Source organism: Somniosus microcephalus, chromosome 6 (assembly GCF_052327205.1).
Source record: "Somniosus microcephalus isolate GS21.2 chromosome 6, FLI_Smic_1.0, whole genome shotgun sequence".
Lineage (NCBI taxonomy): Eukaryota > Metazoa > Chordata > Chondrichthyes > Squaliformes > Somniosidae > Somniosus > Somniosus microcephalus.
The window spans coordinates 172,464,407-172,608,585 of record NC_140992.1 but is presented as its reverse complement, the minus strand read 5'-3'; the positions used below and the strand labels follow the sequence as shown (position 1 = coordinate 172,608,585).

General features: G+C 48.4%; 1 pseudogene; it reads left to right on the top strand.

The window, feature by feature from the left end:
• Positions 1-45,676: 45,676 nt before the first annotated feature.
• LOC147116204 (uncharacterized) lies at positions 45,677-83,318 on the top strand (annotated as a pseudogene).
• Positions 83,319-144,179: the final 60,861 nt, after the last annotated feature.

The window sequence follows — 144,179 nt, the reverse complement described above, 5'->3', positions numbered from 1 at the left end:
AATAATAATAAATAACTTCCGGATGAAGTTATGTGCACATCACTTCCTGTGAACTGTGAACTGTGAACTCTGTGCATACATCACTTCATGTGCATACGTCACTTCCTGTGTTTGGACTAGTATAAATACTGAACTGCTCAGTATGGTAAAAGGGCTTCTCCTAGAGGCATGGTGAAGACCGCTCTTGTATATAGTATAATTATAAGTTGCTTAAAGCTTACTTTAAAGTTCCTTGATGTGTGAGACTCCTTTTTACATCAAACAACAACAATACAAATGCCAGAACACAGAGTTATTTCATCACACCTGTGTCAGTCGAAAGTCAGGAGTTTGCACAAGTGGAACAGTCTCTATGAGTTCCTGTGTTCAAGAAGAGCACTGTGGCAAAGGATGCTGGTTTGCGGTATCATCCGGAAACAGTTCAGGCCAACCAGCCGTTGGAACCTCTGTGGCTGTCTCTGCTCCTAGCAACAGTTGACCTGTGTGTCTTCTCCAGACAATGTCCTCGGCAGTCTCAACCGTGTAAGACACAGGGCCCATCTGCACGATCACCGTAGCAGGAACCCATTTCGGTCCAGTGTTGTAGTTTCGAGCTAAGACATGCTCTCCAGGGTGAAACCGTCTCTCCTTGGCTCTTTTCTCACTCTTTTCAACTTGAGCTTGTTGTTGACAATGGACAACCTGTTCTGCTCTTGGAGGTTTGAGTAAGTCAAAACTTGTCCGCAACTGCCTCTTCATCATGAGCGAAGCGGGGGAAGTTTTGGTTGTGGCATGCGGCTCGTTCCTGTAGGACAACAGGAAGCTATTCAGACGTTGGTGGATTGAGCCCTGACCTTGCGATGCCTTCAAGGCGTGCTTCAAAGTTTGTACGAACCTTTCTGCCAGGCCGTTAGTAGAGGGATGATAGGGCGCAGACCTGATGTGTTGGACACCATTCACATGCAGGAAGGTTGCAAACTCCTGTGATACAAATTGTGGACCGTTGTCACTTACGAGTTGTTCTGGTGAGCCATAACGGCTGAACATCTCACCAAGTTTCTCAATTGTTTTCTCTGCCTTGGTAGACCTCATCACAGTGACCTCCGGCCACTTGCTACGAGTGTCCACAACCACCATAAACATCTTCTCTTTGAAAGGACCGGCGAAGTCTACATGTACTCGCTGCCACACTTCTGCAGGCCAATCCCAGGGGTGTAGGGTTGCCAGCTGTGGAACATTCTGGACCCTTTCACATAGGGAACATGTTTTGGCTTTCTCCTCAATATTTCCATTGAGACCTGGCCACCAGAAGTAGCTTCTTGCCATTTCCTTCATCCGAACCATCCCACTGTGGCCTGTATGAAGTTGTTGCAGTATAGGTTCCCTCAGAGGTGGCGGAATGATGACACGGCGTCCCCAAAGAAGACAACCTGCCTGGACGGAGAGCTCATTTCTTTTTGAAACGTAAGGTTTCAAACTAGGAGAATCTCCTATAGCTCTCCCTCGAATGACATCATCCATTACCTCAGACAGGACTGGATCGTTGCGGGTGCACCTTCGTACCTGAACTGCCATGATAGGTGCTCCCTCCACTTGTCTAAAGTAGAAGATGTGTATCTGACAAGGCCCTGGGGGAGTAACAGGCAAGGGTAGCCTCGAGAGACCGTCTGCGTTGCCGTGCAAGTCTGATTTGCGATATTTGATGTCGTATGTGTGTCCTGACAACAGTAAAGCCCACCTTTGCATCCTGCTTGCAGCAAGAGACGGAATTCCGGTGTGGGGCCTGAAGATTGAAGTCAATGGATGGTGGTCTCTTCACCAGAAGGCATGCTGTAGGATATGACTGCTCCCACACCATATGGTGATGCATCACATGCCAGCTGCACGGGTAGCTTTGGGTCGAAGTGTGTCAGGACCTCCGATTTCAGCAATGCTTTCTTTGCTTGGGCGAAAGCTTCGTTGCACAGTTCAGTCCATTTCCATGTTTTGCCTTGACATTACACTCAAAAAGGTAGGCACGACCTTTTCATTTGCCACTGCATTCGCCAATACAAAACAGTCAAAACGTTCCGTGTAAGTGCTCCATTGCTCCACATTTTCATCAAAATCACCGATGTTTCCTAATATAGTAGCCATCTCACGTTTCAAATTAAAATTTCTGTTTACTCACTGCACCCATAACATTAATGTGATGCTGCAATCTCTGTTCCAAGTGTTTTGTAGTCGAAAACAAGAAAGTTCCCACAACGCAGATTCATCCGATCCTCGTCGCCACTTTGTTGTGTCGGTACCTTTCTAACAAGACACAATTAGAACTCAGAACCCAGAGATTCAAACATGAAGTGTGCTTTATTCAGGAAGGAAAGGGAAGTTCTGGAGAGTTCCGAACAAAGAGAGCTAAACTTAACCAAGAGAATAACCAACCATTTATCTGCTATGACAGCACAACCACAGGTGGGAGGAGAACACACAATACATAACAGAGAGAGGGAGAGACAGACCCTGGACTGGAGAGAGAGACTCAGACCCTAGACTGGAGTGAGAGACACAGACAATGGACTGGAGCGAGAGACACAGACCCTGGGTCGGAGAGAGGGAGAGACAGACCCTGGACTGGAGAGAGAGAGACAGACCCTGGACTGGAGAGAGAGAGAGAGACAGATCCTGGACTGGAGAGAGAGAGAGACAGACCCTGGACTGGAGATAGAGATAGAGAAAGAAAGAGAGAGAGAGACTCAGACTCAGGAGTGGAGAGAGAGAGAGAGCGAGAGAGAGAGGCAGACAGACAGACCCTGGACTAGATAGAGAGAGACAGACCCTGGACTGGAGATAGAGATAGAGAAAGAAAGAGAGAAAGAGAGGGCAGCACGGTGGCATAGTGGTTAGCACTGTTGCCTCACAGTGCCAGGGACCCGGGTTCGAATCCGGCCTCGGGCGACTGTCTGTGTGGAGTTTGCACATTCTCCCCGTGTTTGCGTGGGTTTCCTCCGGGTGCTCCGGTTTCCTCCCACAGTCCAAAGATGTGCGGGTTAGGTTGATTGGCTATGATAAATTGACCCTTAGTGTTAGGGGGATTAAATACGTGGGGTTACGGGGATCGGGTGGAATATGTGTCAGTGCAGACTCGATGGGCCGAAATGGCCTCTATCTGCACTGTGGGGTTTCTGTGATTCTGTGATTCTGATTCTGTGATTCAGACTCTGGAGTGGAGAGACAGACAGACAGACAGACCCTGGACTGGAGAGAGAGACACAGACCCTTGACTGGAGAGAGAGACACACAGACCCTTGACTGGAGAGAGAAACAGACCCTTGACTGAAGAGAGAGAGACACAGACCCTGGCCTGGAGAGAGAGAGAGACACACCCTGGACCAGAGAGAGAGAGATGGACAGACAGACCCTGGATTGGAGAGAGAGAGAGAGACAGACCCTGGACTGGAGAGAGAGAGAGAGACAGACCCTGGATTGGCGAGAGAGAGAGACAGACCCTGGACTGGAGAGAGAGAGAGAGACAGACCCTGGACTGGAGAGAGAGAGAGAGACAGACCCTGGATTGGAGAGAGAGACAGACACTGAACTGGAGAGAGAGACACAGACCCTGGTCTGGAGAGAGAGACACAGTCCCTTGACTGGAGAGAGAGAGAGAGAGACACTGGACTGGAGAGAGAGAGACACAGACCCTTGACTGGAGAGAGAGACACACAGACCCTTGACTGGAGAGAGAGACACAGTCCCTGGGCCAGAGAGACAGAGACAGAGAGAGAGAGAGATAGACCCTGGCCTGGAGAGAGAGAGAGACACACCCTTGACCGGAGAGAGAGAGACAGACACAGACACTGGGCTGGAGAGAGAGAGAGACAGACAGACAGAGACAGACAGACAGACAGATAGACAGACCCTGGACTGGAGAGAGAGAGCGGCAGTCCCTGGACTGGAGAAAGAGAGAGAGACAAACAGGCCCTGGAATGCAGAGAGAGTGAGACACAGTGTTACGTCCGTGTAATAATAAGAAAAGGACTGCGGGGAATGATCAACAGGTGTTTACTGAATGAGGGTTCAAACTGCAACTGACTGTACAGATCACTACTCAGGGTTTATATACAGGTGTGGTCACTGCCGGTACTACAGGATACAGGAGTTGTAAAAAGTAGTTCTCCCCCTCAAAGGTACATACATTACAATTCCTCCCCTTTTAGATTAACAGTACCATAACACTCATTTAACAATTAAATATCAAACTAATTACAATTAACACTTTTAACATGCAACATTAACTGTAAATAGGCTATTTATAAGTTCAGTCTTTGGGGAGGCTTCCTGATTCTTTCTGGATAACGCCTTTCCCGAGTGTCTCGCTCTTGGTGCGGAGGCGATTCTAACACCCTGTCATCAGTTGATTCATCAGCTTCCGATGCTATTGTTTATGAGGTAGATGTGACCTGTACGTCGGGTTCCTCACCAGGTACGTATGGCTGAGACATGGGGTTGACTCGTTCCTGTGACTCTAGGATCTGGTCAGCATGGCGTCTCACAATGTTCTCCCCAACATCCACTGTGTACATTAGTGGCCACTGCCGTGTGCATATCGTTCCTGGTTGCCATTTCTCTCTTCGGTAGTTGCGGGCCAAGACTAGTTGCCCTACATTGAAGCTCCTTGTCGGCTTCTCATTGATGTGCTGGAATTGCTTACTCTCAACATCTCTTCATACATTTGGTCTGAGCAAATCCAGACGAGATCTCAACCTTCGGTTAAGGAACATCATGGCCGGGGCCTGGTTGGTGACTGCATGTGTCGCATTTCTGTAGGCTAACAGGAAATTGTCCACCTTATGCTGCAGTGGAATGTTGTCATCGCACATGGCCTTTACTGCTTTTTTAAAGATTTGTACAAACCTCTCAGCCAATCCATTTGTGGCTGGATGATACGGGGTGGATGTGTAATGCCTTACCCCATTCCTTTTCATAAATCTTCGAAACTCTTCGGACACAAACTGTGGTCCGTTATCAGAGCAAATATGCTCTGGCAAGCCGTTCCTGGCAAAAATGGTCTGTAGGACTGCAAGTTTTCTCCGTGGTGGTGGAGGACATTTTGATCACCTCAGGCCATTTCGAGTGCACATCCACAGCTATTAAAAACATTGAGTCCATGAATGGACCAGCAAAATCAATATGCACCTGTTGCCATGGAGATGAGGGCCACTCCCATGGGTGCAGAGGGGCATGTGGTGGTGCATTTTGGACCTTCTGGCATCCTGGGCAGCTCTTTGTCAGGTCCTCAATTTGCTGATCGATCCCTGGCCACCACACATAAGCCCTAGCAAGGCTTTTCATTTTCACACCTCCCAGATGACCTTCGTGAAGCTCATTGAGCACTCTCTCCCTTAACTTGGGTGGAATTACCACTCGGGATTCACACATCAAGGTCCCCTGGCATACTGACAGCTGCTCTCTTCTGGATGAGAATGCTGGCAACAGTGAGTCGCCATGTGCTGGCCATCCCTTCACCGTCAAATCATATACCCGAGACAGTGTCGGGTCATTTTGTGTCTCCTTCACTATACCAGTGTTAGTTACTGGCAAGCATTCAATTATAGTCGAATGAAATATTTCGACAGGATCCACTGCTGGTACTTCCTCCGCAGTAGGCAGTGGCAGGCATGATAGCCCATCAGCGTTTCCATGCTGTTTCGTGCCCTTATACTTGATTTCATATTGGTGCGCCCCTAGAAAAAGGGGCCATCTTTGTAGCCGTTGCACAGTCATCACCGGAACGCCCTTCTTTGGATTAAAGATGGAGACAAGTGGTTGGTGGTCAGTCAGCAAGGTGAACTTCTGCCCGTGCAGATAGTGATTGAACTTTTTCACTCCACACACTAGGCTGAGGGCCTCCCTGTCAATCTGGGCGTAGTTACGCTCGGCTGAGGTTAGTGACCGAGACGCAAAGGCTACTGGCCTCTCCGAGCCGTCCGGGAATTTGTGCGACAGCACCGCTCCAATGCCATAGGGTGATGCATCACACGCCAACCGAATTGGTAGTGCTGGGTTGAAATGAGCCAACACCTCTTTTGATGTGATCAATGCTTTGCTCTTCTGGAAAGCTCATTTACATTCATCACTCCACTTCCATGGTACCCCCTGACATACCTATCAATTCATCCAATGAAAAGCGACGGGTTAAGATAGTAACTATAGGTTTTTATTGGCTAAATAACAGAGCCCACCCTCGTGGGTGATCGGGTCCAACAAGGAGGAATACCAGCCAGTCGACCGCCTTTATACCTGGGCAAGCAGGCAGAGTCATGGGCGGAGTCAGCTGTGGTCAGCCCAGGTATAACAGCGTGACAAGAGGTGACCTTGTGTAGTGATACAACAGTGTAAACAGTGATAATCATAGTGTAACGATATAAACAGTGATAACCATAGTGTAACGATAGTGAACGATAAAAGTGGTTTACCACATTCACCCCTTGTTTAGATTTGAGTCCGACGGGGTGAAGTGTGCTACCAGTTCGGGTATGTCAGTCTGTCCGGAGGCCTCGTAAGTCTCTCTGATCGGCGCAGCAGCGGCGGCGGTGATGCAGTATCCGATGATAATGCTGGTGTCTGCGTGGTCGGCGAAGGCTCGTGGGGTTCCGGCATGCCGTCTACCTGGGGTGGATTTGGGGGGGTGGTGGGGGGTAACGGTGGTGTCTCAGGGGTGCCCGAGCGTGCAAGGTCTCGTAAGGAGACTGTGTCCTCCCGCCCGTCTGGGTATGCCACATAGGCGTACTGGGGGTTGGCGTGCAGGAGGTCCACCCTCTCGACCAGGGGGTCCATTTTATGGGCCCTCACGTGCTTTCGCAGCAAGACGGGCCCCGGAGAAGTCAGCCATGTTGGTAGCGAGGTTCCCGTAGTCGACTTCCTGGGGAAAACAAACATTCGTTCATGGGGGGTGGCGTTAATGGCCGTGCAAAGCAGTGACCGGATGGAATGCAGCGCTGCCGGGAGGACTTCCTGCCAGCGAGAGGTTGGCAAGCCCTTAGACTTTAAGGCTAAGTGAACGGCCTTCCAGACAGTCGCGTTCTCTCTTTCCACCTGGCCGTTCCCTCGGGGGTTGTAGCTGGTGGTCCTGCTTGCAGCAATGCCTCTCGCTAGTAGGAACTGGCGAAGTTCCTCGCTCATGAAGGATGAGCCCCGGTCGCTATGTATATAGTTCGGGAACCCGAACAAGGCGAAGAGGTCGTTCAGGCATTTGATGACCGTGGTACTGGTCATGTCTGGGCAGGGGAAGGCAAAGGGGAAACGGGAGTACTCATCAATGATGTTGAGGAAGTACACATTACGGTCAGAGGATGGGAGGGGCCCCTTAAAATCGAAGCTCAAGCGCTCGAAGGGGCGGGTGGCCTTGATCAGGCTTGCTCTGTCCGGCCTAAAGAAATGCGGTTTGCATTCGGCACAGGTTTGGCAGTTCCTGGTCATGGTCCTGACCTCCTCGATGGAGTAGGGCAGGTTGCGGGCCTTAATGAAGTGGTAAAGTCTGGTGACCCCGGGGTGGCAGAGGTCGTTGTGGAGGGTCTGCAGTCTATCAATTTGCGCGTTGGCGCATGTACTTCGTGATAGAGCATCTGGGGGTTCGTTCAGTTTACCAGGTCGGTACAAGATATCATAATCATAGGTGGATAGCTCGATTCTCCACCTCAAGATCTTGTCGTTCTTGATTTTGCCCCTCAGCTTGTTATTAAACATAAAAGCGACTGAACGCTGCTCGGTGAGGAGGGTAAATCGTTTGCCTGCCAGGTAATGCCTCCAGCATCGTACTGCCTCCACGATCGCCTGGGCCTCCTTCTCGACCGAAGAGTGTCGGATCTCAGGGCCCTGGAGGGTCCTTGAGAAGAAGGCCACAGGTCTCCTCGCCTGGTTAAGGGTTGCTGCTAGGGCGAAGTCGGATGCATCGCTCTCCACTTGGAAAGGGATAGACTCATCCACCGCGTGCATTGTGGCCTTAGCAATGTCTCCCTTTATGAGGGAAAAGGCTGCGCATGCTTCTGCCGTCAGGGGGAAGGAGGTGGACTTCATGAGGGGTCTGGCTTTGTCCGCATAATTGGGCACCCATTGGGCACAGTAGGCGAAGAGCCCCAGGGTTCTCTTCAGCGCCTTTGGACAGTGGGAGAGGGGTAGCTCCATGAGGGGGCGCATTCTTTCGGGGTCGGGGCCGATGACCCCGTTCTCTACTACGCAGCCGAGGATGGCGAGACGCGAGGTGTTAAACACACATTTCTCCTTATTGTAAGTGAGGTTCAGCCGTTCGGCCGTACGGAGGAATTTCTCCAGATTAACATCGTGGTCCTGCCGGTCGCGGCCGCAGATGGTGACGTTATCTAGATAAGGGAACGTGGCCTGCAGCCCGTTCTGGTCAACCATCCGGTCCATCTCCCTTTGGAAGACCGAAACCCCGTTGGTGACGCTGAAGGGAACCCTAAGGAAGTGGTAGAGGCGGCCATTCGCCTCGAAGGCGGTATACTGGCGGTCCTCAGGGCGGATAGGGAGTTGGTGATAGGCTGACTTAAGTTCGATGGTGGAGAATACCCGGTACTGTGCAATCTGATTGACCATATCAGGTATGCGGGGAAGGGGGTAAGCGTCCAGCTGGGTGTACCGGTTTATGGTTTGGCTGTAGTCGATGACCAGGCGGTTTTTATTGCCGGTCTTAACGACTACGACCTGGGCACGCCAGGGGCTGTTGCTCCTCTCGATGATGCCCTCCTTCAGGAGACGCTGCACCTCAGAGCTAATAAAAGCTCTGTCCCCGGCGCTGTACCGCCTGCTCTTGGTGGCGACGGGTTTACAGTCGTGGGTGAGGTTAGCGAACAGGGAGGGGGGCGGGACCTTGAGGGTGGATAGGCCGCAGGTGGTATGCGGTGGGCGGTTTAAAGGCTGCTGGTTGTCGACTGTGAGTGGGGGGAGGGGTCCACCGTATGCCAAAGTGACACTTTGAAGGTGGGATTGGAAGTCCAGCCCTAGTAGGACGGCAGCGCATAGCTGGGGCAGGATGAGGAGTTTAAAATTTTTATACTCCGTGCCCATAACCGACAGGGTCACAACACAGTAGCCGCTGATGTCTGTAGAATGGGACCTCGACGCCATCGAGATCCGGTTGCGCGTTGGCCGGACAGTGAGGGAGTAGTGGCTCACCGTGTCTGGATGGATGAAACTCTCCGTGCTTCCGCTGTCGAACAGGCAGGTCGTGGCGTGGCCGTTTACTTTGATGTCCATCATGGACTTGGACAGGTGATGCGGGCGAGCTTGGTCCAGTGTGACGGAGGCTAGTGTATGGCTGAGCGAGCTGCTGTAGTCTGCGGGTGAGGCGGTGGTCGGGGCTGGAGACAAGGTGGCGGTCGAGTGTGGTGGACAAAATGGCGGCGCCCACGAGGTTGAATAAAATGGCGGAGAAGATGGCCGCCCCCACAACTCACATGAGGCACTGCTGGTGTCGGTGGCCTTGATCAAAGATGGCCGCCCCCACGACTCACAGGAGGGGATACTGGCATCTGTGGCCTTGATGAAAGATGGCCGCCCCCACAACTCGCATGAGGCACTGCTGGCGTCTGTGGCTCTCCCCCTGCAGGCCTTAGCGAAGTGGCCTTTCTTGTGGCAATCGGAGCAAGTCGCGTTTCTTGCAGGGCAGCGCGTCCTCGGGTGTTTCGCCTGGCCACAGAAGAAGCAGCCGGCGGCCCGATCACGGGGCTCCGATGTTGCAGCCGGTACCGGGGGTGGCGGTCCTGATCGGTTCTGGGACGCCGACGCTGAGGTAGGTCCCAGAGGCGGCGGTGCGAGGGGTATTGCGGCCGGGGTCGGGCCGAAGTCCCAGGGTCGCGCAGCACAGTACCTGGAATACGCCTCGAGGTCCCGATGGGCCACTTCCAGAGAGCGAGCGAGGGCTGCAGTTGTATTCAGGTCGAGGTCCTTTGATTCGAGCAGTCTTTGCCGTGAGTAGTCGGACCGAAGGCCTTTCACGAAGGCATCGCGGATATTCCCTTCAGTATTTTCTGCAGCCGTTACAGCTTTAAAGTCACAGTCCCTGCCGAGTGTTTGTCGTGCCTGTAAAAATTCATCTACAGACTCTCCTGGCTGTTGCGAGCGGGATCTTAGGAGATGTCTGGCATACATAGAGTTTACCGGGCTCCGGTACTGCTCTTTCAGCAGGTTGAGGGTGTCCTCGTATGTAGTAAGGTCCTGGATGATTGCAAATACTTTAGGGCTCACTTGGGCGGTCAGAACTCTTAGTTTGGATCCTGGAGGCACGCCGGATTCTCCCAGGTAGGATTCGAAACAGCTCAGCCAGTGTTTGAAGTCGAGGGCTGAGTTCGCTGCCTGTGGGTTTAGATCCAGATACGGCGGTCGGAGGGCTCGCAGCCAGGCCGGCTGCTGTGGCTGTTGTAGCTGGCCATTTGGCTGGTCATTTGGCTGCTCCGATCCACTCATTTCAAAATTTAGCCAATAAAATTGATATACCTATCAATTCATCCAATGAAAAGCGACGAGTTAAGATAGTAACTATAGGTTTTTATTGGCTAAATAACAGAGCCCACCCTCGTGGGTGATCGGGTCCAACAAGGAGGAATACCAGCCAGTCGACCGCCTTTATACCTGGGCAAGCAGGCGGAGTCATGGGCGGAGTCAGCTGTGGTCAGCCCAGGTATAACAGCGTGACAAGAGGTGAACTTGTGTAGTGATACAACAGTGTAAACAGTGATAACCATAGTGTAACGATATAAACAGTGATAACCATAGTGTAACGATAGTGAACGATAAAAGTGGTTTACCACACCCCCGTTTGCAGTAGGATGTTCAGTGGGTGTAGTACGGTAAACAAATTTGGCAAGAACTTATGGTAGTAGTTCACCAGCTCGAGGAACGACCTCAGTTGTGACACATTTTCCGGTGCTGGAGCCTTGACTGCTGCCTCAATCTTTTCAGGGGACTTATGTAACCCCTCTTTATCAATAACGTGGCCACAATATGAGATCTGCTTCTGGAAAAACTCGCATTTGTGGCGATTAGCTCGGAGCCCATATTCCTTCAATCTAGTGAGCACCTGCTCCAGGTTGGCGAGGTGATCACTGTCATTTTCGCCCGTGACCAGGATGTCGGCCAAATAACACTGGGTCCCTGGAATCCCTTGCAGGACTTGTTCCATTGCCCTTTGCCAAATAGCCGGAGCTGATGCTACCCCGAACACCAGCCGGTTGTATTGGTAGAGACCTTTATGAGTGTTGATCGTGAGGTACTGTTTCGAGGCTTCTTCTACCTCCATTTGCAGGTACGCCTGTGCCAGATCAATCTTAGTGAAGCGTTTCCCTCCAGATAGCGAGGCGAAAATATCTTCAATCCGCGGAAGCGGATATTGTACAGTGTGAAGGACTGGGTTCACTGTCACCTTAAAGCCCCCACAGATGCGAACCTTCTTTGGTTCCCCAGGCGTATTACTCAACGACCTCTTCATTACAGGAACGATGGGTGTAGCCCACTCACTCCAGTCCACTTTGGACAGTGCTCCTGAATGTTCCAAACCTTCCAGCTCTGCTTTGACGGCTGGGCGGATTGCATAAGGTACCGGTCTGGCCTTAAGAAACTTTGGGCTTGCATTTTCCTCTATTTTAATCATTGCTGTTATGCCTTTTAGTGTTCCGAGTCCCTGCTGGAACACTTCTTGTGCATCAGTTAGCATTTTTGACTGTCGTCCAGGTGTGATGTCATCATCCTTTTTGGCATCTACAGTCAGTGCTTGTATGGAATGCCAATCTAGCTGTATCTTCCGGATCCATTCACATCCTAGTAGTGGTGGTCCTCCATCTGGCAATGCATATCGGTCAATTTCTGGTGTTTCCTTGCCGTTATATGTAACGTTCACCCTTATTTTTCCTTTGGGGTAGACTTTTTGCCCCGTGTACGTCTTCAAGACAATCTTTGTATCTCTCAAGGGTATATGTGAGAATAGCTGCTTGTAGTCCCTTCGGTTTATGACTGTTCGGGCCGATCCTGTGTCCAATTCCATTTTCACTTGGACTCCTGCTATCTTGAGCGTGACCCAGATAGTTTGGTGATACTTCATTTTGATCACATTATGTAGTTTCAGACAACCCAGCTCCTTGCTTCCAGAGTCTGTATCACTTTTCTGTTCGTCTGAACTACTCTCCGTCACCTTATGTACCTTCTTGTACTTCTCCTGTGGAGATTTCTTGCTGCTGGTTTTCTTTCCCGACCTGCAGACTCTTGCTATGTGTCCTACTTTTCCACACTGTCTGCACACTTTGTCCTTGAACCAGCAATCATTATGGTCATGTGTTGTTCTGCCACAGCGATAGCACTTCACTGTTCCGTATGACATTTCATTTGGGCCATATTCTTGCGGTCTCCATTGTATCTCTGCAGCGCCCCGTGCTGCTGCTTCGTGTGATACTGCAATGCTGAAAGCCTTGTCCAGCGTAAGATCCTTTTCTGATAGAAGCCGTTTCTGGGTTCCTTCACTTTGAAGCCCACACATAAACTTGTCCCTTAAAGTGTCTGCTAGTCCTGTTAAGTCTGTGAATTATTTAGTTAATTAAAACACAGACTAATGAGTAACAATAAAAACAGGTCTTTACTGGTTGGAGGTAGGGACTATACTGAATACAAGATTACTGCACAGTGCTTATATACCGGTGTGTTCACCCCCGGTATTATGTCTACAGCAGCCTGAGAAAGTAGTACATCTCTTAAGGTGGAACAGGCTTAAGCTCTCTTAAGGTGGAACAGGTTACATACACAACACTCCTCCCTTCTTAGCTTTATAGTCATCCCCCCCATTTAACATAACGTAATAACATATATACATATATAACTTCATGTTTAACGTAACATATCACAGATTCAGTCTCTGCGGAAAACAGTTCACAGATTCAATCTCGGTGGTGTAGTCGGTTCTCGTTACTCATTCAATAGTCCTTTCATGGATTTAACAGCTTGAACTTCCGAACTGATTTGGCTCCGTTCGGAGGGACCATGTGTTTGATCTGGTAGAGGTGATAATGGTTCAGATGGGTCATCTTCTGTTTTTACTTTTCCTTTTCTGCTTCTTGGAGACTCTCTGGGCTCCATTGTCAGCTGCCACAGCTGCCAGCTGCATGCGCAGTTCCTCCTTCTCTTCCTCCTGTTTCCGTCGTAGAGCCAGCTTCTCCCGATGTTCCGTAGACTTTTGGTGCTCCTCCATGATTTCTGCACTTTGGGAGTCGAAGTTACAAGCTGGGCAGGACAGGACATCGTAATATTCGGTGTCGTCCACCAGGTCATGGTAATATTCGGTGTCGTCCTGAGCTAGACCAGTGAGAGGGTCGTCTATTTCCTCCATACCCAGCTGGACGTTAGCCAGCTCTTGTTCCAAATCCAGACATCTTTCCTGAAGAGACTTCTTCATGTGTACCTCTGCATCCAGCTTTTTCTGGGCTTTCAGCAAGTCGTTTACTAGTGACCTCATTTGTGATTTTAATACTTCAACTTCCTTTGGAGATTGATTGATCGGACTATGCAATCCCTCTACCGGAGCAGCTGTTTCAGCGGTCTGTTGTTCTACATTGACGTGAGTCAGCGTACTTTTGGCATCCAATGGCTGCTCTGTTGCAGTCGTTTCAGTCTGTGTCGTCACATCAGCCATCTCAATGACTTTTGAGAGCTCCGAACCCTTTTCCTTTGAAGATCGCAGCTCGTGTTCAAGTTTTTCCCATTTCAGAGTCTTGTCCCTCAGCATATGAAGGAGTTGGCTGACCGTTAACTCTTCTGACACCAGATTATGGCACGCACCTTCAGAACCTGAATCAGCTTTGATTCGTTCCGCCTCCTCGCGCAGATGGTTGGTGTGCTCCTGCTCCATTTTCTCCATCAGTTGCTTCTGTTGACTTTCCAGATTCTCCCACTCTGTAACAAAGAACTTTTTTATTTCATTCATCTCTTGCTCAAAACGGCGAATCATTTGTTCTAATTGCTGTTGTAGTTTGAAATGGAGTTGAGTTCGAGCCCAGTGTCCCTCAAAAATGTGCATATCAGTAGACTTGACAGACTCAGAATTCACTGTTAAACTATGTTGTTGTTGCTCAGTGGAATTCTGTGCTGAAACTTTGTCTTTTGCACATGGGTTGGTCTTACCATCATCAGTTCTAGAGTCTGGGCTGATTATCTGCACCGAGTTCTCACTCTTTATGGCTTTTAGCGAATGCCAGTCCATATTTATGTTTCTAAACCACTCCCGGCCTAGTAGTGGTGGACCTCCCTCCGGTAGCACATATAAGTCCATTATTTGACTTCCTTCGCCCTTGTTGGTCACTGCAACCTTTATTGTCCCGATGGGGTACACTCTCTGCCCCGTGTAGGTTGTCAATATAATCTCCATATCCTGTAGGGGAATATGTTGGAATAACCTTCTGTAATCTTTCTTATTCATGACCGACAATGCCGATCCAGTGTCCAATTCCATTTTTACTTGGACTCCTTCTATCTGAAGAGTAACCCAAATTGTCTGGAGGTCTGCACCCTTACCAACGTTGAGTACCCTTAAGCTAGCCAGTTCAATACTGCTTGCGTCTGAATCGGACTCCTGTTCGGCCACCTTGTGTACCTTTGCGTATTTCCCTTGCGGTGACTTCTTGTTGCTGGTCTTCTTCGCTGACCTGCATACTCTAGCTATATGTCCAAGCCTACCACAAGTTCTACATTCTTGGTTTTTAAACCAACACTGGTTCTGATCATGCGTTGTCTTTCCACAACGATAACATTTGCCAGAACTCACACCCAATTTGTGTGCACTGAGCTCCGGTGACCGTAGCTGCATTACTGCCGTGCCTCTCGCTGCGGCTTCGTGTGCTGCTGCCATAGTGACCGCCTTCTCAAGCGTCAGCTCATTCTCCTCGAGCAGTCGCTTTTGTGTATCCTGTTTAAATAAACCACACACAAATTTGTCTCGAAGTGCCTCTGTCAGTCCCGTTCCAAACTGGCAATATTTCGCTAATTTACGCAATTCCAGCAAATATTCAGCATTGCTTTCATGCTGTAGCTGCCTTCTGTCATAAAATTTAAATCGTTCCGCTAGCATCAGCGGCGTGGGGTTTAGATGATCTTTCAGGACAGTAACAATCTCATCGAACGTCTTATCCGCTGGTTCATCTGGTGATAACAGGTGTTTCAATTGCCCGTATGTCTTCGCACCCATTAAATTTAATAATGTTAGGGCTTTATCTTGGTCACGAATTTTATTGGCCTTACAATAATTTTTTACTCTTTCAACATATATGGCCCAATCTTCGAGGTCAGTATCAAAGGTGCTAATATTCCTGTGTTTAGGCATTGTAGATTTGCAATTTCTCAGATTTTCTTTTCTTTACTTGTTATCAAAGATGGCGGCTTCCCGCTCTTGCCGTCGTCCTCCGCCCACAAAATGGCGGTTTTCCCGCGCTTGGCGGTCTTCACCCGTCCCCCGACGCCGTCTCCCTTCAGCCCCCGAGTGCGGCCCTTATCAGCGGATGCGATCGATGGCCCGGCTGTGCCTCGCACTTGAAAGCGGCCCGGCCCTTATCTGCCGATCGCTATCGCCCTGTACCTCTCTCTTCCCCAGTCCTGTCTTCTACTCTGGTTCACAAGCTGATGGAGGCTTCAGGGTCCTAATGCCTGTCACTTCCAGTGGGGTGGTGAGTGGTGAGGTTTGAAACCTCTCTTCAACCGACGTGGAATAACTGCCACAGGGTAAGAACCTGACTCGTCGCCAGTGTTAAGTCTGTGAATTATTTAGTTAATTAAAACACAGACTAATGAGTAACAATAAAAACAGGTCTTTACTGGTTGGAGGTAGGGACTATACTGAATACAAGATTACTGCACAGTGCTTATATACCGGTGTGTTCACCCCCGGTATTACGTCTACAGCAGCCTGAGAAAGTAGTACATCTCTTAAGGTGGAACAGGCTTAAGCTCTCTTAAGGTGGAACAGGTTACATACACAACAAGTCCCGTTCCAAACTGGCAGTGTTTCGATAGCTTGCGCAGTTCCGCTAAATACTCAGCATTACTTTCATCTTTATGCTGGTTCCTTTTGTGAAACTTAAATCTTTCTGCTATCAGCAGCGGTGTGGGGTTTAAGTGGTCCTGTAGGATTGACACTATGTTTTCAAAATCCATTTCTACTGGCTTCTCTGGGGTTACTAGGTTTTGTAGTAAGCCATACGTTTTTGCACCCATTGAATTCAACAATACCAGCGCTTTCTTGTCACCTGGCACTTCATTCGCCTTGCAGTATACTTCTATGCGTTCGACTTATGTTGTCCAATCTTCGACTTCATTGTCGAACGCTGTGATACTGCCACTCTTCGGCATTTTTGGGTGTGGTTAGACTGGCTTAAAATGGCGTCTCCCACGCTTTCCTTTCTTCCCCGCTGCGGCTTAATATGGCGTCTCCCGCGCTGCTGCCAACGCCGCTCTCGGCGGTCCTCGTGGCAAATGGCGACGCCCTGTGGGTTTCATGCGCTGCTCCTGCGCTGCTGCCAACGCCGCTCTCTGCGGTCCTCGTGGCAATGGCAGCGCCTCGCGTTTTCCTGCACACCTCTCTCCCCCATTGACGCTGCTCGGCCCTTGAACACCGGCTGTGCTCTGCTCTCTCTCGCCCCTCTCCCCCGTTGACGCCGCTCGGTCCTGAACACCGGCTGCGCCCTGTGTGCTCTGCCCTCTCTCTCTTCCCCGTCGACGCTGCTCGGCCTTTATCTGTGCCACTCGGTCGGGCTCTAGCCCGTCGCTGTCCGGGAAGGGTCTGGGCAGTACCTGTTGCCAGCCCGTTTCGCTGGACCACCGTGACTGGAAAGCCAAGCCTGGCTCTCGACAGCCTCCCCTGCGATGCTCAAATCTCCGCTGGATAACTGGGCGGTTGCCCGTGGTCAATGCCCGTGCTTCTGGACTCGACATTCTTCCACTGTTCTCCAGGAGCGAATCCCTGGGAGGTGATGCAGAGTTGCAGGTAGGTTCGAATCTGCTCGTCGCCAATGTTACGTCCGTGTAATAATAAGAAAAGGACTGCAGGGAACGATCAACAGGTGTTTACTGAATGAGGGTTCAAACTGCAACTGACTGTACAGATCACTACTCAGGGTTTATATACAGGTGTGGTCACTGCCGGTACTACAGGATACAGGAGCTATAAAAAGTAGATCTCCCCCTTAAAGGTACATACATTACACACAGACCCTGAACTGGAGAGAGAGACACAGACCCTTGGCTGGAGAAAGACACCCAGACCCTTGACTGGAGAGAGAGACACAGACCCTTGACTGGAGAAAGACACCCAGACCCTTGACTGGAGAGAGAGACACAGACCCTTGACTGGAGAGAGAGACACGGTCCCTTGACTGAAGAGAGAGACACGGACCCTTGACTGGAGAAAGAGACAAAGACCCTTGACTGGAGAGAGAGACACGGACCCTTGACTGGAGAGAGAGACACAGACCCTTGACTGGAGAGAGAGACACAGGGCTAAAAATTCAGTTTGGGGTGCCCAGCTCACCTGGGCGCCGGAATTACTGCTGCGCGCGGAGCCACTTGCGCCAGCGGGATATTCAGTTTCAGCGCCCCAAGTGGAAGCCGGCCGCTAAACAAGGGTTTCGGCGACCCGCTTGGGGCGCTGAAACTGAATATCGGCGCGCAAAGTGCCGCAGCGCCACCCGCTGCGGCACGGCAGCCTGCGGTACTGCAGGCCTTCCTCTCACTCTTAAGGGGAGGTGCCTGCAACAGCGCGATCCCCGCTCGCGAGTGCCGGCAAATGAGCCCGGCACCAAGGAGAAGTGCCGGGCTCTCAGGAAACAGCCGGCAATGCCGCGGGGGCGGGGGGGGGTGTAGGAGGCCGGGGACGGAGGTGCGGGCAGGCGGCCGCCGAAAAAGCGGCCAGCCGCACCTCCACCTTAATTCGCCCCACTACCGCCACAGGTGGGCCCCTGTGTACCGGTCGCTGTTTGCGGCCGGCGCGGAGGAGGCGGCAGCGACCAAATATGGCCAGCGGGGTGATAGTGGGGCGCTGCGCACACCGATGACGTCATCGGTGGCGGCGCAGCACTACAGGCTAACGCCGCCATGAGCGCCCCGCTAAATTTCACGGTAGGTTTGGCCAGTGGCGCAAAAGCCCTCTTTGGCCGCAAACTGGTGGCGCAGGCCACTGAATTTCTAGGCCACAGACCCTTGACTAGAGAAAGGCACCCAGACCCTTGACTGGAGAGAGAGATAGACCCTGGCCTGGAGAGAGAGAGAGAGACAGACCCTGGACCAGAGAGAGCGAGAGAGAGAGAGAGAGGGACAGACTCTGGACTGGAGAGAAGGTGAGGGACAGAGAGAGAGAGATGGACAGACAGACACTGGAGCGGAGAGAGAGAGAGAGAGAGACAGACCCTGGACCGGAGAGAGAGAGAGAGACAGACAGACCCTGGACCAGGGAGAGTGCATGCATGCAGAGCCGAACTAGGCAGATACCCACTGATAATAAACATCCAAAAACGAGCACTAAACTTCCTAAATCACCTCAAATCTAGCTCCCCAGACACCCTTCATTTCAAAGCCTTTCAGACCCAAGAGCTAAACCCAGAAAAGAGTCCCCTGAGTCAGCTGCTACTGAAACTAAGTACTCAGCCAGACCCTGACCAGCCCCAGACCAACACAGCCGTCCAAACACCAATCCGAGTGAACCAAATCATTAAAAAATGCAAAGAAACCTACCTGGAACATTGGAACAAAATAACCGAAAGCCAAAGCAGATTAGAATGTTACCGGGCCCTAAAAAGAGAATATAAACTGGCAGACTACCTCACGACCATCAGAGACACAAAACAGAGACAGACCCTCACCAGGTACAGACTAAGCGACCACCAACTGGAAATTGAAAAAGGCAGATACAAGAAATCCTGGCAGCCTAGAGAGAATAGAATATGCGATCAATGTCTGGCTGGCGAGGTTGAAACAGAAATGCATTTCCTCCTAAAATGCGAAAAATTCAACACATCAAGAAACATATTATTCAACAAGCTAAGCCAAACAACCCCAGATTTCAAGGAATTGGATGACCTGTCAAAATTGAGATTAGTCCTAGGAGAAGGAGACAGACCATACCTTGGGGCCAAATATGTAACAACATGTCACAACCTGAGGACTGTTTAAAATTAAGACTGTTTAAAATTAATATTGAACGTACCAAATGAAGTACAAAGACTGTTTAAAATTAATATTGTTTAAAAGTAATATTGTATGTACCCAACAAATGTCAAATCGATTGACACCTACAGAATGTTGGAAAACTGTACCTTTTTGCTATGTAAGCTTTGGCAATATGGTTCTCTGTAAACTTTCATGCCAATAAAGCATTTGAATTGGAATTGGAATTGGTGTGAGACAGACCCTGGACCAGTGAGAGAAAGATAGATAGACAGACACAGACCCTGAACTGGACAAAGAGACAGAAGCAGTCCCTGGACTGCAGAGAGAGACACAGATCCTGGATCAGAGAGAGAGAGACAGACCCTGGACTGGGGAGAGAGAGAGACGCACACACAGATCCTGGATTGGTGATAGACACACAGACCCTGGACTGGAGAGGGAGACACACAGACCCTGGACTGGAGAGAGAGAGACAGACCCTTGGTCGGACAGAGAGAGAGACAGACCCTGGACTGGAGAGAGAGACTCAGACCCTAGACTGGAGCGAGAGACACAGACCCTGGACTGGAGTGAGAAACATAGACCCTCGGTCGGAAAGAGGGAGAGGCAGACCCTGGACTGGAGAGAGAGACACAGACCCTGGATTGGAGAGAGACACAGACCCTTGACTGGAGAGAGAGAGAGACAGACAGACACTGGACTGGAGAGAGAGAGAGAGAGACAGACCCTGGACTGGAGAGAGAGAGAGAGAGAGACAGACCCTGGACTGGAGAGGGAGAGAGAGAGACAGACCCTGGACTGGAGAGAGAGAGAGAGAGACAGACCCTGGACTGGAGAGAGAGAGAGAGACAGACCCTGGACTGGAGAGAGAGAGAGAGAGACAGACCCTGGGCTGGAGAGGGAGAGAGAGAGACAGACCCTGGACTGGAGAGAGAGAGAGAGACAGACCCTGGACTGGAGAGAGAGAGAGAGAGACAGACCCTGGACTGGAGAGAGAGAGAGAGAGACAGACCCTGGACTGGAGAGAGAGAGAGAGACAGACCCTGGACTGGAGAGAGAGAGAGAGAGAGAGACAGACCCTGGACTGGAGAGAGAGAGAGAGACAGACCCTGGACTGGAGAGAGAGAGAGACAAACCCTGGACTGGAGAGAGAGAGAGACAGACCCTGAACTGGAGAGAGAGACACAGACCCTGGTCTGGAGAGAGAGACACAGACCCTTGACTGGAGAAAGACACCCAGACCCTGGACTGGAGAGAGAGACACAGACCCTTGACTGGAGAGAGAGACACGGACCCTTGACTGGAGAGAGAGACACAGACCCTTGATGGAGAGAGAGACACAGACCCTTGACTGGAGAGAGAGACACGGACCCTTGACTGGAGAGAGAGACACAGACCCTTGACTGGAGAAAGAGATAGACCCTGGCCTGGAGAGAGAGAGAGAGACAGACCCTGGACCAGAGAGAGAGAGAGAGAGAGAGAGAGAGAGAGAGAGAGAGAGAGAGGGACAGACTCCGGACTGGAGAGAGGGTGAGGGACAGAGAGAGAGAGATGGACAGACAGACACTGGAGCGGAGAGAGAGAGAGAGAGAGACAGACATACCCTGGACCAGAGAGAGTGTGAGACAGACCCTGGACCAGTGAGAGAAAGATAGATAGACAGACAGACTGTTAGATCCGTGATTCTGAGAGTATGATGTTTTCCAATAACTACACGGATGCTGTAACTTAACAATCAACAATTTACTGGAGTAGGGTAGTCTCAAGACTGGGAGTACAGAGGCATGCTCAAGGCTTATATACAGGTGTGGTCACTGCCGGTACTACAGTATACAGGAGTTGTAAAAGTAGTTCTCTCTTAAAGGTACATACACTACAATTCCTCCCCTTTTAGATTAGCAGTACCCATAATATTCAAATAACAATTAACACTTTAACATGCACATTAAACAGAAATAGTCCATTTATAGATTCAGTCTTTGGGGCGGCTTCCTGTTCCTTTCTGGGAAGCGCCTTCCCTGAGGTTCTTGTTCTTGGTGCGGAGGCGATTCTGGCCCCTTTTCGTCGGTTAGTTCATCAGTTTCTACTGCTACTGTGTCTGAGGTAGATGCTACCGGTATGTCGGGTTCATCCCCAGGTACGCAAGACATGGGGTTGACTCATTCCTGTGACGCTAAGATCTGATCGACGTGGCGTCTCACAATGTTCTCCCCGACATCCACTGTGTACATTAATGGCCCCTGCCTTGTGCATATCGTTCCGGGTTGCCATTTCTCTGTTCGGTAGTCACGGGCCAAGACTGGTTGTCCTACATTGAAGCTCCTTGTTGGCTTCTCGTTGATGTGCTGGAATTGTTTATCCTCAACATTTCTTTGCACATTTGGTCTGAGCAAATCCAGACGAGATCTCAACCTTCGGTTGAAGAACATCATGGCCAGGGTCTGGTTGGTAACTGCATGTGTCGCATTTCTGTAGGCTAACAGGAAACTGTCCACCTTATGCTGTAGTGGAATTTCATCATCGCACATGGCCTTTATCGCCTTTTTAAAGGTTTGTACGAACCTCTCAGCCAATCCATTTGTGGCTGGATGATACGGGGTGGATGTGTAATGCCTTACCCCATTCCTTCTCATAAATTTCCGAAACTCTTCGGACACAAACTGTGGTCCATTATCAGAGCAAATCTGCTCTGGCAAGCCGTTCCTGGCAAATATGGTCCGTAGGACTGCAATCGTTTTCTCTGTAGTGGTTGAGGACATTTTTATCACCTCAGGCCATTTCGAGAGAGCATCCACTGCTATTAAGAACATTGAGTCCATGAATGGACCAGCAAAATCAATATGCACCCATTGCCATGGAGAGGAGGGCCACTCCCATGGGTGTAGAGGGGCATGTGGTGGTGCATTTTGGACCTTCTGGCATCCTGAGCAGCTCTTGGTTAGGTCCGCGATTTGTTGATCGATCCCCGGCCACCACACATAAGCCCTAGCAAGGCTTTTCATTTTCACCCCTCCCAGATGACCTTCATGAAGCTCATTTAGCACTCTCTCCCTTAACTTGGGTGGAATCACCACTCGGGATCCACACATCACTGTCCCCTGGCATACTGACAGCTGTTCTCTTCTGGATGAGAATGCTGGCAACAGTGAGTTGCCATGTGTTGGCCATCCCCTCACCGTCAAATCATCTACCCGAGACAGTGCTGGATCATTGCGGGTCTCCTTCGCTATATCCGCGTTAGTTCCTGGCTGGGGTGGAGATCGCCTTTACAGAAGGTAAGTACTGTAGAAAATATAGGGACAGAGTGATCTCCTGGAAGAATTTCGATCGCCTAGATGGGTCGGAGAGGAATTTCCCAGATTTTTTTCTCCCAAATTGGCCATTGGGTCTTTATCTGGTTTTTCGCCTCTCCCGGGAGATCACATGGGTTCGGGTGGATGCAGAGTGATAGAAGATTTGAGGTTAGGATCAGATCAGCCATGATCTTATTGAATGGTGGAGCAGGCTCGAGGGGCCGATTGGCCTACTCCTGCTCCTATTTCTTATGTTCTTATGTTCTTAATCGTTCAATTATTGACGAATAAAATATCTCAATAGGGTCCACTGCTGGTGGTTCCTCCACAGTAGGCAGTGGCAGGCGTGATAGCCCATCAGCATTTCCATGCTGTTTCGTGCCTTTGTATTCTATTTAATATTGGTTCGCCCCTAGAAAAAGGGACCATCTTTGTAACCGTTGTGCAGTCATCACCGGAACGCCCTTCTTTGGATTAAAGATGGAGACAAGTGGTTCGTGGTCAGTCAGCAAGGTGAACTTCTGCCCATGCAGATAGTGGTTGAATTTTTTTACTCCCCATACTAGGTTGAGGGCCTCCCTGTCAATCTGGGCGTAGTTGCACTCGGCTGAGGTTAGTGACCGAGACGCAAAGGCTACTGGCCTCTCCAACCCGTCTGGGAATTTGTGCGACAGCACCGCTCCAATACCATAGGGTGATGCATCACATGCCAAACGAATTGGTAGTGCTGGGTTGAAATGGGCCAACACCTCTTTTGATGTGATCAAATCTTTGCACTTCTGGAAAGCTCGTTTACGTTGGTCATTCCACTTCCATGGTACCTGTGGTAAACCACTGTTATTGTTGTTCACCATTGTTGTTGTTGTTGCACACTGTTGTATCTATGCATGCCTCAGCTGGCTCCGCCCCTGGCTCCACCCACATGCCCAGGTATAAAGGTGACTGCTCTGCAGCCCCCTGCCTTCTTGGAAACCAGTCAACCACGAGAGGCATGCTCTGTTCTTTGTTAATAAAAGCCTTTTAGTTATTCTCCTAACTCTCCATCTTTTATGAGTAATTGATAGCGCATCAATTTTATTAACAAAAACAAAATGTCGGCACCAAACGCAGAGCAGCAGGCGCTGCAGCAAAGGACGGCACCAAACGCTGAGTAGCAGGCGCTGCTGCATGCCCTCAGACCAACATGCCTGGACCTAGACCCTCAAGAGGCGGGTTCATCTATCAAGTTCGCACAATGGCTGCGTTGCTTCGAAGCTTACCTGGAAGCCTCAGCCGTGACACTAGATGGAAACAAACTAAAAATCCTGGCCTCCAAGGTGGGCCACCAAGTCTACACGCTCATCCAGGACGCGACTACCTACGCGGCGGCTATCAATCTGCTAAAAGGACAATACACATGCCCGGTAAATACGGTTTATGCCAGACACCTCCTGAGATCCCGCAAACAGCAGTCCGGGGAATCAGTGGAGGCATTCCTACGGGCATTACAGATACTCGGCCGAGCCTGCGATTGTAAAGAGGTATCGGCGGTGACACACACGGAGGGACTTATCCGAGATGCTTTCGTTGCGGGCCTCAAGTCCGACTACTCCCGGCAGAGACTGCTGGAGAAGGGCGAAATCGACCTGAAGAAGGCAGTGTCCCTCGCGCTCTCGCTAGACGCGGCCCACCGGAATATGGACGCATTCTCCCCTAACCGCTCCGCACCGTGGACGCCGCAACCTTGGGTCATGGGACCGCCACCCCCGGCACCAACTGCTGCAGCGATGTCCAAGGGCCCAAAATTTTACTTTTGTGGCCAGGCAAAACACCCCAGAGCACGCTGCCCGGCGAAAAACGCTACCTGCTCTGGCTGCGGGAAGAAAGGACACTACGTCAGCGCCTGCAAAGGTAAAACCGCTAACGCCAGCAGCGCCGCGTGTGAACCGTGGGGGCAGCCATCTTGTCTGCCATCTTGGACACCTCCAGCCGCGTGGGGATCGGGATCATGGGCGCAGCCATTTTGTCCGCCATCTTGGACGCCTCCAACTCCAATCGCGGGTGACCCGGACTCAACCACCGCCTCGTCTGACGACCACAGTGACTCGCTCGACCATACGCTGGCCTCCGTGACGCTGGACCAATCTCTCTCTAACCAACTGTCCAGGTCCATGATGGACATTATGGTAAACGGCCGCGCCACTACCTGCCTTTTCCGACAGCGGGAGCACGGAGAGCTTTATCCACCCCGACACGGTGCGCAGTTACTCTCTCCCGGTCCTGCCAACGCGCCATCGGATCTCTATGGCTTCCAAATCCGATTCAGCAGACGTCGGTGGCTACTGTGTAGTAACCCTTTCAGTAAGGGGCACAGAATACAAAAATTTTAAACTTCTTGTCCTGCCCCATCTCTGCGCTGCCATTCTACTGGGGTTGGATTTTCAGTGCCACCTTAAAAGTGTCACATTAGCGTACGGCGGACCCCTCCCCCCACTCACAGTCCGCAGCCAGCAGCTTTTAAATCACCCGCCGTGCACCATTTGCAGCCTCTCCATGCTTAAAGTCTCCCCCCCCCCCGTTGTTCACTAACCTCACCCGCGACTGTAAGCCCATCGCTACCAAAAGCAGGCGGTACAGTGCCGGGGATAGGAGCTTCATTAAATCCGAAGTAGCAAGACTCCTGAAGGAAGGGATTATTGAGGGTAGCACTAGCCCATGGCGAGCACAAGTGGTGGTAGTGAAGACTGGCGAAAAACAGCGCCTAGTTATTGACTACAGCCAGACGATCAATCGCTACACCCAGTTAGATGCATACCCACTCCCCCGCATATCTGACATGGTCAATCAGATAGCACAATACCGGGTGTTCTCGACGATTGATCTGAAGTTGGCATACCACCAGCTCCCCATCAGGGCTGAGGACCGCCAGTACACAGCTTTTGAAGCTGACGGTCGTCTCTACCACTTTCTCCGAGTCCCCTTCGGCATCACCAACGGGGTCTCGGTCTTCCAAAGGGAGATGGACCGAATGGTTGACCAGAACGCGCTGCAGGCCATCTTCCCCTATCTAGACAACGTCACCATCTGCGGCCACGACCAGCAGGACCATGACGTTAACCTAGAGAAATTCCTCCGTGCGGCCCAGCGGCTGAATCTAACATACAACAAGGACAAATGTATGTTTCGCACCACGTGCCTCGCCATTCTTGGCTGCGTAGTGGAGAACGGAGTCATCGGCCCCGACCCCGACAGAATGCACCCCCTTATGGAGCTCCCCCTCCCCCACTGCCAAAAAGCACTAAAGAGATGCCTAGGGTTTTTCTCTTACTATGCTCAGTGGGTGCCCAACTATGCGGACAAAGCCAGACCCCTCATCAAGTCCAACTCCTTCCCCCTGACAGCAGAGGCATGTGCAGCCTTCACTCTCATAAAAAGAGACATTGCAAAGGCCACAATGCATGCAGTGGATGAGTCCATCCCTTTCCAAGTGGAGAGCGACGCATCCGACTTCGCCCTAGCTGCAACCCTTAACCAGGCGGGGAGACCCGTGGCCTTTTTCTCAAGGACCCTCCAGGGCCCCGAGATTCGACACTCCTCTGTCGAAAAGGAGGCCCAGGCCATTGTGGAAGCGGTGCGACATTGGAGGCATTACCTGGCCGGAAAACGATTTACCCTGCTCACTGACCAGCGTTCAGTAGCTTTTATGTTTAACAATAAGCAGAGGGGCAAAATCAAGAACGACAAGATCTTGAGGTGGAGAATTGAACTCTCCACCTACAATTACGATATCTTGTACCGGCCCGGGAAACTCAATGAGCCCCCAGATGCCCTATCACGTGGTACATGCGCCAACGCGCAGGTTGATAGACTGCAGACCCTCCACAATGACCTCTGCCACCCGGGGTGTTGTGTATGTAATATGTGTGCTACTTTGAACCTATGGACAGGACTGCACTACTTGTTGGGCGTAGTGATACGCAGTACCACTCCTGGCCATAGGGGTATAAATAGTACTGTGGGTACTGATCTCCCCTCAGTTCCCGCCTGTGGGCATGAAGTAAAGACCTACGTGCAGTCCCTACCTCCAACCAGTAAAGACCTGTTTGAGTTATACGTTTAAGTCTTTGTGTTAATTGTTCAATACAATACACATACTTAACACTGGCGACGAGTCTGATTCGGACCCTGCGGCAGTCACTCCATGGCAGCTTCGTCCACAGCCAGGACGTTGCAGAGAGGTTTCCACTCTCTCCACCCCACTGGAAGACATCCTGACCTCGGAGCCTCCATCGGCGACCGTCAGCTTCTTCTCCAGCTTGGTGGTGGGTAAGCCGTTGTCTGAGCCGGGCAGCGACGCGACAGGCAGTCGACCACGTTGGCCGCATGAACGGGGCTGGGGGAGCTGGAGGAATAGGGCGCAAGAGCCGCTTCGAGCGGGAGGCGTTTCAACAGAGCGATCGCATCTCCTGATAAGAGCTGAGAGCCGCTTCGCGATCCAGCGATCGCATCCGCTGATAAGGGCCGCACTCGGGCGATCGCGGCGAAGATAAGGGCCGCACTCGGGGGCTGAAGGGAGACGGCGTCGGGGGACGGGTGAAGACCGCCAAGCGCGGGAAAACCGCCATTTTGTGGGTGGAGGACGACGGCAAGAGCGGGAAGCCGCCATCTTTGATAACAAGTAAAGAAAAGAAAATCTGAGAAATTGCAAATCTACAATGCCTAAACACGGGAATATTAGTACCTTTGATAGTGACCTCGAAGATTGGGCCATATATGTTGAAAGAGTAAAAAATTATTGCAAGGCCAATAAAATTCGTGACCAAGATAAAGCTCTAACATTATTAAATTTAATGGGTGCGAAGACATACGGGCAATTGAAACACCTGTTATCACCAGATGAACCGGTGGATAAGACGTTCGATGAGATTGTTACTGTCCTGAAAGATCATCTAAACCCCACGCCGCTGATGCTAGCGGAACGATTTAAATTTTACGACAGAAGGCAGCTACAGCATGAAAGCAATGCTGATTATTTGCTGGAATTGCGTAAATTAGCGAAATATTGCCAGTTTGGAACGGGACTGACAGAGGCACTTTGAGACAAATTTGTGTGTGGTTTATTTAAACAGGATACACAAAAGCGACTGCTAGAGGAGAATGAGCTGACGCTTGAGAAGGCGGTCACTATGGCAGCAGCACACGAAGCAGCAGCGAGAGGCACGGCAGTAATGCAGCTACGGTCACCGGAGCTCAGTGCACACAAATTGGGTGTGAGTTCTGGCAAATGTTGTCGTTGTGGAAAGACAACGCATGATCAGAACCAGTGTTGGTTTAAAAACCAAGAATGTAGAACTTGTGGTAGGCTTGGACATATAGCTAGAGTATGCAGGTCAGGGAAGAAGACCAGCAACAAGAAGTCACCGCAAGGAAAATACGCAAAGGTACACAAGGTGACCGAACAGGAGTCCGATTCAGACGCTAGCAGTAATGAACTGGCTAGCTTAAGCTGTAATGAACTGGCTAGCTTAAGAGTACTCAACGCTGGTAAGGGTGCAGACCTCCAGACAATTTGGGTCACTCTTCAGATAGAAGGAGTCCAAGTAAAACTGGAATTGGACACTGGATCGGCATTGACGGTCATAAATAAGAAAGATTACGGAAAGTTATTCCAACATATTCCCCTACAGGAAACGGGGATTATATTGAAAACATACACGGGGCAAAGAGTGTACCCCATCGGGAAAATAGAGGTTGCAGTGGTCCACAAGGGCGAAGACAGTCAAATAATGGACTTATATGTGATATCTGAAGGACGTTCTCCACTACTAGGACGGGAGTGGATTAGGAAAATGAATATGGACTGGCATTTCCTACAAACAATAACGAGTGAGAACTCGGTGAAGATAGTCGGCCCAGACTCTGGAACGGATGATGGTAAGCCCAACTCAGGTGCAAAAGACAAAGTTTCAGCACAGAATTCCACTGAGCAACAACAACATAGTTTAACTGTGGATTCTGAGTCTGGCAAGTCTACTGATGTGCCCATTTCTGAGGGACACCGGGCTCGAACTCAACTCCATTTCAAACTACAACAGCAATTAGAACAAATGCTTCGCCGTTGTGAGCAAGAGTTGAATGCAACGAAAGAGTTCTTTGATATAGAGTTGGAGAATCTGGAAAGACAACAGAAGCAGCTGATGGAGAAAATGGAGGAGGAGCACACAAAACGTCTGATGTCAGAGGAGTTAACGGTCAGCCAACTCCTGCATATGCTGAAGGACAGGACTCTGAAATGGGAAAAACTTGAACACGAACTTCAATATTCAAACGAAAGGGGTTCGGAGCTCTCAAAGGTTATTGGAAGAGCTGAGGTGGCAACACAGACTGAGATGACTGCAACAGAGCAGCCCTTGGATGCCAAAAGTACGCTGACTCACGTCAACGTAGAACAACAGACCGCTGAAACAGCTGCTCCGGTAGAGGGATTGAATAGTCCGATCAATCAATCTCCAAAAGAAGTTGAAGTAGTAAAATCTCAAATGAGGTCATTAGTAAACGACTTGCTGAAAGCCCAGAAAAAGCTGGATGAAGAGGTACGCATGAAGAAGTCTCTTCAGGAAAGATGTCTGGACTTGGAACAAAAGCTGGCTAACGCCCAGCTGGGTATGGAGGAAATAGAAGACCCTCTCGCTGGCCTAGATCAGGACGACACCGAATATTACTATGTCCTGTCCTGCCCAACTTGTAACTTCGACTCCCACCATACAGAAATCATGGAGGAGCACCGAAAGTCTACGGAACATCGGGAGAAGGTGGCTCCACTACGGAAAAAGGAGGGAGAGAAGGAGGAACTGCGCATGCAGCTGGCAGCTGACAGTGGAGCCCAGAGAGTCTCCAAGAAGCAGAAAAGGAAAAGTCGAAACAGAAGATGACCCATCTGAACCATTATTACCTCTACCAGATCACACACGTGGTCCCTCCGAACGGAGCCAATTCAGTTCGGAAGTTCAAACTGTTAAATCCATGGAAGGACTATTGAATGAGTCACTCCAGCAACGTGAACCGACTCCACCACAGAGATTGAATCTGTGAACTGTTTTCCGCAGAGACTGAATCTGTGATCTGTTTTGACATGAAGTTATCTATGTATCTATGTTATTCTGTTATGTAAACCTGAAGTTATATATGTATATATGTTATTACGTTATGTTAAATGGGGAGATGACTGTAAAGCTAGGAAGGGAGGAATGTTGTGTATGTAATATGTGTGCTACTTTGAACCTATGGACAGGACTGCACTACTTGTTGGGCGTAGTGATACGCAGTACCACTCCTGGCCATAGGGGTATAAATAGTACTGTGGGTACTGATCTCCCCTCAGTTCCCGCCTGTGGGCATGAAGTAAAGACCTACGTGCAGTCCCTACCTCCAACCAGTAAAGACCTGTTTGAGTTATACGTTTAAGTCTTTGTGTTAATTGTTCAATACAATAAACATACTTAACACGGGGGTCACCAGGTTCTTCCATTTCATCAAATCCAGTAACCTGCCCTACTCCATCGAGGAGGTCAGGGCCATGACCAGGAACTGCCAAATCTGTGCCGAGTGCAAACCGCATTTTTATAGGCCAGACAGAGCAAGCCTGATCAAGGCCACTCGCTCCTTCGAGCACCTGAGCGTCGATTTTAAAGGGCCCCTCCCCTCCTCTGACCGCAACGTGTACTTCCTCAACATAATTGATGAGTACTCCCATTTCCCGTTTGCCATCCCTTGCCCAGACATGACCAGTACCACGGTCATTAAAGGTCTGAATGACCTTTTCGCCTTGTTCGGCTTCCCTAGCTATATCCATAGTGACCAGGGCTCATCCTTTATGAGCGACGAACTCCGTCAGTACCTGCTCACGAGAGGTATTGCTACAAGCAGAACCACCAACTACAACCCCCGGGGGAACGGCCAGGTGGAAAGAGAGAACGCGACGGTTTGGAAGGCCGTCCTCTTAAACTTAAAATCTAAGGGCCTTCCGACCTCTCGCTGGCAGGAGGTCCTCCCTGCGGCGCTCCACTCCATTGGGTCACTGCTTTGTACGGCCACCAATGCCACCCCCCATGAAAAAATGTTCACTTTCCCCAGGAAGTCCACATCGGGGACCTCGCTACCGACATGGCTGACGTCTCCAGGACCCGTCCTACTGCGGAAGCACGGGAGGTCCCATAAAATGGACCCCCTGGTCGAGAGGGTGAGCCTCCTCCACGCCAACCCCCAGTATGCTTACGTGGCGTACCCGGACGGGCGGGAGGACACAGTCTCCATACGAGACCTCGCACCTTCGGGTGCCCCTGAAACACTACCAGTGCCATCCACCACTACCCACAACCCAACCCCTGTAGACGGCATGCCGCAGCCCCAGGACCCGTCATTGACCACCCAACCACTCAATGAGACGCCAGATTCAGCGTTGGATGCTGCACCATCACCGCCGCCACCACGACGATCAGGACGGCATACAAGGCCACCTGATAGACTTACTTACACGAACCTTTAGTACACTTCACCCCGCCGGACTCAATTTTAAACAAGGGGTGAATGTGGTAAACCACTGTTATTGTTGTTCACCGTTGTTGTTGTTGTTGCACACTGTTGTATCTATGCATGCCTCAGCTGGCTCCGCCCCTGGCTCCACCCACATGCCCAGGTATAAAGGTGAATGCTCTGCAGCCCCCTGCCTTCTTGGAAACCAGTCAACCATGAGAGGCATGCTCTGTTCTTTGTTAATAAAAGCCTTTTAGTTACTCTCCTAACTCTCCATCTTTTATGAGTAATTGATAGCGCATCAGTACCCCCGTTTGCAGTAGGGTATTCAGTGGGTGTAATACTGTAGACAAATTTGGTAAGAACTTATGATAGTAGTTCACCAGCCCGAGGAACGACCTCAGTTGTGACACATTTTCTGGTGCTGGAGCCTTGACTATTGCCTCAATCTTTTCAGGGGACTTATGTAACCCCTCTTCATCAATAACGTGGCCACAATACGAGATCTGCTTCTGGAAAAACTCGCACTTGTGGCGATTAGCTCGTAGCCCATATTCCTTTAATCTAGTGAGCACCTTCTCCAGGTTGGCGAGGTGATCACTGTCATTTTCGCCCGTGACCAGGATGTCGTCCAAATAACACTGGGTCCCTGGAATCCCTTGCAGGACTTGATCCATCGCCCTTTGCCAAATAGCCAGAGCCGATGCTACCCCGAATACCAGCCGGTTGTATTGGTAGAGACCTTTAATGAGTGTTGATCGTGAGGTATTATTTCGAGGCTTCTTCTACCTCTGTTGCAAGTACGCCTGGAGCAGATAAATTTTGGTGAAGCGTTTACCTCCAGATAGTGAGGCGAAAATATCCTCAACTTGTGGAAGCGGACATTGTACCGTGTGAAGGACTGGGTTCACTGTCACCTTAAAATCCCCACAGATGCGGACCTTCTTTCGTTCCCCAGGCGTATTACTCAACGACCTCTTCATTACAGGAATGATGGGTGTAGCCCACTCGCTCCAGTCTACTTTGGACAGTACTCCTGAACGTTCCAGCCCTACCAGCTCTGCTTCGACGGCTGGTCAGATCGCATAAGACACTGGTCTGGCCTTAAGAAACTTTGGGCTTGCATTTTCCTCTATTTTAATTGTTGCTGTTATACCTTTTAGTGTTCCGAGTCCCTCCTGGAACACTTATTTTGCGTCGGTTAGCATTTTTGACAGTCGTCCAGGTGTGACGTCGTCATCCTTTTTGGCCTCAACCTTCAGTGCCTGTATGGAATGCCAATCTTGTATCTTCCAGATCCATTCACGTCCTAGTAGTGGTGGTCCTCCATCTGGCAATACATATAGGTCCATTTTAGGTATTTCCTGGCCTTTGTATATCACTTTCACCCTTATTTTACCTTTGGGGTAGACTTTTTGCCCCGTGTACATCTTCAAGACAATCTCTGTAGCTTTCAAGGGTATATGTGAAAATAGCCGCTTGTAGTCCCTTTGGTTTATGACTGTTAGGGCTGATCCTGTGTTCAATTACATTTTCACTTGGACTCCGTCTATCTTGAGTGTGACCCAGATAGTCTGGTGATCCTCCATTTTGGTTACCTTATGTAGTTTCAGACAACCCAGCTCCTTACTTCCGGAGTCTGTATCTCTTTTCTGTTCATCTGAACTACTGTCCATCACCTTATGTACCTTTTTGTACTTCTCCTGTGGCGATATATTGCTGTTGGTTTTCTTCCCTGACCTGCAGACTCTTGCTATGTGTCCTGCTTTTCCACACTGTCTGCACACTTGGTCCTTGAACCAACAATCCTTCTGGTCGTGTGTTGTTCTGCCGCAGCGATAACACTTCCCTGTTCCATATGACATTTCATTGGTGCCATATTCTTGCGGTCTCCGTTGTATCTCTGCAGCGCCCCTTGCGGCTGCTTCGTGTGATACTGCCATGCTGAAAGCCTTGTCCAGCGTAAGATCCTTTTCTGATAGAAGCCGTTTCTGGGTTCCTTCACTTTGATGCCCACACACAAACTTGTCCCTTAACGTATCTGCTAGTCCCACTCCAAACTGGCAGTGTTTCGATAGCTTGCGCAGTTCCGTTAAGTACTCAGGATTGCTTTCGTCTTTGTGTTGGTTCCTTTTATGGAACTTAAATTGTTCTGCTATCAGCAGCGGTTTGGGGTTTAAGTGGTCCTGTAGGATTTCTACTATGCTTTCGAAATTCTTATTCACAGGCTTCTCTGGGGTTATTAGGTTTCGCAGTAAGCCATAAGTTTTTGCACCCATGGAATTTAACAAAACCAGTGCTTTCCTAGCATCTGGCAGTTCATTCGCCCTGCAGTACACCTCAATGCGTTCCACATATGTCGCCCAATCTTCGACTTCATTGTCGAACGTAGAGATACTGCCACTCTTCGGCATCCCTGGGTGTGATTTAACTGTCAAAAATGCCATCTCCCGCACTCCCCTTTCTTCTCCGCTGGCCAAAAATGGCATCTCCCGCGCTTTCCTTTCTTCCCGCGCTCGCCCTTCTTCTCCGCTGCGGCTTCTGAAAATGGCATCTCCCGCGCTCTTCCTTCTTCTCCGTGGCTCAATGGCGTCTCCCGTGCTCTCCCTTCTTCTCCCCGTGGACACTGTTCAGCCCTTGAGCCCTGGCTGTGCTCTGCGCGTTTTCCTGTGCGCCTTCCCGTTTCCGCCACTCAGTCCTGAACCCGGCTGCTGCTTTACCCTCTCTCTCTCTGTTTTATTTTTCCTCGACACCGCTCGGTTTTCAATCCCCGGCTGCGCCCTGTGCACTTCACCCTCTCTCTTACCCCGTCAACATTGCTCGGCTTTTCCTCTGCCGTCGGTTGGCTCCAGCCGCCGCTGTCCGGGAAGGGTCTGCGCTGGACCTGTTGCCAGTCTGTTGCTGATCGTCGTGGCTGGGGAACCAAGCCCGGCTCTCAACAGCCTCCCCTGCGATGTTCACTCTCTGCCGGACGACTGGGCAGTTGCTCGTGGTCGGCGCCCGTGCTTCTGCCCTCGACTTTCTTCCACCGCCCTCCCGGAGCGAATCCTCGAAGGGAAATGCAGAGTTGCAGTTAGATTCGAATCGACACTCGTCGCCACTGTTAGATCCGTGATTCTGAGAGTATGATGTTTTCCAATAACCACACGGATGCTGTAACTTAACAATCAACAGGTGTTTACTGGAGTAGGGTAGTCTCAAGACTGGGAGTACAGAGGCATGCTCAAGGCTTATATACAGGTGTGGTCACTGCCGGTACTACAGTATACAGGAGCTGTAAAAGTAGTTCTCTCTTAAAAGTACATACACGACAACAGACACAGATCCTGAACTGGAGAAAGAGACAGAAGCAGTCCCTGGACTGCAGAGAGAGACACAGATCCTGGATCGGAGAGAGAGAGACAGACCCTGGACTGGAGAGAGAGACACACACACACAGATCCTGGACTGGAGATAGACACACAGACCCTGGACTGGAGAGGGAGACACACAGACCCTGGACTGGAGAGAGAGACACAGACCCTTGGTCGGAGAGAGAGAGACAGACCCTGGACTGGAGAGAGAGACTCAGACAATGGACTGGAGAGAGAGACACAGACCCTGGGTCGGAGAGAGAGAGAGACAGACCCTGGACTGGAGAGAGAGACTCAGACCCTAGACTGGATACAGAGAGAGAGAAAGGGAGAGAGAGAGATTCAGACTCCGGAGTGGAGAGAGAGAGAGAGACAGACAGACAGACCCTGGACTGGAGAGAGAGAGACAGACAGACCCTGGCCCAGAGAGAGAGAGAGTAGACAGACAGACCCTGGACCAGAGAGAGAGACAGACACTGGACCTGAGAGAGAGAGAGGGACAGACAGACCCTGGACCAGAGAGAGACACAGACCCTGGATCGGACAGAGAGAGACAGACCCTGGACTGGAGAGAGAGACACAGACCCTGGATCAGAAAGAGAGAGACAGACCCTGGACTGGAGAGAGACACAGACCCTTGACTGGAGAGAGACACAGGCCCTTCGACTGGAGAGAGAGATAGACCCTGGCCTGGAGAGAGAGAGAGAGACAGACCCTGGACCAGAGAGAGAGAGAGAGAGAGAGAGAGAGAGAGAGAGAGAGAGGGACAGACTCTGGACTGGAGAGAGGGTGAGGGACAGAGAGAGAGAGATGGACAGACAGACACTGGAGCGGAGAGAGAGAGAGAGAGAGACAGACCCTGGACCGGAGAGAGAGAGAGACAGACAGACCCTGGACCAGAGAGAGTGTGAGACAGACCCTGGACCAGTGAGAGAAAGATAGATAGGCAGACAGACACAGACCCTGAACTGGACAAAGAGACAGAAACAGTCCCTGGACTGCAGAGAGAGACACAGATCCTGGATCGGAGAGAGAGAGACAGACCCTGGACTGGAGAGAGAGTGAGACACACACACAGATCCTGGATTGGAGATAGACACACAGACCCTGGACTGGAGAGGGAGACACACAGACCCTTGACTGGAGAGAGAGACACAGACCCTTGGTCGGAGAGAGAGAGACAGACCCTGGACTGGAGAGAGAGACTCAGACCCTGGACTGGATAGAGAGAAGGAGAAAGGGAGAGAGAGAGATTCAGACTCCGGAGTGGAGAGAGAGAGAGAGAGACAGACAGTCCCTGGACTGGAGAGAGAGAGACACACAGACAATGGACTGATGAGAGAGACACAGTCACTGACTGGAAAGAGAGACAGACCCCTGACTGGAGAGAGAGGCACAGACCCTGGACTGCAGAGAGAGAGAGACTGACCCTGGCCTGCAGAGAGAGAGAGAGAGAGACAGACCCTGGACTGGAGAGAGAGACACACAGACCCTTGACTGGAGAGAGAGAGACAGACCCTGGACTGGAGAGAGAGACTCAGACCCTAGACTGGAGCGAGAGACACAGACCCTGGACTGGAGCGAGAAACACAGACCCTCGGTCGGAGAGAGGGAGCGACAGGCCCTGGACTGGAGAGAGAGACTCAGACCCTGGACTGGATACAGAGAGAGAGAAAGGGAGGGAGAGAGATTCGGACTCTGGAGTGGAGAGAGAGAGAGAGACAGACAGATCCTGGACTGGAGAGAGAGAGACAGACAGACCCTGGACTGGAGAGAGAGAGACAGACCCTGGACTGGAGAGAGAGAGAGACAGACCCTGAACTGGAGAGAGTGAGAGAGAGACAGACCCTGGACTGGAGAGAGAGAGAGAGAGACAGACCCTGAACTGGAGAGAGAGACACAGACCCTGGACTGGAGAGACACAGGCCCTTGACTGGAGAGAGAGAGAGAGACCCTGGACTGGAGAGAGAGAGACACACAGACCCTTGACTGGAGAGAGAGACACACAGACCCTTGATGTTGTGTCTGTACCTTTCTACCTAGACACAATTAGAACTCAGAACTCAGAGATTCAAACATGAAGGGCTTTATTCAAAAAGAAGGTTCTGGAGAGAGTACCGAACAAAGAGAGCTAAAGCTTAACCAAGAGAACAACCCCAACCATTTATCTGCTGTGACAGCGCCACCGCAGGTGGGAGGAGAACATCCAATACATAACATATTCCTCCCCTCTTAAATGAAAGGTCCACATTATTCCTCAACAGGTAGGTTACTTTCAATGCACTCAACTAACCAAGGTAGAGGTAGACTGCCTCAAATCCTGACTTTACCCTGGGGTTTATTCTGCCACAGTCTTGTGGGTAAGTCACTAAGCTGACAGATCCAAGCGTCTTGGAGGCTGCTGCTCTCTGACAGGATACCGGCAGTCATCGCTGGCTTCCACAGCAGTAGGCATTGACACAGGCCTAGATAGAGGAGGTGCCTGTGTCAGTCGAAAGTCAGGAGTTTGCACAGGTGGAACAGTCTCTTTGACTTCCTGTGTTGGAGAGGAGCACGGTGGCAAAGGATGCTGGTTTGCGGTATCATCCGGAAACAGTTCAGGCCAACCAGCCGTTGGAGCCTCTGTGGCTGTCTCTGCTCCTAGCAACAGTTGATCTGTGCGTCTGCTCCAGATGACGTCCTCAGCAGTCTCAACCGTGTAAGACACAGGGCACGTCTGCACGATCACCATAGCAGGAAACCATTTCGGTCCAGTGTTGTAGTTTCGAGCTAGGACGTACTCTCCAGGATGAAACCGTCTCTCCTTGGCTCTTTTCTCTCTCCTTTCAACTTGAGCTTGTTGTTGACGATGGACAACCTGCTCTGCCCTTGGAGGTTTGAGTATGTCAAAACTTGTCCGCAACTGCCTCTTCATCATGAGCGAAGCGGGGTAAGTTTTGGTTGTGGCATGCGGCTCGTTCCTGTAGGACAACAGGAAGCTGTTCAGACATTGGTGGATTGAGCCGTGACCTTGCGATGCCTTCAAGGCGTGCTTCAAAGTTTGTACGAACCTTTCTGCCAGGCCGTTAGTAGAGGGATGATGGGGCACAGACCTGATGTGTTGGACACCATTCACATGCAGGAAGGTTGCAAACTCCTGTGATACAAATTGTGGACCGTTGTCACTTACAAGTTGTTCCGGTGAGCCATAACGGCTGAACATCTCACCCAGTTTCTCAATTGCTTTCTCTGCTGTGGTCGACCTCATCACAGCGACCTCCGGCCACTTGCTACGAGCATCCACAACCACCATAAACATCTTCTCTTCGAAAGGACCGGTGAAGTCCACATGTACTCGCTGCCACACTTCTTCAAGCCAATCCCAGGGGTGTAGGGTTGCCAACTGTGGAACATTCCAGACCCTTTGACATGGGGAACATGTTTTGGCTTTCTCCTCAATATTTCCATCGAGACCTGGCCACCAGAAGTAGCTTCTTGCCATTTCCTTCATCCGAACCATCCCACTGTGGCCTGTATGAAGTTGTTGCAGTATAGGTTCCCTCAGAGATGGCGGAATGATGACACGGTGTCCCCAAAGAAGACAACCTGCCTGGACAGAGAGCTCATTTCTTTTTGAAATGTAAGGTTTCAAACTAGGAGAATCTCCTATAGCTCTCCCTCGAATGACATCGTCCATTTCCTCAGACAGGACTGGATCGTTGCGGGTGTACCTTCGCACCTGAACTGCCGTGACAGGTGCTCCCTCCACTTGTCTAAAGTAGAAGATGTCTATCTGACGAGGCTCTGGGGGAGTAACAGGCAAGGGTAGCCTCGAGAGACCGTCTGCGTTGCCGTGCAAGTCTGATTTGCGATATTTGATGTCGTATGTGTGTCCTGACAACAGTAAAGCCCACCTTTGCATCCTGCTTGCAGCAAGAGACAGAATTCCAGTGTGAGGCCCGAAGATTGAAGTCAATGGACGGTGGTCCATCAGGAGTGTGAACCTTCTCCCAAACAGGTACTGATGACATTTTCGAATTCCAAAAACGATTCCCAAGGCCTCGCGCTCAATCTGCGCATAGTTACTCTCGGCCTTGTTCAAGGTGCGCGATGCGAAGGCGATAGGTTTCTCTTCCCCAGAAGGCATGATGTGGGATATGACTGCTCCCACACCATATGGTGACGCATCACATGCTAGCTGCATGGGTAGCCTTGGGTCGAAGTGTGTCAGGACCACCGACTTCAGCAATGCTTTCTTTGCTTGGGCGAAAGCTTCGTTGCACAGTTCAGTCCATTGCCATTGTTGTGTCTGTGTATAATAAGACACAGACTGCAGGAGAATGGTACAACAGGTGTTTACTCAACGTGGCTCATGCTGGAACTGATCTGTACAGATTACTACTCAGTGCTATATACAGGTGTGGCCACTGCCGGCACTGCAGTATACATGAGCTGTAAAAGATGGTTCCCCCCTTAAAGGTATATACATTACAATTCCTCCCCTTTTAGATTAACAGTACCATAACACTCATTTAACAATTAAATATCAAACTAATTACAATTAACACTTTTATCATGCAACATTAGCTGAAAATAGTCCATTTATATATTCAGTCTTTGGGGAGGCTTCCTGATCCTTAATGGATAGTGCATTTCCCGAGTGTCTTGCTCTTGGTGTGGAGGCGATTCTGGCCCCCTGTCATCGGTTGGTTCATCAGCTTCCGATGCTACTGTTTCTGGGGTAGATGCGACCTGTACGTCGGGTTCATCACCAGGTACGTATGGGCGAGGCATGGGGTTGACTTGTTCCTGTGACTCTAGGATCTGGTCAGCATGGCGTCTCACGATGCTCTCCCCAACGTCCACTGTGTACATTAGTGGGCCCTGCCGTGTGCATATCGTTCCTGGCTGCCATTTTTCTGTTCGGTCGTCGCGGGCCAAGACTGGTTGCCCTACATTGAAGCTCCTTGTTGGCTTCTCATGGATGTGCTGGAATTGCTTACTCTCAACATCTCTTCGTACGTTTGGTATGAGCAAATCCAGGCGAGATCTTAACCTTCGGTTAAAGAACAACATGGCTGGGGCCTGGTTGGTGACTGCATGTGTCGCATTCCGGTAGGCGAACAGGAAATTGTCCACCTTGTGCTGCAGCGGAATGTTGTCATTGTACATAGCCTTCATTGCCTTCTTAAAGGTTTGTACGAACCTCTCAGCCAATCCATTTGTGGCTGGATGATACGGGGCGGATGTGTAATGCCTTACCCCATTCTTTTTCAAGAACCTCTGGAACTATTTGGACACAAACTGTGGTCCATTGTCGGAGCAAATCTGTTCTGGCAAGCCATTCCTGGCAAAAATGGTCCGTAGGACTGCAATAGTTTTCTCCGTGGTGGTGGAGGACATTTTGAAGACCTCAAGCCATTTCGAGTGCGCATCCACGGCTATTAAAAATATTGAATCCATGAATGGACCAGCAAAATCAATATGCACCCGTTGCCATGGAGATGAGGGCCACTCCCATGGGTGTAGAGGGGCCTGTGGTGGTGCATTTTGGACTTTCTGACATCCTGAGTAGCTCTTGGTCAGGTCCTCGATTTGTTTATCGATTCCCGGCCATCACACATAAGCCCTGGCTAGGCTTTTCATTTTTACCCCTCCCAGATGACCCTCATGAAGCTCATTGAGCACTCTATCCCTTAACTTGGGTGGAATTACCACTCGGGATCCACACATCAAGGTCCCCCGGCACATTGACAGCTGTTCTCTCCTTGTCGAGAATGCTGGCAACAGTGAGTCGCCATGTGCTGCCAATCCCTTCACCGTCAAATCATATACACGAGACAGTGTCGGGTCATTTCGGGTTTCCTTTTCGATACAAGCGTTACTTACCGGTAGGTATTCAACTATAGTCGAATGGAATATTTCGACAGGGTCCACTGCTGGTGCTTCCTCCGCAGTAGGCAGTGGCAGGCGTGATAGCCCATCAGCATTTCCATGCTGTTTCGTGCCCTTATATTCAATCTCATAGTGGTGCGCCCCTACAAAAAGTGACCATCTTTGTAGTCATTGCACAGTCATCACCGGAATGCCCTTCCTTGGGTTAAAAATGGAGACAAGAGGCTGGTGATCAGTCAGCAAGGTGAATTTCTGCCCGTGCAGATAGTGATTGAACTTTTTCACTCCCCACACTAGGCTGAGGGCCGCCCTGTCAATCTGGGTGTAGTTACGCTCGGCTGAGGTTAGTGATCATGACGCAAAGGCTATTGGCCTCTCTGAGCCATCTGAGAATTTGTGCGACAGCACCGCTCCAATGCCGTAGGGTGATGCATCACATGCCAACCGAATTGGTAATGCTGGGTTGTAATGGGCCAATACCTCTTTCGATGTGATGAGTGTTTTGCTCTTCTGGAAAGCTCGTCTACATTCGTCACTCCACTTCCATGGCACCCCAATTTGCAGTAGGGTGTTCAGTGGGTGCAGTATTGTTGACAAATTTGGCAAGAACTTATGGTAGTAGTTTACCAGCCCGAGGAACGACCTCAGTTGTGACACATTTTCTGGTGCTGGAGCCTTGACTACTGCCTCAATCTTCTCTGGGGACTTATGTAACCCCTCTTTATCGATAACGTGGCCACAATACGAGATCTGTTTTCTAAAAAACTCGCATTTGGGGCGGTTAGCTCGGAGCCCATATTCCTGCAATCTAGTGAGCACCTGCTCCAGGTTGGCAAGGTGATCACTGTCATTTTTGCCCATGACCAGGATGTCGTCCAAATAACACTGGGTGCCTGGGATCCCTTGCAGGACTTGTTCCATTGCCCTCTGTCAAATAGCCGGAGCTGATGCTACCCCGAATACCAGCCAGTTGTATTGGTAGAGACCTTTATGGGTGTTGATTGTGAGGTATTTTTTTGATGCTTCTTCTACCTCCATTTGCAGATACGCCTGGGCCAGATCAATCTTAGTGAAGCGTTTCCCTCCAGATAGCGAGGTGAAAATATCTTCAATCCGCGGAAGTGGATATTGTACGGTGTGAAGGGCCGGGTTCACTGTTACTGTTGTGTATGTAACCTGTTCCACCTTAAGAGAGCTTAAGCCTGTTCCACCTTAAGAGATGTACTACTTTCTCAGGCTGCTGTAGACGTAATACCGGGGGTGAACACACCGGTATATAAGCACTGTGCAGTAATCTTGTATTCAGTGTAGTCCCTACCTCCAACCAGTAAAGACCTGTTTTATTGTTACTGATTAAGTCTGAGTATTAATTACTTGAACAACTCACAGACTTAACACTGGCGACGAGTCAGGTTCTTACCCTGCGGCAGTTATTCCACGGCGGCTTCGTCCACAGACAGGACGTTGAAGAGAGGTTTCAAATCTCACCACCCCACTGGAAGCGACAGGCATTAGGACCCTGAAGCCTCCATCAGCGACTGAAAACTGGAGGACAGAAGACATCCTGCAGCTTCTTTTTCAACCTTGGTGGTGGGTAAGCCAAGCAGCGTTGGCTGCAAAGACAGGGCTGGGGGAAGTCGGAGGTAGAAGGGCCATCGATCGCAATCCCTGATAAGGGCCGCACTCGGGCTGAAAGGCGCAGCGTCGGCAGACACTGAAGGCGCGAGAGCCGCGGTGAAAAGCACGGGCCATCGATCGCGGCGGAGATAAGGGCCGCCCTCGGGGCTGAAGGGAGACGGTGTCGGGGGAAGGGTGAAGACCGCCAAGCGCGGGAAAACCGCCATTTTGTGGGCGGAGGACGACGGCATGAGCGGTAAGCCGCCATCTTGGATAGCAGTAAAAAAAAAAAATCTGAGAAATTGCAAATCTGATAAAGTACTACTATGCCTAAACACGGGAATATTAGCAACTTTGATAGTGACATCGAAGATTGGGCCATATATGTTGAACGAGTTAAAAATTATTGTAAGGCCAATAAAATTCGTGAGGCTGATAAAGCACTAACATTATTAAATTTAATGGGTGCGAAGACATACGGGCAATTGAAACACCTGTTATCACCAGATGAACCGGCGGATAAGACGTTCGATGAGATTGTTACTGTCCTGAAAGATCATCTAAACCCCACGCCGCTGATGCTAGCGGAACGATTTAAATTTTATGACAGAAGGCAGCTACAGCATGAAAGCAATGCTGAATATTTGCTGGAATTGCGTAAATTAGCGAAATATTGCCAGTTTGGAACGGGACTGACAGATGCACTACGAGACAAATTTGTGTGTGGTTTATTTAAACAGGATACACAAAAGCGACTGCTCGAGGAGAATGAGCTGACGCTTGAGAAGGCGGTCACTATGGCAGCAGCACACGAAGCCGCAGCGAGAGGCACGGCAGTAATGCAGCTACGGTCATCGGAGCTCAGTGCACACAAATTGTTTGTGAGTTCTGTTAAATGTTATCGTTGTGGAAAGACAACGCATGATCAGAACCAGTGTTGGTTTAAAAACCAAGAATGTAGAACTTGTGGTAGGCTTGGACATATAGCTAGAGTATGCAGGTCAGGGAAGAAGACCAGCAACAAGAAGTCACCGCAAGGAAAATACGCAAAAGTACACAAGGTGGCCGAACAGGAGTCCGATTCAGACGCTAGCAGTAATGAACTGGCTGGCTTAAGCAGTATTGAACTGGCTAGCTTAAGGGTACTCAACGTTGGTAAGGGTGCAGACCTCCAGACAATTTGGGTTACTCTTCAGATAGAAGGAGTCCAAGTAAAAATGGAATTGGACACTGGATCGGCATTGTCGGTCATGAATAAGAAAGATTACAGAAGGTTATTCCAACATATTCCCCTACAGGATACGGAGATTATATTGACAACCTACACGGGGCAGAGAGTGTACCCCATCGGGACAATAAAGGTTGCAGTGACCAACAAGGGCGAAGGAAGTCAAATAATGAACTTATATGTGCTACCGGAGGGAGGTCCACCACTACTAGGCCGGGAGTGGTTTAGAAACATAAATATAGACTGGCATTCGCTAAAAGCCATAAAGAGTGAGAACTCGGTGCAGATAATCAGCCCAGACTCTAGAACTGATGATGGTAAGACCAACCCATGTGCAAAAGACAAAGTTTCAGCACAGAATTCCACTGAGCAACAACAACATAGTTTAACAGAGAATTCTGAGCCTGTCAAGTCTACTGATATGCACATTCTTGAGGGACACTGGGCTCGAACTCAACTCCATTTCAAACTACAACAGCAATTAGAACAAATGATTCACCGTTTTGAGCAAGAGATGAATGAAATAAAAAAGTTCTTTGTTACAGAGTGGGAGAATCTGTAAAGGCAACAGAAGCAACTGATGGAGAAAATGGAGCAGGAGCACACCAACCATCTGCGCGAGGAGGCCGAACGAATCAAAGCTGATTCAGGTTCTGAAGGTGCGTGCCATAATCTGGTGTCAGAAGAGTTAACGGTCAGCCAACTCCTTCATATGCTGAGGGACAAGACTCTGAAATGGGAAAAACTTGAACACGAGCTGCGATCTTCAAAGGAAAAGGGTTCGGAGCTCTCAAAAGTCATTGAGATGGCTGATGTGACGACACAGACTGAAACGACTGCAACAGAGCAGCCATTGGATGCCAAAAGTACGCTGACTCACATCAATGTAGAACAACAGACCGCTGAAACAGTTGCTCCGGTAGAGGGATTGCATAGTCCGATCAATCAATCTCCAAAGGAAGTTGAAGTATTAAAATCACAAATGAGGTCACTAGTAAACGACTTGCTGAAAGCCCAGAAAAAGCTGGATGCAGAGGTACACATGAAGAAGTCTCTTCAGGAAAGATGTCTGGATTTGGAACAAGAGCTGGCTAACGTCCAGCTGGGTATGGAGGAAATAGACGACCCTCTCACTGGTCTAGCTCAGGACGACACCGAATATTACCATGACCTGGTGGACGACACCGAATATTACGATGTCCTGTCCTGCCCAGCTTGTAACTTCAACTCCCAAAGTGCAGAAATCATGGAGGAGCACCAAAAGTCTACGGAACATCGGGAGAAGCTGGCTCTACGACGGAAACAGGAGGAAGAGAAGGAGGAACTGCGCATGCAGCTGGCAGCTGTGGCAGCTGACAATGGAGCCCAGAGAGTCTCCAAGAAGCAGAAAAGGAAAAGTAAAAACAGAAAATGACCCATCTGAACCATTATCACCTCTACCAGATCACACACGTGGTCCCTCCGAACGGAGCCAAATCAGTTCGGAAGTTCAAGCTGTTAAATCCATGAAAGGACTATTGAATGAGTAACGTGAACCGACTACACCACAGAGATTGAATCTGTGAACTGTTTTCCGCAGAGACTGAATCTGTGATATGTTACGTTAAACATGAAGTTATATATGTATATATGTTATTACGTTATGTTAAATGGGGGGGATGACTATAAAGCTAAGAAGGGAGGAGTGTTGTGTATGTAACCTGTTCCACCTTAAGAGAGCTTAAGCCTGTTCCACCTTAAGAGATGTACTACTTTCTCAGGCTGCTGTAGACGTAATACCGGGGGTGAACACACCGGTATATAAGCACTGTGCAGTAATCTTGTATTCAGTGTAGTCCCTACCTCCAACCAGTAAAGACCTGTTTTATTGTTACTGATTAAGTCTGAGTATTAATTACTTGAACAACTCACAGACTTAACAGTTACCTTAAAGTCCCTACAGATGCGAACCTTCCTTGGTTCCCCAGGCATGCTGCTCAATGACTTTTTCATCACAGGGACGATGGGTGTAGCCCACTCGCTCCAGTCTACCTTGGACAGTACACCTGAACGTTCCAGACTCTCCAGCTCTGCTTCGATGGCTGGGTGGATCGCATAAGGTACCGGTCTGGCCTTAAAAAATTTTGGGCTTGCGTTTTCTTCAATTTTAATCGTCGCTGTCATGCCTTTTAGTGTTCCGAGTCCTTGCTGGAACACTTCTTTCACGTCAGTTAGGATCTTTGACAGTTGCTCATGTAGTGTATGTACCTTTAAGGGGAGAACTACTTTTTACAGCTCCTGTATACTGTAGTACCGGCAGTGACCACACCTGTATATAAACCCTGAGTAGTGATCTGTACAGTTAGTTCTAGAGTAACCCTCATCCAGTAAACACCTGTTGATTGTTCCCTGCAGTCTCTTGTCTAGTTATTGAAGGACACACAACATCAAGATACACGGATCTAACATTGGTGATGAGAAGATTCAAACCTACCTGCAACTCTGCTTCATCTCCCAGGGATTCACTCCTGGAGAACAGTGAAAGAAGAAGGCCGAGTCCAGAAGTACGGGCGTCGACCATCCAGCGGGGACTTGAGCATCGCAGGGGAGGCTGTTGAGAGCTGGGCTTGGCTCTCCAATCACGGTGGTCAAGCGAAATGGCCTGGCAACAGGTACGGCGCAGACCCTTCCCAGAAAGCGGTGGCAGGAGCCGACCAAGGGCACAGAAAAAGGCCGAGCAGCGTTGACGGGAGAAGAGAGAGGGTAAAGCGCACAGTGCGCAGCCGGTGTTCAGGACCGAGTGGCATCAATGAGTGAGAGCAGAGCGTAGCCGGTGTTCAAGGGCCGAGCAGCGTCAATGAGAGAGGCGCGTAGGAAAACGCGCAGAGCGCAGCCGGTGTTCAAGGGCCGAGCAGCGTCAGCGGGGAAGAAAGTAAAGCGCGGGAGACACCATTTGAGCCGCAGCGGAGAAGAAGGGAGAGCATGGGAGACGCCATTTTGAGCAGCAGCGGAGAAGAAGGGAGAACGCGGGAGATGCCATTTTGAGCCACAGCGGAGAAGAAGGGAGAGCGCGGGAAGAAAGGAAAGCACGGGAGATGCCATTTTGAGCCACAGCGGAGAAGAAGGGAGAGTGCGGGAGACGCCATTTTGAGCCAGTCTAACCACACCCAGGGATGCCGAAGAGTGGCAGTGTCACAGCGTTTGACAATGAAGTCGAAGATTGGGCGACATATGTCGAACGCATAGAAGTATACTGCAAGGCGAATGAAGTGCCAGATGACAGGAAAGCGCTGGTATTGTTGAATTCAATGGGTACAAAAACGTATGGCTTACTGCGAAACCTAGTAACCTAGCCAGTGGAAAAGGATTTTGAAAACATAGTGTCAATCCTTCAGGACCACTTAAACCCCACACCGCTGCTGATAGCAGAAAGATTTAAGTTTCACAAAAGGAACCAGCATAAAGATGAAAGTAATGCTGAGTATTTAACGGAACTGTGCAAGCTATCGAAACACTGCCAGTTTGGAACGGGACTAGCAGATTCTTCAAGGGACAAGTTTGTGTGTGGGCTTCAAAGTGAAGGAACCCAGAAACAGCTTCTCTCAGAAAAGGATCTTACGCTGGACAAGGCTTTCAGCATGGCAGTATCACACGAAGCAGCCGCACGGGGCGCTGCAGAGATACAACGGAGACCGCAAGAATATGGCACTAATGAAATGTCATACGGAACAGTGAAGTGCTATCGCTGCAGCAGAACAACACACGACCATAATGATTGCTGGTTCAAGGACAAAGTGTGCAGACAATGTGGAAAAGTAGGACACATAGCAAGAGTCTGCAGGTCGGGAAAGAAAACCAGCAGCAAGAAATCTCCACAGGAGAAGTACAAGAAGGTACATAAGGTGACGGAGAGTAGTTCAGACGAACAGAAAAGTGATACAGACTCTGGAAGCAAGGAGCTGGGTTGTCTGAAACTACATAACGTGATCAAAATGGAGGATCACCAAACTATCTGGGTCACGCTCAAGATAGCCGGAGTCCAAGTGAAAATGGAATTGGACACAGGATCAGCCCTAACAGTCATAAACCGAAGGGACTACAAGCGGCTATTCTCACATATACCCTTGAGAGATACAGAGGTTGTCTTGAAGATGTACACAGGGCAAAAAGTCTAACCCAAAGGAAAAATAAGGGTGAACGTTATATATAACGGCAAGGAAACACCAAAAATGGACCTATATGTATTGCCAGATGGAGGACCACCACTACTAGGACGTGAATGGATCCGGAAGATACAGCTAGATTGGCATTCCATACAAGCATGGACTGCAGATGCCAAAAAGGATGACAACGTCACACCTGCACGACTGTCAAAAATGCTAACTGACGCAAACAAGAAGTGTTCCAGGAGGGACTCGGAACACTAAAAGGCATAACAGCGACGATCAAAATAGAGGAAAATGCAAGCCCAAAGTTTTTTAAGGCCAGACCGGTGCCTTATGCGATCCGCCCAGCCGTCGAAGCAGAGCTGGAAGGTTTGGAACGTTCAGGAGTACTGTCCAAAGTGGACTGGAGTGAGTGGGCTCCACCCATCATTCCTGTAATGAAGAGGTCGTTGAGTAATACGCCTGGGGAACCAAAGAAGGTTCGCATCTGTGGGGGCTTTAAGGTGACAGTGAACCCAGTCCTTCACACGGTACAATATCCGCTTCTGCAGATTGAAGATATTTTCGCCTCGCTATCTGGAGGGAAACGCTTCACGAAGATTGATCTGGCCCAGGCGTACCTGCAAATGGAGGTAGAAGAAGCCTCGAAACAGTACCTCATGATCAACACTCATAAAGGTCTCTACCAATACAACCAGCTGGTGTTCGGGGTAGCATCAGCTCTGGCTATTTGGCAAAGGGCAATGGATCAAGTCCTGCAAGGGATTCCAGGGACCCAGTGTTATTTGGACGACATCCTGGTCATGGGCAACAATGACAGTGATCACCTCGCCAACCTGGAGCAGGTGCTCACTAGATTGAAGGAATATGGGCTCCGAGCTAATCGCCACAAATGCAAGTTTTTCCAGAAGCAGATCTCGTATTGTGGCCACGTTATTGATGAAGAGGGGTTACATAAGTCCCCTGAAAAGATTGAGGCAGTCGTCAAGGCTCCAGCACCGGAAAATGTGTCACAACTGAGGTTGCTCCTCGGGCTGGTGAACTACTACCATAAGTTCTTGCTGAATTTGTCGACAGTAGTACACCCACTGAACACCCTACTGCAAACGGGGGTGCCATGGAAATGGAGTGACAACGAGCTTTCCAGAAGTGCAAAGAATTGATCACATCAAAAGAGGTGTTGGCTCATTTCAACCCAGCACTACCAATTCGGTTGGCGTATGATGCAGCACCCTATGGCATTGGAGCGGTGCTGTCGCACAAATTCCCGGATAGCTCGGAGAGGCCAGTAGCCTTTGCGTCTCGGTCACTGACCTCAGCCGAGCGTAACTACGCCCAGATTGACGGGGAGGCCCTCAGCCTAGTGTGGGGACTAAAAAGTTCAACCACCATCTGCACGGGCAGAAGTTCACCTTGCTGACTGACCACCAACCACTTGTCCCCATCTTTAATCCAAAGAAGGGCGTTCCGGTGATGACTGCGCAACGGCTACAAAGATGGTCCCTTTTTCTAGGGACGAACCAATATGAAATCGAGTATAAGGGCACGAAACAGCATGGAAACGCTGATGGACTATCACGCCTGCCACTGCCTACTGCGGAGGAAGCACCAGCAGTGGACCCTGTCGAAATATTTTATTCGACTATAATTGAACGCTTGCCAGTAACTAACGCTGATATAGGGAAGGAGACCCGAAATGACCTGACACTGTCTCGGGTATATGACTTGACGGTGAAAGGATGGCCAACACATGGTGACTCACTGTTGCCAGCATTCTCATCCAGAAGAGAACAGCTGTCAGTATGCCAGGGGACCTTGATGTGTGGATCCCGAGTGGTAATTCCACCCAAGTTAAGGGAGAGAGTGCTCAATGAGCTTCACGAAGGCCATCTGGGAGGGGTGAAAATGAAAAGCCTTGCTAGGGCTTATGTGTGGTGGCCGGGGATCGATCAGCAAATTGAGGACCTGACAAGGAGCTTCTCAGGATGCCAGAAGGTCCAAAATGCACCACCACATGCCCCTCTACACCCATGGGAGTGGCCCTCATCTCCATGGCAACGGGTGCATATTGATTTTGCTGGTCCATTCATGGACTCAATGTTTTTAATAGCCGTGGATGCGCACTCAAAATGGCCTGAGGTGATCAAAATATCCTCCACCACCACGGAGAAAACTATTGCAGTCCTTCGGACCATATTTGCCAGGAACGGCTTGCCAGAGCAGATTTGCTCTGAGAACAGACCACAGCTTGTGTCCGAAGAGTTTCAAAAATTTATGAAAAGGAATGGGGTAAGGCATTACACATCCGCCCCGTATCATCCAGCCACAAATGGATTGGCTGAGAGGTTCGTACAAATCTTTAAAAAAGCAGTAAAGGCCATGTGCGATGACGACATTCCACTGCAGCATAAGGTGGGCAATTTCCTGTTAGCCTACAGAAATGCGACACATGCAGTCACCAACCAGACCCCGGCCATGATGTTCTTTAACCGAAGGTTGAGATCTCGTCTGGATTTGCTCAGACCAAATGTACGAAGAGATATTGAGAATCAGCAATTCCAGCACATCAATGAGAAGCCGACAAGGAGCTTCAATATAGGGCAACCAGCCTTGGCCTGCGACTACCGAACAGAGAAATGGCATCCAGGAACGATATGCACACGGCTGGGGCCACTAATGTACACAGTGGATGTTGGCGAGAACATTGTGAGACGCCATGTTGACCAGATACTAGAGCCACAGGAACGAGTCAACCCCATGTCTCGCGTACCTGGTGATGAACCCGACATACAGGTAGCATCTACCCCAGAAACAGTAGCATCGGAAGCTGATGAACCAACCGATGACAGGGGGCCAGAATCGCCTCCGCACCAAGAGCAAGACACTCAGGAAAGGCGCTATCCAGAAAGGATCAGGAAGCCGCCCCAAAGACTGAATTTATAAATTTACTATTTTCAGTTAATGATGCATGTTAAAAGTGTTAATTGTAATTAGTTGATATTTAATTGTTAAATGAATGTTATGGTACTGTTAATCTAAAAGGGGAGGAATTGTAGTGTATGTACCTTTAAGGGGAGAACTACTTTTTACAGCTCCTGTATACTGTAGTACCGGCAGTGACCACATCTGTATATAAACCCTGAGTAGGGATCTGTACAGTTAGTTTTAGAGTAACCCTCATCCAGTAAACACCTGTTGATTGTTCCCTGCAGTCTCTTGTCTAGTTATTGAAGGACATACAACATCAAGATACACGGATCTAACAGCCCAGGTGTGACGTCGTCATCCTTTTTGTCAGCCACAGTCAGTGCCTGTATGGAATGCCAATCCAGTTGTATTTTCTGGATCCATTCACATCCCAGTAATGGTGGTCCTCCATCTTGCAATACACACAGGTCTAGTTTTGGTGTTTCCTTACCGTTATATATAACGGTCACCCTTATTTTTCCTTTGGGGTAGACTTTTTGCCCCGTGTACGTCTTCAAAATAATTTTTGTGTCTCTCAAGGGTATGTGTGAGAATAGCCGCTCGTAGTCCCGTCGGTTTATGACTGTTAGGGCTGATCCTGTGTCCAATTCCATCTTTACCTGGACTCCTGCTATCTTGAGAGTGACCCAAATGGTTCGGTGATCCTCCATTGTGATCACATTATGTAGTTTCAGACAACTCAGTTCCCTGCTTTCAGAGTCGTTATCACTCTTTTGTTCGTCTGAACTATTCTCCGTCATCTTATGTACCTTCTTGTACTTTTCTTTGGTAGGTTTCTTATTGCTGGTTTTCTTTCCCGACCTGCAGACTCGTGCTATGTGTCCTACTTTTCCACACTGTCTGCACACTTTGTCTTTGAACCAGCAATCATTCTGGTCGTGTGTTGTACTGCCGCAGCGATAGCACTTCTCTGTTCCATATGACATTTCGTTTGTGCCATATCCTTGCGGTCTCTGTTGTATCTCTGCAGCGCCCCGTGCTGCTGCTTCATATGATACCGCAATGCTGAAAGCCTTTTCCAGCGTAAGGTCCTTTTCAGATAAAAGCCGTTTCTGGGTTCCTTCACTTTGAAGCCCACACACAAACTTGTCCCTTAAGGTATCTGCCAGTCCCCCTCCAAACTGGCAGTGTTTCGCTAGTTTGCGCAGTTCTGTTAAATAATCAGCATTGCTTTCATCCTTATGCTGGTTCCGTTTGTGAAACTTGAATCTTTCTGCTATCAGCAGCGGTGTGGGGTTTAATTGTTCCTGTAGTATTGTTACTATGTCTTCAAAACTCTTTTCCATTGGCTTCGTTGGAGTTACTAGATTTCGTAATAAACCATACGTCTTTGCACCCATTAAATTTAACAATACCGACGCTTTCTTCTCATCTGACACCTTATTTGCCTTGCAGTATACCTCTATTCATTCGACATATGTAGTCCAATCCTCGACTCCATTGTCAAATGCGGTGATACTGCCACTCTTTGACATTTTGGGTGTGGTTTAAAATTGCGTCTCCCAATGGCTTAAAATGGCGTCTCCCGCGCTTTCCGTCCTCCCCCGCTACTGCCAACGCCACTCCCGGCGGTTCTCGTGGCAATGGCGGCGCCCTGTAGGTTTCGCGCGCTTCTCCTGCGCTGCTGCCATCGCCGCTCTCGGCGGTCCTCGTGGCAATGGCGGCACCTCGTAGGTTTCTGTGCGTCTCTCTCTCCCTCTCTTCGATGCTGCTCGGCACCTGAACACCAGCTGCGCCCTGAAGGCTCTGCCCTCTCTCTCTCTCCCCTGTCGACGCTGCTCGGCCTTTTGCTGTGCCGCTCGGTCGGGCTCTAGTCCGCCGCTGTCCGGAAGGGTCTGCACACTACCTGTTGCCAGCCCATTTTGCTGGACCACCTCGACTGGAAAGCCAAGCCTGGCTCTCGACAGCCTCCCCCGCAATTCTCGAGTCTCTGCTGGATGACTGGGTGGCTGCCCATGGTCGATGCCCGAGTCTCTGACCTTGACCTCCAATCCACTGATCTCCAGGAACGAATCCCCGGGAGGTGATGCAGAGTTGCAGGTAGGTTCGAACTTGCCTTGTCGCCAATGTTGTGTCCGTGTATAATAAGACACAGACTGCAGGAGAACGGTACAACAGGTGTTTACTCAACGTGGCTCAGGCTGGAGCTGATCTGTACAGATTACTACTCAGTGCTATATACAGGTGTGGTCATTGCCGGTACTGCAGTATACATGAGCTCTAAAAGATTGTTCCCCCCTTAAAGGTATATACATTACATCCATGTTTTGCCTTGACATAGCAACTGATGTAATGGCTTCAGTAATGTTGCTAAGTCAGGAATAAACTTCCCATAGTAGTTAAGTAGCCCCAGAAATGAACATAACTGGCTCATATTCTGGGGTGCTGGGGCCTCCACGATCACCTTGACCTTTGACGGCGCCTTATGCAGGCCAGTAACGTCAATCACATGCCCCAGGTACTCAACTGAAGACTGAAGAATTCACATTTGTCCTTACGAACTCTGAGTCCATACTCTTTCAATCACTGTGGTTTCACATCCAAGTTCAGAAGATGATCCTCCTCATTTATCCCAGTGACAAGGATGTCATCCAGATAGCACTGGGCTCCTGGCAGTCCACTCAAGATCTGATCCATTGCCCTTTGGAATAGAGCAGGGGCCGACGTAATTCCAAACGGAAGGCAGCAGTACCTGTATAGCCCCTCGTGTGTCAGAATTGTCAGCAGCTTCTTTGATTTGTCATCGACATGCATTTGTAGATAAGCCTGGCATAAGTCTATTTTGCTGAACTTTTGCCCTCCGGCCAGGCCCGTAAAAAGATCACCAATGAGGAGAAGAGGGTACTGTTCCGCAGACAGCACCGGGTTAATAGTCACTTTAAAATCCCCGCAGATTCGAACAGTCCATCCTTTTTCAGGACAGGAACAATGGGTGTGGCCCATTTGCTCACGCTCACAGGTTCCAGGACTCCATTCTCGACTAAGGCCTCCAAGTTAGCCTCAACTTTTGGCCTAATTGCATAGGGTACAGGTCGGGCTTTGTGAAACTTCAGCTTGCTGTCAGGTTTAATGTCCAGTCTCACGCTGATCTTTTTCATGCTCCCAAGTTCCCCATTGAAGAGTTCTGCATGTTTGTTTAACACTGCAGTCAGACCTGAATACCCTTTTGACATCATGCGGACTGCAGGCCAGTCCAGCGTGATTTTCTCTAGCCACGCACGTCCAGTAGTGATGGTTAATTTCCCTTTACCACATATAGTGGCAGTTTCGCAGTCTGTACATTCAATTTAACTGTCACCTCAATGGCGCCTCTCATGGCCACAGGTTTGCCGGTATACATCTTTAACACAATGTTTGTTGGCTGAAGGGTAAGATGCTTTAGCATTTTGTTGTAGACAGTGTCTGAAAGAAGGGACACAGCTGCGCCTGTGTCCACCTCCATCCGCACTGATTTTCCCTCCACCAGTTGCGACACCCAGTAGCCATTTGGCCCACCTGCCCCATCAGTATGTGCACCTCTTCCTCCTCAGAGGTGTCGCTCCCCTCTGTTTTGCTTGTACCATCATACTGCACTGAATGAACACCCTTTTTCTTCTCTTGTCCAAATACAGACATGTTGCTTTCATGTATCCCAGCTCTGTCTGTTCTTTTTTTACCTCTACAGGCACGTTCAATGTGACCTTTTTTGCCACACTTTCGGCATTCCAGCTCCGTACACCAGCAGTCATTAGCGTGATGGCCCATTTTCCCACAACAGTAACATGTGCCGTTCCGCACACCTTTAGGCTCAGACGACACCTTGTGAACTCTCCCTGTTGAACTCAACTGGTGAGCCTCCTTTTCCGCCATCTCCATGGAGACACTAACTTCAATGGCCTTTTCAAGAGTAAGGTTGTCCTCAGTAAGAAGGCGCTTCTGTGTGGCTGCACTTAGCAGACCACACACAAGTCTGTCTCTAATGGTGTCATTCAGCACCTCCTTGAACTCGCAGTGTTCTGACAACCTTTTTAACGCAGCAATAAACATCGTCACTGATTCCCCCTCCTCTTGATTCCATTTGTGAACTCTAAATCTCTCAGCAATAACCAGATGTTTTGGTGAAAAATGTGCTCCAAGAATTTCCACTAGTTGTTTATATGTTTTAGTTCCTGGCTTATCTGGCTGTACAAGGCTGTGAAGTAAATTGAATGTCTTTGCCCCCATTATACTCAAAAAGGTAGGCACGACCTTTTCGTTTGCCACCGCATTCGCGAAAACAAAATAGTCAAAACGTTCCATATAAGCGCTCGATTGCTCCACATTTTCATCAAAATCACCGATGTTTCCTAATATAGTAGCCATCTCACATTTCAAATTTTAATTTCTGTTTACTCTCTGCACCCGTAACGTTAATGTGATGCTGCAATCTCTGTTCCGAGTGTTTTGTAGTCGAAAACAAGAAAGTTCCCACAACGCAGATTCATCCGATCCTCGTCGCCACTTTGTTGTGTCAAAAATAGAACTCAGAACTCAAGAGATTCAAACATGAAGTGCTTTATTCAAAAAGAAGGTTCCGGAGAGAGTACCGAACAAAGAGAGCTAAAGCTTAACCAAGAGAACAACCCCAACCATTTATCTGCTGTGACAGTGCCACCACAGGTGGGAGGAGAACACCCAATACATAACACTTGACTGGAGAGAGAGACACAGTCCCTGGGCCAGAGAGACAGAGGCAGAGAGATAGAGCACAGCCTATGGAAAATATCAGGGCATCAGGGAGAATTTCTACCAAAAATTCTCACAAATATGCCCTGATTTCAGAAATCTGAATGACAACCAAAAACTCCCATACCTACTGGGGGAGGAGAGAAGCTGTGTAGCACTGGTGGCACACTATGTTACAGCTTGCCATGAACAGAGGGACAACCAGTAAACTAAGAAAAGAGTATATATAAATAATGCAAATGTATATTTATACACTCAGGGATATACCTGTTTATACACTGTATGAATAGAACTGCGTTTATGTGTTCAACCATAAATGTATTTTGATGCTTTGGCAACATAAGATGTACCTTATCATGCCAATAAAGCGATTTGAATTGAATTGAATTGAAATTGAGAGAGATAGACCCTGGCCTGGAGGGGGAGAGAGAGACAAACCCTGGACCAGAGAGAGAGAGAGATGGACAGACAGACCCTGGAGCGGAAAGAGAGAGGCAGCCCCTTGACTGCAGAGAGAGAGAGAGAGACGGACACAGACACTGGGCTGGAGAGAGAGAGAGACAGAGAGAGAGACAGAGACAGGCAGATAGACAGACCCTGGACTGGAGAGAGAGAGACAGACAGACAGACACAGACACTGGGCTGGAGAGAGAGAGAGAGAGAGACAGACAGATAGACAGACCCTGGACTAGAGAGAGAGAGACAGACAGACTCTGATCTGGAGAGACACAGACCCTTTGCTGGAGAAAGACACCCAGACCCTTGACTGGAGAGAGAGAGACACAGACCCTTGACTGGAGAGAGACACAGACCCTTCGACTGGAGAGAGAGATAGACCCTGGCCTGGAGAGAGAGACAGACAGACCCTGGACCAGAGAGCGAGAGAGAGGGACAGACTCTGGACTGGAGAGAGAGTGAGGGACAGAGAGAGAGAGAGATGGACAGACAAACCCTGGAGCGGAGAGAGAGAGACCCTGGCTTGGAGAGAGAGAGAGACAGACCCTGGACCAGAGAGAGAGAGAGAGAGAGGGACAGACTCTGGACTGGTGAGAGAGTGAGGGACAGAGAGAGAGAGATGGACAGACAGACTCTGGAGCGGAGAGAGAGACACACAGACCCTGGACTGAAGAAAGAGACACAGACCCTGGGTCAGAGCGAGAGAGAGACAGACCCTGGACTGGAGAGAGAGAGAGAGAGTGAGGGAGAGAGAGCGATTCAGACTCTGGAGTGGAGAGAGAGAAAGACAGACATTCCCTGGACTGGATAGAGAGAGAGACAGACCCTGGTCTGGAGAGGGGGAGAGAGACAGAACCTGGACTGGAGAGAGAGAGACAGACCCTGGACTGGAGAGAGAGACAGACCCTGGACTGGAGAGACAGAGAGACAGACTGTGGACTGGAGAGAGACAGACCCTGGACTGGAGATAGAGAGAGACACAGACCTTGGATTGGAGAGAGAGAGAGACAGACCCTGGACTGGAGAGAGAGATGGAGAAAGAGAGAGAGAGAGAGATTCAGACTCTGGAGTGGAGAGAGAGAGAGAGAGACAGACAGACAGACCCTGGACTGGATAGAGAGAGAGAGAGACAGACCCTGGACTGGAGAGGGTAAGAGAGAGATTCAGACTCTGGAGTGGAGAGACAAACAGACAGACAGACCCTGGACTGGAGAGAGAGAGACAGACCCTAGACTGGAGAGAGAGAGTGACACAGACAATGGACTGGAGCGAGAGAGACACACACGCAGACACTGGTCTGGAGAAAGACACACAGACCCTTGACTGGAGAGAGAGACACAGACCCTTGACTGGAGAGAGAGAGACACAGATCCTGGATCGGAGAGAGAGAGAGATACAGACCCTGGACTGGAGAGAGAGAGACACACACACAGACCCTGGATTGGAGATAGACACACAGACCCTGGACTGGAGAGGGAGACACACAGACCCTGGACTGGAGAGAGAGACACAGACCCTGGACTGGAGAGAGAGACTCAGACCCTTGAAATGAAGAATAGATTTGCCTTTCTAATCTAGGCTTTATTAACTTTAAAATCCTGTAGCACATCTTTCCACATCCAGTCCCAACCAAAGCTGGAAAGAACTGAATTTAAGATGGCCACCACAAATCACATGACATCAACTACCAATGAGATTACAGCATATATCCCAAGGCAGGAAACAAACAACCAATCACAATACTTCTTACTAAACATAAAGAATAATCACCACATTTACCCCTCCTTTTAAAATATACTCCAACCTAAATAACCTTTACAATTTATAATTAATTATTTACAACTAAAACTATGCACAGACAAGAATAAAACTATTCAACATAACACAATACTAAGTGAACAACAACAAATAGTAACATTGCACATAAATATTAAGTATCTCTCAACTAAAACAATAATATAATATTTCAACAATTTTAAAACATTACTATCAATTTAAAAGTCCATTTTCAATCAGTCGACCGGATATCTTATTCGTGTCGACCTTCTTAACCTTGGTGAAATTCCTTGCCCTCCCACACCAGGAGACACAGAAGTATCTTCTGCAGGAAGGCTATCCATATCCCGATTTTCAACAGTTTCCGGATTAGAAATCCCATCAGAAGGTAAACTGGGACGGTCATAAACATCCATCGAGGGCTGACTAATAGAAGTGTAATTATCTGCAATCGGATTGGAAATATTCGTAGTATCTGTAACAGCATCCACATTATCTGAATCATGACTATTGTTAATATCCTCAGAAGAGGGCTGGCCACCACAAGGAGCCAAGTCTTTAATTGAAATGGTACTTTCTTTCCCATCTTGGAATCGAATATGAGCATATTGGGAATTTGCCTCCAACAGCTCCACCTCCTCCACTAAAGGATCATATTTTGACAATCTAACATGGCGTCGAAGCAGCACAGGTCCCTTCATAGTAAGCCATGAAGGTACCGAATATCCCGTAGTAGATCTCCGCGGATAGTTAAAGAGCCTTTCATGGGGGGTCACATTAGTAGCCGTTGAAAGCAATGATCTAATGGAATGCAGGGCATCAGGCAGTACCATTTCCCACTGTGTATTCTTAAGGTTCCAGGATGTCAAAGCCAACATAACTGCCTTCCAGATCACCCCATTGTATCGTTCGCACTGTCCAATACCCTGGGGATTATACGGGGTAGTTCTACTAGTAGAAATTCCCCAACTCTGAAGGTATTCCTTCAACTGGGAAGACATAAAAGAACTTCCCTGCTCCGAATGGATATACGCAGGCATCCCAAAGATGACAAAAAGTTGAGTCAGACATTTGATAACTGTAGCAGCTGATACGTCTGCGCAAGGAAAAGCAAAAGGGAACCTTGAAAACTCATCCACAACAGTAAATATATATCGGTTTTGAGTAGTTGAAGGAAGAGGCCCCTTAAAATCGACGCTCAAACATTCAAAAGGAGAAGTAGCCTTTATAAGATGAGCTCGTTGAGGCTTAAAGAAATTCGGTTTACACCGAGCACAGATAGAACATGATGAAGTCATCCGCTTGACGTCTTCAACTGAAAAGGGCAAATTCTTACTGCGTATGAAGTGTATCATCCTCGTAACCCCAGGATGGCATAAGGCATTGTGAAGATTAATAAGCATATCTCCGTGAATCACAGAACAATAAGCCCTCAACAGCGCATCAGCAGCAACATTATCCTTCCCCGGACGATAAACTATATCAAAATGGTAGCATGCCAACTCAATCCTCCACCTCATTATTTTATCATTCTTAATCTTTCCAAAATGTTTGACATCAAACATAAAGGACACAGACTTTTGATCAGTTACCAACGTAAAATGTCGCCCCGATAAATAATGTCTCCATTTACGCAGTGCTTCTACTATTGCATACGCCTCTTTCTCTATTGAAGAATGCCTTTTTTCACTATTGTTCAAGGTACATGAGAAAAAGGCCACAGGTCTTCCATTTTGGTTCAGAGTAGCCCCAATTGCAAAATCAGAAGCGTCCGTCTCAATCACAAAAGGAACCCGCTCATCAATAGAATGCACAACTGCTCCAAGGATATCCTTTTTAAAATTATCAAAACACGTCCTGGCCTCCCATGATAGAGGATATGTCGTAACCTGAATAAGAGGCCGGATCTTCTGTGAAAAATTTGCAATCCAATTAGAATAATAAGAAAACAGTCCAACAACTCGTTGCAAAGCCTTAGAATTAGTAGGACAAGGTAAATCAATCAATGGTCGCAGACATTCTGGATCTGGCTTAATCTTGTTTCCCGAGATAATATACCCCAATAGATTTACCCCAGTGGTCGAAAAGATACACTTCTCTTTATTAAAAGTTAAACCAACTTTTTCCGCAGCTTGAAGGAATCTTTTTAAATTAGAATCATGCTCCACCCTTGATTTGCCACACACTGTGATGTCATCTAAGTATGAAAAGGTGTCAGAGAGAGAGTTATCACTTATAAAAGCATCCATTGCCCGTTGAAAACAAGCAACACCATTAGTAACACCAAATGGTATTCGGCAAAACTGATACAGCTTTCCGCCAGCCTCAAAGGCCGTATATGGTTGATCCTTCTTAACAATAGGAATCTGATGATAAGCACTCTTTATGTCAATAGTGCTAAAAACCTTATACTGAGATACTTTGTTGATAAGCTCATCAATCTTAGGCAAGGGGTACGCATCTAATTGAGTATACCTATTAATAGTTTGGGAATAGTCTATCACCATTCATTTCTTATGTCTCTCGTTAGTCGTGACAACTACCTGTGCTCGCCAAGGCGAACAACTAGGTTCAATGATTCCTTCCAATAAGAGACGTTGAACTTCAGAATTAATAAATTCTCTATCCTGACTGCTATACCTTCTTGACTTGGTAGCAATTGGCTTACAATCCGGCATCAAATTGGAAAAAAGTGATAATGGAGAAATGGATAAAGAGGTTAATCCACAAATAGATAAAGGTGGCTTAGTCCCTCCAAATGAAAAACTGAGAGACTCGTGTAACTGAAGCACATCAGGACCAATCAAAATATCCGCACAGAGATTAGGCAAAACAGATAGGCATATATCAGTATACGTATTACCTAAAAGAATCAATTTCACAAGGCAACAACCAGCTACTTGTGAAGTGTGAGTCGTCTGAGCCATACACACCTGATACGTAACAGGCGAAATTTTCAAATGCTTCTCCTTCGCAAACTGAAGACTTAAAAAACTCTCGGTACTGCCCGTATCTATAAGGGCCTTCACTTCCAACCCATTAACTTGGGCCGTAACTATAGCTTTGTTTAGGCCATGAGCAAATGCAGCAGAAATTGATGCAATAAACGCCCTATCTAAAGGCTGAATAGTCACAGAGGAGGTAATTGAACCTGATGATTTACACACATGTGCGTAATGACCTCTCTTGCCGCATTTACTACACACAGCCTCCCGAGCAGGACACTTCAGACGAGGGTGCCGGACATTCCCACAAAAATAACACTTCTGAATCCTAGAGGCAACAGCCGCCGAAGTAGAAACTGTTTCAGAATCTAGTAAACCACTCCACCACATAATTCCTTTTCATCCGGAACTGCCGAAACCACAGTCGCAGGCCGATTAAAAAGAGCATAAGAATCCAAACTTCTCTGAGCCACATCCATTGTAGAAGCTTGCTCAAAAGCACTCTTAAGATCCAAAGTCTTATTTTCTAACAACCGCTGACGAATTGATCTAGACAGTAATCCATTAATAAAAGCATCCCGTACCGATTCTTCCTTATATTCTTCAGCCGTCACGGCCTTATAATTACAGTTAACACTAAGGCACCGAAGTGCTTGTAAATAAGTATCCAAAGATTCTCCCACCTGCTGCCTACGGGCAGATAGAAGGTGACGTGAAAATACCTCATTCTTTGGTTTAACAAAAATCTTTTCCAATGTAGAAATAGCCACTTCGTAAGTTTTACAGTCCAAAATATACTTATACACATCCGGAGCAATGTAGTTGATCAGCATATTCAGCTTATTTAGAGACTCTTGATCCAACACGCCCAAAAAGTTTTTAAATGTACAATACCAGTGTTTCCATTTATCATCCACTCCAGCAGAATTAGGGTCAACATTGAATCGTTCTGGTTGAAGATATCGCTCCATTCTGACATAAAGTTAATAAATTGAAATGAAGAATAGATTTGCCTTTCTAATCTAGGCTTTATTAACTTTAAAATCCTGTAGCACATCTTTCCACATCCAGTCCCAACCAAAGCTGGAAAGAACTGAATTTAAGATGGCCACCACAAATCACATGACATCAACTACCAATGAGATTACAGCATATATCCCAAGGCAGGAAACAAACAACCAATCACAATACTTCTTACTAAACATAAAGAATAATCACCACAACCCTGGACTGGATACAGAGAGAGAGAAAGGGAGAGAGAGAGATTCAGACTCTGGAGTGGAGAGAGAGAGAGAGAAAGACAGACAGACAGACCCTGGACTGGATCGAGAGAGAGAGAGACAGACCCTGGACTGGAGAGAGAGACTCAGACCCTGGACTGGAGAGAGAGACTCAGACCCTGGACTGGATACAGAGAGTGAGAAAGGGAGAGCAAGAGATTCAGACTCTGGAGTGGAGAGAGAGCGAGATAGACAGACAGACAGACCCTGGACTGGATAGAGAGAGAGAAAGACAGACCCTGGACTGGAGAGGGAGAGAGAGACAGGCCCTGGACTGGAGAGGGAGAGAGAGATTCAGACTCTGGAGTGGAGAGACAGACAGACAGACAGACAGACGGACCCTGGACTGGAGAGAGAGAGACAGACCCTGGACTGGAGAGAGAGACACACAGACCCTGGATTGGATAATGAGAGTGACACAGACAATGGACTGGAGCGAGAGAGAGACACACACACAGCCCCTGGTCTGGAGAAAGACACACAGACCCTTGACTGGAGAGAGAGACACAGACCCTTGACTGGAGAGAGAGAAACACAGACGCTGGACTGGAGAGAGAGGGAGAGAGAGACAGACCCTGGACTGGAGAGAGATAGACAGACCCTGGACTGGAGAGAGAGAGAGACAGACAGACCCTGGACTGGACAGAGAGAGACAGACCCTGGACTGGAGAGAGAGAGAGAGTGAGAGACAGACAGACTCTGAACTGGAGAGAGAGAGACACACACACAGACCCTTGACTGGAGAGAGAGAGAGTGAGACCCTGGACTGGAGAGAGAGAGACACAGACCCTTGACTGGAGAGAGAGACACACAGACCCTTGACTGGAGAGAGAGAGAGTGAGACCCTGGACTGGAGAGAGGGACACACAGACCCTCGACTGGAGAGAGAGACACACAGACCCTTGACTGGAGAGAGAGAGAGTGAGACCCTGGACTGGAGAGAGAGAGACACAGACCGTTGACTGGAGAGAGAGAGAGTGAGACCCTGTGTTAAGTCTGTGAATTATTTAGTTAATTAAGACACAGACTAATGAGTAACAATAAAAACAGGTCTTTACTGGTTGGAGGTAGGGACTATATTGAATACAAGATTACTGCACAGTGCTTATATACCGGTGTGTTCACCCCCGGTATTACGTCTACAGCAGCCTGAGAAAGTAGTACATCTCTTAAGGTGGAACAGGCTTAAGCTCTCTTAAGGTGGAACAGGTTACATACACAACACTCCTCCCTTCTTAGCTTTATAGTCATCCCCCCATTTAACATAACGTAATAACATATATACATATATAACTTCATGTTTAACGTAACATATCACAGATTCAGTCTCTGCGGAAAACAGTTCACAGATTCAATCTCTGTGGTGTAGTCGGTTCACGTTACTCATTCAATAGTCCTTTCATGGATTTAACAGCTTGAACTTCCGAACTGATTTGGCTCCGTTCGGAGGGACCACGTGTGTGATCTGGTAGAGGTGATAATGGTTCAGATGGGTCATCTTCTGTTTTTACTTTTCCTTTTCTGCTTCTTGGAGACTCTCTGGGCTCCATTGTCAGCTGCCACAGCTGCCAGCTGCATGCGCAGTTCCTCCTTCTCTTCCTCCTGTTTCCGTCGTAGAGCCAGCTTCTCCCGATGTTCCGTAGACTTTTGGTGCTCCTCCATGATTTCTGCACTTTGGGAATCGAAGTTACAAGCTGGGCAGGACAGGACATCGTAATATTCGGTGTCATCCACCAGGTCATGGTAATATTCGGTGTCGTCCTGAGCTAGACCAGTGAGAGGGGCGTCTATTTCCTCCATACCCAGCTGGACGTTAGCCAGCTCTTGTTCCAAATCCAGACATCTTTCCTGAAGAGACTTCTTCATGTGTACCTCTGCATCCAGCTTTTTCTGGGCTTTCAGCAAGTCGTTTACTAGTGACCTCATTTGTGATTTTAATACTTCAACTTCCTTTGGAGATTGATTGAGCGGACTATGCAATCCCTCTACCGGAGCAGCTGTTTCAGCGGTCTGTTGTTCTACATTGACGTGAGTCAGTGTACTTTTGGCATCCAATGGCTGCTCTGTTGCAGTCGTTTCAGTCTGTGTCGTCACATCAGCCATCTCAATGACTTTTGAGAGCTCCGAACCCTTTTCCTTTGAAGATCGCAGCTCGTGTTCAAGTTTTTCCCATTTCAGAGTCTTGTCCCTCAGCATATGAAGGAGTTGGCTGACCGTTAACTCTTCTGACACCAGATTATGGCACGCACCTTCAGAACCTGAATCAGCTTTGATTCGTTCGGCCTCCTCGCGCAGATGGTTGGTGTGCTCCTGCTCCATTTTCTCCATCAGTTGCTTCTGTTGCCTTTCCAGATTCTCCCACTCTGTAACAAAGAACTTTTTTATTTCATTCATCTCTTGCTCAAAACGGTGAATCATTTGTTCTAATTGCTGTTGTAGTTTGAAATGGAGTTGAGTTCGAGCCCAGTGTCCCTCCAAAATGTGCATATCAATAGACTTGACAGACTCAGAATTCTCTGTTAAACTATGTTGTTGTTGCTCAGTGGAATTCTCTGCTGAAACTTTGTCTTTTGCACATGGGTTGGTCTTACCATCATCAGTTCTAGAGTCTGGGCTGATTATCTGCACCGAGTTCTCACTCTTTATGGCTTTTAGCGAATGCCAGTCCATATTTATGTTTCTAAACCACTCCCGGCCTAGTAGTGGTGGACCTCCCTCCGGTAGCACATATAAGTCCATTATTTGACTTCCTTCGCCCTTGTTGGTCACTGCAACCTTTATTGTCCCGATGGGGTACACTCTCTGCCCCGTGTAGGTTGTCAATATAATCTCCGTATCCTGTAGGGGAATATGTTGGAATAACCTTCTGTAATCTTTCTTATTCATGACCGACAATGCCGATCCAGTGTCCAATTCCATTTTTACTTGGACTCCTTCTATCTGAAGAGTAACCCAAATTGTCTGGAGGTCTGCACCCTTACCAACGTTGAGTACCCTTAAGCTAGCCAGTTCAATACTGCTTAAGCCAGCCAGTTCATTACTGCTAGCATCTGAATCGGACTCCTGTTCGGCCACCTTGTGTACTTTTGCGTATTTTCCTTGCGGTGACTTCTTGTTGCTGGTCTTCTTCCCTGACCTGCATACTCTAGCTATGTGTCCAAGCCTACCACAAGTTCTACATTCTTGGTTTTTAAACCAACACTGGTTCTGATCATGCGTTGTCTTTCCACAATGATAACATTTGCCAGAACTCACACCCAATTTGTGTGCACTGAGCTCCGGTGACCGTAGCTGCATTGCTGCCGTGCCTCTCGCTGCGGCTTCGTGTGCTGCTGCCATAGTGACCGCCTTCTCAAGTGTCAGCTCATTCTCCTCGAGCAGTCGCTTTTGTGTATCCTGTTTAAATAAACCACACACAAATTTGTCTCGTAGTGCATCTGTCAGTCCCGTTCCAAACTGGCAATATTTCGCTAATTTACGCAATTCCAGCAAATATTCAGCATTGCTTTCATGCTGTAGCTGTCTTCTGTCGTAAAATTTAAATCGTTCCGCTAGCATCAGCGGCGTGGGGTTTAGATGATCTTTCATCTTATCCGCCGGTTCATCTGGTGATAACAGGTGTTTCAATTGCCCGTACGTCTTCGCACCCATTAAATTTAATAATGTTAGAGCTTTATCTTGGTCACGAATTTCATTGGCCTTACAATAATTTTTTACTCTTTCAACATATATGGCCCAATCTTCGAGGTCACTATCAAAGGTGCTAATATTCCCGTGTTTAGGCATTGTAGATTTGCAATTTCTCAGATATTATTTTCTTTACTTGTTATCAAAGATGGCGGCTTCCCGCTCTTGCCGTCATCCTCCGCCCACAAATGGCGGTTTTCCCGCGCTTGGCGGTCTTCACCCGTCCCCCGACGCCGTCTCCCTTCAGCCCCGAGTGCGGCCCTTATCTCCGCCGCGATCGATCGCCCGCGCTTTTCACCGCGGCTCTCGCGCCTTCAGTGTCTGCCGACGCTGCCCTTTCAGCCCGAGTGCGGCCCTTATCAGGGATTGCGATCGATGGCCCTTATCTCCCGATCGCGATCGCCTTTGTTCCTCCGACTTCCCCCAGCCCTGTCTTTGCAGCCAACGCTGCTCGGCTTACCCACCACCGAGGTTGAAAAAGAAGCTGCAGGATGTCTTCTGTCCTCCAGTTTTCAGTCGCTGATGGAGGCTTCAGGGTCCTAATGCCTGTCGCTTCCAGTGGGGTGGTGCGGTTTGAAACCTCTCTTCAACGTCCTGTCTGTGGACGAAGCCGCCGTGGAATAACTGCCGCAGGGTAAGAACCTGACTCGTCGCCTGTGTTAAGTCTGTGAATTATTTAGTTAATTAAGACACAGACTAATGAGTAACAATAAAAACAGGTCTTTACTGGTTGGAGGTAGGGACTATATTGAATACAAGATTACTGCACAGTGCTTATATACCGGTGTGTTCACCCCCGGTATTACGTCTACAGCAGCCTGAGAAAGTAGTACATCTCTTAAGGTGGAACAGGCTTAAGCTCTCTTAAGGTGGAACAGGCTACATACACAACACCCTGGACTGGAGAGAGAGAGACACAGACCCTTGACTGGAGAGAGACACACAGACCCTTGACTGGAGAAAGAGAGAGAGTGAGACCCTGGACTGGAGAGAGAGAGACACAGACCCTGGACCAGAGAGAGAGATGGACAGAGTCTGGACTGGAGAGAGAGTGAGGGACAGAGAGAGATGGACAGACAGACTCTGGAGTGGAGAGAAGGAGAGGGAGACAGACCCTGGACCGGAGAGCGAGAGAGAGACGGACAGATCCTGGACCAGAGAGAGCGTGAGACAGACCCTGGACCGGAGAGAGATAGAGAGACAGACAGACACAGACCCTGAACTGGAGAAAGAGACAGAAGCAGTCCCTGGGCTGCAAAGAGAGACACAGACCCTGGATCGGAGAGAGAGACACACAGACCCTGGACTGGAGAGAGAGAGGGAGACACAGCCTGGACTGGAGAGAGAGAGATTCAGACTCTGGAGTGGAGAGAGAGACAGAGACAGACAGACCCTGGACTGGAGAGAGAGACAGACAATGGACTGGAGACACACAGACCCTGACAGTGGGGATAGAGAGAGAGAGATAGACAGACAGAGAGAGAGAGAGACAAACAAACAGACCCTGGATGGTAGAGAGAGAGAGACACACACACAGACCCTGGGCAGGAGAGAGAGACACTGACCCTGGACTGGAGAGAAAGAGAGACAGACCCTGCACTGGGGAGAAAGAGAGACAGACCCTGGACTGGAGAGAGAGACACAGACCCTTGACTCGAGAGAGAGAGAGAGAGACAGACCCTGGACAGGAGAGTGAGAGAGAGAGACAGACCCTGGACTGGAGAGTGAGAGAGAGAGACAGACCCTGGACTGGACAGAGAGAACCAGACGGAGCGAATACACACGCTGAAGATGGGCTGCTGAATTTTTAGTGTTTTTAGTGTCTAAAGTGGGGAAAAAAGTTTCATTTCAAGTTTTAAAAGGTTTTAAAATTAAATTTATTTCTAGTTAAGTTAGTTTAGTTTAGTTTAGTTTAAGTTTAGATCAACAATACTTTCTCTACACTACCAATAATGAGCGAATCAGAAGAGCCACAACAGCCCCCGAGGGACACTGAGAGCAACCGCTTCCAGATTCCCCCCAACACCACAAAAAATGCTATAAAATCGATCAAGCATGAGCAGATGAGAGAAAAACCAGAAACTCTTATTGCTGACTGGTACAGCACTGGGGCAAAATGTAACCTCATTTTCTACTCAGATCAGCCAGCGGCTTGGATCACAGCAATAAAATCACACTATACCAGTGTTAAGCTAGAAAAAACCGCTAATGGGTCCAAAATGAAAATTAACACACCAGGAGACAGGGCAACCACGACTGTCAACGTGTACAATACCGGAACAATATTAGTGCAAGGCAACCTCGACAACTTTGCAATGGCCTTCAAGACACTGAAAGGAATAACTGAGAGGGGAAGGAACAGCCCCAGAGTGGCTAACAGGGGAAAAGCGACCCGCACTCCCCCCAACATTGACAACTTACCAGGAGGAAATCAGCCTGGTCAGGAGGTGAATGAGCCACACAGTTCAAACCAGACACTAACCCCGAGGACCCACAGCCACATGATACAACTGACAAACCCCAGCATAACTACCAGGGAGGAAGCCACACATAGTCCCCCTACCAATTCCAGTGCACCAAGAGAAGAGCAGCATAGCCAGGAAGTGAGTGAGCCTCCAGGGTCGACCAGACACATACCCCGGGATCACACAGCCAGATACAACTAAAAGATAAATTTAATCAATTAGAGGTAGAGATGGTTAAACTTAGAGAGGAGTTCCTTAAAATGAATCACGAACAAAAGCAAGAGAGAGAGACACACAAGAGAGAGCTGAATCTACTTGAGAACCAGGTGAATCTACTTGGGAATCGGGTGAAAGAGCTGCAGGAAAACGAAGAGAGCCATAGAGGAGAGATAACACCATTAGGCCAGCAACCAGAGGCTAGAGATAAGACAAGACAGAGCCCGACGGAATGGCTGCACTCCCACACGGAACAACAGCAGCAGACACACAATACAAGGGGTGCCACACAGACCGACCAGCATACTGAATCTCAATCTTCCCCCACCACCGTGGAACCACAAGCGAGCCGCTCACAAGAGGAACGCACACACCAGACACCCCAGCCCAACACACACACTATGAGTCCAGGCGAAAGCCACCAGACAGTAAACACAAACAAGGCTGACATCGTAATACTCATAGACTCAAATGGGAAATTTCTATGGGAGAAAAAGCTCTTCCCTAGAAGTAAAGTAGAAAAGATCTGGTGCCCAACAACAGACAGAGCCATGGGATGGCTGACCAAAACCCGATTAGGCTCCCCCCAACACATAATAGTACACACAGGCACAAATGACCTAAAGGCCCAACAGAAAGAGGTAGCAACATCACTCAGAGCAGTGATTAGGAAGGCAAGCAGTACATTTCCAAACACTAGAATCACTGTTTCCACAATATTGCCGAGAACAGACTTCAACAACAACACAATTCATGAGATAAATGCCAGCATAGCAAGAGACTGCGAATCAAAACACAACGTGCACCTGGCCCAACACCCCACCCTCGATGAGGAATGTCTTTACGACCACGTCCACATCCAAAGGAAAAGAATATCGATCTTTGCTAAAGCCCTGAAGGACGTCGCTTTTAACCGGGTCCATACCCAGACTCCAAGAGGACCCCCCCCTGACCACCAGAGATCAGCGGGGTACATATCAGGACCACTACAAAGACCACCACCACACCAACCGAGACCAGAGAGGATCCCCATGCACAACAACAATATCAGACCTGCACCACTCCTGTCCCACAGGGGAACAGGACCACTCCCAGCCAGACAGAGGGAGAGATGCACAGGACGTACGCAATACCTCAGGCAGAGACAATCCATTAAGAGACAATAAGCAGATGTGCAGCAGCATCTACTTCTGCCTTATGGATCAAGGACTAATTAATAGAAAGAACTGTAACCAAATAGTATTAACTTTTATAGACAACTGAGATGATCTTTTTTTCCCACACTTAGACACGACAAACACGTACCACTCTTTAACCTATCATAGTAAAAGATCAAACTTAACATGAAATCCTTATATATTTCGACATGGAATATCCAAGGTCTACGCTCTTCGGTGCTCGATGTGAAGAGTAGGACCCCAGAGTTCATAGATGAAACTAAAGATCTAGATATTATAATTTTACAGGAAACTTGGTATAAAGGAAAAGGACACACTGGCTGTCCCCAAGGGTACGCTGGGCTGGTGGTCCCCTCCAATAAATTACCAAGAGTAACCCAAGGCAGAGACGCCGGAGGCATGCTGATCTGGTTTAAAACAGAACTTAAGAATTACATCAAACTTATAAAAAAGGGCGAAAACCACATGTGGCAAAATTGAGAGGGAGATTATCTCTTACACCCAAGATGTTTACATTTGCGCACTTTATATCCCCCCAATGGATTCCCCGTACTTTAAAGAGGACACCTTCTCCAACATAGAGGGGGAAATTATCCAATACCAGGCCCAGGGGAACGTGTTGATCTGTGGGGACCTCAATTCAAGAACGGGCGAAGAACCAGACTTCACCAATAATCAGGGAAACAATTACGTATTCGGGAATAACCACTTTGATATCCCTTCCCTTCCATTCAGGCATAACTGCGACAAGCAGACAAATACCAACGGAAAACAGCTCCTACAGCTCTGTCGAAGCCTGGGTCTGTACATTGTCAATGGTAGGTTCATAGGAGACCTCCTAGGAAGATCGACCTATTGCTCACCTCTTGGCTGCAGCACAGTAGACGATATGATTACAGATTTGGACCCATCCTCTTTCAGAGCATTCACAGTCAAAACCAGAAACAACACTGTCAGACCACAGTCAAATTACTATGTATCTCAAAAAGACAGGAACAAACAACATAGAAACACAACCCAGTAAACTGTACAACACCAACAAATCGTACAGATGGGCCAAAAACGACACGGAAAAATACCAGAAAACAATTAGCAATGCATCAACTCAAGCTCTCTTGGACACCTTTCTGGATAACATATACACTCACAATAAAGAAGGCGTAAACCGGGCAGTAAATAACATAAACAATATTTTTGATAATTTGGCAAAAAGTGCAAACTTGAAAGCTCGCAAGAACAAACCCAAAACAAAAAACTATGAAAAATGGTTTGACCCAGATTGCCATAACATGAGGAAAAAACTTAGAAAAATATCAAACCAAAAACACAGACATCCAGAAAACGAGGAATTACGCCTTTCTTATTGTCAGACACTAACACAATACAGAAACACACTCAGAACCAAAAAAGAGCAATATATTAAAAATACACTCAGCTCCATGGAGGAATCCATTGATTCCAATTGCTTCTGGGACAACTTGAATACACTACACAAAAAACAACACGACGACTTGGCCATTCAAAATGGGGACACATGGGAAAACCACTTTGAAAAATTATACCAGAAAAACACACTAAGGCCAGAGCAACACCAAATATGCAAAAAACTGGAAAAGCTAGAAATGGCCATAAAAGATAACCAAAACTCGCTAAGACTCCATAATAACAGAAAAAGAACTTTTTGAAAAACTCAAGGACCTGCGACCAGGAAAAGCTTGCAGGCCAGACGGCATACTAAACGAGATGATTAAACACACAGACGATAAAATGAAACTGGCTATCCTAAAACTCTTCAACTTGGTTCTGAGTGTCGGTTACTTCCCTGATATCTGGAACAAAGGACTCATAACGCCCATATACAAAAGTGGGGACAAAGTTGACCCAAATAACTATCGAGGCATCTGTGTAAACAGTAACCTGGGGAAGGTATTCTGTAGCATCATAAACAAAAGACTCATAAACTTCCTTGAGGAGCACAATGTCTTGAGTAAAAGCCAAATTGGATTCCTGCCAAACTATAGAACATCAGATCATATCTTCACCCTACAGACCCTAATTGACAAACACGTTCACCATAACAAAAGCAAAATCTACGCAAGCTTTATAGATTTCCAGAAGGCTTTCGACTCCATCTGGCATGACGGTTTATTCCTGAAACTTATCGAAAGCGGGGTAGGGGGAAAAACATATGATGTAATTAAATCAATGTATACAAACAACAAATGTGCAGTTAAAATTGGAGACAAACAAACAAAATACTTCCCACAGGGGCGGGGGGTGACGCAGGGCTCGCCAATCTCACCGACACTCTTTAATATTTACATAAATGAATTGGCAAAACTACTTGAACAATCTACAGCGCCCGGCCTCACCCTATATGAATCCAAGGTTAAATTCCTCCTTTATGCAGACGACCTGGTTCTGCTGTCACCAACTAAGGAGGGTCTACAGCAGAACCTGGATCTGCTGGAGTCGTACTGCCAGACTTGGGCCCTGACAATAAATCCCCAAAAAACCAAAGTCCTTGTGTTCCAGCAAAGATCCAGACATCAGGGACCCAAAATAAATTTCACACTAGGAACAACCAAAATTGAACAAACCACTAACTACACATACTTGGGCTTAAAAATCAGTTCTACAGGAAACTTCAAACTGGCTGTGAATGAACTGAAAGAGAAAGCAAGAAGGGCTTTCTATGCCATTAAAAATCAATCCAAATAGAAATCCCAATTAGCATTTGGCTAAAAATTTTCAAATCAGTAATTGAACCAATTGCACTCTATGGCAGTGAGGTATGGGGACCACTAACACAACAAGAATTTGCAAAATGGGACAAACACCCAATTGAGATCCTACATGCAGAATTCTGTAAAAGTATCCTCCGGACTTAAAGGAAAACAGTAAACAATGCATGCAGGGCGGAACTAGGCCAATATCCATTAATAATCACTATCCAAAAAAGAGCCACCAAATTTTGGAATCACCTACAAATGAGCAACCCCCAATGCTATCACTACGGCGCCCTGAAATGCCAAGAGCTGACCATAAAGAAGAATACCCTCAGTCAACTAGTCCTGGGACTCAGTGAAGTAACTACTAACACTACTAACAATAACCAGCCACAGGACAGTGACAGCGTAACACAAAGAATTCGACCCAACACAATCGTCGCTAAGCAAAAGGAAAAATATCTGACATATTGGGCAGAAACAACAAAAACCCAAAGCAAACTCAATTGCTACTTGGCCCTAAACAGACAATACAACATAGCTGATTACCTGACCATGGTAAAGGACAGCAAACTGAGAAAAATCCTGACAATGTACAGACTTAGTGAACATAGCCTGGCGATCGAAAAAGGTAGACACAGGCAGACCCGGTTACCAAGAGAGGACAGGATATGCCCTCACTGCAGTCAGGGAATGGTGGAGACAGAGATGCACTTCCTCACAGCTTGTAGAAAATATCAGGGCATAAGGGAGAATTTCTACCCAAAATTTACAAAAATATGCCTGGAATTCAGAAAATTGAATGACAACCAAAAACTCCCATACCTACTAGGGGAAGAGAGAAGTTGCATAACACTAGCGGCACACTATGTTACAGCTTGCCATAAACAGAGGGACAACCACTAAAGATAAGATAAGAGTATATATAAATTATATGAATGTATATTTATACACTCAGGGATATATCTGTTTATACACTGTATGGATAGATCTGTATTTTTGTGAACAAACGTGAATGTTTTCCGATGCTTTGGCAACATAAGATGTAACTTGTCATGCCAATAAAGTGATTTGAATTGAATTGAATTGAATTGACAGACCCTGGACTGGAGAGAGAGAGACAGACAGACCCTGAACTGGAGAGAGAGAGACACACACACAGACCCTTGACTGGAGAGAGAGAGAGAGAGAGTGAGACCCTGGACTGGAGAGAGAGAGACACAGACCCTTGACTGGAGAGAGAGACACACAGACCCTTGACTGGAGAGAGAGAGATGTGCCTCAATGAATCCGAGACTCAACATTAACGGAGCAAAGCAAGGCTTTTATTAACTCAGAAAGTAATACACAGTGGAGAAGTGTCTCTCATCCAGAGATCTGCTGTACTGCCTGTGAGACACACTGGGGCCTGCTTAAGTAGGGGCCAGGTATGGGCGGAGCCCTACACACAATACAATACAGGTAAGGAAATGAAACTGAAACTAAACTCCCCTGCTTGTCACAGTCACAGGCACAATCAAACACAGAGAATACAGCGTGCCTGATGAATGGCATATTTCATCACACCCTGGACTGGAGAGAGAGAGACATAGACCCTTGACTGGAGAGAGACACACAGACCCTTGACTGGAGAGAGAGAGAGAGTGAGACCCTGGACTGGAGAGAGAGAGACACAGACCCTGGACCAGAGAGAGAGCTGGACAGAGTCTGGACTGGAGAGAGAGTGAGGGACAGAGAGAGAGAGATGGACAGACAAACACTGGAGTGGAGAGAGGGAGAGAGAGACAGACCCTGGACCGGAGAGTGAGAGCGAGACAGACAGATCCTAGACCAGAGAGAGCGTGAGACAGACCCTGGACCGGAGAGAGATAGAGAGACAGACAGACACAGACCCTGAACTGGAGAAAGAGACAGAAGCAGTCCCTGGGCTGCAAAGAGAGACACAGACCCTGGACTGGAGAGAGAGACTCAGACCCTGGACTGGAGTGAGAGACACAGACCCTGGACTGGAGAGAGAGACACAGACCCTGGACTGGAGAGAGAGACTCAGACCCTGGACTGGAGAGAGAGACACAGACCCTGGACTGGAGAGAGAGACTCAGACCCTGGACTGGAGAGAGAGACTCAGACCCTGGACTGGAGAGAGAGACAGACCCTGGACTGGAGAGAGGGACTCAGACCCTGGACTGGAGAGAGAGACTCAGACCCTGGACTAGATACAGAGAGAGAAAAAGGGAGAGAGAGAGATTCAGACTCCGGAGTGGAGAGAGAGAGAGACAGACAGACGATCCCTGGACTGGAGAGAGAGAGACACACACAGACAATGGACTGGTGAGAGAGACACAGGCACTGACTAGAAAGAGAGACACAGACCCTTGACTGGAGAGAGAGAAACAGACCCTGGACTGGATACAGAGAGAGAGAAAGGGAGAGAGAGAGATTCAGACTCCGGAGTGGAGAGAGAGAGAGACAGACAGACAGTCCCTGGACTGGAGAGAGTGAGAGACACAGACAATGGACTGGTGAGAGAGAAACAGTCACTGACCAGAAAGAGAGAAACAGACCCTTGACTGGAGAGAGAGAGACACTCACACACAGACAATGGACTGGAGAGAGAGACAGACAATGGACTGGAGACACACAGACCCTGACAGTGGAGATAGAGAGAGAGAGACAGTCAGACAGACAGAGAGAGAGACAAACAAACAGACCCTGGACTGTAGAGAGAGACACTGACCCTGGACTGGAGAGAGAGACACAAACCCAGGACTGGAGAGAGAGAGATAGACCCTGGGCTGGAGAGAGAGAGATAGACCCTGGACTGAAGAGAAAGAGAGAGACAGACCCTGGACTGGAGAGAAAGAGAGAGATAGACCCTGGACTGGAGAGAAAGAGAGACAGACCCTGGACTGGAGAGAAAGAGAGACAGACCCTGGACTGGAGAGAGAGAGACAGACCCTGGACTGGAGAGAGAGAGACAGACCCTGGACTGGAGAGAGAGACACTGACCCTGGACTGGAGAGAGAGACAGACCCTGGGCTGGAGAGAGAGAGAGACAGACCCTGGACTGGAGAGAGAGAGACAGACCCTGGACTGGAGAGAGAGAGACAGACCCTGGACTGGAGAGAGAGACACTGACCCTGGACTGGAGAGAGAGACAGACCCTGGACTGGAGAGAGAGACAGACCCTGGACTGGAGAGAGAGAGACAGACCCTGGACTGGAGAGAGAGACACTGACCCTGGACTGGAGAGAGGGACACTGACCCTGGACTGGAGAGAGAGTCACTGACCCTGGACTGGAGAGAGGGACACTGACCCTGGACTGGAGAGAGAGACACTGACCCTGGACTGGAGAGAGAGACACTGACCCTGGACTGGAGAGAGAGACACTGACCCTGGACTGGAGAGAGAGAGAGACAGACCCTGGACTGGAGAGAGAGTCACAGACCCTGGACTGGAGAGAGGGACACTGACCCTGGACTGGAGAGAGAGACACTGACCCTGGACTGGAGAGAGAGACACTGACCCTGGACTGGAGAGAGGGACACTGACCCTGGACTGGAGAGAGAGACACTGACCCTGGAATGGAGAGAGAGACACTGACCCTTGACTGGAGAGAGAGACACAGACCCTTGATGGAGAGAGAGACACAGACCCTTGACTGGAGAGAGAGACACGGACCCTTGACTGGAGAGAGAGACACAGACCCTTGACTGGAGAAAGAGATAGACCCTGGCCTGGAGAGAGAGAGAGAGACAGACCCTGGACCAGAGAGAGAGAGAGAGAGAGAGAGAGAGAGAGAGAGAGAGAGAGAGAGAGAGGACAGACTCCGGACTGGAGAGAGGGACACTGACCCTGGACTGGAGAGAGAGACACTGACCCTGGACTGGAGAGAGAGACACTGACCCTGGACTGGAGAGAGAGACACTGACCCTGGACTGGAGAGAGAGAGAGACAGACCCTGGACTGGAGAGAGAGTCACAGACCCTGGACTGGAGAGAGGGACACTGACCCTGGACTGGAGAGAGAGACACTGACCCTGGACTGGAGAGAGGGACACTGACCCTGGACTGGAGAGAGAGACACTGACCCTGGACTGGAGAGAGAGACACTGACCCTGGACTGGAGAGAGAGACACTGACCCTGGACTGGAGAGAGAGAGAGACAGACCCTGGACTGGAGAGAGAGTCACAGACCCTGGACTGGAGAGAGGGACACTGACCCTGGACTGGAGAGAGAGACACTGACCCTGGACTGGAGAGAGAGACACTGACCCTGGACTGGAGAGAGGGACACTGACCCTGGACTGGAGAGAGAGACACTGACCCTGGAATGGAGAGAGAGACACTGACCCTGGACTGGAGAGAGAGACACTGACCCTGGACTGGAGAGAGAGACACTGACCCTGGACTGGAGAGAGAGACACTGACCCTGGACTGGAGAGAGAGACAGACCCTGGACTGGAGAGAGAGTCACAGACCCTGGACTGGAGAGAGGGACACTGACCCTGGACTGGAGAGAGGGACACTGACCCTGGACTGGAGAGAGAGAGGCAGACCCTGGACTGGAGAGAAAGAGAGACAGACCCTGGACTGGAGAGAAAGAGCGGGGAAGAGAGAGAGAGAGAGATACAAGCACGCTGAAGATGGGTTGCTGAAATTTTAGTGTTTTTAGTGTTTAAAGTGGGGAAAAATGTTTCATTTCAAGTTTTAAAAGGTTTAAAAGTTAAATTTAATTTTAGTTAAGTTAGTTTAGTTTAAGTTTAAGTTTAGGTTAGTTTAGATTAAGTAAGGAAGGAAAAGACCGCCAAAAAGACCACCAAAGACAAGAGCCGACAGAGAAAAAAAACCCGAGGAAAACAGCAGAAAGAAACAAAGACAAAAAGGAACAAAGCAAAGGGACAGAAGAAGGAAAGGAATAAACCCAGGGAAAAACCGGGAGAACGAGGCACCAAGGAGGAGCCCGAGCGGCGGACGGGACACAGCCGGAGCGGCGGCCTGGACACAGAGCCCGAGCGGTGGCCGGGACACTGCCGGAGCGGTGGCCGGGACACAGGGCCCGAGCGGCGGCCGGGACACAGAGCCCGAGCGGCGGCCGGGACACAGCCGGAGCGGCGGCCGGGACACAGAGCCCGAGCGGCGGCCGGGACACAGCCGGAGCGGCGGCCGGGACACAGAGCCCGAGCGGCGGCCGGGACACAGCCGGAGCGGCGGCCGGGACACAGAGCCCGAGCGGCGGCCGGGACACAGAGCCCGAGCGGCGGCCGGGACACAGAGCCCGAGCGGCGGCCGGGACACAGCCGGAGCAGCGGCCGGGACACAGAGCCCGAGCGGTGGCCGGGACACAGAGCCCGAGCGGCGGCCGGGACACAGCCGGAGCGGCGGCCGCAACACTAAGTCAGAAGCTCGGGAAAGGCCCGAGGAGCCAGGCCGAGACAGAGGCCTGGAGACCTCTGAGGGAGAGGGGAGCAGCCCGAAGGCACCGTGAGGCAGCGGCTCCCAGACGCAGACAGTGAGTACGGTTCCTGGGGAGGGAGCCTGAAGCCAGGGAAAGGCCCAAGGAGCCGGGCCAAGACAGAGGCCCAGAGACCTCTGAGGGGGAGGGGAGCAGCCGGGAGACACCGGGAAACAGCAACTCCCAGACGCAGACCAGGACAGTGAGTACGGGGCCTGGGGAGGGCCTGGAGAGCGAGTGAGTCCGGGGCCTGGGAAATTTCGCGAGCCGAGAGAGGGAAACACGAAACCCGGGGCCCCAGAAAAGCTTATTCTAAGGTCAACAATAATTTCTACCTCAAAAATACTAAAAATGAGCGAATCAGAGGAGCCACAGCAGCTCCCGAGGCACACTGAGAGCAACCTCTTCCAGATTACCCCCAACACCAAAAAAAATGCTAAAAAATGGATCAAGCAGAAGCAGCTGAGAGAAAAACCAGAAACTCTTTTTGCTGACTGGTACAGCACTGGGAAAAAGTGTAATCTCATTTTTTACTCAGACCAGTCAGCGGCTTGGATCACAGCAATAAAATCACACTATACCGGGGTTAAGCAGGAAAGAACCGCTAATGGGTCCAAACTGAAAATTAAGAAACCAGGGGACCCGGACAGTGCAACCACGACTGTCAACATATACGATAACGGAACAATAATGGTGCAAGGCAACCTCGACGACTTTGAAACGGCCTTCGAGACACTGAAAGAAATAAGTGAGAGGGGAAGGAACAGCCCCAGAGTGGCTAACAGGGGAAAAGCGACTCGCACTCCCCCCACCATTGACAACTCAGCAGGAGTAAATCAGCCTGGTCAGGAGGTGAACGAGCCACACAGTTCTAACCAGACACTCACCCCGGGGCCCCACAGCCACATAGTACAGCTGACTAACCCCAGCGTAATTACCAGGGAGGAAGCCACACATACTCCCCCTACCACTTCCAGCTCACCAAGAGAAGAGCAGCCTAGCCAGGAAGTGAGTGAGCCCTCCAGCGCCGACCGGACACACACCCCGGGATCACACAGCCAGATACAACTAAAGGATAAATTTAACCAGTTGGAGACAGAGCTGGTTAAACTTAGAGAGGAGGTCCTTAAACTGAAACATGAACAAAAGCAAGAGAGGGAGAGATACAGGAGAGAGCTGAATCTACTTGGGAATCAGGTGAAAGAGCTGCAGGAAAACAAAGAGAGCCATAGAGGAGAGATAGCACCATTAGACCAGCAGCCAGAGGCTAGAGATAAGACAATACAGAGCCTGACTGAACAACTGCACTCCCACACTGAACAACAGCAGCAGACACACAATACAAGGGGTGCCACACAGACCGACCAGCATACTGAAGCTCAGTCTTCCCCCACCACTGTGGGACCACAAGCGAGCCGCTCACAAGAGGAGCGCACACACCAGACACGACCACCCCAGCCCAACACACACCCTATGAGTTCAGGCGAAAGCCACCAGACAGTAAACACCAACAAGGCTGACATCATAATACTCATAGACTCAAATGGGAAATTTCTATGGGAGAAAAAGCTCTTCCCTAGACATATAGTAAAAAAGATCCGGTGCCCAACAACAGACAGAGCCCTGGAATGGCTGACCAAAACCCGATTAGGCTCCCCGCAACACATAATAATACACACTGGCACAAATGACCTAAAGGCCCAGCAGAAAGGGGTAGCAACATCACTCAGAGCAGTGATTGAGAAGGCAAGCAATACATTCCCAAACACTAGAATCACTGTTTCCACAATATTGCCGAGAACAGACTTTAACAGCAAAACAATTCATGAGATAAATGCCAGCATAGCAAGAGACTGTGAATTAAAACACAACGTGCACCTGGCCCAACACCCCACCCTCGATGTGGAATGTCTTCACGACCGCATCCACGTCCACAGGAAACGAATATCAATCTTTGCTAAAGCCCTGAAGGACGTCGCTTTTAACCGGGTCCATACCCAGACTCCAGGAGGACCCCCCCCCTGACCACCAGAGATCAGCGGGGTACATACCAGGACTACTACAGAGACCACCACCACACCAACCGGGACCAGAGAGGATCCCCATGCACAACAACAATATCAGACTTGCACCACTCCTGTCCTACAGGGGAACAGGGCTGCCCCCAGCCAGACAGAGGGAGAGATGCACAGGGCGTACGCAATACCTCAGGCAGAGACAATCCATTAAGAGACACTAAGCAGACGTGCAGCAGCATCTACTTCCGCCTTATGGATCAGAAAATGAAAAAAAAATCAAGGACTAATTACTAGAATAAATTGTAACCAAGTAGTATTAGCATTTATAGACAATTGAGATGATCTTTTTTTCCCCCATTTAGACACGACAAACACATATCATTCTTTAACCTATCATAGTAAAAGATCAAACTTTACATGAAATCCTTATATATTTCAACCTGGAATATCCAAGGTCTACGCTCTTCGGTGCTCGACGTGAAGAGTAGGACCCCAGAGTTCATAGATGAAACTAAAGATCTGGATATCATCATTTTACAGGAAACTTGGTATAGAGGAGAAGGACACACTGGCCGTCCCCAAGGGTACACAGGGCTGGTGGTCCCCTCCAATAAATTGCCAGGAGTAACCCAAGGCAGAGACTCCGGAGGCATACTGATTTAGTTTAAAACAGAGCTTAAGAATTACATCAAATTTATAAAAAAGGGCGAAAACCACATGTGGCTCAAAATTGAGAGGGGGATTATCTCTAACCCCCAAGATGTTTTGATTTGTGCACTCTATATCCCCCCAATGGAATCCCCGTACTTTAAAGAGGACACCTTCTCCAACATGGAGAGGGAGATTATCCAATTCCAGGCCCAGGGGAACTTGTTGATCTGTGGTGACCTCAATTCAAGAACTGGCGAAGAACCAGACTTCACCAATAATCAGGGAAACAATTACATATTCGGGAATAACCACTTCGATATCCCTTCCTATCCATACAGGCATAACTGCGACAAACAGACAAATACCAACGGAAAACAGCTCCTGCAGCTCTGTCGAAGCCTGGGTCTGTACATTGTCAGTGGTAGGTTCATGGGAGACCTCCTAGGAAGATCGACCTATTGCTCACCTCTTGGCTGTAGCACCGTAGGCTATATGATTACAGATTTGGACCCATCCTCTTTCAGAGCATTCACAGTCAAACCACAAACAACACTGTCAGAACACAGTCAAATTACTATGCATCTTAAAAAGACAGAAACAACCAACACAGAAACACAACCCAGTAAGCTGTACAACACCAAAAAATTGTACAGATGGGCCAAAAACAGCACGGTAAAATACCAGAAAGCAATTAGCAATGAATCAACTCAAGCTCTATTGGACACCTTCCTGGATAACATATACACTCACAATAAAGAAGGCGTAAACCGGGCAGTGAATAACCTAAACAATATTTTTGATAATTTGGCAACAAGGTCAAACTTGAAAGCTCGCAAGAACAAACCCAAAACAAAAAAGTATGAAAAATGGTTTGACCCAGATTGCCATAACATGAGGAAAAAACTTAGAAAAATATCAAACCAAAAACACAGACAGCCAGAAAACGAGGAATTACGCCTTACTTATTGTCAGACACTAACACAATACAGAAACACACTCAGAACCAAAAAAGAGCAGTATATTAAGAATACACTCAGCTCCATTGAGGAATCCATTGACTCCAATTGTTTCTGGGACAACTGGAATATATTACACAAAAAACAACACGACGACTTGGCCATTCAAAATGGAGACACATGGGAAAACCACTTTGAAAAATTATACCAGAAAAACACACTAAGGCCAGAGCAACACCAAATATGCAAAAAAACTGGAAAAGCTCGAAATGGCCATAAAAGATAACCAAAACCCGCTAGACTCCATAATAACAGAAAAAGAACCATTTGAAAAACTCAAGGACCTGCGACCAGGAAAAGCTTGCGGTGCAGACGGCATACTAAGCGAGATGATTAAACACACAGATGATAAAATGAAACTGGCTATCCTAAAACTCTTCAACTTGGTTCTGAGTGTTGGTTACTTCCCTGATATCTGGAACAAAGGACTCATAACGCCCATATACAAAAGTGGGGACAAAGTTGACCCAAATAACTATCGAGGCATCTGTGTAAACAGTGACCTGGGGAAGGTATTCTGTAGTATCATAAACAAAAGACTTATAAACTTCCTTGAGGAGCACAATGTCTTGCGTAAAAGCCAAATTGGATTCCTGCCAAACTATAGAACATCAGATCATATCTTCACCCTACAGACCCTAATTGACAAACACGTTCATCAAAACAAAAGCAAAATCTACGCATGCTTTATAGATTTCCAGAAGGCTTTCGATTCCATCTGGCACGACGGTTTATTCCTGAAACTTATCGAAAGCGGGGTAGGGGGAAAAACATATGATGTAATTAAATCAATGTATACAAACAACAAATGTGCAGTTAAAATTGGAGGCAAACAAACAAAATACTTCCCACAGGGGCGGGGGGTGATGCAGGGCTCACCCATCTCACCGACACTCTTTAATAGTTACATAAATGAATTGGCAAAACTACTTGAACAATCTACAGCACCCGGCCTCACCCTATATGAATCCAAGGTTAAATTCCTCCTCTATGCAGATGACCTGGTTCTGCTGTCACCAACTAAGGAGGGTCTATAGCAGAACCTGGATCTGCTGGAGTCGTTCTGCCAGACCTGGGCCCTGACAATAAATCCCAAAAAGAACAAAGTCCTTGTGTTCCAGCAAAGATCCAGACATCAGGGACCCAAAATAAATTTCACACTAGGAACAACCAAAATTGAACAAATCACTAATTACACATACTTGGGCTTAAAAATCAGTTCTACGGGAAATTTTCATCTGGCTGGCTGTGAATGAACTGAAAGAGAAAGCAAGAAGGGCTTTCTATGCCATTAAAAAATCAATCCAAATAGAAATCCCAATTAGCATTTGGCTCAAAATTTTTAAATCAGTAATTGAACCAATTGCACTCTATGGCAGTGAGGTGTGGGGACCGCTAACACAACAAGAATTTGCAAAATGGGACAAACACCCAATTGAGATCCTACATGCAGAATTCTGTAAAAGTATCCTCCGGACTCAGAGGAAAACCGTAAAGAATGCATGCAGGGCAGAACAAGGCCAATATCCATTAATAATCACTATCCAAAAAAGAGCCACCAAATTTTGGAAACACCGAGAAATGAGCAACCCCCAATGCTATCATTACGAAGCCCTGAAATGCCAAGAGAGGACCATAAAGAAGAATACCCTCAGTCAACTGGTTTTGGGACTCAGTGAAGTAACTATTAACACTACTAACAATAACCAGCCCCAGGACAGTGACAGCGTAACACAAAGAATTCAACCCAACACAATCATCGCTAAGCAAAAGGAAAAATATCTGTCATATTGGACAGAAACAACAAAAACCCAAAGCAAACTCAATTGCTACTTGGCCCTAAACAGACAATACAACATGGCTGATTACGTAACCATGGTAAAGGATAGCAAACTGAGAAAAACCTTGACAATGTACAGACTTAGTGAACATAGCCTGGTGATCGAAAAAGGTAGACACAGGCAGACCCGGCTACCAAGAGAGGACAGGATATGCTCTCACTGCAGTCAGGGAGTGGTGGAGACAGAGATGCACTTCCTCACAGCTTGTAGAAAATATCAGGGCATAAGGGAGAATTTCTACCCAAAATTCACAAAAATATGCCCGGAATTCAGAAATTTGAATGACGACCAAAAACTCCCATACCTACTAGGGGAAGAGAGAAATTGTGTAACCTTAGCGGCACACTATGTTACAGCTTGCCATAAACAGAGGGACAATGACTAAATATAAGAAAAGAGTATATACAAATTATATGAAAGTATATTTATACACTCAGGGATATATCTGTTTATACACTGTATGGATAGATCTGTATTTCTGTGTACAACCATGAATGTTTTTCGATGCTTTGGCAACATAAGATGTACCTTGTCATGCCAATAAAGCGATTTGAATTGAATTGAATTGAATTGAAAGAGAGAGACAGACCCTGGACTGGAGAGAAAGAGAGACAGACCATGGACTGGAGAGAGAGAGACAGACCCTGGACTGGAGAGAAAGAGAGACAGACCCTGGGCAGGAGAGAGAGACACTGACCCTGGACTGGAGAGAGAGACAGACCCTGGACTGGAGAGAGAGAGAGACAGACCCTGGACTGGAGAGAGGGACACTGACCCTGGACTGGAGAGAGAGACAGACCCTGGACTGGAGAGAGAGACAGACGCAGACCCTAGGCTGCAGAGAAAGACACAGACCCTGGACTGGAGAGAGAGAGACAGACCCTGGACTGGAGAGAGAGAGAGACAGGCCCTGGATCGGAGAGAGAGAGACACAGACGCTGGACTGGAGAGAAAGAGAGACAGACCCTGGACTGGACTGGAGAGAGAGACAGTCCCTGGAGTGGAGAAAGAGATAGATGCAGACCCTAGACTGCAGAGAAAGACACAGACCCTGGATTGGTGAGAGAGAGACAGACCCTGGACTGGAGAGAGAGACAGACCCTGGACTGGAGAGAGAGAGAGAGACAGACTCTGGGCTGGAGAGAGAGAGAGAGAGCTTCAGAATTGTAGTGTATGTACCTTTAAGAGAGAACTACTTTTTCAGCTCCTGTATACTGTAGTACCAGCAGTAACCACACCTGTATATAAGCCTTGAGCATGCCTCTGTAACCCCAGTCTTGAGACTAACCTACTCCAGTAAATACCTGTTGATTGTTAAGTTACAGCATCCGTGTGGTTATTGAAAAACATAATACTCTCAGAATCACGGATCTAACAGTGGCGACGAGTGTCGATTCGAATCTACCTGCAACTCTGCATTTCCCTTCGAGGATTCGCTCCGGGAGGGCGGTGGAAGAAAGTCGAGGCCAGAAACACGGGCGTCGACCACGAGCAACGGCCCAGTCGTCCGGCAGGGAGTGAACATCGCAGGGGAGGCTGTGGAGAGCCGGGCTTGGTTCCCCAGCCATGAAGATCAGCAACAGACTGACGACATGTACCAGGTACGGCGCAGACCCTCCCGGACAGCGGCGGCTGGAGCCGACCGACGGCAGAGAAAAAACCAAGCAGCATCGACGGGGTAAGATAGAGGGTGAAGCGCACAGGGCGCAGCCGGGTGTTGAAAACCGAGCGGCGTCGAGGAAAAACAAAACGGAGAGAGAGAGGGTAAAGCAGCAGTCGGGTTCAGGACCGAGCGGCGGAAACGGGAAAGGCGCACAGAAAAAAAACGCGCAGAGCGCAGCCAGGGCTCAAAGGCTGAACAGTGTCCATGGGGAGAAGAAGGGAGAGCACGGGAGATGCCATTGAGCCGCGGAGAAGAAGGAAGAGCGCGGGAGACGCCATTTTTAGAAACCGCAGCGGAGAAGAAGGGCGAGCGCGGGAAGAAAGGAAAGCGCAGGAGACGCCATTTTGTGCCAGCGGAGAAGAAGGCAAAGCGTGGGAAACGCCATTTTTGACAGTTAAATCACACCCAGGGATGCCGAAGAGTGGCAGTATCTCTACGTTCGACAATGAAGTCGAAGATTGGGCGACATATGTGGAACGTATTGAGGTGTACTGCAGGGCGAATGAAGTGCCAGATGCTAGGAAAGCACTGGTTTTGTTAAATTCCATGGGTGCAAAAACTTATGGGTTACTGCGAAACCTAATAACCCCAGAGCAGCCTGTGAATAAGAATTTCGAAAGCATAGTAGAAATCCTACAGGACCACTTAAACCCCAAACCGCTGCTGATAGCAGAACAATTTAAGTTCCATAAAAGGAACCAACACAAAGACGAAAGCAATCCTGAGTACTTAACGGAACTGCGCAAGCTATCGAAACACTGCCAGTTTGGAGTGGGACTAGCAGATACGTTAAGGGACAAGTTTGTGTGTGGGCTTCAAAGTGAAGGAACCCAGAAACGGCTTCTATCAGAAAAGGATCTTACGCTGAACAAGGCTTTCAGTATGGCAGTATCACACGAAGCAGCCGCAAGGGGCGCTGCAGAGATACAACGGAGACCGCAAGAATAAGGCACCAATGAAATGTCCTGTGGAACAGGGAAGTGTTATCGCTGCGGCAGAACAACACACGACCAGAAGGATTGTTGGTTCAAGGACCAAGTGTGCAGACAGTGTGGAAAAGCAGGACACATAGCAAGAGTCTGCAGGTCTGGGAAGAAAACCAACAGCAAGAAATCTCCACAGGAGAAGTACAAAAAGGTACACAAGGTGATGGACAGTAGTTCAGACGAACAGAAAAGTGACACAGACTCTGGAAGCAAGGAGCTGGGTTGTCTGAAACTACATAAGGTAACCAAAATGGAGGATCACCAGACTATCTGAGTTACACTCAAGATAGACAGAGTCCAAGTGAAAATGGAATTGGACACAGGATCAGCCCTAACAGTCATAAGCCAAAGGGACTACAAGCGGCTATTTTCACATATACCCTTGAAAGCTACAGAGATTGTCTTGAAGACGTACACGGGGCAAAAAGTCTACCCCAAAGGAAAAATAAGGGTGAAAGTGATATACAAAGGCCAGGAAATACCTAAAATGGACTTATATGTATTGCCAGTTGGAGGACCACCACTGCTAGGACGTGAATGGATCCGGAAGATACAATTAGATTGGCATTCCATACAGGCACTGAAGGTTGAGGCCAAAAAGGATGATGAAGTCACACCTGGACGACTGTCAAAAATGCTAACTGGCGCAAAAGAAGTGTTCCAGGAGGGACTCGGAACACTAAAAGGCATAACAGCAACGATTAAAATAGAGGAAAATGCAAGCCCAAAGTTTCTTAAGGCCAGACCAGTGCCTTATGCGATCAGACCAGCCGTCGAAGCAGAGCTGGAAGGGTTGGAATGTTCAGGAGTACTGTCCAAAGTGGACTGGAGTGAGTGGGCTACACCCATCGTTCCTGTAATGAAGAGGTCGTTGAGTAATACGCCTGGGGAACCAAAGAAGGTCCGCATCTGTGGGGATTTTAAGTTGACAGTGAACCCAGTCCTTCACACGGTACAATATCCGCTTCCACGAATTGAGGATATTTTCGCCTCGCTATCTGGAGGTAAACGCTTCACTAAAATTGATCTAGCCCAGGCGTACTTGCAAATGGAGGGAGAAGAAGCCTCGAAACAATACCTCACGATCAACACTCATAAAGGTCTCTATCAATACAACTGGCTGGTGTTCGGGGTAGCATCGGCTCCGGCTATTTGGCAAAGGGCGATGGATCAAGTCCTGCAAGGGATGCCAGGGACCCAGTGTTATTTGGACGACTTCCTGGTCACGGGCAAAAATGACAGTGATCACCTCGCCAACTTGGAGAAGGTGCTCACCAGATTAAAGGAATATGGGCTACGAGCTAATCGCCACAAGTGCGAGTTTTTCCAGAAGCAGATCTCGTATTGTGGCCACGTCATCGATGAAGAGGGGTTACATAAGTCCCCTGAAAAGATTGAGGCAGTAGTCAAGGCTCCAGCACCGGAAAATGTGTCACAACTGAGGTCGTTCCTCAGGCTGGTAAACTACTACCATAAGTTCTTACCAAATTTGTCCACGGTATTACACCCACTGAACACCCTACTGCAAACAAGGGTACCATGGAAGTGGAATGACGAACGTAGACGAGCTTTCCAGAAGTGTAAAGAATTGATCACATCAAAAGAGGTGTTGGCCCATTTCAACCCAGCACTACCAATTCGTTTGGCATGTGATGCATCACCCTATGGTATTGGAGCGGTGCTGTCGCACAAATTCCCAGACGGGTTGGAGAGGCCAGTAGCCTTTGCGTCTCGGTCACTAACATCAGCCGAGCGAAACTACACCCAGATTGACAGGGAGGCCCTCAGCCTAGTATGGGGAGTAAAAAAATTCAACCACTATCTGCATGGGCAGAAGTTCACCTTGCTGACTGACCACCAACCACTTGTCTCCATCTTTAATCCTAAGAAGGGCATTCCAGTGATGACTGCACAACGGTTACAAAGATGGTCCCTGTTTCTAGGGGCGAACCAATATGAAATAGAATATAAAGGCACGAAACAGCATGGAAAAGCTGATGGGCTATCACGCCTGCCACTGCCTACTGTGGAGGAAGCACCAGCAGTTGACCCTATCGAGATATTTTATTCGTCAATAATTGAACGATTGCCAGTAACGAACGCGGATATAGAGAAGGAGACCCGCAATGATCCGACACTGTCTCAGGTATATGATTTGACGGTGAGGGGATGGCCAACACATGGCGACTCACTGTTGCCAGCATTCTCATCCAGAAGAGAACAGCTGTCAGTATGCCAGGGGACAGTGATGTGTGGATTCTGAGAGGTGATTCCACCCAAGTTAAGGGAGAGAGTGCTAAATGAGCTTCATGGAGGTCATCTGGGAGGGGTGAAAATGAAAAGCCTTGCTAGGGCTTATGTGTGGTGGCCGGGGATCGATCAACAAATCGAGGACCTAACCAAGAGCTGCTCAGGATGCCAGAAGGTCCAAAATGCACCACCACATGCCCCTCTACACCCATGGGAGTGGCCATCCTCTCCATGGCAACGGGTGCACATTGATTTTGCTGGTCCATTCATGGACTCAATGTTCTTAATAGCAGTGGATGCTCACTCAAAATGGCCTGAGGTGCTAAAAATGTCCTCAAGCACTACAGAGAAAACGATTGCAGTTCTACGGACCATATTTGCCAGGAACGGCTTGCCAGAGCAGATTTGCTCTGATAATGGACCACAGTTTGTGTCCGAAGAGTTTCGGAAATTTATGAGAAGGAATGGGTCAGGCATTACACATCCGCCCCGTATCATCCAGCCACAAATGGATTGGCTGAGAGGTCCGTACAAACCTTTAAAAAGGCGATAAAGGCCATGTGCAATGATGAAATTCCACTACAGCATAAGGTGGACAATTTCCTATTAGCCTACAGAAATGCGACACATGCAGTCATCAACCAGACCCCGGCCATGATGTTCTTCAACCGAAGGTTGAGATCTCGTCTGGATTTGCTCAGACCAAATGTGCAAAGAAATGCTGAGGATGAACAATTGCAGCACATCAATGAGAAGCCGACAAGGAGCTTAAATGTAGGACAACCAGTCTTGGCCCATGACTACCGAACAGAGAAATGGCAACCCGGAACGATATGCACAAGGCAGGGGCCATTAATGTACACAGTGGATGTCGGGGAGAACATTGTGAGACGCCACGTCGATCAGATCTTAGCGTCACAGGAACGAGTCAACCCCATGTCTCGAGTACCTGGGGATGAACCCGACATACCGTTAGCATGTACCTCAGAACCAGTAGCAGTGGAACCCGATGAACTAACCGATGAAAAGGGGCCAGAATCGCCTCCGCACCAAGAACAAGAACCTCAGGAAAGGCGCTATCCCGAAAGAATCAGGAAGCCGCCCCAAATACTGAATCTATAAATGGACCATTGTTGTTTAATGTACATGTTAAAGTGTTAATTGTTATTTGAATATTATGGGTACTGCTAATCTAAAAGGGGAGGAATTGTAGTGTATGTACCTTTTGTAAAGTCTGTAGGTATTATGGCGAATTAATACACAGACTACAAGAGTAACTTTAACAGGACTTTACTATTCGAAGGTCAGGGCGAATCTGCCCAATAAATCCTGACACAGCACTTATATACCGGTGTGGTCACCGTCGGTATTACAGTATACAGCAGCCAAGATAAAGTAGTGCCACGCCTAAAATAGTTCTCTTAAAGGTGGACGGTTACATACAATAGTTCTCTTAAAGGTAGAACAGTTACATACACTACAATCCTCCCTTTTTAGCTTACTACATACTTATTCCCCATTAACATAACATCATAACATATATACAACTTATGCAAAACAGTTCACAGATTCAGTCTCTCTGGAGGCTTCCTGACTCTGTCCGGATAATGCCTCGGTGGTGTAGTAGTTTTCGGCGGGGTAGTAGGTTCTTCTGGCAAGGTCGATTCGGCTTGAAGGACAGTGTCAGGTTCATCTGATTCCAGTATTACCAGATCGGAGGTAGGTGCTCTGGGTATCTCTGCTTCAACATTAGCCGTGTAAGGTTGTGGAGTAGGCTGGTCCTTTGTGGATGACCCTCTGATCTGGTCAACATGGCGCCTTATTATGCTGTCACCAATGTCCACGGTATACATCAGCGGCCCTAGCCTTTTCCCAATAGTTCCAGGCTGCCATTTCTCGGTACGGTAGTCCCGGGCCAAAACTTGTTGACCTATCTGAAAGGATCTAGTTGGCCTTTCATTCATGCCCTGAAATTGCTGGTTCTCTACGTCCCTTCTGACGTTTGGCTTAATCAAATCCAGCCGGCATCTTAGTCTTCTATTGAAAAACATCATGGCGGGAGTTTGGTTTGTGACCGCATCTGTTGCATTCCTGTACGCCAACAAGAAGTTATCTACCTCATGTTGTAGGTTGATGTCTTCATTACCCATGGCCTTTATGGCCTTCTTGAAGGTCTGGAGAAACCTTTCAGCTAATCCATTGGTGGCGGGATGGTATGGGGCTGACGTGTAGTGCTTGACCCCATTCCTTTTTAAGAACTTCCTGAATTCTTCGGACACAAATTGCGGTCCATTATCAGAACAGATCTGTTCCGGCAGCCCATTCCTGGCAAATATGGTCCTTAATACTGTGATGGTTTTTTCCGTGGTGGTGGAGGACATCTTTATTACCTCCGGCCACTTGGAGTGTGCATCCACCGCGATTAGAAACATTGAGTCCATAAATGGACCAGCAAAGTCGACGTGTACCCTTTGCCAAGGAGATGAGGGCCACTCCCATGGATGCAGAGGAGCTTGTGGTGGCGCGTTTTGGACCTTCTGGCATCCTAGACAGCTCTTGGTTATTTCTTCGATGTCTCCATCAATACCTGGCCACCACACAAACGCTTTTGCTAGGTTCTTCATTTTCACTCCACCCAGATGCCCCTCGTGAAGCTCCTTTAGCACCTTATGCTGAAGTTTGGGTGGAATCACCACTCTAGATCCACACATCAAGGTTCCTCGGCACACTGACAGCTGTTCTTTTCTTTGCGAAAATGCGGGTAGCGTTGGTTCGCCATGTGCTGGCCATCCCTCCACTGTTAAATCGTAGACTCGTGAGAGAGTCGGGTCAATTCTTGTTTCATTTTCGATCATCGAATTTGTTACTGGTAGACATTCCACTATGGATGAGTGGAACATCTCTACCGGGTCCACTGTAGCCGCCTCTTCTACTACTGGCAACGGTAGGCGCGATAACCCATCAGCATTTCCATGCTGTTCGGACCTTTTGTATTCGATGTCATATTGGTGTGCCCCAAGTAACATGGACCACCTCTGTAGCCTTTGCGCTGTCATCGTGGAAACGGCCTTGTTAGGGTTGAATATGGACACCAACGGCTGGTGGTCTGTCAGTAATGTGAACTTCTTGCCCTGCAGGTAATGATTGAATTTCTTTACTCCCCACACAAGGCTGAGGGCTTCCCTATCTATCTGAGCATAATTTCGCTCAGCGGAGGTCAATGATCGGGACGCAAATGCGACTGGCCTTTCCGAGCCATTTGGTAACTTGTGTGAAAGTACTGCTCCAATTCCATAAGGGGAAGCATCACAAGCTAGACGAAGAGGTAACATTGGGTTGAAATGAGCCAACACTTCCTCAGAGGTAATCAACGCCTTGCTTCTGCGAAAGGCCTTCTTACAGTCCTCGCTCCACTTCCATGGTACTTCTTTCCGCAACAGAGCATTCAGCGGATGCAGCACCGTGGATAGATTTGGCAGAAACTTGTGGTAATAATTAATCAACCCCAGAAACGATCTCAACTGTGACACATTTTCCGGAGCGGGGGCCTTCACGACAGCTTCTATCTTGTCAGGTGACTTGTGCAGCCCCTCTTGGTCAATGACATGACCGCAGTACGAGATCCGTTTCTGGAAGAACTCACATTTCTGGCGATTAACTCGAAGGCCATATTCCTTCAACCTGGTGAGCACCAGTTTCAAATTTGTGAGGTGTTCCTCCTCGTCTTCTCCCGTGATCAGGATATCGTCCAAGTAACACTGCATGCTTGGAATACCCTGTAAGACCTGCTCCATGGCCCTCTGCCAAATTGCTGGAGCCGAAGCTACTCCAAAAACCAGTCTATTATAACGATACAAGCCTCTGTGCGTGTTGATTGTGAGATACTGGCGCGACTCTTCCTCGACTTCCATTTGTAAGTATGCTTGTGCCAGGTCTATCTTGGTGAAGTGTTTCCCGCCAGACAATGAAGCAAAGATATCCTCAATCCGCGGGAGCGGGTATTGTACCGTGTGAAGCACCGGATTAACTGTGATCTTGAAGTCTCCGCAGATGCGGACCTTTCCCGGTCCCCCTGGCTTGTTACTTGATGAAGACTTCATGACGGGAACAATGGGCGTGGCCCACTCACTCCAGTCCACCTTAGACAGTAACCCTGAACGTTCAAGCTCTTCCAGTTCTGCCTCCACAGCAGGTCGTATCGCGTAAGGTACTGATCTGGCTTTGAAAAATTTTGGGCTTGCATGTTCTGCAATCTTGATTTTTGCTTTAATTCCTCTCAGTGTTCCCAGTCCTTGCTGGAATACCTCTTTAGCTTCGTCCAATATCCTGGACAACCGTTCAGGTTTGACATCTTCCTTTCCGGAATCTACCGTCATTGTGTTTAGTGAATGCCAGTCTATCTTTATTTTCCTGATCCACTCCCATCCCAGAAGTGGTGGACCTCCCTTGGGCAGCACATACATGTCCATCCCTTGGTGATCTTTGTCCTTGTATCTCACCTTGACTTTTATCTTTCCGATGGGGTATACTTTGTGCCCCGTGCATGTCTGCAATGCTATCTCCGTATCCCGTAGGGGAATATGTTTGAATAACTTTTTGTAATCTTGCTTATTCATGACCGTCAACGCCGATCCGGTGTCCACTTCCATCTTCACTTGGACTTTTGCAATCTGTAGTGTGACCCAGATAGTTTGTCGGTCAGCTTCTTTACTCACATTGTGAATCCTCAGACTACCCAGTTCCTTGCTGTTGGAGTCTGAGTCTGAATTCTGTTCATCTGGACTCTTCCCAGTCACCTTATGTACCTTTCTGTACTTCTTCTGCAGTGACTTATTATTGCTGGTCTTCTTTCCTGACCGGCATACCTTAGCTATGTGACCAAGCTTGCCACATTTTCTACATTCCTGGTTTTTAAACCAGCATTGGTTCTGGTCGTGTGTTGTCTTCCCACAACGATAACATTTCGTTGTACCCGAAGTCATTTGATCCACACTGAGTACCGTTGTCTTCCGCTGCATTTCCGCCGTGCCTCTCGCTGCGGCTTCGTGCGATGCTGCAATAAGGACAGCCTTATCAAGTGTAAGATCGTTCTCTTCGAGCAGTCGTTTTTGTGTTCCTTCCTTCGACATCCCGCACACGAACTTGTCTCTCAGTGCCTCTGTCAGATTTACCCCAAACTGACAGTATTTTGCTAGCCTACGCAGTTCAACCAGGTACTCCGCGTTGCTTTCCTCTTTTCGTTGCGTTCTCACGTAAAATTTTGATCGTTCTGCTAACATCAGCGGTGCAGGGTTAAAATGATCCTTCAGGACAGCAACAATATTAGCGAAAGACTGATCCGCCGGTTTAGCTGGTGATAGAAGATGCTTCAATAACCCGTATGTCTTCGCACCCATTGAGTTTAGTAAGATTAGAGCTTTGTCATAATTTGCTATCTTATTGACCTTACAATATATCTCGATGCGTTCTACATACGTGGCCCAATCTTCCACATCGGAATCGAAACCGTTGATGTTACTACACTTAGGCATCTTCACACTCTTCCTGAGAAACAACAACGAAATATTTCTTTAACTTTTTTTTCAAAATGGCGGTTTCCCGTGCTTGTCTTCTTTCCCCGCCCACTTTCAAAATGGCGGTTTCCCGCTTCTGTCTTCTTCCCCGCCTACTGGCGGCTTCCCGCGTTTCTTCCCCTGGCGGGAGGGGTAAGCTTTTCCCTCGGGCGACGACCGCTGGCTTTCGGGGTTCGCAGCCTGCGCGTTGGCTTCAGTGCGTTCCTTGTTCCCTTTTCTCGGCAGGGCAACCGGTGCTGGGTACAACCCGTTGACGGCGAACAGTTTCAGCCGCTGGGCTGGATCTCGCTCAGTCTCCCTCGCTCGGGCTCTGTCTCTCCCGCTCGCTCGGGCTCTGTCTCTCCCTCAGTGGCTTCCAATCGCGCCTCCCAGCCCTCTCGCAGTCCGGTGCTTTCCTCCCCGGCTGCGGCTGAGTTCTCCGCGATTTATTTATTTTTATATCTTCCCGCGCCTTACGATCCCGGTCGCAGCGCCTCGTGGCCTCGGTAGCTGCCCGGCCTTTTTCGCCAGTCGCGGTCTAGCTGTCTCACGACGCCGTTGCATCTCCCAGCCCGCTTGTACCGCGGCTTCCGTGCTCCACGCTGCCCCAGTCTCAGCACCTCTGGGCCCGACTTCTGTCCAGCTCCTTTCCCCCGACCATGGTCGAGTTCACCGCCCTTATCCTCCGTTTATTTTTTTTATTTTCCCTTTACTCACAGTCACCATGGCCGACTTGCTTCTCGTGCTGATCGGCTCACTCACCACTGTGGCAGAAGGGACAATCAGTGCCTGTTGCTGATGGAAGGCTTCGTGTCTGAATTCTTCCTTCTTCCTTGCTCTGCAGACTCGAGTTTTCTCTCAGCAGAACGACGAGGGCGGGTGCCTCTTCTCGACGCTCGTTAACTGCTTCGGAAGTATTGTTGCCGCAGGGTAAGATCGAACTCGTCGCCACTGTAAAGTCTGTAGGTATTATGGCGAATTAATACACAGACTACAAGAGTAACTTTAACAGGACTTTACTACTCGAAGGTCAGGGCGAATCTGCCCAATAAATCCTGACACAGCACTTACATACCGGTGTGGTCACCGTCGGTGTTACAGTATACAGCAGCCAAGATAAAGTAGTGCCACACCTAAAATAGTTCTCTTAAAGGTGGACGGTTACATACAATAGTTCTCTTAAAGGTAGAACAGTTACATACACTACAATCCTCCCTTTTTAGCTTACAACATACTTATTCTCCATTAACATAACATCATAACATATATACAACTTATGCAAAACAGTTCACAGATTCAGTCTCTCTGGAGGCTTCCTGACTCTGTCCGGATAACGCCTCGGTGGTGTAGTAGTTTTCGGCGGGGTAGTAGGTTCTTCTGGCAAGGTCGATTCGGCTTGAAGGACAGTGTCAGGTTCATCTGATTCCAGTATTACCAGATCGGAGGTAGGTGCTCTGGGTATCTCTGCTTCAACAGTAGCCGTGTAAGGTTGTGGAGTAGGTTGGTCCTTTGTGGATGACCCTATGATCTGATCAACATGGCGCCTTATTATGCTGTCACCAATGTCCACGGTATACATCAGCGGCCCTAGCCTTTTCCCAATAGTTCCAGGCTGCCATTTCTCGGTACGGTAGTCCCGGGCCAAAACTTGTTGACCTATCTGAAAGGATCTAGTTGGCCTTTCATTCATGCCCTGAAATTGCCGGTTCTCTACGTCCCTTCTGACGTTTGGCTTAATCAAATCCAGCCGGCATCTTAGTCTTCTATTGAAAAACATCATGGCGGGAGTTTGGTTTGTGACCGCATGTGTTGCATTCCTGTACGCCAACAAGAAGTTATCTACCTTATATTGTAGGTTGATGTCTTCATTAACCATGGCCTTTATGGCCTTCTTGAAGGTCTGGACAAACCTTTCAGCTAATCCATTGGTGGCGGGATTGTATGGGGCTGACGTGTAGTGCTTGACCCCATTCCTTTTTAAGAACTTCCTGAATTCTTCGGACACAAATTGCGGTCCATTATCAGAACAGATCTGTTCCGGCAGCCCATTCCTGGCAAATATGGTCCTTAATACTGTGATGGTTTTTTCCGTGGTGATGGAGGACATCTTTATTACCTCCGGCCACTTGGAGTGTGCATCCACCACGATTAGAAACATTGAGTCCATAAATGGACCAGCAAAGTCGACGTGTACCCTTTGCCAAGGAGATGAGGGCCACTCCCATGGATGCAGAGGAGCTTGTGGTGGCGCGTTTTGGACCTTCTGGCATCCTAGACAGCTCTTGGTTATTTCTTCGATGTCTCCATCAATACCTGGCCACCACACAAACGCTTTTGCTAGGTTCTTCATTTTCACTCCACCCAGATGCCCCTCGTGAAGCTCCTATAGCACCTTATGCTGAGGTTTGGGTGGAATCACCACTCTAGATCCACACATCAAGGTTCCTCAGCACACTGACAGCTGTTCTTTTCTTTGCGAAAATGCAGGCAGCGTTGGTTTGCCATGTGCTGGCCATCCCTCCACTGTTAAATCATAGACTCGTGAGAGAGTCGGGTCATTTCTTGTTTCATTTTCGATCATCGAATTTGTTACTGGCAGACATTCCACTATGGATGAGTGGAACATCTCTACCGGGTCCACTGTAGCCGCCTCTTCTACTACTGGCAACGGTAGGCGCGATAACCCATCAGCATTTCCATGCTGTTTGGACCTTTTGTATTCGATGTCATATTGGTGTGCCCCAAGTAACATGGACCACCTCTGTAGCCTTTGCGCTGTCATCGTGGAAACGGCCTTGTTAGGGTTGAATATGGACACCAACGGCTGGTGGTCTGTCAGTAATGTGAACTTCTTGCCCTGCAGGTAATGATTGAATTTCTTTACTCCCCACACAAGGCTGAGGGCCTCCCTATCTTTCTGAGCATAATTTCGCTCAGCGGAGGTCAATGATCGGGACGCAAATGCGACTGGCCTTTCCGAGCCATTTGGTACCTTGTGTGAAAGTACTGCTCCAATTCCATAAGGGGAAGCATCACAAGCTAGACGAAGAGGTAACGTTGGGTTGAAATGAGCCAACACTTCCTCAGAGGTAATCAACGCCTTGCTTCTGCGAAAGGCCTTCTTACAGTCCTCGCTCCACTTCCATGGTACTTCTTTCCGCAGCAGAGCATTCAGCGGATGCAGCACCGTGGATAGATTTGGCAGAAACTTGTGGTAATAATTAATCAACCCCAGAAACGATCTCAACTGTAATACATTTTCCGGAGCGGGGGCCTTCACGACAGCTTCTATCTTGTCAGGTGACTTGTGCAGCCCCTCTTGGTCAATGACATGACCGCAGTACGAGATCCGTTTCTGGAAGAACTCACATTTCTGGCGATTAACTCGAAGGCCATATTCCTTCAACCTGGTGAGCACCAGTTTCAAATTTGTGAGGTGTTCCTCCTCGTCTTCTCCCGTAATCAGGATATCGTCCAAGTAACACTGCGTGCTTGGAATACCCTGTAAGACCTGCTCCATGGCCCTCTGCCAAATTGCTGGAGCCGAAGCTACTCCAAAAACCAGTCTATTATAACGATACAAGCCTCTGTGCGTGTTGATTGTGAGATACTGGCGCGACTCTTCCTCGACTTCCATTTGTAAGTATGCTTGTGCCAGGTCTATCTTGGTGAAGTGTTTCCCGCCAGACAATGAAGCAAAGATATCCTCAATCCGCGGGAGCGGGTATTGTACCGTGTGAAGCACCGGATTAACTGTGATCTTGAAGTCTCCGCAGATGCGGACCTTTCCCGGTCCCCCTGGCTTGTTACTTGATGAAGACTTCATGACGGGAACAATGGGCGTGGCCCACTCACTCCAGTCCACCTTAGACAGTACCCTTGAACGTTCAAGCTCTTCCAGTTCTGCCTCCACAGCAGGTCGTATCGCGTAAGGTACCGATCTGGCTTTGAAAAATTTTGGGCTTGCATGTTCTGCAATCTTGATTTTTGCTTTAATTCCTCTCAGTGTTCCCAGTCCTTGCTGGAATACCTCTTTAGCTTCGTCCAATATTCTGGACAACCGTTCAGGTTTGACATCTTCCTTTCCGGAATCGACCGTCATTGTGTTTAGTGAATGCCAGTCTATCTTTATTTTCCTGATCCACTCCCGTCCCAGAAGTGGTGGACCTCCCTTGGGCAGCACATACATGTCCATCCCTTGGTGATCTTTGTCCTTGTATCTCACCTTGACTTTTATCTTTCCGATGGGGTATACTTTGTGCCCCGTGTATGTCTGCAATACTATCTCCGTATCCCGTAGGGGAATATGTTTGAACAACTTTTTGTAATCTTTCTTATTCATGACCGTCAACGCCGATCCGGTGTCCACTTCCATCTTCACTTGGACTTTTGCAATCTGTAGTGTGACCCAGATAGTTTGTCGGTCAGCTTCTTTACTCACATTGTGAATCCTCAGACTACCCAGTTCCTTGCTGTTGGAGTCTGAGTCTGAATTCTGTTCATCTGGACTCTTCCCAGTCACCTTATGTACCTTTCTGTACTTATTCTGCGGTGACTTATTATTGCTGGTCTTCTTTCCTGACCGGCATACCTTAGCTATGTGACCAAGCTTGCCACATTTTCTACATTCCTGGTTTTTAAACCAGCATTGGTTCTGGTCGTGTGTTGTCTTCCCACAACGATAACATTTCGTTGTACCCGAAGTCATTTGATCCACACTGAGTACCGTTGTCTTCCGCTGCATTTCCGCCATGCCTCTCGCTGCGGCTTCGTGCGATGCTGCAATAAGGACAGCCTTATCAAGTGTAAGATCGTTCTCTTCGAGCAGTCGTTTTTGTGTTCCTTCCTTCGACATCCCGCACACGAACTTGTCTCTCAGTGCCTCTGTCAGATTTACCCCAAACTGACAGTATTTTGCTAGCCTACGCAGTTCAACCAGGTACTCCGCGTTGCTTTCCTCTTTTCGTTGCGTTCTCATGTAAAATTTTGATCGTTCCGCTAACATCAGCGGTGCGGGGTTAAAATGATCCTTCAGGACAGCAACAATATTAGCGAAAGACTGATCCGCCGGTTTAGCTGGTGATAGAAGATGCTTCAATAACCCGTATGTCTTCGCACCCATTGAGTTTAGTAAGGTTAGAGCTTTGTCATAATTTGCTATCTTATTGACCTTACAATAGATCTCGATGCGTTCTACATACGTGGCCCAATCTTCCACATCGGAATCGAAACCGTTGATGTTACTACGCTTAGGCATCTTCACACTCTTCCTGAGAAACAACAACGAAATATTTCTTTAACTTTTTTTTTTTCAAAATGGCGGTTTCCCGCGCCTGTCTTCTTTCCCCGCCCACTTTCAAAATGGCGGTTTCCCGCTTCTGTCTTCTTCCCCGCCTACTGGCGGCTTCCCGCGTTTCTTCCCCTGGCGGGAGGGGTAAGCTTTTCCCTCGGGCGACGACCGCTGGCTTTCGGGGTTCGCAGCCTGCGAGTCGGCTTCAGTGCGTTCCTTGTTCCCTTTTCTCGGCAGGGCAACCGGCGCTGGGTACAACCCGTTGACGGCGAACAGTTTCAGCCGCTGGGCTGGATCTCGCTCAGTCTCCCTCGCTCGGGCTCTGTCTCTCCCGCTCGCTCGGGCTCTGTCTCTCCCTCAGCGGCTTCCAATCGCGCCTCCCAGCCCTCTCGCAGTCCGGTGCTTTCCTCCCCGGCTGCGGCTGAGTTCTCCGCGATTTATTTATTTTTATATCTTCCCGCGCCTTACGATCCCGGTCGCAGCGCCTCGTGGCCTCGGTAGCTGCCCGGCCTTTTTCGCCGGTCGCGGTCTAGCTGTCTCACGACGCCGTTGCGTCTCCCAGCCCGCTTGTACCGCGGCTTCCGTGCTCCACGCTGCCCCAGTCTCAGCACCTCTGGGCCCGACTTCTGTCCGGCTCCTTTCCCCCGACCGTGGTCGAGTTCACCGCCCTTATCCTCTGTTTATTTTTTTTATTTTCCCTTTACTCACAGTCACCATGGCCGACTTGCTTCTCATGCTGATCGGCTCACTCACCACCATGGCAGCAATCAGTTCCTGTTGCTGATGGAAGGCTTCGTGTCTGAATTCTTCCTTCTTCCTTGCTCTGCAGACTCGAGTTTTCTCTCAGCAGAACGACGAGGGCGGGTGCCTCTTCTCGACGCTCGTTAACTGCTTCGGAAGTATTGTTGCCGCAGGGTAAGATCGAACTCGTCGCCACTGTAGGTATTATGGCGAATTAATACACAGACTACAAGAGTAACTTTAACAGGATTTTACTATTCGAAGGTCAGGGCGAATCTGCCCAATAAATCCTGACACAGCACTTGTATACCGGTGTGGTCACCGTCGGTATTACAGTATACAGCAGCCAAGATAAAGTAGTGCCACACCTAAAATAGTTCTCTTAAAGGTGGACGGTTACATACAATAGTTCTCTTAAAGGTAGATCAGTTACATACACTACACCTTTAAGAGAGAACTACTTTTACAGCTCCTGTATACTGTAAGTACCGGCAGTGACCACACCTGTATATAAGCCTTGAGCATGCCTCTGCACCCCCAGTCTTGAGACTACCCTACTCCAGTAAATACCTGTTGATTGTTAAGTTACAGCATCCGTGTGGTTATTGAAAAACATCATACTCTCAGAATCACGGTTCTAACAAGATTCTGGAGTGGAGAGAGGGAGAGAGACAGACAGTCCCTGGACTGGAGAGAGTGACAGACCCTGGATTGAAGAGAGAGAAAGACAGACCCTGGACTGGAGAGTGAGAGAGACAGTCCCTGGAGTGGAAAAAGAGACAGACGCAGACCCTGGACTGCAGAGAGAGGGACAGACCCTGGATCGGAGAGAGAGAGAGGGACAGACCCTGGATCGGAGAGAGAGAGACAGGCAGACCCTGGACTGGAGAGAGAGACTCAGACCCTGGACTGGATACAGAGAGAGAGAAAGGGAGAGAGAGAGATTCAGACTCCGGAGTGGAGAGAGAGAGAGAGAGACAGACAGTCCCTGGACTGGAGAGAGACACACAGACAATGGACTGGTGAGAGAGACACAGTCACTGACTGGAAAGAGAGACACAGACCCTTGACTGGAGAGAGCGACACAGACCCTGGACTGCAGAGAGCGAGAGACTGACCCTGGACTGCAGAGAGAGAGTGACAGACCCTGGACTGGAGAGAGAGAGAGAGAGAGAGACAGACAGACAGACCCTGGACTGGAGAGACAGAGACAGACCCTGGACTGGAGAGAGAGACACAGACCCTGGACTGCAGAGAGAGAGAGACTGACCCTGGACTGCAGAGAGAGAGTGACAGACCCTGGACTGGAGAGAGAGAGAGAGAGAGAGACAGACAGACAGAACCTGGACTGGAGAGAGAGAGACACAGACCCTGGATTGGAGAGAGCTACACAGACCCTTGACTGGAGAGAGAGACACAGACCCTGGGTCAGAGAGAGAGAGAGAGACAAACCCTGGACTGGAGAGAGAGACTCAGACCCTGTACTGAATACAGATAGAGAGAAAGGGAGAGAGAGAGATTCAGACTCTGGAGTGGATAGAGAGAGAGAGACAGACCCTGGACTGGCGAGGGAGAGAGACACAGACCCTTGACTGGAGAGAGAGACACAGACCCTGGACTGGAGAGAGAGACACAGACCCTGGGTCGGAGAGAGAGAGAGACAAACGCTGGACTGGAGAGAGAGAGAGAGACAGGCCCTGGTCTGGAGAGGGGGAGAGAGACAGACCTGGACTGGAGAGAGAGAGAGACAGACCCTGGACTGGAGAGGGAGAGAGAGACAGACCCTGGACTGGAGAGAGAGAGACACAGACCCTGGTCTGTGTTGAGTCTGAGTGTCCCAGATATGCTTATTCTAAATCACTGGACACAGACAACAAGAATAACTTAAACAGGTCTTTACTAATCGAAGGTCAGGGCTGAACTGCTTAGCAAATTACTACACAGAGTTTATATACCGGTGTGGTCACCACCGGTACTACAATATACAGTAGCCAAGAGAAAGTAGTCCATCTCTTAAGGTAGTCTCTTAAGGTGGTACAGGTTACATACACCACAATTCCTCCCTTTTTAGCTTAACAGTGTACATCCCAATTTAAACATAACATGGATAACATATATACAACTTCATGCAAAACTGTTCAAAGATTCAGTCTCTGAGGAGGCCTCCTGATCCGAGTTGGATAACGCCTTTCAGGGGTCTCTGATTCTCGTTGCTGGGGTGACTCATCTAGTTGATCTCTTATGGATTGGACATCATCAGGTACATTGGCGTCTGAGGTAGATGCTTCAGGTTCACTAACTTCTTCCACTGGTGTCTCTGTCGTAGTCATGGGTTCGACCCTTGTTCTCGATTCTACAAGTTGGTCAGCATGACGTCGTATTGCGTTTTCACCAATATCCACTGTGTACATCAGGGGTCCTTGTCTGGCACGAATTGTTCCAGATTGCCATTTCTCATTCTTATAGTCCCGGGCTAACACTGGTTGTCCTATTTCGAAACTCCGAGTGGTCTTGTTATTTATATGCTGGAACTGTTTGTTTTCGACTTCCCTCCGCACATTTGGTTTTAACAAGTCCAACCTGGACCGCAACCTCCTGTTATAGAACATCATGGCAGGGCTTTGATTTGTCACTGCATGAGTGGCGTTTCGATATGCCATTAGGAAATTGTCCACCTTGTGTTGTAGTGGAATCTGGTCTTCGCTCATGGCCTTTATCGCCTTTTTGAACGTTTGTACAAATCTCTCGGCCAACCCATTTGTAGCCGGATGATATGGGGCAGAGGTATAATGTTTCACCCCATTCTTCTTCATGAATTTCTGGAATTCTTCTGACACGAACTGCGGTCCGTTGTCTGAACATATTTGTTCTGGCAATCCATTTCTTGCGAATATCGTTCTTAGAACTGCGATCGTCTTTTCCGAGGTAGTGGTCGCCATCTTAATCACTTCTGGCCATTTAGAATGTGCGTCTACCGCAATTAAAAACATGGAGTCCATGAATGGACCTGCGAAGTCAATATGTACACGTTGCCATGGGGTTGAAGGCCATTCCCATGGATGCAGCGGTGCAATTGGAGGTGCATTTTGAACTTTTTGGCACCCTGAGCAGCTTTTAGTCAGATCCTCTATTTGTTGGTCGATACCTGGCCACCACACATAAGCCCTAGCAAGGCTTTTCATCTTGACTCCCCCCAGATGACCTTCATGCAGTTCCTTTAGAACTCTCTCCCTTAATTTAGGAGGAATAATCACCCTTGTTCCATACATCAATGTTCCTTGACAGACGGACAGCTGTTCTCGTCTGGCTGAGAATGCCGGTAACAGTGGTTCACCATGAGCTGGCCATCCCTTCACTGTCAATTCGTAGACCCGAGACAGTGTCGGGTCGTTCCTGGTTTCTCTCTCAATACTTGCATTGGTGACTGGTAAACATTCGATGATGGTCGAGTGAAATAACTCAACAGGGTCATCTGTCGGTGCCTCTTCCGCTGTAGGTAGTGGCAGGCGCGACAGCCCATCAGCATTACCATGTTGCTTTGTACCTTTGAATTCGATCTGATATTGATGTGCCCCTAGGAAAAGGGACCATCTCTGGAGCCTCTGCGCTGTCATCACCGAAACACCCTTCTTAGGGTTAAAAATGGAAACCAATGGCTGGTGGTCTGTCAGCAGCGTAAACTTTTGCCCTTGCAGGTAATGATTAAATTTTTTTACTCCCCACACAAGGCTGAGAGCTTCCCTATCTATCTGAGCATAGTTGCGCTCAGCGGAGGTCAATGATCTGGATGCGAACGCGACTGGTCTTTCCAAGCCATTTGGCAACTTGTGTGAGAGCACTGCCCCAATACCATATGGAGAAGCATCACAAGCTAAACGAATAGGCAGCATTGGGTTAAAGTGAGCCAACACTTCCTTAGAGGTGATCAATGCCTTGCTTTTGTGAAAGGCCCGCTTACAGTCCTCGCTCCACTTCCATGGCACTCCCTTCTGCAAAAGAGCATTCAGCGGGTGTAGCACCGTGGATAAATTTGGCAGAAACTTATGGTAATAGTTAATCAACCCTAGGAACGACCTCAACTGGGATACATTTTCCGGAGCGGGAGCCTTCACAACAGCTTCGACCTTGTCAGGTGACTTGTGAAGCCCCTCCTGGTCAATGACGTGACCACAGTACGAGATTTGCTTCTGAAAGAACTCACATTTCTGGCGATTAACTCGAAGTCCATATTCTTTCGATCTGGTAAGCACCTGTTCCAAATTTGTAAGGTGTTCCTCATCATCATCTCCTGTAATCAGAATGTCGTCCAGGTAGCATTGTGTGCCTGGAATTCCCTGTAATACCTGTTCCATGGCCCTTTGCCAAATCGCTGGAGCCGATGCCACTCCAAAAACCAGTCTATTATACCGATATAAGCCCTTATGCGTGTTGATCGTGAGATACTGGCGTGACGCTTCATCAACTTCCATCTGTAAGTACGCCTGCACCAGGTCTATCTTGGTGAAGTGTTTCCCGCCAGACAACGAAGCGAAGATATCCTCAATCCGTGGAAGCGGATATTGCACCGTGTGAAGCACCGGATTAACAGTGATCTTGAAATCGCCACAGATGCGAACCTTCCCCGGTTCCCCCGGTTTGTTACTCGATGAACGCTTCATGACGGGAACAATGGGCGTAGCCCATTCACTCCAGCCCACCTTTGACAGTACTCCGGAACGTTCTAGTCCCTCCAGCTCAGCTTCCACAGCAGGTCGTATCGCATAAGGTACCAGTCTAGCTTTGAAAAATTTCAGGTTTGCATGTTCTTCAACCTTGATGTTTGCTGTAATTCCTTTCAGTGTTCCCAGTCCCTGCTGGAACACCTCTTTAGCATCGTCCAATATTCTGGACAGTCGTTTAGGTTTAACATCGTCCTTTTTACCGGAATCTACAGTTAGTGCTTTTAAGGAATGCCAGTCCATATTTATTCTCCTGATCCATTCCCGTCCCAGTAGTGGTGGACCTCCCTCAGGTAACACATATAAGTCCATTCCTCGGCTTTCTTTACCCTTGTGGGCCACCTTTACCTTTATCTTTCCGATGGGGTATACTCTTTGCCCCGTGTATGTTTTCAATACAATCTCCGTATCCCTTAGGGGAATGTGTGGAAATAACCTTTTGTAATCTTGCTTATTCATGACCGTCAATGCCGATCCAGTGTCCAATTCCATCTTCACTTGGACTCCTGCTATCTGAAGTGTGACCCAGATAGTTTGGTGGTCTGCTGTGTTACCCACATTATGTATTCTTAGACAACCCAGTTCCTTACTGCTGGAGTCTGAATCCGTCTTCTGTTCATCCGAACTGTTCTCTGTCACCTTGTGTACCTTTTTGCACTTTTCCTGCGGTGACTTTTTGTTGCTGGTCTTCTTTCCTGACCAGCATACTTTAGCTATGAGACCTAGCCTGCCACATTTTCTGCATTCCTGATTTTTGAACCAGCACTGGTTCTGATCGTGCGTTGTCCTTCCGCAACGATAACACTTTACTGCACCCAATGCCATTCGATTGGTGCTGAGTTCCGATGACCTTAGCTGCATTTCCGCAGTGCCTCTTGCTGCGGCCTCGTGCGATGCTGCAATGGTGACAGCTTTATCAAGCGTAAGGTCCTTTTCCTCTAGCAGTCGCTTTTGAGTTCCTTCTTTTAGTAATCCACACACGAATTTATCTCTCAGAGCGTCTGCTAGTCCTGTACCAAACTGACAGTACTTTGATAGCTTGCGCAGTTCAATTAAGAATTCAGCGTTGCTTTCCTCTTTCAGCTGCTTTCTTCTGTAAAATTTAAATCGTTCCGCTATCAGCAGCGGCATGGGGTTTAAATGTTCTTGCAGGACAGTAACAATATTCACGAAAGTCTGATCCGCCGGTTTATCTGGTGTTACAAGGTGCCTCAATAACCCGTACGTCTTCGTACCCATTGAGTTTAATAAGGTTGTTGCTTTCTTATCATCTGGTACCTCATTTGCTGTGCAATAAACTCCAATGCGTTCTACATACGTGGCCCAATCTTCAACATCGCTATCAAAAGCAGTGATGTTACCGTGTTTAGGCATCCTTGAGAGTTTCTTTAAATATTTTATTTTCCCAAAATGGCGGCTTCCCACGCTTGTCTTCTTCCCCCGCCTACTAAAATGGCGGCTTCCCGCGCTTGGCAGCTTTTCCCGCGCTTGTCTTCTTCCCCCGCCGACTACAATGGCGGCTTCCCGCGCTGGTCTTCTTCCCCCGCTGGCTACAATGACGATTACCGCGCTGTTGCCGTTCTCGCCTCCCCGCGGTTCTTAATTTCCCCGACGGTGCTTTTGTTCCCCCGCGGTTCTCGTGGGCATTAACGCTTCCCTTGTTGCTGCGCCTCTCAGCCCCGATTGCAGCCCGGCCCTTTACACCGGCTGCGGTCGAGTTCTCCGCGGTTCTCGTGGCATTAACGCTGCCCTTGTTGCTGTGCCTCTCAGCCCCGATTGCAGCCCGGCCCTTTACACCGGCTGCGGTCGAGTTCTCCGCCCTTTTTCCTCCGGTTTCCCTCCCCTTCTCCACTGACAATGCGGCCGACTTTCTGCCCGTGTCGCTAGATCGGCTTACCCACCACCGTGGTAGAAGGATGATCACTGCCTGTCGCTGATGGAGGACTTCGTGGTCAGTAATTTCAACCCGGGTTCTCGATGCCTCCCGTGCGATGCGGTGCTCAGCAGGCTGATGAGGGCGGATGCCTCTTCTCGATGCCCGTTCTGAGGACGAAGCTGCCATGGATGAAAAACTGCCGCAGGGTAAGATCGGACTCATCGCCAATGTTGAGTCTGAGTGTCCCAGATATGCTTATTCTAAATCACTGGACACAGACAGCAAGAATAACTTAAACAGGTCTTTACTAATCGAAGGTCAGGGCTGAACTGCTTAGCAAATTACTACACAGAGTTTATATACCGGTGTGGTCACCACCGGTACTACAATATACAGTAGCCAAGAGAAAGTAGTCCATCTCTTAAGGTAGTCTCTTAAGGTGGTACAGGTTACATACACCACAGTCTGGAGAGAGAGACAGACAGACCCTGGACTGGATAGAGAGAGAGACAGACCCTGGAATGGAGATAGAGAGAGACACAAACCTTGGATTGGAGAGAGAGACACACAGACCCTGGACTGGAGAGACAGACACAGACCCTGGACTGGAGAGAGAGACACAGACCCTGGGTCGGAGAGAGAGACAGACCCTGGACTGGAGAGAGAGAGATAGAGAAAGAGAGAGAGAGAATCCTCTTTCCATGTGATTGGGGAGTCTAGAGGGTTTTGGTTGTCTTTAATTGTTGCTTCTAATGTGTGGAGTTTTTCTGTGACATGATGTTGACTTGGGTTTGTTTCGTTTATTGGGATGTCTTTGTAGAGGTTTTCAAAGTGTGTTCTCCAGATGTCGCCATCTTGGATTGGTAATGCTTGCAATTGTGTTGTACTCAGGTTATTCCACATTTCCCAGAATTGATTTGGATTAGTGGAGTTTTCAATTTCTTCGAGTATTTTGTGGGTATAATTTTGTGTTTTGTTTCTAATGGTGTGTTTATATCTTTTGAGGGTCTCATTGTATCGAATACGTAGGTCTGGATTGTTTGGTTGGCGATGCTTTTGGTTTGATATTTTTCTCAGGTCTTTTCTGGCATTTTTGCATTCGTGGTCAAACCATTTCTTATTTTTATTTTGTCTTTTGTGACTCTTCCTCTTCTGTTTCACGAGGTCGGCTTTTACAGCTGCCTCATGAAAGATCATATTTATATCCTCTATGGCCATGTTTACCCCATCTCTGGTGATCTCATATAGATTTTCTTTAAATTTTGAAATTTTACTTGTGAGATCAGGTGAATTTAGTGCTGTGATGAATTTATCTCCACTGTCTGGGGCCCATCTGTATGTCTGGTTTATTTTATGTAGCTTACTGGGTTCCTTTTTTGTGTCTGTAGTTTGGGCAGAAAGTTTAAGGTACACACTTATTTGGTTATGGTCTGAGAGGGGGGATTGCTGCCTGACAGTGAATGCGTTGATATCGCAGGGGTCCAGGTCAGTGATTGTATAATCCACCACACTAGACCCAAGAGTTGAGGAATATGTGAGCCTCCCTAAGGAGTCCCCTCTGAACCTACCGTTAACTATATACAGGCCTAAGGCTCGGCAAAGTTGCACTACCTCCCTACCGCTTTTATTTATTTCACAATCGAGGTTGTTCCGATTTGCGATGGCTGGTGTGACATATAGAGGGGTCTGGCCAAACACATGGTTGTTGCCCTGTGGGTCTATGAAGTCAGGTTCTCATCCGGTCCTTGCATTTAGGTCCCCACATAGTAGCACCTTTCCTTGGGCCTGGAAATGGCTGATTTCCATGTGGAGAGTGTCAAATATCTCCTCTTCAAAATATGGCGATTCTATTGGCCACAAAAACAAAATCTCTCCACCTAAAGAAAGCCTGTGGTCCAGACAACATCAAAAATGAAATGCTCAAGTTCAGCAATATGGAGATGCGGGGTGCGGTACTCAAGTTATTCAACATCATATTACGTTCAGGCTGTTTTCCCGATATCTGGTGCCAAGGTCTCATCTCTCCCATATATAAAAGTGGAAACAAATCAGACCCAAATAACTACCGCGGCATCTGTGTCAACAGTTGTCTAGGGAAATTATTCTGCAGTATTCTAAATAGTAGATTACTGGATTTTCTTAAAAAACATAATATCCTGAGAAAAAATCAAATAGGCTTTCTCCCAAAACACCGCACCACCGACCATATCTATACCCTTCACACTCTCATTGAAAAACATATACACCAAACAAAAAATGGGAAAATATTCGCTTGTTTCATTGACTTCAAGAAAGCCTTTGACTCTATCTGGCACGAAGGGCTCTATTATAAACTTCTTCAGTGCGGAATAGGGGGCAAAGTCTATGACCTTATTAAATCGATGTATCTGAAAAATAAATGCGGGGTCAAAATTGGAGACAAACGCACCGGTTTCTTCACCCAGAGAAGAGACGTCCGGCAGGGCTGCAATTTGAGCCCGACCCTGTTCAACATATACATAAATGAATTAGCAGACATGCTGGAGCAAAGCGAGTCACCGGGTCTCTGTCTCCTGGATGGAGAAGTGAAATCCCTGTTCTATGCAGACGACCTGGTTCTGCTGTCTCCCACAGAACAGGGATTACAGCAACAACTAGACCTACTCGACAAATACTGCCAAAACTGGGCTCTAACAGTAAATCTAAAGAAAACCAACATCATGATTTTTCAAAAAAGGCCCAGGTGTCAGGAAAACAAATACCAATTTACTCTCAGTGATACCATCATAGGACACACTATGAGCTACACTTACCTTGGTCTAACCATTACAGCATCAGGGAGCTTCAGCATAGCAGTGAATGCACTAAAAGAAAAAGCCCGAAGAGCCCTATATGCAATAAAAAGAAAATTCTACAACATCCAAATCCCAATCAAAATCTGGCTCAAAATATTTGACAGCATAATCCTGCCCATTGCGCTGTATGGTAGTGAAGTATGGGGCCCGCTAAATCACCATAGCTACAAAAAATGGGAAAAACACACACAATAGAAGCCCTACATGCAGAATTTTGCCGAAGCATCCTTCGCACCCAAAGGAAAACACCAACAAATGCATGCAGAGCCGAACTAGGCAGATACCCACTGATAATAAACATCCAAAAACGAGCACTAAAATTCCTAAATCACCTCAAAACTAGCTCCCCAGACACCCTTCATTTTAAAGCCTTCCAGACCCAAGAGCTAAACCCAGAAAAGAGTCCCCTGAGTCAGCTGCTACTGAAACTAAGTACTCCTACTCAGCCAGACCCTGACCAGTCCCAGACCAACACAGTGAACCAAATCTTTAAACAATGCAAAGAAACCTACCTGGAACATTGGAACAAAATAACCGAAAGCCAAAGCAGATTAGAATGTTACCGGGCCCTAAAAAGAGAATATAAACTGGCAGACTACCTCTCGACCATCAGAGACACAAAACAGAGACAGACCCTCACCAGGTACAGACTAAGCGACCACCAACTGGCAATTGAAAAAGGGAGATACAAGAAATCCTGGCAGCCTAGAGAGAATAGAATATGCGATCAATGTCTGACCGGCGAGGTTGAAACAGAAATGCATTTCCTCCTAAAATGCGAAAAATTCAACACATCAAGAAACATATTATTTAACAAGCTCAGCCAAACAACCCCAGATTTCAAGGATTTGGATGACCTGTCAAAATTAAGATTAGTCCTGGGAGAAGGAGACAGACCATACCTTGGTGCCAAATATGTAACAACATGTCACAACCTGAGGATTGTTTAAAATTAATACTGAATGTACCCAATGATGTACAAAGACTGTTTAAATTAATATTGTTTAAAAGTAATATTGTATGTACCCAACAAGGGTCAAAATTGTTTGACACCTACAGAATGTTGGAAAACTGTACTTTTTTGTTGTGTAAGCTTTGGCAATATGGTTCTCTATAAACTTTCATGCCAATAAAGCATTTGAATTGTGAAAATTGTGAATTGTGAATTGAAAGAGATTCAGATTCTGGAGTGGAGAGAGAGAGAGAGAGAGAGAGAGAGAGAGAGAGAGACAGACCCTGGACTGGATAGAAAGAGAGAGACAGACCCTGGACTGGAGAGGGAGAGAGAGACAGCCCCTGGACTGGAGAGGGAGAGAGAGAGATTCAGACTCTGGAGTGGAGAGACAGACAGACAGACAGACAGACCCTGGACTGGAGAGAGACAGACCCTGGACTGGAGAGAGAGACACACAGACCCTGGACTGGAGAGTGAGAGTGACACAGACAATGGACTGGAGCGAGAGAGACACACACACAGACCCTGGTCTTGAGAAAGACACACAGACCCTTGACTGGAGAGAGAGACAAAGACCCTTGACTGGAGAGAGACACAGGCCCTTCACTGGAGAAAGAGACAGACTGGAGAGGGAGAGAGACAGACCCTGAACTGGAGAGAAAGACAGACCCTGGACTGTAGAGAGAGAGAGAGAGACAGACCCTGGACTGGAGAGAGAGAGAGACAGACTCTGGACTGGAGAGAGAGAGAGAGACAGACCCTGAACTGGAGAGAGAGAGAGACACAGACCCTGGACTGGAGAGAGACACACAGTCCCTTGACTGGAGAGAGAGAGAGACACACAGACCCTTCACTGGAGAGAGAGAGAGACACAGACCCTTGACTGGAGAGAGAGACACAGTCCCTGGGCCAGAGAGACAGAGACAGAGAGAGGGAGAGTGAGAGATAGACCCTGGCCTGGAGAGAGAGAGACACACACCTTGGACCAGAGAGAGAGAGAGATGGACAGACAGACCCTGGAGCAGAGAGAGAGAGGCAGCCCCTTGACCGGAGAGAGAGAGAGAGAGACAGACACAGACACTGGGCTGGAGAGAGAGGGAGAGAGACAGACAGACAGACAGATAGACAGACCCTGGACTGGAGAGAGAGAGAGACAGTCCCTGGACTGGAGAAAGAGAGAGAGAGAGACAAACAGACCCTGGAATGCAGAGAGAGTGAGAGACACAGACCCTGAACTGGAGAGAGAGACACAGACACTTGGCTGGAGAAAGACAACCAGACCCTTGACTGGAGAGAGAGACACAGACCCTTTGACTGGAGAGAGAGACACAGACCCTTTGACTGGAGAGAGAGAGAGACCCTGTAATGATATCAACAAATAGTGATGGTATTTGCCTGTTTGATTATTTATGCCTTACCAGCATATTTGCCTGATTGATTATTTATGCCTGACCAGCAGAGGGCATGTGAGAGACAAGCAGTTTAGTTTTAGTTTCGTTTTAGATGGATCTCTAAGATGGTGTCTCCTGTAATGCTGTTAACTGAGTTGAACATACTTTAGATAAAAAGTCATTCTCTTTCATGAATGTGTCGTCATTGAACCCACATACAAATCAATACATGGTGTCAGAAGTGATTGAAAGAGATGAAGGGGAAAAATCTGAAGTTAAATCAGCTCTCCACATATTAGCAAGCCAAAAGAGAACATCGTTACTTACCGTTGGAGAATAGCTAACGAAATGAAAAATGGAAGGTTTACACCCACCGGCGAAGCTTCAGTTGACAGGTAATGTGGCTGAAAATTGGAGAAGGTCCAAACAACGTTTGGAGTTGTATTTATCAGCAATCGGAGCTGACAAGAAAAGTGATAAATGAAAGCGTCAGTGTTCTTGCATGTCATGGGTGATGAAGCGCTGGAGGTGTATAATAATTTCACATTCGCTGCTGAGGGAGACAAAATGAAGTTGGATAAAATAATGGAAAAGTTTGAGGCCTACTGCATACCTAAACGTAATGTGACGTTTGAGAGGCACAGATTTTTCACATGTGTACAGAAAACGGGAGAGACTAATGATCAGTATGTGACTGAACTGAGAAACTGAAGCAAAACATGTGAATTTGGGGGACTGACAGACTCGCTGATAAAAGACAGACTGGTGTGTGGTATTCCAGATAATGGTCTAAGGGAAAGACGGCTAAGAGAGCAAGATCTAGACCTGGGAAAAGCCATAGCACTGTGTAGGGCTACAGAGACTGTGAAGTCGCAGGCAAAGGAGCTGTTCAGTGACAGTAGCTGCAACGTGGATGCAGTGCATAAGAACGGACACAAACCGTTTAACAAAAAGAGCGCCAATGTGAAAAAAGAGGCGTGGCCAGTGAACGAAAATGAAAGGGGCAATCGAAAGTCATGTAGTCGATGCGGTACACAGCATCCACCAAGAAAGTGTCCAGCATATGGTAAAACATGCAATAGTTGCAACAAAAACAACCATTATGCCCATTGCTGTAAGAACCAAGCGCAACAAATCAAGGTCCATGCAGTAGATGAAAGCGAGATAGAGGAGCTCTATGCAGATGTTGTGTCTGAAAACAAAAAAGGAAAAAGAGACTGGATGTTGACACTAAAAGTGAATGACATACACATTCCATTTAAATTGGACACTGGAGCACAAGTTAATGTGATATCAGAGACTGATTTTAAGAAAATTAGACCCAGACCAAAGATACATGAAATAAAAGTGAAAGTGACAGGATACTCAGGTACTGATATACCAGTGAAAGGAAGATGCATTGTCAAAGTGACACACAAGGACAGAGAGCACACGCTAGCATTAATCGTGGTGCCAAAGGATGTGCAAGCCATACTAGGTTTAATAGCCTGTGAGAGACTGAACCTGGTAAAGAGAGTCCTCGTTGTGGAAAGCGAAGGAGAGACAGTCTATGATGAACTCATGAAAGAGTACAATGACCTATTTAAGGGTCTAGGCTGCCTTCCAGGAGAACACACGATCAGAGTAGATAAAAGTATGCCAACGGTCATACATCCATACAGAAAAGTTCCGTTTGCTCTTCAAAAGCAACTGAAGGCAGAGTTGGACAGGATGGAAAGCCTGAACGTGATTCAGAAGATAGATGAGCCAACTGAGTGGGTGAGTTCCCTTGTCGTTGTGGACAAAAAGAATGGAAAGCTCAGAATTTGCCTGGATCCAAGAGATCTAAACAGAGCAATAAAGAGAGAGCACTTCAAGCTTCCTACACGTGAGGAAATCATGTCACAGTTTGCAAATGCAAAGTATTTCAGCAAGTTAGATGAATCATCAGGATTTTGGCAGATGAAATTGGATGAGGCAAGTTCAAGACTGTGCACGTTCAACAGTCCATTTGGCAGATACAGATTCCTAAGGTTACCATTTGGCATTGCCTCAGCTCCTGAAGTGTATCACAAAACTATCCATATGATCTATGAGCACCTGGAGGGAGTTGATACATCAATGGATGACATCATGGTATGGGGAACCACGAGAACTGAGCATGACGAGAGACTGAAAAAAGTGCTGGAAGCAACAAGGAAAACAAACCTGAAGCTGAATAGAGAGAAATGCCAGCTGGGGGTGACAGAACTGACATTCGTGGGAGATATCCTTAGCAGTGAGGGCATCAGACCAGATCCCAGAAAGGTGTCCGCCATTGAGAATATGCCAAAGCCACAATGCAAAAAGGACGTGCAGAGGTTTAATGGAATGATCAACTACATGGGTAAATTCATATCCAACCTCTCAGAAAAGATGGCGCCACTGAGACGACTAACTGAAAAGAACATAGAATGGGAATGGAATCATGAGCATGAGAAGTCATGGAGCGATCTAAAGAAACTGCTCACAGAGGAACCAGTTCTGAGGTTTTATGACCCAGCGAGACCCATCAAGATATCATCAGATGCATCACAGAGTGGGCTCGGTGCCGTTCTTCGGCAAAAATATGACTACTGGCAACCTATTGCACATGCATCGCGCTCAATGACAGACGCGGAGATGCGATATGCTCAAATAGAAAAGGAGCTGCTCAGCATCACATACGCCTGTGAAAGATTTCACCAGTTTGTGGCAGGACAAGCAATCAGTGTAGAGACTGACCATAAGCCCTTGATTGCATTGTTCCAAAAGCCACTAAATAGCTGTCCGCTTAGAATACAAAGAATGATGATCAGGCTGCAATGCTATACACTGAATGTTGTGTACACACCGGGTAAACTGATGTATACAGCAGACACGTTGTCCAGAGCTGTTGACCCAAGTGAGCCCGCAAACACCAAAATGGATGAAAAGTGAACGCCTACGTGGACATGATCACAAGTGCACTGCCCATAGCAGATGCATAAATGGAGCTCATAAAGACTGAGACAAACAAAGATGTAACACTGAGACATCTGAGGAAAAGCATCTTGGATGGATGGACAACATGAAGCAAGATTGCTCACCTGACATGGCAGAGTACTGGAACTGCAGGGCGGAATTATCAGTGGTCAAAGACATCATCTACAAAGGAAGTAAAATAGTTATCCCAAAGAGTCTGAGAAAAGAGATGCTAAAAAGGATCCATGGAGGACATCTGGGAATCGAAAAGTGTAAGAAAAGAGCACGAGAGGTGATGTACTGGCCACGAATCAACCAAGATGTGACAAATGAGGTGTCAAACTGCACAATATGCCTGAAATATCGAGCAAGCAATCCGGTAGAACCACTAAAGCCACACCCAGCGCCAGACAGACCTTACCAGAAGGTAGGCGCTGACCTATTTGTATATCAATGGAAGGACTATCTTGTAGTCACAGACTATTACTCCCTGTATCCAGAGGTTTGTACACTGTACACCACCACTGCAGATGCTGTGATAAGATGTATGAAAGCCATATTCTCCAGACATGGCGTGGCAAGCGAGGTCTTCACAGACAACGGACCCCAGTTTTACAATGCAAGTTTCCGACACTTTGCCAAAGAGTGGGACTTTGTCCACGCAACGTCAAGTCCTCACTATCGACAGTCCAATGGACTAGTGGAAAAATCGGTCCAGACAGTGAAAAGACTGATGTACAAGGCAAAAGACAGTGGAACTGACTTCTACCAGAGCATGCTTGTATGCCGCACAACTCCGCTCGAGTGTGGTATGTCACCAGCCCAACTCCTTATGGGACGTCTGCTAAGGTCAAACCTACCCATCCCGGAGAACCTCCTGAAAACAAAAGAGGGGGAGAAAGTGAGGAAGTTCAAAGAACAACAGAAAGAGAAGCAAAAGTACTACAATGACAGAGGAACACAAAACCTACCTGAACTCCACACTGGTGACCAAGTAAGGTTGAAAGACAAAACAAACACATGGACTCAGAAGGGAACTGTCCTGAGTGAAGTTCAACCAACATCATACACCATTCAGACAGATGAGGGTGCTGTTCTGAGAAGAAATCGTCGGGATCTTCTCATGGGACCAGCCACAGCAGGTCAAAAGACTGATACTGTTGAACAACCTGATCACACAGCAGTTCAAAAGACTGATACTGTTGAACAACCTGATCACGCAGCTGAGAAACCATCATCTGAGGCAACAACTCAGATTCAAGGACAATCAATCAGAAAATCCTCAAGACACGTGAAGCCTCCTGAGAGACTCATTGAGCAAGTTTAAGGACTCTTGTTATAGAAGGAAGTAATGTTATCTTATTCTTTCTTCAAGTTCTAGGTATTTACATATATCATGAGAACACACAAAACAAGATTAAAAAACCTTGATCATGATAATGTTAATGTAAGTTCATTAAGTGTTACAGTTAAAATGCAGAGTAATACAAAGAAAACATGTTGTTAGATAAAAGTAAAATACTTTTGTTTTAAGAATGGGAGATGTAATGATATCAGCAAATAGTGAGGTATTTGCCTGTTTAATTATTTATGCCTTTCCAGCATATTTGCCTGATTGATTATTTATGCCTGACCAGCAGAGGGCATGTGAGAGACAAGCAGTTTAGTTTTAGTTTCGTTTTAGATGGATCTCTAAGATGGTGTCTCCTGTAATGCTGTTAACTGAGTTGAACATACTTTAGATAAAAAGTCATTCTCTTTCATGAATGTGTCATCATTGAACCCACATACAAATCAATACAGACCCTGGCCTGGGGAGAGAGAGAGACAGACCCTGGACCAGAGAGAGAGAGAGAAAGAGAGAGAGGGACAGACTCTGGACTGGAGAGACAGTGAGGGACAGAGAGAGAGAGATGGACAGACAGACCCTGGAGCAGAGAGAGAGAGAGAGAGAGAGACCCTGGACTGGAGAGAGAGAGAGAGACAGACCCTGGACTGTTAGATCCGTGATTCTGAGAGTATGATGTTTTCCAATAACTACACGGATGCTGTAACTTAACAATCAACAGGTGTTTACTGGAGTAGGGTAGTCTCAAGACTGGGAGTACAGTGGCATGCTCAAGGCTTATATACAGGTGTGGTCACTGCTGGTACTACAGTATACAGGAGCTGTAAAAGTAGTTCTCTCTTAAAGGTACATACACTACAATTCCTCCCCTTTTAGATTAGCAGTACCCATAATATTCAAATAACAATTAACACTTTAACATGCACATTAAACAGAAATAGTCCATTTATAGATTCAGTCTTTGGGGCGGCTTCCTGATCCTTTCTGGATAGCGCCTTTCCTGAGGTTCTTGTTCTTGGTGCGGAGGTGATTCTGGCCCCTTTTCATTGGTTAGTTCATCAGTTTCCACTGCTACTGTTTCTGAGGTAGATGCTACCGGTATGTCGGGTTCATCCCCAGGTACGCGAGTCATGGGGTTGACTCGTTCCTGTGACACTAAGATCTGATCGACGTGGCGTCTCACAATGTTCTCCCCGACATCCACTGTGTACATTAATGGCCCCTGCCCTGCGCATATCGTTCCGGGTTGCCATTTCTCTGTTTGGTAGTCACGGGCCAAGACTGGTTGTCCTACATTGAAGCTCCTTGTCGGCTTCTCATTGATGTGCTGGAATTTTTTATCCTCATCATTTCTTCGCACATTTGGTCTGAGCAAATCCAGACGAGATCTCAACCTTCGGTTAAAGAACGTCATGGCCGGGGTCTGGTTGGTAACTGCATATGTCGCATTTCTGTAGGCTAACAGGAAATTGTCCACCTTATGCTGTAGTGGAATTTCATCATCGCACATGGCCCTTATCGCCTTTTTAAAGGTTTGTACGAACCTCTCAGCCAATCCATTTGTGGCTGGATGATACGGGGCGGATGTGTAATGCCTGACCCCATTCCTTCTCATAAATTTCCGAAACTCTTCGGACACAAACTGTGGTCCATTATCAGAGCAAATCTGCTCTGGCAAGCCGTTCCTGGCAAATATGGTCCGTAGGACTGCAATTGTTTTCTCTGTAGTGGTTGAGGACATTTTTATCACCTCAGGCCATTTCAACTGAGCATCCACTGCTATTAAGAACATTGAGTCCATGAATGGACCAGCAAAATCAATATGCACCCATTGCCATGGAGAGGAGGGCCACTCCCATGGGTGTGGAGGGGCATGTGGTGGTGCATTTTGGACCTTCTGGCATCCTGAGCAGCTCTTGGTTAGGTCCTCGATTTGTTGATTGATCCCCGGCCACCACACATAAGCCCTAGCAAGGCTTTTCATTTTCACCCCTCCCAGATGACCTTCATGAAGCTCATTTAGCACTCTCTCCCTTAACTTGGGTGGAATCACCACTCGGGATCCACACCTCACTGTCCCCTGGCATACTGACAGCTGTTCTCTTCCGGATGAGAATGCTGGCAACAGTGAGTCGCCATGTGTTGGCCATCCCCTCACCGTCAAGTCATATAACCGAGACAGTGTCAGATCATTGCGGGTCTCCTTCTCTATATCCGCGTTAGCTACTGGCAATCGTTCAGTTATTGACGAATAAAATATCTCGATAGTGTCCACTGCTGGTGCTTCCTCCACAGTAGGCAGTGGCAGGCGTGATAGCCCATCAGCGTTTCCATGCTGTTTCGTGCCTTTATATTCTATTTCATATTGGTTCGCCCCTAGAAAAAGGGACCATCTTTGTAACCGTTGTGCAGTCATCACCGGAATGCCCTCCTTAGGATTAAAGATGGAGACAAGTGGTTGGTGGTCAGTCAGCAAGGTGAACTTCTGCCCATGCAGATAGTGGTTGAATTTTTTTACTCCCCATACTAGGCTGAGGGCCTCCCTGTCAATCTGGGCGTAGTTGCGCTCGGCTGAGGTTAGTGACCGAGACGCAAAGGCTACTTGCCTCTCCAACCCGTCTGGGAATTTGTGCGACAGCACCGCTCCAATACCATAGGGTGATGCATCACATGCCAAACGAATTGGTAGTGCTGGGTTGAAATGGGCCAACACCTCTTTTGATGTGATCAATTCTTTGCACTTCTGGAAAGCTCGTTTACGTTCGTCTTTCCACTTCCATGGTACCCCCGTTTGCAGTAGGGTGTTCAGTGGGTGTAATACTGTAGACAAATTTGGTAAGAACTTATGGTAGTAGTTCACCAGCCCGAGGAACGACCTCAGTTGTGACACATTTTCCGGTGGTGGAGCCTTGACTACTGCCTCAATCTTTTCAGGGGACTTATGTAACCCCTCTTCATCAATAACGTGGCCACAATATGAGATCTGCTTCTGGAAAAACTCGCACTTGTGGCGATTAGCTCGTAGCCCATATTCCTTTAATCTAGTGAGCACCTTCTCCAGGTTGGCGAGGTGATCACTGTCATTTTCGCACGTGACCAGGATGTCGTCCAAATAACACTGGGTCCCTGGAATCCCTTGCAGGACTTGATCCATCGCCCTTTGCCAAATAGCCGGAGCCGATGCTACCCCGAACACCAGCCGGTTGTATTGGTAGAGACCTTTATGAGTGTTGATCATGAGGTATTGTTTCGAGGCTTCTTCTACCTCCATTTGCAAGTACGCCTGGGCTAGATCAATTTTGGTGAAGCGTTTACCTCCAGATAGCGAGGCGAAAATACCCTCAGTTCGTGGAAGCGGATATTGTACCGTGTGAAGGACTCGGTTCACTGTCACCTTAAAATACCCACAGATGCGGACCTTCTTTGGATCCCCAGGCGTATTACTCAACGACCTCTTCATTACAGGAATGATGGGTGTAGCCCACTCGCTCCAGTCTACTTTGGACAGTACTCCTGAATGTTCCAACCCTTCCAGCTCTGCTTCGACGGCTGGTCTGATCGCATAAGGCACTGGTCTGGCCTTAAGAAACTTTGGGCTTGCATTTTCCTCTATTTTAATCGTTGCTGTTATGCCTTTTAGTGTTCCGAGTCCCTCCTGGAACACTTCTTTTGCACCAGTTAGCATTTTTGACAGTCGTCCAGGTGTGAAGTCCTCATCCTTTTTGGCCTCAACCTTCAGTGCCTGTATGGAATGCCAATCTAATTGTATCTTCCGGATCCATTCACGTCCTAGTAGTGGTGGTCCTCCATCTGGCCATACATATAGGTCCATTTTAGGTATTTCCTGGCCTTTGTATATCACTTTCACCCTTATTTTTCCTTTGGGGTAGACTTTTTGCCCCATGTATGTCTTCAAGACAATCTCTGTAGCTTTCAAGAGTATATGTGAAAATAGCCGCTTGTAGTCCCTTTGGTTTATGACTGTTAGGGCTGATCCTGTGTCCAATTCCATTTTCACTTGGACTCCGTCTATCTTGAGTGTGACCCAGATAGTCTGGTGATCCTCCATTTTGGTTACCTTATGTAGTTTCAGACAACCCAGCTCCTTGCTTCCGGAGTCTGTATCACTTTTCTGTTCGTCTGAACTACTGTCCATCACCTTATGTACCTTTTTGTACTTCTCCTGTGGAGATTTCTTGCTGTTGGTTTTCTTCCCTGACCTGCAGACTCTTGCTATGTGTCCTGCTTTTCCACACTGTCTGCACACTTGGTCCTTGAACCAACAATCCTTCTGGTCGTGTGTTGTTCTGCCGATGCGATAACACTTCCCTGTTCCATATGACATTTCATTGGTGCCATATTCTTGCGGTCTCCGTTGTATCTCTGCAGCACCCTTTGCGGCTGCTTCGTGTGATACTGCCATGCTGAAGCCTTGTCCAGCGTAAGATCCTTTTCTGATAGAAGCCGTTTCTGGGTTCCTTCACTTTGAAGCCCACACACAAACTTGCCCCTTAACGTATCTGCTAGTCCCACTCTGATGGGCCTTCAATAACCACAAAACTAGAAGTTATAGACTTAAACAAGTTGGCTTTTAATCACTAAGATCAGAGCTAACATCTCAACACGCCGACTGGTTCACAGGAATGAGTCATACAGATCCTGGGATCTTTATGTAAGAGAAGTCAGGGGCGGAGCCAAGAGCCAAGACCTGGAACTTCCCAGGTTAGTCGGGAAAGAGGAAGTGAAACTATACACAGTGGGGGAGGGTAATATACATGAGTGCAAAATGAATACAGGGTCAAGACAAACAGATTTCATTACATTCACCCCTTCTATAGATTTAGTCCATCGGGGTGATGTTTCTTAAAAGTTGGTATAAGTGAGTCTGTCAGGAGGTTTTGCAGTTCTCAGTGATCGGCGCATAGCCGGTTGGGGTGCCTCTAGGGGAGTGGATTCTGGTTCCTCCGTTGTCCGGGCCTCCGCTGTGTCTTCCAGGTTATCTGCAGTGTCATAGAAACATAGAAGATAGGAGCAGGAGTAGGCCATTCGGCCCTTTGAGCCTGCTCCGCCATTCAACGAGATCATGGCTGATCATCCGAACCCTAGCACCCGGTCCCTACACCGACAGCCATCCCACCCAAGCCCTATCCCCGTAACCGCGTATCCACGTATTTAATCACCCTAACACTAAGGGTCAATTTTTTAATCATGGCCAATCAACCTAACCTGCACATCTTTGGACTGTGGGAGGAAACCGGAGCACCCGGAGAAAACCCACGCAAACACGGGGAGGATGTGCAAACTCCACACAGACAGTCACCCGAGGCCGGATTTGAACCCGGGTCCCTGGCGCTGTGAGGCAACAGTGCTAACCACTATGCCACCGTGCTGCCCTCCAGGTTAAAGTTGGGTATTGATACCTCTGGGCGTCCTGTCTCTTTGTAGTGTAGGTCTTCATCGGGTAGTCTCCCATCGTTCTCTCCGCTCCCCGAGGGAGCGAGGTCTTTTATGGAAACAGTGTCCTCTCACCCCTCAGAGTATTCGATGTAGGCATACTGAGGGTTTGCATGGAGGAGCTGTACCTTTTCCACAAGGGGGTCCGTTTTATGGCCTCTCACGTGCTTCCGCAATAGTACTGTCCCCGGAGACGTCAGCCACGCGGGTAGAGATATGCCCGAGGTGGATTTCCGGGGGAAAACGAACATCTTTTCGTGAGGGGTAGCGTTAGTGGCAGTACATAACAGAGACCTTATGGAGTGGAGCACATCTGGGAGGACTTCCTGCCAGCGGGAGGTCAGAAGGCCTTTTGACTTTAAGGCTAACGTGACAGCCTTCCAAACAGTAGCATTCTCCCTTTCCACTTGCCCATTACCCCGGGGGTTGTAGCTAGTGGTTCTGCTAGTGGCTATCCCCTTCGAGAGCAAGAACTGGCGCAGCTCGTCACTCATGAATGACGTCCCCCTATCGCTGTGTATGCAGTTTGGCATGCCAAACATGCAGAATAGATTACAGAGACACTTGATGACCGTGGCACTGGTCATGTCTGGGCAGGGAATGGTGAAGGGGAAGCGGGAATGTTCATCAATGATATTGAGGAAGTATACGTTATGGTCAGCAGAGGGAAGGGGTCCCTTGAAGTCCAGACTTAGGCGCTCGAATGGCCGTGTGGCTTTGATAAGGTGTCCACGGTCAGGCCTGTAGAAACGAGGCTTGCATTCCGCACAGATGCGGCAGGCTCTGGTCATTGCCCTGACCTCCTCGATGGAGTGGGGCAGATTGCGGGACTTTATAAAATGGTATAATTGGGTGACCCCTGGGTGACAGAGGTCGTTGTGGAGACCCTGTAATTTGTCCGTATGAATGCTGGCACACATTCCCCGCGATAGGGCGTCTGGGGGTTCATTTAGGGCTCCCGGCCTGTACATAATATCATAGTCGAACGTGCATAGTTCGATCCTCCACTTGTCATTCTTGATTTTCCCCCTTTGTTTGGTCGGTGAGCAGGGTGAAACGTTTGCCGGCTAGGTAGTGTCTCCAGTGCCGCACTGCCTCCACTATAGCCTGTTCCTCCTTCTCGACAGAAGAGTGCCTGATTTCAGGTCCCTGAAGGGTTCGGGAGAAGAAGGCCACAGGTCTCCCAGCCTGATTGAGGGTCGCAGCTAAGGCAAAGTCTGACGCATCGCTTTCGACTTGAAAGGGAATGCATTCGTCCACTGCACACACTGCAGCCCTTTCAATGTCCTGTTTAATACTGGTGAAAGCCTCCCGAGCTTCAGCTGATAGTGGGAAGGACGTTGATTTAATGAGGGGTCGGGCCTTATCAGAGTAATTGGGCACCCATTGGGCATAATACAAAAAAAATCCCAGGCACCTTTTTAAAGCTTTGGGATTGTGTGGCATGGGCAGTTCCTTTAGGAGGCGTAATCGGCCAGGGTCTGGTCCAATTACCCCATCTTCCACCACACAGCCGAGGATACAGAGACGGGTTGTGTTGAAGACACACTTGTCTTCGTTGTAGGTTAGATTCAGCTTTAGGGCAGTTTTTAAAAATCTCGCAAGATTTAGATCGTGGTCTTGCTGGTTGTGCCCGCAGATAGTGACATTGTCCAGGTAGGGGTAGGTAGCTTCTAGTTTATTCTCGTCAACCATGCGGTCCATCTCACGTTGGAAGACCGAGACCCCATTTGTTACTCCGAAGGGCACTCTGAGAAAATGGTAGAGGCACCCGTTCGCCTCGAAGGCGGTGTATGGGTGGTCCTCCGTTCTAATGGGGAGCTGGTGATACACGGATTTGAGGTCGATAGTTGAGAAGACTCGGTATTGCGCAATCTGGTTGACCATTTCTGATATGCGGGGTAAAGGGTAGGCGTCCAGCTGGGTATAAATATTAACAGTCTGGCTGTAGTCAATTACCATCTGTTTCTTTTCGCTATTTTTAACTATGACTACTTGGGCACGCCACGGGCTGGTACTGCATTCAATAATGCCTTCCCGCAGGAGTCTGTCCACTTCCGCCTTGATAAAGTGTCTGTCTTCCAGACTGTACCATCTACTTTTGGTCGCTATGGGCCTACAGTTCGGAGCGAGATTAGCAAATAAAGAGGGCGGGCTGATTTTTAAGGTTGATAGGCCACAGACTGTGAGTGGCGGCTGGGACTCGCCATATGCTAGCGTGACACTTTCGTGGTGGCACTGGAAGTCCAGGCCCAAGATTACATTAACACAGAGTTCTGGCATCACGAGGAGTTTAAAATCCTTGTAGTCCGTGCCTTTTACAGTCAGTGTTAACACACAGTAGCTCAAAATGTCCGAAGTGTGGGGCTTAGCAGCCACAGCAATTCTGCTCCGTGTAGGGGTTACCATTAATGAGTGCCGCCGTACCAGGCTAGGGTGGACAAAACTCTCGGTACTCCCACAGTCAATTAAACATTTCGTTAAATTCCCATTTACCTGTATGTCCATCATGGATTTTGTCAACGGGTGTGGCCTGGATTGATCCACCGTGATCGAAGCCACTGTTGGGCCCTGGGCGGCCGTTGAGTTGGGAAAAGATGGCGGATCCCAAGATGGCAGCCCGCACGGCACGCACGAGGTGGTGACGGAGTTGGAAATCAGATTCCCCCTGCAGACTTTGCTAAAATGCCCCTTTTTCTTACATTTGAAGCATGTAGCGTCCTTCGCTGGGCATCATTGTCTGGGGTGCTTGGCCTGGCCGCAGAAGTAGCATTTCAGGCCTCGAGACATTGCCGCTGTAGTAGGACTCCTGGGTGAACTTCTGTGTGGGGACTCCGGCGGCGTAGAGCTGATCTGAGACCTGGATGGGGAAGATGGCTGATTCCAAGATGGCAGCCCCCTCGGCGCGCACGAAGTGGTGAGGGCCGCATGGCCGGAAGAATAAGAGTCAGAGTTTTTCTGGGCAACGTCCAGCGATCGCGCAGTGGCCACTGCCTTTTTTAATTCCAGGACCTCCTTCTCCAGCAGTCTCTGCCGGATATAATTCGATTTGAGGCCCGTGATGAAGGAATCGCGGACCAATTCGTCAGAGTACGCGTTGGCCATCACGGCCTTGCAATTACAGTCCTGGACCAGGTCCTTTAGGCCCTGTAAGAAATCGTCCATTGATTCCTCTGGTTGCTGCCTGCGTGTAGCCAGCAGATGTCTGGCGTACACTTCGTTTACCGGCCTCTGGTATTGGGCCTTCAGGATAGTGATGGCCTCCGTGTAAGAGGTGGCGTCCCGGATGAACGAATAAATCCGATGACTTACGCGAGTAGTCAGTAGACTCAGCTTATCTAACTCGCTAGCGGATGAGGCCCCCGCGAAGAGTTCGAAGCATTTGAGCCAGTGTCCAAATTGATTTGATGCTTCAGCAGAATGTGGAGCCAAGTCCAGACGCTCTGGTTTTAGGAGTCGATCCATCCTAGTATTCTTTAGTGATTAAAATTGATGGGCCTTTATTACCACAAAACTAGAAGTTATAGACTTAAACAAGTTGGCTTTTAATCACTAAGATCAGAGCTAACATCTCAACACGCCGACTGGTTCACAGGAATGAGTCATACAGATCCTGGGATCTTTATGTAAGAGAAGTCAGGGGCGGAGCCAAGGGCCAAGACCTGGAACCTCCCAGGTTAGTTGGGAAAGAGGAAGTGAAACTATACACAGTGGGGGAGGGTAATATGCATGAGTGCAAAACGAATACAGGATCAAGACAAACAGATTTCATTACACACTCCAAGCTGGCAGTGTTTCGATAGCTTGCGCAGTTCCGTTAAGTACTCAGCATTACTTTCGTCTTGATGCTGGTTCCTTTTGTGGAACTTAAATCTTTCTGCTATCAGCAGCGGTGTGGGGTTTAACTGGTCCTGTAGGATTTCTACTATGCTTTCGAAATTCTTATCCACGGGCTTCTCTGGGGTTATTAGGTTTCACAGTAAGCCATAGGTTTTGCACCCATGGAATTTAACAAAACCAGTGCTTTCCTAGCATCTGGCACTTCATTCGCCCTGCAGTCCACCTCAATGCGTTCCACATATGTCGCCCAATCTTCGACTTCATTGTCGAACGTAGAGATACTGCCACTCTTTGGCATCCCTGGGTGTGATTTAACTGTCAAAAATGGCGTCTCCCACGCTCTCCCTTCTTCTCCGCTGGCACAAAATGGCTTCTCCCGCGCTCTGCCTTCTTCTCCGCGGCTCAATGGCATTTCCCGCGCTCTCCCTTCTTCTCCCCGTGGACACTGTTCAGCCCTTGAGCCCTGGCTGTGCTCTGCGCGTTTTCCTGTGCGCCTTCCCGTTTCCGCCGCTCGGTCCTGAACCCGGCTGCTGCTTTACCCTCTCTCTCTCTGTTTTGTTTTTCCTCAACGCCGCTCGGTTTTCAACCCCCGGCTGCACCCTGTGCGCTTCACCCTCTCTCTTACCCCGTCGACGCTGCTCGGCTTTTTCTCTGCCGTCGGTCGGCTCCAGCCGCCGCTGTCCGGGAAGGGTCTGCGCTGTACCTGTTGCCAGTCTGTTGCAGGATCGTCATGGCTGGGGATCCAAGCCCAGCTCTCAACAGCCTCCCCTGCGATGTTCACTCTCTGCCGGATGACTGGGCGGCTGCTCGTGGTTGACGCCCGTGCGTCTGGCCTCGACTTTCTTCCACCGCCCTCCCGGAGCGAATCCTCGAAGGGAAATGCAGAGTTGCAGTTAGATTCAAATCGACACTCGTCGACACTGTTAGATCCGTGATTCTGAGAGTATGGTGTTTTCCAATAACTACACAGATGCTGTAACTTAACAATCAACAGGTGTTTACTGGAGTAGGGTAGTCTCAAGACTGGCAGTACAGAGGCATGCTCAAGGCTTATATACAGGTGTGGTCACTGCCGGTACTACAGCATACAGGAGCTGTAAAAGTAGTTCTCTCTTAAAGGTACATACACTACATGGACCAGAGAGAGAGGGACAGACTCTGGACTGGAGAGAGAGTGAGGGACAGACCCTGGACTGGAGAGAGAGTGAGGGACAGACCCTGGACCAGAGAGAGAGAGAGAGAGAGAGAGGGACAGACTCTGGACTGGAGAGAGAGTGAGGGACAGAGAGAGAGAGATGGACAGACAGACCCTGGAGCAGAGAGAGACAGACCCTGGACTGGAGAGAGAGTGAGAGACAGACAGACACAGACCCTGAACTGGAGAAAGAGACAGATGTAATGATATCAGCAAATAGTGATGGTATTTGCCTGTTTGATTATGATGCCTTACCAGCATAGTTGCCTGATTGATTACTTATGCCTGACCAGCAGAGGGCATGTGACAGAGACAAGCAGTTGAGTTTTGGTTTCACTTTTAGATGGATCACTAGCATGGTGTCTCCAGTAATGCTTTTAAAAAGAGTTGAACAGACTTTAGATTAAAAGACATTCTCTTTCATAAATGTCTCCTCATTGAACCCACAAAGAAATCAATACATGGTGTCAGAAGTGATTGAAAGAGATGAAGAGAAAAAATCTGAAGTTAAATCCGCTCTCCACATATTAGCAAGCCAAAAGAGAACATCGTTGCTTACCATTGGAGAATAGCTAACGAAGTGAAAGATGGAAGGTTTACACCCACCGGCGACGCTTCAGTTGACAGGTAATGTGGCTGAAAATTGGAGAGGGTTCAAACAATGTGTGGGGTTGTAGTTATCAGCAATCGGAGCTGACGAGAAAAGTAGTAAAAGGAAATCATCACTGTTCTTACATGTCGTGGGTGATGAAGCGCTGGAGGTGTATAATAACTTCACATTCGCTGCTGATGGAGACAAAAGGAAGCTAAATAAAATAATGGAACAGTTTGAGGCCTACTGCATACCTAAATGTAACGTGGTGTTTGAGAGGCACAGATTTTTCACATGTGTACAGAAAACAGGTGAGACTATTGATCAGTATGTGACTGAACTGAGAAACCAAAGCAAAACATGTGAATTTGGGGGACTGACAGACTCGCTGATAAAAGACAGACTGGTGTGTGGTATTCCAGATAATGGTCTAAGGGAAAGACTGCTAAGAGAGCAAGATCTAGACCTGGGAAAAGCCATAGCACTGTGCAGGGCTACAGAGACTGTGAAGTCGCAAGCAAAAGAGCTGTTCAGTGACAATAGCTGCAACATGGATGCAGTGAGAAAGAACGGACACAAACCGTTTAACAAAAAGGGCGCCAATGTGAAAAAAGAGGCGTGGCCAGCGAACAAAAATGAAAGGGACAATCGAAAGTCATGTAGTCGATGCGGTACACAGCATACACCAAAAAAGTGTCCAGCATATGGTAAAACATGCAATAATTGCAATAAAAACAACCATTATGCCCGTTGCTGTAAGAACCAAGCGCAACAAAGCAAGGTCCATACAGTAGATGAAAGCGAGATAGAGGAGTTCAATGTGGATGTTGTGTCTGAAAACAAAGAAGAAAAAAGAGACTGGATGTTGACACTAAAAGTGAATGACATACATATTCCATTTAAATTGGATACTGGAGCACAAGTTAATGTGATATCAGAGACTGATTTTAAGAAAATTAGACCCAGACCAAAGATACATGGAATAAAAGTGAAAGTGACAGGATACACAGGTACTGACATACCAGTGAAAGGAAGATGCATTGTCAAAGTAACACACAAGGACAGAGAGCACACGCTAGCATTAATCGTGGTGCCAAAGGATGTGCAAGCCATACTAGGTTTAAAAGCCTGTGAGAGACTGAACCTGGTAAAGAGAGTCCTCATTGTGGAAAGCGAAGGAGAGACAGTCTATGATGAACTGGATGTTGCGTACACACCGGGTAAGCTGATGTATACAGCAGACACGTTGTCCAGAGCTGTTGACCCAGGAGAGCCCACAAACACAGTGAAAAGACTGATGTACAAGGCAAAAGACAGTGGAACTGACTTCTACCAGAGCATGCTTGTATACCGCACAATGCCGCTCGAGTGTGGTAAGTCACCAGCCCAACTCCTGATGGGACGTTGGCTAAGGTCAAACCTACCCATCCCGGAGAACCTCCTGAAAACAAAAGAGGGGGAGAAAGTGAGGAAGTTCAAAGAACAACAGAAAGAAAAGCAAAAGTATTACTATGACAGAGGAACACAAAACCTACCTGAACTCCACACTGGTGACCAAGTAAGGTTCAAAGACAAAACAAACACATGGACTCAGAAGGGAACTGTCCTGAGTGAAGTTCAACCAAGATCATACACCATTCAGACAGATGAGAGTGCTGTTCTGAGAAGAAATCGTCGGGATCTTCTCATGGGACCAGCCACAGCAGGTCAAGAGACTGATACTGTTGAACAACCTGATCACACAGCTCAGAACCAATCATCTGAGGCAACAACTCAGATTCAAGGACAATCAATCAGAAAATCCTCAAGACACGTGAAGCCTCCTGAGAGACTCATTGAGCAAATTTAAGGACTATTGTTATAGAAGGAAGTAATGTTATCTTATTCTTTCTTCAAGTTCTAGTGTATTTACATATTTCATGTGAACACACAAAGCAAGGTTAAAAAAACTTGATAATGATAATGTTAATGTAAGTTCATTAAGTGTTACAGTTAAAATGCAGATTAATACAAAGAAAACATGTTGTTAGTTAAAAGTAAAATACTTTTGTTTTAAGAAAGGGAGATGTAATGATATCAGCAAATAGTGATGGTATTTGCCTGTTTGATTATGATGCCTTACCAGCATAGTTGCCTGATTGATTACTTATGCCTGACCAGCAGAGGGCATGTGACAGAGACAAGCAGTTGAGTTTTGGTTTCGCTTTTAGATGGACCACTAGCATGGTGTCTCCTGTAATGCTGTTAAAAAGAGTTGAACAGACTTTAGATTAAAAGGCATTCTCTTTCATCAATGTCTCGTCATTGAACCCACAAAGAAATCAATACAACAGAAGCAGTCCCTGGACTGCAAAGAGAGACACAGACCTTGGATCAGAGAGAGAGACACAGACCCTGGACTGAAGAGAGAGATGGAGACACAGCCTGGACTGGAGAGGGAGAGATTCAGACTCTGGAGTGGAGAGAGAAACAGACAGAACCTGGACTGGAGAGAGTGACAAACAGTGGACTGGAGACACACAGACCCTGACAGTGGAGATAGAGAGAGACAGACAGACAGAGAGAGAGCGATTCAGACTCTGGAGTGGAGAGAGAGAGAGTCAGACAGACCCTGGACTGGAGAGAGAGAGACACTGACCGTGGACTGGAGAGAAAGAGACACTGATCCTGGACTGGAGAGAGAGAGACACTGACCCTGGACTGGAGCGAGAGAGACAGACAGACCCTGGACTGGAGAGAGAGACACAGACCCTGGATCGGCGAGAGAGAGAGACGGACCCTGGACTGGAGAGAGAGACACACAGACCCTGGACTGGACTGGAGAGAGAGACTGTCCCTGGAGTGGAGAAAGAGATAGATGCAGACCCTAGACTGCAGAGAAAGACACAGACCCTGGATCGGAGAGAGAGAGAGACAGACCCTGGATCGGAGAGAGAGAGAGACAGACCCTGGGTCGGAGAGAGAGAGAGACAGACCCTGGACTGGAGAGAGAGAGAGACAGACCCTGGATCGGAGAGAGAGAGACACAGACCCTGGATCGGGGAGAGAGAGAGACAGACCCTGAATCGGAGAGAGAGAGAGACAGACCCTGGACTGGAGAGAGAGAGAGAGAGTGTGAGACAAAGCCTGGTCTGGAGAGAGAGAGAGAGAGAGAGATTCAGACTCTGGAGTGGAGAGAGAGAGAGAGAGAGAGAGACAGTCCCGGGACTGGAAAAAGAGGCAGACGCAGACCCTGGACTGCAGAGAGAGACACAGGCCCTGGAGCGGAGAGAGAGAGAGATGGCGACATCTGGAGAACACATTTTGAAAACCTCTACAAAGACATCCCAATAAACGAAACAAACCCAAGTCAACATCAGGTCACAGAAAAACTCCACACATTAGAAGCAACAATTAAAGACAACCAAAACCCTCTAGACTCCCCAATCACATGGAAAGAACTGGCCACAAAAACAATATCTCTCCACCTAAAGAAAGCCTGTGGCCCAGACAACATCAAAAATGAAATGCTCAAGTTCAGCAATATGGAGATGCAGGGTGCGGTACTCAAATTATTCAACATCATATTACGTTCAGGCTGTTTTCCCGATATCTGGTGCCAAGGACTAATCTCCCCCATATATAAAAGCGGAAACAAATCAGACCCAAATAACTACCGCGGCATCTGTGTCAACAGTTGTCTAGGGAAGTTATTCTGCAGTATTCTAAATAGTAGATTACTTGATTTTCTTAACAAACATAATATCCTCAGAAAAAACCAAATAGGCTTTCTTCCAAAACACCGCAGCGCCGACCATATCTATACCCTTCACACCCTCATTGAAAAACATATACAACAAACAAAAAATGGGAAAATATTCGCCTGTTTCATCGACTTCAAGAAAGCCTTTGACTCTATATGGCACGAAGGGCTCTATTATAAACTTCTTCAGTGTGGAATAGGGGGCAAAGTCTATGACCTTATTAAATCAATGTATCTGAAAAACAAATGCGGGGTCAAAATTGGAGACAAACGCACCGATTTCTTCACCCAGAGAAGAGGCGTCCGGCAGGGCTGCAATTTGAGCCCGACCCTGTTCAACATATACATAAATGAATTAGCAGACATGCTGGAGCAAAACGAGTCACCAGGTCTCCGTCTCCTTGATGGAGAAGTGAAATCCCTGTTCTATGCGGATGACCTGGTTCTGCTGTCTCCCACAGAACAGGGATTACAGCAACAACTAGACCTACTCGACAAATACTGCCAAAATTGGGCTCTAACAGTAAATCTAAAGAAAACCAACATCATGATTTTTCAAAAAAGGCCCAGATGTCAGGAAAACAAATACCAGTTTACCCTCAGTGATACCACTATAGGACACACTATGAGCTAAACCTACCTTGGTCCAACTATTACAGCATCAGGGAGCTTCAGCATAGCAGTGAATGCACTAAAAGAAAAAGCCCGAAGAGCCCTATATGCAATAAAAAGAAAATTCTACAACATCCAAATCCCAATCAAAATCTGGCTCAAAATATTTGACAGCATAATCCTGCCCATTGCACTGTACGGTAGTGAAGTATGGGGCCCGCTAAATCACCAAAGCTACACTAAATGGGAAAAACACACAATAGAAGCCCTACATGCAGAATTCTGCCGAAGCATCCTTTGCACCCAAAGAAAAACGCCAACAAATGCATGCAGAGCCGAACTAGGCAGATACCCACTGATAATAAACATCCAAAAACTAGCACTAAACTTCCTAAATCACCTCAAATCTAGCTCCCCAGACACCCTTCATTTCAAAGCCTTTCAGACCCAAGAGCTAAACCCAGAAAAGAGTCCCCTGAGTCAGCTGCTACTGAAACTAAGTACTCAGCCGGACCCTGACCAGCCCCAGACCAACACAGCCGTCCAAACACCAATCCGAGTGAACCAAATCATTAAACAATGCAAAGAAACCTACCTGGAACATTGGAACAAAATAACCGAAAGCCAAAGCAGATTAGAATGTTACCGGGCCCTAAAAAGAGAATATAAACTGGCAGACTACCTCACGACCATCAGAGACACAAAACAGAGACAGACCCTCACCAGGTACAGACTAAGCGACCACCAACTGGAAATTGAAAAAGGCAGATACAAGAAATCCTGGCAGCCTAGAGAGAATAGAATATGCGATCAATGTCTGGCCGGCGAGGTTGAAACAGAAATGCATTTCCTCCTAAAATGCGAAAAATTCAACACATCAAGAAACATATTATTCAACAAGCTAAGCCAAACAACCCCAGATTTCAAGGAATTGGATGACCTGTCAAAATTGAGATTAGTCCTGGGAGAAGGAGACAGACCATACCTTGGGGCCAAATATGTAACAACATGTCACAACCTGAGGACTGTTTAAAAGTAAGACTGTTTAAAATTAATATTGAACGTACCAAATGAAGTAGAAAGACTGTTTAAAATTAATATTGTTTAAAAGTAATATTGTATGTACCCAACAAATGTCAAATCGATTGACACCTACAGAATGTTGGAAAACTGTACCTTTTTGCTATGTAAGCTTTGGCAATATGGTTCTCTGTAAACTTTCATGCCAATAAAGCATTTGAATTGGAAAATTGGAAAAAAAAAATTGGAGAGACAGACCCTGGATTGGAGAGAAAGAGAGAGACAGACCCTGGACTGGAGAGAGAGAGAAACAAACCCTTGACTGGAGAGAGAGAGAGAGAGAGAGAGAGAGAGAGATGGACAGACAATCAGAGACCCTGGAGCAGAGAGAGAGAGAGAGACAGACAGACCCTGGACTGCAGAGAGAGAGACAGACCCTGGACTGCAGAGAGAGAGACAGACCCTGGACTGGAGAGAGAGAGACAGACCCTTGACTGGAGAGAGAGGGATACAGACCCTTGACTGGAGAGGAGAGGCACAGACCATGGACTGGAGAGAGAGACACAGTCCCTTGACTGGAGAGAGAGAGAGAGAGACCCTGGACTGGAGAGAGAGAGACACAGACCCTTGACCGGAGAGAGAGACACACAGACCCTGGACTGGAAAAAGAGACACAGTCCCTGGGCCAGAGAGACAGAGACAGAGAGAGAGAGAGAGAGACCCTGGCCTGGAGAGAGAGAGAGACACACACCCTGGACCAGAGAGAGAGATGGACAGACAGTCCCTGGAGCGGAGAGCGAGAGGCAGCCCCTTGACCGGAGAGAGACAGACAGACAGACACAGACACTGGGCTGGAGAGAGAGAGAGAGGGAGAGAGACAGACAGACAGATAGACAGGCCCTGGACTGGAGAGAGAGAGAGACAGACCCTTGACTGGAGAGAGAGAAACACAATCCCTTGACTGGAGAGAGAGTGAGAGAGAGACCCTGGACTGGAGAGAGAGAGACACAGACCCTTCGACTGGAGAGAGAGATAGACCCTGGCCTGGAGAGAGAGAGAGACAGACCCTGGACCAGAGAGAGAGAGAGAGAGAGAGAGATGGATAGACACTGGACTGGAGAGAGAGTGAGGGACAGAGAGAGAGAGATGGACAGACAGATCCTGGAGCGGAGAGAGAGAGAGAGAGAGAAAGACAGACCCTGGACCAGAGAGAGTATGAGACAGACCCTGGACCGGAGAGAGAGAGATAGCGAGACAGACAGACACAGCCCCTGAACTGGAGAACGCGACAGAAGCAGTCCCTAAACTGCAGAGAGAGAGAGACACAGACCTTGGATCAGAGAGAGAGACAGACCCTGGACTGGAGAGAGAGAGAGTGTAAGGTTTTGCAAGAATTTCGAAAATTTCCACAGCCCCAAAGATTTTTTTTTTGATTAAAGAAAACCTGGGTGGAATATACCTTAAAACCCCAGGGTATCAAAATGGCTGTCAGGCCTCGTGGCAGAAGACAAAAGACAGTCTGCCTGTATCTCTTCGAGCAGGTGCTGACAAAAGGACTTGAAATCACTAGCCTGTGTGAATGCATGAAGTACTTGAAACTGTCAATCAACTGCAGTTTAGGAAATTTCACCCACAGGACAATGGATGTTTATTTACAGAACTCTCTACAATGTTGACACAAAGGCTTAACTACTTAAAGCTGTCAATCAATTGTGGTTGGAGCGACCACAGGACAATGGGTTTGTTTACAAACCATTTGAGTACTGTTGACTGAAATTCAATAAGACATTTAAACTGAGCGTATACCAGTCAAATGAATGGGGTAATACATTCAAACCCATTGCAGTCAATGGGGACCATTCGACCTCTTTTGTATAGCCCAGATACATCCGGATTTGGGCACGAAGATTATGGCTCCCAGTTGGGGTATATAGATAGCCTCTCGGGAAGCCATTCTCTCTCTCTCTGCCGCCTCGCCTCCGTGCTCTGCCTGCAAGAAGAACAACTCAACAGCCCGCCCAAAGAAGTGGAATACCAGCAGTTACTTCTAAATACTGGGGTATCTCTACTTCAGGGTGGTGAAGAATCTAAGACTGCAAGGGCACGGAGCAGGCATTCATTGGTGAGCATAGATTTTTCTGGCCCATTACAGGGCAACCTAGATAGGTATTAGGGGTGGGAATTAAGGGGAATTTTTGTTAAATTGTAATTTTAGTCAATTTTCCCTCGATGTGTCCATTTTCTCCTCCCCTATTAAGTTAAAGTGTGCTGCATTAAGTAAAAGTCTGCTGTATTAAGCAAAAGAGTGCTGTACTAAGCAAAGGTGTGCTGTAGTAAGCAAAAGAGTGTTGTATTAAGCAAAAGAGTGCTGTAATAAGCAAAGTTGTGCTGTATTAAGCAACAGTGCTGTATTAAGCAAAAGAGTGCTGTACTAAGCAAAGGTGTGCTGTAGTAAGCAAAGGTGCGGTATTAAGCATAGGTGTGCTGTATTGATTATTTTCAATTTATTTCTTTTTATCTCAATAAACACTGGTCTTCTTTGCACCCAACCACAAGTCTCGTTTTGTCTACATTGCTACTGAATAAGTCCGGTGGTCAGAACCAGAAAAGGGGAGCGATTCGAAACCGCACGGGGCTCTGGAGCAGCTCAGATATTTCTGACTGGCCAGAGACAATAACCCCAGTATACCCCCCATCCCCTTAATTTCTACAAGAGGGAGACACAGGCTGGACTGGAGAGAGAGACAGACAATGGACTGGAGACACACAGACCCTGACAGTGGAGATAGAGAGAGACAGACAGACAGACAGACAGAGAGACAAACAAACAGACCCTGGACTGTAGAGAGAGAGACACACACACACATACCCTGGACAGGAGAGAGAGACACTTACCCTGGACTGGTGAAAGAGACACAGAACCTGGACTGGAGAGAAAGAGAGACAGACCCTGGACTGGAGAGAGAGACAGACCCTGGACTGGAGAGAGAGACAGACGCAGACCCTAGACTGCAGAGAAAGACACAGACCCTGGACTGGAGAGAAAGAGAGACAGACCCTGGACTGGACTTGTTGAGAGAGACAGTCCCTGGAGTGGAGAAAGAGACAGACGCAGACCCTAGACTGCAGAGAAAGACACAGACCTTGGATCAATGAGAGAGAGAGACAGACCCTGGACTGGAGAGAGACACAAACCCTGGATCGGAGAGAGAGAGAAACAGACCCTGGATCGGACAGAGAGGGACAGACCCTGGACTGGAGAGAGAGGGAGACAGATCCTGGACTGGAGAGAGAGAGAGAGTCTGGGCTGGAGAGAGGGAGAGAGAGTGGGAGACACAGCCTGGTCTGGAGAGAGAGAGATTCAGACTCTGGAGTGGAGAGAGAGAGAGAGACAGACAGTTCCTGGACTGGCAGAGAGAGACACAGACCCTGGATCGGAGAGAGAGAGAGAGACAGACCCTGGATCGGACAGAGAGAGAGGGACAGACCCTGGATCGGAGAGAAAGACAGACCCTGGACTGGAGAGAGAGGGAGACAGACCCTGGACTGGAGAGAGAGAGAGAGAGAGAGAGAGAGAGAGAGAGAGAGAGAGAGAGAGAGAGAGAGAGAGAGACAGCCCCTGACTGGACAGAGAAACACAGACCCTGGACTGGAGAGAGAGACACAGACCCTGGACTGGAGAAAGACACCCAGACCCTTAACTGGAGAGAGAGAGAGACAGACCCTGAACTGGAGAAAGAGACATAGACCCTTGGCTGGAGAGAGAGAGAGAGAGACCTGTTGTGTATGTACCTTGAAGAGAATAACTGGTCTCAGACTGCAGTACCGGCAGTGACCACCCCTGTATAAAAGGTGCTAGTAAGCCTCTGTAGTTTCAGTTTCCCGATTGACTCCTTTCAGTAAAGACTTGTTTTGTTCAACTCCTGCTGTCCGCGTCTCAATCATACATGGACATAATACTGGCGACGAGCAGATACGAACTTACCTACAGTCTGCACCACCTCCTGGGATCCATTCCTGAAGCGAAGTGAGCAGAGGTCGAGGCCAGAAGGAAGAAAGAAGCAGTAGAAATGGGCGTCGACCGTGGGCATCCGCTCCTGAGTCAGCAGAGTTGAAGATTGCTGGAGAAGCTGTCGAAAGCGGGGCCTGGTTCCTGTCGATGGTGCTTCAGCTAATCGGGCTGGTGGCAGGTAGTACACTGATCCTTCCTGGGCTGCGGCGGTCGCGAACTCGAGCGGGTGGCTTGCAACGGGGCCGAGCAGCATTGTCAGGAAGAAGAGAGAGAGAGGGTGGAGCACACAGGGTGCGGCCGGTGCTACAAAGCCGGGCTGCGTACAGACCCGAGAAGAGGGAGGCAAGAGTCCCACACGGTTGTTCCACGACGGGAAAATAATAAAAAAAAGAAATATTAAACGCGCAGGAAACCGCGAGGAGCTGCAGGTTACAACGGAAACCGCGGAAAGCAGCGCTAGCAACAGCGGGGAAGAAGGCAAAGCGCGGGAGGTGCCATCTTAATCAGCGGGGAAGAAGGCAAAGCGCGGGAGGCGCCATTTTGTTAAATCGGGGAAGAAGGCAAAGCACGGGAGGCGCCATTTTAGATTTTCAAGATGCCGAAAATTGGCTGTATCACTGCCTTTGATAATACAATAGAGGACTGGACCACGTATGTGGAAAGAGTCGAGGTATATTGCGAGGCAAACGAAATAGCTGATGAGAAAAAGGCATCGGTATTGCTAAACTTAATGGGCGCTAGAACGTACGGCCTATTGCAGGACCTGATTACTCCAGCCAAACCGAAGGCGAAGAGTTTTAATGAAATTGTTGCTGTCCTACAGGAACAACTAAACCCTGCACCGCTGCTGATAGCAGAAAGATTTAAATTCCACAGGAGAACTCAGCATAAAGATGAGAGCAATGCTGAGTACCTTACGGAACTACACAAGCTATCAAAGCACTGCCAGTTCGGAGCAGGACTGGCAGATACCATACGGGACAAATTTGTCTGTGGACTCCTGAGTGAAGGAACACAGAAGAAGTTACTCTCAGAAAAAGAGCTGACGCTAGATAAGGCTTTCAGCATGGCAGTATCATATGAAGCAACAGCCAGGGGAGCTGCGGAAATATGACAAAAGCCACAGGAATACGGCACCCACGCAATGACACGGGGATTTGCAAAATGTTATCGCTGCGGCAGAACTAACCATGACCAGAAGGACTGCTGGTCCAAGGACAAAATATGCAGGCAATGCAGAAAGATGGGACACATTGCACGAGTTTGCAGGTCTGGGAAGAAGACCAGCGACAGCAAAAAGGCTACTAAGGAACCGTACAAGAAAGTACAAAAGATGACGGACAGTAGTTCCGAAGACCAGATGAGCGATAGTAAATCCGGGAACAAGAGACTAAGCTGTCTCAAACTTCACAATGTAATCTCAAAAGAGGATCACCGAACCATTTGGGTCACCCTCACGATAGCAGGGTCCCAAGTTAAAATGGAATTGGATACAGGATCAGCGCTAACCGTCATGAATCGACGAGACTACGAGCGGCTATTCTCACACATACCCTTGAGAGAGACATCCATCGTCTTGACGACGTATACGGGGCAAAAGGTACACCCCAGAGGAAAAATAAGGGTGCCTGTCGAATACAACGGCAAGAAAATACGGAAATTGTATCTCTACATACTGCCAAATGGTGGACCACCGTTATTGGGATGGGAATGGATCAGGAAGATAAACTTAGATTGGCACTCCATTCATGCAATGACGGTGGATGGTAAAAAAGATGAAGACGTCACTCCTGGACGATTGTCAACAATCTTAGCTAACGCCAAAGAGGTATTTCAACAAGAACTGGGCACTCTTAAAGGTGTAACCGCCTCGATAAAAATAGAAGAGAATGCAATTCCCAAGTTTTTCAAAGCAAGACCGGTACCTTATGCAATTCGCCCAGCCGTTGAGGCAGAACTGGAGAATCTGGAGAAGGCAGGTGTGTTGTCTAAGGTCGACTGGAGTGAGTGGGCGACACCCAACGTTCCTGTCATGAAGAAAACGTTAAGCAATAAGTCTGAGGAGCCAAGGAAGGTTCGCATCTGTGGGGACTTCAAGGTGACGATGAACCCAGTCCTTCACACAGTACAATATTCTCTTCCAAGGATAGAAGACATCTTTGCCTCACTATCTGGAGGGAAGCGTTTTAAGAAAATTGACCTAGCACAAGCATATTTGCAGATGGAGGTTGAAGAATCCTCTAGGAAGTATCTCATGATAAACACTCACAAAGGTCTTTACCAGTATCATCGATTGGTATTCAGAGTAGCATCGGCTCTGGCGATATGGCAAAGAGCGATGGAACAAGTCCTGCAAGGGATTCCGGGGACTCTGTGTTACTTGGATGACATCCTTGTTACAGGTGAAGATGACAGCGAACACCTTAACAACCTAGAACAGGTGCTCACTAGACTACGGGAACATGGGCTACGAGCCAACCGCCCCAAGTGCGACTTTTTTAAGAAACAGATAGCGTATTGTGGCCACGTGATTGATGAAGAGGGGCTACCTAAGTCCCCTGACAAAATTGAAGCGGTTGTTAAGGCCCCAGCACCTGAAAATGTGTCGCAACTGAGGTCATTCCTCGGATTGGTGAATTACTACCACAAGTTTTTGCCGAATTTGTCCACAATTCTGCACCCACTGAACGCCCTACTATGAACGGGAGTAGCATGGAAATGGAGCGATGAATGTAAGCTGGCCTTTCAGAAGAGTAAGGACTTAATCACTTCAAGAGAAGTATTGGCTCACTACAACCCAGCGCTGCCGAACAGACTGGCGTGTGATGCGTCTCCCTACGGCATTGGTGCGGTACTGTCACATAAATTCCTTGATGGTTTAGAGAGGCCGATAGCTTTTGCGTCATGCTCGTTAACTTCTGCCGAGCGTAACTACGCCCAGATTGACAGAGAGGCCCTCAGCCTAGTGTGGGGGGTGAAGAAATTCAATCACTACCTGCACGGTCAAAAATTTACTCTACTAACTGATCATCAACCTCTTGTCTCCATTTTCAACCCTCAGAAGGGCGTACCGATAATGACAGCGCAACGGCTGCAGAGGTGGTCCCTTTTCCTAGGGGCACACCAATATGACATCGAGTATAAAGGAACTAAACAGCATGGGAATGCTGATGGATTGTCACGCCTACCGTTGCTGTCGGTGGAAGAAGAAGATCTTGCAGTGGATCCAACTGAGTTATTCCACTCGACCATAGTCGAATGTCTCCCTGTGACAAATGCAAACATAGAAAAGGAAACACGGAATGACCCGACACTATCACGGGTCTATGATTTAATGGTGAAGGGATGGCCAGCACATGGCGAACCACTGCTGCCAGCATTCTCGCCGAGAAGAGAACAGCTGTCAGTGTGCAGAGGAACCTTGATGTGTGGATCCAGAGTAGTAATTCCACCTAAGTTGACGGATAGAGTGCTCAATGAGCTTCATGAGGGTCATCTGGGTGGGGTAAAAATGAAGAACTTAGCCAGAGCGTTTGTGTGGTGGCCGGGAATCGATAGAGAAATCGAAGAGATGACCAAGAGCTGTGCAGGATGCCAGAAGGTCCAAAATGCCCCACCACAAGCTCCTCTACATCCATGGGAGTGGCCCTCATCTCCATGGCAAAGGGTGCACATTGATTTTGCTGGTCCCTTCATGGACTCGATGTTTTTAATTGCAGTGGATGCACATTCAAAGTGGCCAGAGGTAATAAAAATGTCCTCAACCACCACAGAAAAAACTATCACAGTTTTACGAACCATATTCACCAGGAATGGGCTGCCTGAACAGATTTGCTCTGACAATGGACCACAGTTTGTGTCTGAAGAATTCCGGAGGTTCTTAAAGAACAATGGTTTTAAGCATTACACATCTGACCCATATCATCCAGCCACTAATGGATTGGCCGAGAGGTTTGTTCAAACATTCAAGAAGGCTATCAAGGCAATGTGTAATGAAGATATACCCCTACAACACAAGGTGGACAACTTCTTGTTTGCCTACCAGAATGCGACACATGCGGTTACCAACCAAACTCCAGCCATGATGTTCTTCAATCGAAGACTATGATGCCGCTTGGATTTGGTTAAGCCAAATGTCCGAAGAGATGTGGAGAACAGGCAGTTTCAGGCGGAGCAGGCTCGAGGCGTCGATTGGTCTACTCCTGCTCCTATTTCTTATGTTCTTATGAAAGGTCGACCAGGAGTTTTAAGATAGGTCAACCAGTTTTGGCCCGGGACTACCGCACTGAGAAATGGCAGCCAGGAACGATTTGTACACGGCAAGGGCCTCTCATGTATACTGTGGACGTTGGAGAGAGCATTGTAAGACGCCATGCTGACCAGATTCTAGAGTCACTGGAAAACGTCAACTCCACACCACGATCTGATACAACTGGCAATGAAATCGACGTACCAATTGCAGCTACCGCAGAATTGGTGATACTGGAAGCAGATGAACCAAACGACGTTGATCCCAACTCAACCTTGCCAGAGGAACCTGATACCCCAAAGAGGCGTTATCCAGACAGAATCAGGAAGCCTCCTCAAAGACTGAACTTATAATTGCTTAAACTTAACCAATGTATCTAGCAACCGTAATTGTGATTGTAATTAGTTATCATTTAATTGTTAAATGAATGTTATGTAATGTTTATCTAAAAGGGGAGGAATTGTTGTGTATGTACCTTTAAGAGAATAACTGGTCTCAGACTGCAGTACCGGCAGTGGCCACCCCTGTAGTTTCAGTTTCCCGATTGACTTCATTCAGTAAAGACTTGTTTTCTTCAACTCCTGCTGTCCGTGTCTCAATCATACATGGACATAATAAGACCCTGAACTGGAGAGAGAGACACAGACCCTGGACTGGAGAGAGAGACACAGACCCTGGACTGGAGAAAGACACCCAGACTCTTGACTGGAGAGAGAGAGAGACAGACCCTGAACTGGAGAGAGAGAGACAGACCGTGAACTGGAGAGAGAGACACAGACCCTTGGCTGGAGAGAGAGACACAGACCATTGGCTGGAGAAAGAGACACAGACCCTTGGCTGGAGAGAGAGACACAGACCCTTGGCTGGAGAGAGAGACACAGGCCTTTGGCTGGAGAGAGAGAGACAGACCCTTGGCTGGAGAGAGAGAGACAGACCCTTGGCTGGAGAGAGAGAGACAGACCCTTGGCTGGAGAGAGAGACACAGACCCTTGGCTGGAGAGAGAGACACAGACCCTTGGCTGGAGAGAGAGAGAGACAGACCCTGAACTGGAGAGAGAGAGACACAGACCCTTGGCTGGAGAGAGAGAGCCAGACCCTTGGCTGGAGAGAGAGAGACAGACCCTGGACTGGAGAGAGAGAGACAGACCCTGAACTGGAGAGAGAGACACAGACCCTTGGCTGGAGAGAGAGAGACAGACCCTTGGCTGGAGAGAGAGACACAGACCCTTGGCTGGAGAGAGAGAGACACAGACCCTTGGCTGGAGAGAGAGAGAGACAGACCCAGAACTGGAGAGAGAGACACAGACCATTGGCTGGAGAGAGAGAGACAGACCCTTGGCTGGAGAGAGAGAGACAGACCCTGGACTGGAGAGAGAGAGACACAGACCCTGAACTGGAGAGAGAGATACAGACCCTTGGCTGGAGAGAGAGAGACAGACTCTGGACTGGAGAGAGAGAGACAGACCCTGAACTGGAGAGAGAGACACAGACCCTTGGCTGGAGAGAGAGAGACAGACCCTTGGCTGGAGAGAGAGGCACAGACCCTTGGCTGGAGAGAGAGAGACACCGACCCTTGGCTGGAGAGAGAGAGAGACAGACCCTGAACCGGAGAGAGAGACACAGACCCTTGGCTGGAGAGAGAGAGACAGACCCTTGGCTGGAGAGAGAGGGACAGACCCTGGACTGGAGAGTGAGAGACAGACCCTGAACTGGAGAGAGAGACACAGACCCTTGGCTGGAGAGAGAGAGACAGACCCTTGGCTGGAGAGAGAGACACAGACCCTTGGCTGGAGAGACAGAGACAGACCCTTGGCTGGAGAGAGAGAGACACAGACCCTTGGCTGGAGAGAGAGACACAGTCCCTTGGCTGGAGAGAGAGAGACAGACCCTTGGCTGGAGAGAGAGCCAGACCCTTGGCTGGAGAGAGAGACACAGAGCCTTGGCTGGAGAGAGAGACACAGACCCTTGGCTGGAGAGAGAGAGAGACCTTTGGCTGGAGAGAGAGACAGACCCTTGGCTGGAGAGAGAGACACAGACCCTTGGCTGGAGAGAGAGACACAGACACTTGGCTGGAGAGAGAGAGAGACAGACCCCTGGCTGGAGAGAGAGAGACACAGACCCTTGGTTGGAGAGAGACACAGACCCTTGGCCTGAGAGAGAGACACAGACCCTTGGCTAGAGAGAGAGAGACAGACCCTTGGCTGGAGAGAGAGAGACAGACCCTGGACTGGAGAGAGAGAGACAGACCCTGAACTGGAGAGAGAGACACAGACCCTTGGCTGGAGAGAGAGAGACAGACCCTTGGCTGGAGAGAGAGACACAGACCCTTGGCTGGAGAGAGAGATACAGACCCTTGGCTGGAGAGAGAGAGACACAGACCCTTGGCTGGAGAGAGAGACACAGTCCCTTGGCTGGAGAGAGAGAGACAGACCCTTGGCTGGAGAGAGAGCCAGACCCTTGGCTGGAGAGAGAGACACAGAGCCTTGGCTGGAGAGAGAGACACAGACCCTTGGCTGGAGAGAGAGAGAGACCTTTGGCTGGAGAGAGAGACAGACCCTTGGCTGGAGAGAGAGACACAGACCCTTGGCTGGAGAGAGAGACACAGACCCTTGGCTGGAGAGAGAGACACAGACCCTTGGCTGGAGAGAGAGAGACAGACCCTGAACTGGAGAGAGAGACACAGACCCTTGGCTGGAGAGAGAGACAGACCCTTGGCTGGAGAGAGAGACACAGACCCTTGGCTGGAGAGAGAGAGAGAGAGACCCTTGGCTGGAGAGAGAGAGACACAGACACTTGGTTGGAGAGAGACACAGACCCTTGGCCTGAGAGAGAGAGACACAGACCCTTGGCTGGAGAGAGAGAGAGACAGACCCTTGGCTGGAGAGAGAGACAGACCCTTGGCTGGAGAGAGAGACCCAGACCCTTGGCCTGAGAGAGAGACACAGACCCTTGGCTGGAGAGAGAGAGACAGACCCTTGGCTGGAGAGAGAGACACAGACCCTTGGCTGGAGAGAGAGACACAGACCCTTGGCTGGAGAGAGAGAGAGACAGACCCTGAACTGGAGAGAGAGAGACACAGACCCTTGGCTGGAGAGAGAGAGCCAGACCCTTGGCTGGAGAGAGAGAGACAGACCCTGGACTGGAGAGAGAGAGACAGACCCAGAACTGGAGAGAGAGACACAGACCATTGGCTGGAGAGAGAGAGACAGACCCTTGGCTGGAGAGAGAGAGACAGACCCTGGACTGGAGAGAGAGAGACACAGACCCTGAACTGGAGAGAGAGATACAGACCCTTGGCTGGAGAGAGAGAGACAGACTCTGGACTGGAGAGAGAGAGACAGACCCTGAACTGGAGAGAGAGACACAGACCCTTGGCTGGAGAGAGAGAGACAGACCCTTGGCTGGAGAGAGAGGCACAGACCCTTGGCTGGAGAGAGAGAGACACCGACCCTTGGCTGGAGAGAGAGAGAGACAGACCCTGAACCGGAGAGAGAGACACAGACCCTTGGCTGGAGAGAGAGAGACAGACCCTTGGCTGGAGAGAGAGGGACAGACCCTGGACTGGAGAGTGAGAGACAGACCCTGAACTGGAGAGAGAGACACAGACCCTTGGCTGGAGAGAGAGAGACAGACCCTTGGCTGGAGAGAGAGACACAGACCCTTGGCTGGAGAGACAGAGACAGACCCTTGGCTGGAGAGAGAGAGACACAGACCCTTGGCTGGAGAGAGAGACACAGTCCCTTGGCTGGAGAGAGAGAGACAGACCCTTGGCTGGAGAGAGAGCCAGACCCTTGGCTGGAGAGAGAGACACAGAGCCTTGGCTGGAGAGAGAGACACAGACCCTTGGCTGGAGAGAGAGAGAGACCTTTGGCTGGAGAGAGAGACAGACCCTTGGCTGGAGAGAGAGACACAGACCCTTGGCTGGAGAGAGAGACACAGACACTTGGCTGGAGAGAGAGAGAGACAGACCCCTGGCTGGAGAGAGAGAGACACAGACCCTTGGTTGGAGAGAGACACAGACCCTTGGCCTGAGAGAGAGACACAGACCCTTGGCTAGAGAGAGAGAGACAGACCCTTGGCTGGAGAGAGAGAGACAGACCCTGGACTGGAGAGAGAGAGACAGACCCTGAACTGGAGAGAGAGACACAGACCCTTGGCTGGAGAGAGAGAGACAGACCCTTGGCTGGAGAGAGAGACACAGACCCTTGGCTGGAGAGAGAGATACAGACCCTTGGCTGGAGAGAGAGAGACACAGACCCTTGGCTGGAGAGAGAGACACAGTCCCTTGGCTGGAGAGAGAGAGACAGA